Genomic DNA, 144179 nt, shown 5'->3' on the forward strand with positions numbered 1-144179 from the left:
ATGTATTTATCAAGTTGAGGGTTAAGGGTTAGAAATTAGTATAGTTATGTAAAGTGTAAAGTGTGTGATGGAACATTTTGACCCATGACTTTCTGCATCCATCCATAAATTACTGGGTATTTTTCTTACATAGATTACTGAATATCATTTGTTTTTTAAAAACTAAAAGTCTGGAAGCTGTAGGCTGACATTTTAAAGGCAATGTCCTTTTTACATGGCCTGTGTGCTTTGCATTAATACATGCAATAATAAAAAAGAATTGACTATAGTGCAGGAAAAGCTGATAGAAAATGAGGTAGGAAAAATAATGATGGCTAAATGATGCCCCCACCCCGCTGGGTTTTCGGAGCTACTTAAAATATATTCGATGTCAATATTACGAAGACTTTGAAATACAGTGTAATCACAATGGCCACATGCAATATTGCTAATGTCAGATTCTCTTAAAAAATACCTTGCATGGAAGCATATTGTTAAATCAACTTAAAATTATGTCTTGATCCATTTACTGACTTAGATATCACATAAGCAGTCTAAGTGACAACACCATTTCTACAGATAGGATCCCAAATGACAGTGTGACATAAAAGATGTTCCACTGCTGTGTTGAAGCAATACTCCGACCAGATTCTGATACCCTAATCAGTCTCGGATGTATTGCATTTTGAGCCCATCAAATTAGCCGTAACCGCAGCCTGACATGCACAAAATGTGACAACATGTTGTTGTTAGGCAGACCACAACCGGGTGTTCATTTTAATAGCAATGCGCCATGTAAACACTCAAATTAATATAAATATGGAAAGCTGATTTCCGGAATAATATTTCTCCTGGCTTGCTGATGATGTTGAGGCAGTAGCCAATGATCTGGTAGCACGGCATCTCAGTTGGTCTATGCTTTTTGCATTGCAACAATATGAGTAAAATAGTTTTGTTTGGATTTTGACCCTTATGAAGAGAACATTGAGGGAACAGTTTACCCTGCCCGGGATAGGGTTACCGGGGCCCCGCCCTGGAGCCAGGCCCGGGGAGGGTGCCCAAGGGCGAGCGTCTGGTGGCCGGGCCTTAGTCCATGGGGCCCGGCCGGGCACAGCCCGAAGAGGAGACATGGGCCCATCGTCCCGCAGGCCCACCACCCACAGGAGGCGCCATAGGGGTCGGGTGCATTGTGTGCAGGGCGGCGGCCAGGAGCGGAGGCCCTGGCGGACTGATCCCCGGCTGCCAAGACTGGCAATAGGGACATGGAATGTCACCTCTCTGGTGGGGAAGGAGCCTGAGTTAGTGCGTGAGGTTGAGAGGTACCGGCTAGATATAGTCGGGCTCACCTCTACGCATGGCTTGGGCTCTGGAACCAGTCTCCTGGAGAGGGGCTGGACTCTGTCTCAGTCTGGAGTTGCCCCTGGTGAGAGGCGGCGGGCTGGGTGGGTATTTTAATATCCCCTCGGCTTGCTGCCGGTACGTTGGGGTTTTTCCCGGTGGATGAGAGGGTTTGTTCCCTGCGCCTCAGAGTCGGGGAATGGGTCCTGACTGTCATCTGCGCTTATGCGCCGAGTGGCAGTTCAGAGTACCCAGCCTTCTTAGAGTCCCTGGGGGGGGGGGTGCTGGAAGGTGCCCCACCTGGAGACTCTGTTGTCCTGCTGGGAGACTTCAATGCTCACGTGGGTAACAACAGCGAGACCTGGAGGGGCGTGATTGGGAGGAACGGCCTCCCTGATCTGAATCCAAGCGGTGTTTTGTTATTGGACTTCTGTGCAAATCACAGTTTGGCCATAACGAACACCTTGTTCGAACATAAGAGTGTCCATAAGTGCACGTGGCACCAGGACGCTCTAGGCCACAGGTCGATGATCGATTTTGTAACCGTATCACCAGACCTACGACCATATGTTCTGGACACTCAGGTAAAGAGAGGGGCTGAGCTGTCAACTGATCACCACCTGGTGGTGAGTTGGATCAGGTGGCGGGAGAGGACGCTGGACAGACCCGGTGCACCTAAACGCGTAGTGAGGGTGTGCTGGGAATGTCTAGCAGAGGCCCCAGTCCACGAGATCTTCAACGCACACCTCCAGCAGAGCTTCAACAGCATTTCGAGGGAGACTGGGGACATTGAGTCCGAATGGACCATGTTCAGCGTCTCCATCGCCGAAGCTGCTGCATTGAGCTGCAGCCGCAAGGTGGTTGGTGCCTGCCGTGGTGGTAATCCCCGAACCAAATGGTGGACACCAGGGGTGAAGGGAGCCACCAGGCTGAAGAAGGAGTCTTCAGCCTGGTGGTTAGCCTGTGGGACTCCGGAGGCAGCCGACAGGTATCGACAGGCCAAGCGGAATGCGGCTCGGGCAGTGGCTGAAGCAAAAACTCGGGTGTGGGAGGAGTTCGGAGAGAGGCCATGGAAAAAGACTTTCGGACTGCGTCGAAGAGATTCTGGCAAACCGTCAGGCGTCTCAGGAGGGGAAAACGGTGCTCTACCTGCACTGTGTATAGTGCTGGCGGAGCGCTGCTGACGTCGACTTAGAAAATTGTCAGGCGGTGGAAGGAATACTTCGAGGACCTCCTTAATCCCACTGACACGTCTTCCGAGGAGGAAGCAGAGTCTGGGGATGAGGGGAATGACCCGCCAATTTCCGGGGGCGAGGTCACTGAGGCAGTTAAACAACTCCTTGGTGGCAGAGCCCCTGGTGTTGATGAGGTCCGCCCCGAGTTCCTGAAGGCTCTGGACGTTGTAGGGCTGTCCTGGTTGACACGCCTCTACAATGTTGCGTGGAGATCAGGGGCAGTACCCCTGGATTGGCAGACCGGGGTGGTGGTCCCCATCTTTAAGAAGGGAGACCGGAGGTTGTGTTCCAACTACAGGGGGATCACATTCCTCAGCCTCCCTGGGAAAGTCTATGCCAGGGTGCTGGAAAGGAGAGTTCGTCCGCTAGTCGAACCTCGGATACAGGAGGAACAATGCGGTTTTCGTCCTGGTCGCGGAACACTGGACCAGCTCTTTATCCTCTCAAGGATACTTGAGGGTGCATGGGAGTTTGCCCAACCAGTCTACATGTGTTTTGTGGACTTGGAGAAGGCATTCGACCGTGTCCCTCGGGGTGTCCTGTGGGAGGTGTTGTGGGAGTATGGGGTGTCTGGCCCATTGCTACGGGCCATTCGATCCCTATACAACCGTTGCAAGAGTTTGGTTCGCATTGCCGGCAATAAGTCGGACTCGTTCCTGGTGGGTGATGGGCTCCGCCAGGGCTGCCCTTTGTCACCGGTTCTGTTCATAATTTTTATGGACAGGATTTCTAGGCGCAGCCAAGTGGCAGAGGGCCTTCACTTCGGTGGCCTCAGAATCTCATCTCTGCTTTTTGCGGATGATGTGGTTCTGTTGGCTTCATCAGGTGAAGGCCTCCAGCTCGCACTGGAACGGTTCACAGCCGAGTGTGAAGCAGCAGGAATGAGGATCAGCACCTCCAAATCTGAGGCCATGGTTCTCAGCCGGAAAAGGGTGGAGTGCCCACTCCGGGTCGGGGATGAGTTCCTGCCCCAAGTGGAGGAGTTCAAGTATCTCGGGGTCTTGTTTGCGAGTGATGGGAGAAGGGAGCCAGAGATCGACAGACGGATTGGTGCTGCGGCTGCAGTGATGCGGACGCTGCACCGGTCCGTCGTGGTGAAGAGGGAGCTGAGTGTAAAAGCGAAGCTCTCAATTTACCGGTCGATCTACGTCCCTACCCTCACCTATGGCCACGAGCTGTGGGTAGTGACCGAAAGAACGAGATCGTGGATACAAGCGGCAGAAATGAGCTTCCTCCGAAGGGTGGCTGACCTTTCCCGTAGAGATAGGGTGAGAAGTTCGGCCATCCGGGAGGGGCTCAGAGTAGGGCCGCTGCTCCTCCACATCGAAAGGAGCCAGTTGAGGTGGTTCGGGCATCTGACAAGGATGCCTCCTGGGCGCATCCTGGGTGAGGTGTTCCGGGCATGTCCCACTGGGAGGAGGCCCCGGCGCAGACCCAGGACACGCTGGAGAGATTATATCTCTCGGCTGGCCTGGGAACGCCTTGGTGTTCCCCCGGATAAGCTGGAGGAGGTGGCTGGGGAGAGGGAGGTCTGGGCTTCTCTGCTTAGGCTGCTGCCCCCGTGACCCGGCCTCGGATAAAGCGGATGAAGATGGATGGATGGATTTTTTTAACATTTATACCATATTTGCTTCAACTATGACATGATGCACAGCTCACTCAGTGGTAGTTGACTCTGTCAGTTGCACTGAGATATATCCTAGTGGCCTGAGGGTTATTTTGGCCTACCATGAACAGGCAGCTTATCACAAAGAGGAATGAGTTCAAGGACTTCTCACTGGAAGATCTACAAAGCATGTACATCTGAAACAGTACATCTACCTGCTGTAACATCTGTAATGTCTACGGATAACTTTTGTACAAGTTGCCCACTGAAGAAAAGGAAATATGGAGAAGAGTGGAAAACGTGCATGCTAGAGCTACTCATAGCTGCAAAACACGTTCCCACAGCAGGTAGCTTCAAATTTGGGATCCCCCCCCCACAACTCCAAGGGGATTTGTGTTTCATCCCAAGATTGAACCAGGGACCTTTTACTTGTTTTGCAAATGTGTAAACCAATACACTATGGAGCAACTGCTTGACATATAGCTAAAGGTGGTGAAATAAGTGACATTCAGCAGTAAAGGACTTTTTATATGTTATTTATAAAGATGCCTAACTTTTAAAAAAAACAACAAAACAGCTGAAAGGGGGTATGCACACTGCCCACTCAAAAGTTAGAATTTATTTAAAAGGAAATAAATAGGGATATTGCACACAACTCATACCATGAACATTTTGCAGACAGAAAACTGGCAATACAGATGGTCAGACTATAAATTGAAGTTGTTTTTTTTATCTCAATTTGATCAGTTGTTATTTGTTCAGTTTTTGAACTGTTCAAACAAAATCACAAAGTAAAGGCAATACTATGATGGACTGCAGCTTAAGAAAACACCAGCAAATAGGAAAATGCTGCAAAAGACAAATAAAACAGCAATAAAAACAGAAATTGAATAACATAGAAAAGAAGTTCAATAAAACACAATAGAAAAGACTGACCAGCTGTGGAAATGACAGAATCTAGACAGAATGTGAGTCATTGCAATGAGACATGTTTATTATATATATATATATATATATATATATATATATATATATATATATATATATATATATATATATTCTCTTATCTAACAAAATAATACCAATACCTTGTTAAACAAGATCATGGTTAAAAGTTTTCAGAAACTACTCTTATTAATGCCTTTAAATGATAAAGTTCATCTGAACTATGCTGACATCCGTTTCTCCCACACTTACACAAGTGTTATTCAAATGACATACAGCTCAATTTTCCAGCTTCAGAGTACAACCTTGGCAGAACTTTGTTAAAGCAATCCTGGTTTACAAATCAGTCACCTTCACACTCATTGCATCAATAGGGGAGAGTTCATGGTGTCTCATATCAATCCTCTCACACAATCTTCTCAACCTAATGAGCAAGTCGTCGTTGATTGCTTATTTGTCCCAAAATCCTCTTTTCAACCTTGCTTACTGGGTAGCAGTAAACTAATGCTGGTATTTGTTAAGAAAAAACCCCCCATATCATCAGGAAAAGTACAAGGCAGGCTATATTAAGGAGCTATTCAATACAGTGATGCACCACTTGGAGTCACCTTTCATTTCATTTTCACAACGTGGAGTCATGTAGTCATAGATATGTACTATTATTATCTGTCCCATGAGGTTTGTCAAACCATAAGATGAAATTAATCCATGTTTTCAGCCTCTTCTGGTGCATTGTTCTTAATGCATTTGCTGTTAACTATTATTCGCCATGCAGTCTCTCATCCAGCTATTAGGACAGATGATTCAATGCCTTGTGGTCACTGTGCCTGATCTGATATTAACGTTCTGACTTGGATTTCATCCACCGCTGCAGTACTCAGGCACAGTATTGATCACATCAATGATTCAAAGGGTAAAGGGAGTCACAAGCAGCAGACAAATGACAATAATAAACAAATATGCCATCACTGATAGTATTTAAATTTAGAGCATCGTTTTATTTTTATTTGCAGCTGTCAGATAAGACAAAGTACATATGATTTGTCTTTATCGAATTAAAGGATTAATTAAGTGGCATAAAGTGAATCGGTGGTGTATGTTAAGGCTGTGGCTTCCAAGGAAAGCGATTGTCCAGCTTCTCTGTACAAACAACGCAGCAGCTCAGCTATGTTTCTTATGTGTATTTGAATGGAATAAAAAACCTAACAGTATTTCAAAAGATTCAGGTACATACATATCCTACTTATTTGTAAACAGTACGTCATCAGATTGCCTATCCAAGCTGTCTTAGGGCAAGAGGCAGAGTACACCCTGGACAAGTCGCCAGTGTCACAGGGCTAACACAGAGACAACAACCATTCGTACTCACATTCACATTTATGGGCAATTTAGTGTTTCCAATTAACCTAACTGCATGTTTTTGGACTGTGGGAGGAAGCAGTAGTACCCAGAGAGAACCTACCCAAACACAGGGAGAACATGCAAACTCCCCAGCCTGATGGTGAAATTGAACTCAGGACCTTCTTGCTGTGAGGCAACAGTGCTAACCACTGTGAAATCTGTGAAATCTATCTGTAGTAAATTCAGTTGACTGGAGATGATTTGGAAGGCACACGCCTGTTTATATAACTTATATAACGCAGCACTGAAGGTCCAAATAATACATAGAAGAAATTTGGAACCACCATCTTCCGAGAGCTGGCACCCCAGCCAATCTGAGTGAATGGGGTAGAAAATTTTTAATTAGGGAGATGACCAAGAACCAGATGGTCACTCTGACAGAGCTCAAGCATTGCTCTTTACAGAGAGCAGAATCTTCCAGAAGGACAACCATTTTTGCAGGATTTTGCTAATCAGGCATGTAGTGTCCAGAACCTTTCTAAGTAAAAGGCAAAGTCTGACTAAAGGCAAGTGGACTCAGGTTATGTCTGGAGGAAACCAGGAAATGAACAACACCACCCCTATAGTGAAGCATGGTGGTGGCAGCATCGTGCTGTGGGAATGGTTTTCAGCAGCAGGAACTGAAAGACTAGTCATTGTCAAGGGACAGATAGATGCAGCAATGTACAGAGACATCCTTGATGATGATAACCTACTCCATAGTGCTCTGGACCTCAGACTGGGGTGAATTTTGTTTTCCAGTAGAAAGAATATGCACTCATGTATTATATATTTTCACTGAATCCTTATTACAATAGACTGAGCTTCTGAAAATGTACAAAAAGTATGACAAAATACATGACAAAATATAACTGCATATATATTAAATGTAACTATATACAAAATAAAAGTTGTCTCATAAGTTATTAAAGTAAGAACTGTGCTCTACAACTTTAATTATGCTGACTGCCTCAGTGTGAACTCAAAGTCTTTGAGTGAGTCCTGATTGGTTACACTGGCTCTATAACTAAGGTCTCTGTGCATGGGAGGACCTTACGCTAGTGAGAGGCAGGACACACAGCTGTGGAGGGTTTCCAACATTAACCTCCAAATATTCTATGGTATTTGGATTACTGATCTAATTTTATAATCTCCCCGCATAAAATTCAGTCCCATGTAAGTGTGACTGCAAGAAAGAAAGCCACCCACCTACAATGGCATAGAAACACGCTTCAAAATCACACATACAGTATGGATGGTGTAAACCGCACCATACGTGATGTTAAGTAATTCATTCACAACTACATTTTAGCACTGCCATTTAAAAGTGGAATAGAAAAGTTTTCACACTTCAAAACAATGAGACACCTTTACAGAATTAATTTCCACATGATTTCCAGGGTCAAATGCAACTTTTACAGATGAGACTGTCAAGACACTAAAGAAGGTGGACACCCGAAGAAGATACACAACCATTTTTTTGCGTAAAGCTTGGCTATCTGCAGCTTAATAGCAAGATCTGATTCGTCTTCCCAAAAGAGATGATGATCATTTGTGTAAGAGGGTGGCCTACAGTTAAATAGACCAGTATTCTTTCAATATAGACGTATCATTTACTTGTTTTGAATAGCTGTAGCAATTTAAATGTAAGTTTTTAAAATCCATTTATTATTGTAAAAGTGATGTATATTAGGACATATCTTGATCTTAACCTTACAGTAACTTATAAGCTATAAACTGAAAATTTGAAAATATCATTATGTGAGATTCAGTCCCTGGTCTGTCCTGTTTAAACATTAATTAAAAGTATTTGCACCACTACTACTCTGTCTACCTATTTATGCAGATTTTATAGATATTTTAAAGCAGTAAAAGCACATGTTATTTCAGGAACATTTAAGATGGCAGGAACAAATAGCAGATGATTCTCTCACTGGAGGGTTTGATAGATCTGACATACTGTACCTCCCTCACAGCTGAATAACTGAACAGAGGACAAAAAGCAGGATTACAGGAATATCTACTATTTTTCAGCAGGTTACCTTGGAGCCCCCGGTTAAGCTTTAAGATATGACAGCTGGGACTTGGCTTATCACTGATATTAGAGGGGTCACTACAAAACCAATAGTTTGTCTTTTTCTTTTCTGTTTTGGGTATTTTGGTTATACTCTCTCAATGGCAATTTGTATTTGCTAAAATATTGCTTGTACAATGCCCACACTCAAGTGGATATTAGGAATCTTACATTTTAAATGTGTGCAATATAGTCCTACGGGACTGCAGACTAGACTAATTTCCTTTAGTTATATTCTTCCTTTGAACTGACAAAGTTCTCAGCTTTTAACTGGTTTATTGTCATTTTTTTTCCATCAAAGTTCTTTCTCAGGCGCCAAAGTTGGGACCAAAATAGCTGAAATACTAAGTTGAAGGATATGGAGAATTTTCCTACTTTCTTGCAAATTACAGTGCATTTTCCAACCTTGCATCCTAAAAAAATCCTAACAATAGCTTTAGAAAAATGTTTAGTTGCTGCAATAGTAAGTAATGGGAAATAGAATATTTTGCAACTGAGTGTTTTGAACATATTTGTTGACATATACAATTAGCCACTAATTTAAAGTATTTATCCTGATTAAACAGAGAAAGACAAGCATTCTGACACGACATTACTAATCAAAGTTCCTTTTTTCTTTGCCATTTAAATATTTTATAAACTATCCCACTAGGATTTATAAGCCTTGCCAGTGTCTCTTTTCAGAAACATAATTTCTTGAGTTTAGTCATCATTTACGAAAATGGAGCTCAGCTACATGATGCCACTCAATAGACAAGTACAAAAGACAGGTTTGAAAGTTGATGACTTTGTTCTGTTATAGGGTTGATGATTTTGCTTTTCTTTTCAGATGTAATGTTTGCTGTTTGTCAGATGTTACAGTTGTTACATTTGCCTTTACAGCTGATAATTTAAGTAATATGTGACTTGAGGGTACTAAGTGTTTCCACTGTGTGTCTAGGCTAGATGCTTAAACTTCCCAAAAAATCTGTGACACATCAAGTGCAGTTTGAAAATCATTTACACCCTATGTGTAATCCATCATGGCACAAAGACAGCACATCAAATGCTCAAACTGTTTCGTTTGGGTTGGGGTGTTTTTTTAAGAAATATGTGCTCATTTGGAATGTGTTCATGTTGCAAAAATTTTGGGATATGAAAACATCTTCTGACAGTCATAGTGATGTGAAATATGATCTACCTTCATTTGCACCACTATTTTCCTTTTTGTCGTTCTTTATTTGTTTGTTTATTTGTGTATAAATCAGAAACCTTGCTGAGGTGGAGGATGTATTTTGTCACTCATAAAGCTTCTTCTATCTCTGTCGTTAAACTTGGTTAAACTTACAGCCAGTGACGGCCACTTAGACTTGCATCAACATCTGTTTGCAGTAAATATGCAGAGTTCCTGTCTTGTGCATCTTGTAATGCAGATCCAATGCTTGGAGTCTTCTTAGGGTCTCATGAAAGAATAAGGAAACAAGATCATATAATTTAGCAATTTAACTTCCGCTCAGTCATTTCTCCAACAGCCTTTGGAGGTCAATGACCTTTGCAACTAAGCCCTAAAAGCAGAGCTTAAAGTCTACATTTTAATCACATTTTGATTGTTATTATTTCAAATCCATTGTGTTTCTGTAATTAGGCAAATTTATAAAATCAGGCTACTTTCAAAGGCCCTTCAAAACTATAAGTTATACCATTTTCCAAAAGCATATTTTAATGTAATAATTTCAACTAATATCATGTATTCTTTTAAAAGTTCTGTAAATCCTTTAGCTACTCAGCAGATTTTCTAAAACATTAACTGTAGACACTCGGCTATTCACAAACCATTGTGCATGAGATACTGTAGTGTTGCAGCCCTTTAGAGGCAGCGTGCTCTTCAGCAAGACGTTTGATGCATTCTAATGAGGAAACAATGTTTCCATAGTCAGCGGCAAAAACAGCGATTTGTTTGATTCCTGAGCAGCAATTTGTTTTGGCTGGTTAAGTGCTCATGTGTAACAGTACTCCAAGTATTCTCCACAGAGGGAAAAGTGGTACATGGATTTTTAATGTTAGGGCAGTGTGTAACCTTGATGCTCGTCAGCAACATATAAATTAAATGTGCTGTGGAAGGAAAACAAATTCCCAGTCCTACTCTGCTGATATGTGTCTCCCAGCTTCAGTATAGCTGGCTGCCTCTGCCATTTGTCTGTGTCCACAGCAGTTCCAGTGCACACACCCGCCCAAACCAGCAGCTTGAAATGAGATTCACTCAAGTGCATAATCCCTCAGTTCTGCTTAGCTGTGATTAATTGACCAAATATCTCTTATATATGAAGTGTCCACAGAACCATTCACAATTAAAATAAAGAAATAAATAAATAAAGTGGCTATCTTGTACAACACAACAATGTCCTCACAAGTTAATCGCTTACAAACTTGTCCAAGGAGCACACTGTAATCTCAGAGTATCGTTAAAAGCTCTTCCCCGTTTAGCCCCCCTGGCAAAATGATTTACTGACACGTCATTAAAAACCCATCAGGGAAATAGACATCATGCAGAGAAATGGCCCTGCAGATCGATACCCAAGTAACCTCTGAAGCAATGTGTTGCTTGTCATTAGGAAGAAGCATTCGTGTTTACAGTTTCATACTCATAATTTCAAGGAAGTTATTTAGGCCTTCATTAATAAACCATCGTTGAAATCATTCACTTCTTGTCACCGTCATACAGGTTTACTGCCCATTTGCTACTCTTTGATTAAACTTTAGATTTTCCCATATTGTGAACTTCATACAATGTTTTTTTAAAAGTTGAACCCAAAAGAGTGAATCATACACTGGTGTATTTTATATCTCATAATAAACATTTGATCCCTTTAACACAATACAAAGATTTTACAATACCTTTTAAGTGAACTGGAATCCTGGCCTCCTTTATGACTGAAGAGAGAAGTAGTAATTCCGTCACACTATTCATAGCGATGCAACATCCGACCATTCATGGAACCGATCAACAAAACTGACAAAGTGCCGCAGACCATATAAATGTTAATTATAAGTACTGGTTGCATGTCCGTAGCCTCCTAAACTCAATATAAACTAGATATAAACTCCCCTATTCCAGATTGTGAGGTATAGTCAATGATCAAAATGCAATGAGAGATAATTTTTGCATTGTCAGCTTTTTGTATGATCATGAATTCATTTTTTACTTTGGGTTTAGGTTCAATCTGGATCAGCATTAATGGATAGAATACTACCTCATTCTGAAAAAAATCATAAAAAAGGAGCAGGAAAGCAGTTACATTCATAAGGAATTACAGTCTCCAGCAGGAAAATACATGAAACATTTATTGTTTTTCACAGTAAGAACACATTAGGGGTGAACTAAGCTGTGCACTTTAACTGCATCTGCTTGATATTGTAGTTTCAAAACAGCAGACATCAGCTGTCACATTGTTACAGAGTCTAGTGTAAGTGCATTAACCATTCTCTTTTCCAAAGTGTTTATCAATTCTCCTTTGCAACTTTCCTTGACATCATGGTTTCCACCAAGTTCTAGGAAAATCAATTAGAAATATTGCCTCCTACCTCCTTTTCCTGAGTATTTCACCTTACCCAAACATTCAAAGTAAAACAAGAAGTAACCCCAACTAACACAGAGACATGGCATTTAACACTAAACATGATGACAAAGACAGGGGAAGACATGAGGCAGGAAAACTAGAGGCACAAGGAAAGTAACCAAACTTAAAGTCAAACCAAAACACAAGACTAACAATACAAAAACTCAGGACCATGATTTTGTATTTGCCAGACACATGAGTTGAAAGTCAGAGGTTTTGTACAGAACAGACATCAGTGACAAAAGTGACACAGTAATTAAGTAAAAGGAGGAGATTGGATGGAGGTGGGTTGCAAAGAGGTTTGCATATGTGCAGCAACTGTAAAGTGACTAAAGCTACTTAAACATCTCACACTATTTGGAATTTGCCAATTGGACACAAGGAATTGTGACATGGCACTCAGACTAGCTGATGTCAGCAATGTGATCTGCCTGATATAACATTACAACTGATTCTCTCCTAAACCTAATCCAGAAAAATCTGCTATAACTTCTACTAGTAATGCATATATTACACGGTAGAGTCAAGAAAGGCTTTTAAAATTAGTTGTATATGAATATTTAATCTGTGGGAGACAGCCCTGACTACCTGTTCTGATATTGGTGCAAGCATTGCTAGTGGATATAAATACAATGTAGAATTCTTAAATTTTAAATAATTGGGATGATATTTTGCAACTAACTAAAACCAGAAAGCTGCATGCTCTAATTTTTTTAGAGACACAAACAGCAATAATTTAGGATGATATATGAGGGACCAAAAGTAACACGAGGATTATGATTTAAACCAGCTAATTGTACTGCACAAACGCCTGTGAAAGTGTAAAATACAGCCTGAACATCTGGCAGTAATGAAAAGTCAGATCCTCATGAAGTGTGAGAGTTATTTTTTATTTTATTTTTTTAAAGTCCTAAGACTAAAAACACCTGCCTGCTGTTTCAAGGAGCGTCATTACTTTGTTTAATATACTGAGCACATCCATTTTAGAATGTTTTTGAAGCTGTATGCCAACTCTGGATCCAGACCAGAAACACAGTTGTCTTGGCAGGAAGAACTAGGCTTGGATGATAGATGAAGCTGGAGGCAGTGTGCTGAGGAACCGATGCCTTCGAGACCCCTGTCTCTCCATGTCCACTTCCTTCTGACTCTCATCTTGCTGTTCTCCTCCTCGTCTCTGACGCCTAATCTGTCTCCTCAGCAAGCACAGTCTGGTTTACAGAACCCCGTGACGCATCAGCCCCCATTCTCTTCATGTCTCCTCTGTGGCCTAATTGATGGCAGAACACTAACAAGTTGCCCTCCCTCAATCTCTCCAACGTATCCTGGTCTTGAAGGGCCTCTCTCTCCCCCACTCCTGTACTCATTCTCCACCCCCACTCTCCCATTTCACCGCTGTGTTCATTATTCATTAAGTTTCCCTTTGGATCCAGAGAGAGCAATAGCATAGCTGGATTCATAGGCGGACTCAACAGCTGGCCCAAGGGTACCTGAGTGATGTGAATGTGTGTGTGCAGAAGAGAGCGGTAAAGAGTGGTTGACTGATAGAAAGGAAAGAGTGAAAGTCAAATAATGCTGAGCACCGTGCTGAAAAAGAGTTTCCAAACAGTGTAATTGGCCTCTGAACCCATGAAACACAGTGCAGCCAAGCTGAGAAGTGCTGGTTATAGGAGATGATTGTATTTTGAAACTAAAAAAGGACTGCTTTTTATCCCTAGTCCATGAGTGCATTCCGCCTCTTAGCTTAACGACAGACTTATTTTGTGTGTTGTTTTAGCAGAACAGTTCTATAGAATATCGGTATAATTTCAAGACATATTGTTTGCTGCTTACCCTAGTAATCATTAAGCAACTGGGCTTCCTGGTGTTTCCTACACTGAATAACTGAAATGCCCTTAGATTTTTTTATCTGTTTGGTTTTTCCTTGTTCGTCTAATGGCTCTTTTTTGCCTTTGTCTCCAGTTCACCCTGTCAGTGTTCATTGTTTTGTCTTTGTTTTAGTCTGAAGTCACCTCATGCTTTATTTTATTTGTGTCTCTTTGGTTGGTTTGCTACCTTTGTTTTCTTCCTTTCGCCCTAATCGTTTCCACTTGTGGCTCATTTCCTGTCAGCTCCCCATACAGTGCCAAGTGTTTCTTGTCAGTTGTGTCTCTGCTGTGAACCTGTCTCAGGTTTATTTCTCATGTTCTTGGTCACCTATTGGATTCACTCTTGTTTACATTTTGGATTATTCTTTGTTGGACTCATCTGTTAATTGCTGGCTATTCACTGTGTTTCATTTGTTGCCCCATTGTACCAATGTTACCTCCAACAGGTTCATTAAAGAACACTTTTGTTCCTTGCTTTCTGCCTCTGTAAGTTTTTTTGTTTGCATTTAGATCCTATTTTTCTTCTGAAGTGAAACGCTAAATCAGGACAAAGTTGTAGTACATCATTATTGTTAATGATATCATCACTGCACCATCAAGTCATTAAAAAGGATAATAATGAATGTCATATACATAAATCAAAAAATAAAATAAACAAAAGAACAAAAACTGGTGTATGGCAATGTATAAAAATACTAAGGAGCTACATGCTGTCAACAAAGACATATTAAATAACTAAAGCAAGATGCACAAGAAAAGTGACTCCCAAAATTAAATGGAAAGTCAAGACACAGAACCCATGAAAGCTAACCAAACACTACAAAGTGAGGAAACTTGAAAGAAACACCTGCAGTAGGGGATGCCAACAGGATGCACAGCAAGCTAGAAGAATGAAAGAATAATTAAGGACATGGCAGAGTATAATTTTACATGGTTAACTTTAAATCAATTTATACTGTCCACAAATTAGTGATTATTTTAGTGACTGTCACCAACTGGATAACTTACACACAGATCCACACAGACGTTAGAGACACTAAATAGGCAGATTCTGACCACCTATTATTATTGTTATTATATTGAACTTCTATGGATTTGCTCAGATAAAAACATCTAAGACATTTAGCTAATTTAATCCATTTTCACTAATAGGCTAAAAGATTGTTTAGTGGTTTATTTTTGTGTACTGGGGATTAGAGAATTAATATTTGACCAGCTGTTGAATATATTAAAATAAGTTTTGGATATTCTGTGACGCTGTTTGTTCATGCTGTGAGTCTGTGCATTTATTCTTGGGTCAAGTTGTGGCCAGACAAACAACATCTAAAAGCCCCAAGGGACAGACACTGTGACGGCCTGACAGTGACGTGAGATGTGCTGACACTTGAGTAGGAAAGTGTTTTTTTATGGATGCACACGTGGCTGAAGATGCAGCTTTAAATTTCATAGAGCACTGTAAAGCAATGCAAGGACAGATTCAAAATAAAACATAAGCCCAGTACATTACATATGCACAGCAAAGCCAGAACTGACCGATACATCATTCTGTTTTTTCACAAAGGAATCTGTTCTGTATGGAAAAAGTAAAATTGAGTTAGTTTAAAAATTCAGTTGGTATGAATACATGGGACAGCTGGAGTCAGTTCATGGATCTTAATTTGTCATAAATATTTTTTCTTGCTTGCTAAGCTACATAACACTGACCTATGAGTCATTTAAGTATAAAAAACACACCTACATAATTTAAGATGTCAACCAGTGTTGTGTCTACATAAAAACAACTTGGAAAAGTGCCTGTTTTAAACTGCATTTTGGGCACTTTATTGCTAGCAGCCTGTCACAAAAATCATATAATTTGTTCCCATTTCTTTAGCTGAATCAATGAAAAATGCCAACGATAACACAGTTTGATAGGCGCCAAAAAGGTGATTTAGAAAGAGCTTTTAAGCAGGAACTTGGCATACCATGGCAAAGCTTGTAGTGTGTCCTGAAAAAAGTCATATCCTTAAGAAATATCTAAAAAATCCAACAAAGACCTGACACAGGGTCTTAGAAATGCATCCTTTGGCCCTTCAATTGAACCTGTTCACTGAAACCTTGTTAGAAATGGTCTCAGTGGGAGGATGGTTGTCGAGAAGCCATTCTTAGAGAGAAGGGAAAAAGGGAGAAAACATTGAGTTATTACTCAAGAACTGGACTGAAAACCAGTGGTAACTGGTCTTATGAAGTGAAGAGACCAAATGTTGTTAATATATTTGGAGGAGGTTGAAAAATGTACAACAGCAAGTATCTATAGCTATGGTGAAGGTTCTGTCATGGCTTGAGGGTGGATTTTAGCCAGCAATTTTTCAATATGACAATCCCAAACAATCTGTTGATGTAATAAAAGCATGGATAGAAAAACACATAACTGAACAGTAACAGTCATGGATTGACCTCCTCAAAGGTAAAGTAGGCAGCATCAAAAGAAGAGTATTGAATGTCCTTCAAGAAGCTCATTGTATTTTAGTTCCATGTATGGTTGCACATTTCATTAAACTACTGTATCCTAGCATTTTCCTAGCAAAAGATGCACACATGAGGGATGGCCCAAGACTTTTGCACAGTGTCTTCACTATTTAGACCCTGTCCAAATGGGAAACACGAGACAGCAAATATAATGGATTAGGTCAATGCATGTGGAAAACCACACTCCTTATGCCCGGAGTCTTTATAATTATAACAATGAGGTTAATGTTTAAAACTTTTCATTGCTTAAAGACACTACAGACAACAGTATGCCGGAGCGGAAACCAATGTATATAGTAAACCCAGGAGGGATATATGTTTTCATTTTTTTGAGACATAAAAGATAACAATAAGCTATTAGAAGAAATTTCAAATTTTGAAATCTATACATTTTCTTCTTAGAAAATGCCAGAGAAGCAAATTAAAATGTATAAATCTTCACCCTGTTTTACTTGAATACCACTGCTTAGATGTTGACCTCACTCCCCCAAGCCTTCTGAACTCACCGAAGTAATTGCTAGCCATGCTTCGCTTATGGCATTATTGAGATTCTGGAGGATGAAAGTGCTCAACTTTGAGTGGTTCAAAAATCTCAACCAGAGAACCTAACAGATGCTACATGTTTTTAACGAGTGCTCCATTTTAAAGCTAAGTATGTTTGATTGGGTTGAAAGCTTTTGAAATATTATATCACATATAAATGGGTTTTTTTTCCCCCATCAGAAAAACTTTTTATAAGGAAAAAAAAAATCAGAAACAGACTCTCCTGCTAGCACTGCACTCGGCAAAGATCAACCTCAGAAGTGTACCTTTTATCCCTCCAAATCGCAGACCAATTATTTGGTCAGACGTGTTCATAATAATGATAATAATAATAATAATAATAATAATATTAGGGCTTTAAGCTACTACTTTAAGCATCCTGCCCCTTGATGAAAGTATTTAGACAACAAAGTACACTATGCTATGTTCCATGTTGGAGTAATAATACTTCGAGGCTTGTGCATGGAATTGATTACGTTTTCTTTGTCACTGAACACATTAATGTCTCTTGCCCTTATGACGGTAAATGATAAATAATACTAGAATATACCGCTTCTTTGTCTGCTTTGCAGATCAATGCAATGTCTGTACAGTAATTAAAGCACTTGCGGATGGATTTGCAAACATTAAACATTTTTTTGTCTTGTTTTTTCCAGGTCTACTGTAGCCTACAGAAACAGTTTTGCAATATAAAAAATTGTATTATAGTCCTGTGTTGCATGGAGGCTTTACAGTGTATTACTACCAGTTGTTTGGTAGCTATTATCCTGTTAAGTTTAAATTTAGCACTGAGTTGAATCCCTGTAGAGACTTTGTCATTGTGGGCGACATCGCTGTTTGCATTTATATTTTGGTGCTGGTGTGTCAGCTTTGCACGAGTGAAACTGAGCTGTTTATGTTGGATTTTGAGCTAAGATATGATAAGCTAAAGAAAAGAAACGACATCAGAGCCAAGTGAGTCAATGCATGTATAGTCAGGGCCATGAAAACAAAAAAATGGCACATGTCTACACTGATAAAATACAAGTATTGAATTAGTATAATGAGAAACATAAATTACAGTCTATTCGGTTTTCTTTCAGAAAGATATTATCCATATGTCAATCAATATACTGTGTTTACATCTCATATTACTTCCAAACAGACTTGTTACAGTTACGGCATAGGACACGCCAGAGCAACAGTGTAGATTTAATGTAGCACTATAAATCAAGCATTAATTTAGTGTTACTGGTGCAATCTCACATTTTATTGATATAATAAAGTACTGCTCATCTATGTGTGTAAAAACATTATCCCTCATGCTAAACCAGGACTCAACTTGCATGCCATCACCTATGTACCTTGAATACATGTTTGTGTTTGATGAATTCTGGCAAGATATCAACTTAAATCAGCTTCTCTCGTGATTCTCCTTCTATTTGCAACTCAGTTATAACACAGCTGATGAAATACTGCTTCTGAAAATTTTAACAACCACCCTGAAGATGAGCACTGGCCAGACATGCTCATTTGCTACAGAAATCTTGATAATGGTAGCTCTTTGCTGGCTGAACCTTCATAATTTTATCAGCCATACAAAACACTGGAAATCCCATTTTTCACAACAATCACATTCAAAACTCAACATAACAAACAACCAACACATCACCACTAAATTAGCAGTTTGAACTTAAACACACACATTCATGTGAGTCTTTTTGCCGGTCAGTACAATATATGACATTTTATGCCTACTTTTCTGCTTTTTCATTTCTTTATGTTGATGATGAATTATGTCTGGGCTTGAGCAACTGAGTTACACTGAGGTCTGATTTAACTATAAAAAATTCTGTTATGCTGTAATTTACGACTGAACTGTAGCTTGCTGTTTATATTTTTCCCCCTCGAGGGCATCAGCATTTACTTTCTTCTACTGTCCATTTATGTGGTTTAATGCTTTTGTTTACTATTCAGTCCAATGCTTTGAGTCAGAATTGCTAACAGCAATGTGCTATGAATTCATAAATCTTAATCACAAACTTTTGATTTAAAAAATATATGTTTTTATTTTAACAATTGGAAAACTCAGTGTGGTGCAGGTAAAAGAAAATAGAAAGACAATTTGGAACTGAATGAGTTTTAAACATTTAAAATGAGAAAACTTAATATTTAGTCTGTTGCTCCCACTGTTCTAAACAACAATTTGATTTAGAGTCTCTCGTGCTTTTAAAATGAAACTCTAGCTTCAAGTGAAAAACAGGCTAAAACACATATACACTCACCAACCACGTTATTAGGTATACCTGTTCAGCTGCTCGTTAATTAAAATATCTAATCACATGGTAGTGAATCATGATGACCTGCTGTGGTTCAATCCAAACATCCGGATGGGGAAAAAAAGTGATTTAAGTGAATTTGAGTGTGGCATGGTTGTTGGTGCCAGATGGGCTGGTCTGAGGATTTTAGAATCTGCAGGTCTACTGGGTTTTTCCTACACAGCCATCTCTAGGGTTTCCAGACAATGGTCCAAAAAAGAGAAAGTATCCACTGAGTGGCAGTCCTCTAGGAGAAAATGTCTTGCTGATACCAGAGGTCTGAGGAGAAAGACACAGACTGTTTTGAGCTAACAGGAAGGTAACAGTAGCTCAAATAAGTGCTTTATCCAACCAGCTTGTGCATTCAGAGATGCTCTTCAGCATAACATATTCAACTTGAAACAGATGGGCTACGACAGCAGAAGACCACACTGAGTGCTACTCCGGTGAGCTAAGAGGAGAAAACTGCACAATTCACCCAGGCTCATCAAGACTGGGCGATAGAAAACTGGTAAAACACCATCATGTCTGATAAGTCTCAATTTCTGCTGTAACATTCGAATGCTACAGTCAGAATTCGGTGTAAACAACATGAAAGTATGGCTCCATCCTGCCTTGTATCAATGATTCAGGCTACTGCTGGTGGTGGTGTTGCAATGCTGTGAGAGATATTGTGATGCTATCATGTCAGTATGGGCCAAAATCTGTAACAAGTGTTTCCAGCACCTTGCTGAATATATGCCACAAATAATTAAGGCACTTCTGAAGGCAAAAGGGGGGTCCAATCCAGTGGTAGCAAGGTGTAAATTATGAAATGTTCGATGGAAGTAACTTTTTTAGATGATTTGCACATGAACATAATAATAATGATATTTAGAAAACGGTAAAACACCCTCAGTAACTTTTTAAAGCCTTTAAACTTTCAATTTGCCATTTTTTTCACTTTCAAAGTACACCTCTTCTCTTCCCATGAAGTAGTGTTCGTTGTGTTCTGTATTCTGCTGGGACGCTCTAGGAAGGTAGGCTGTGTCTGGTGCTCTGTGTGTGTGTGTGTGTGTGTGTATGTGTGTGTGTAAGAAAATGAGAATGGGATAACGTATCGCTTCCTGATCACTATCTTACATAATCACGTGTTAACAGAGAAAGACAGGAGAAGAGGAAGAGAGGGAGATAATGGAGAGAGGTGGGGGAGCGGAGGGGGGCACTGCGAGGCGAGTTTCAGAGCCGTGGATTGATCTGAAAACCGACCAATCCCGCGCCTTCCTCGACTTGAGCCGCCGCAGTAACCGGGCACGATTGGAGGATTCATTGGCGGAGAGATGCGCACACACGCACCGACTCGGCTCTCGTCCGGTCGCTCGCACATACGCGCACACGCACACGGGAAGGAAGGGAGAGTGTGGGCTCTCTGCAAGCCGCGCTGTGAAGCTTTGCCCTGGAGAGGATGACAGTGGTAGAGGAAGGGAATTGAAAGAGACGCAGAAAAGCAGAGGATGGGGAAAAAACTCAAACGCGAGCATTCTTTTCGCCCTTAATCAGCTGTCATGTGGGTTCAGGGGGGTGCGCGTGGACAGGTAAGAGATAAATAAGTTTGTCTGGCTTTTTTCGCTGTCTAACCTATTTTAAGTTGCCATTTGTATGTGTGCGTTTAACTCTCGGTGGCGTGCTTGTGCCTCCGCGTATACGCTGCTGTGCTTCATAGACCTGGTAAATAAATTGCCTGGGGGTCTTGCGCGTGTGAGTACGCGCTTCTAAGCCGAGTTTGACTGTGCGCGCGTTTGCATTTTCACCCCGCGTGAAATTGAGCACTAGGTGGAAAGAAACGGACATAAGAAGGTGGGGAAAAAAGTAAAAGAGTGCGCACACGTCATTTTTGGGGGGTTATCAGAAGTGTATTTGGCTCTGAGGCGTTTCGGTCTTTTCTCCCGGGGTGTTGTTTCACACATCGGCTCGGTGGAGTTATGAATGATGGACAGGCTGCTCTAACAGAGTGGGAGTTGGAGGCTATCCGATACCTCTGATGTGTGTGCCGCACCAGTGTAGCCAGACTGAATTTTACGCGCACTGCAGGAAACAAGAGTCCACTCATTGACTGCAGCTTCTCTAAGTAGAGCTTTCTCTCTCCGCACCAGACCCCGTCTCTCTGTAGGGAGACAGAAATAAAGGCGCATTTAGAGTGAATGCCTCAGTTATCTGAATTCTGGGAGATGCTTTGACAGTCGTGTTTGTGTGCGTGTGTGTATGTGTGTGTAAAAATGCGTAAGGCAAGTGTCAGTTGTTTAGCTGTCCCTGTTAATGTTGCGTTGATTGGCTCCTGGTAAGCACAGGGTGGATTGTATAGCTGCCAGTCTTGCGCTGCATCTTTCAGGGAGCCTCACCTCTTTGATGTGTTTGCAAATGTTTGAGAAAAAAGATGCCAAGTGTCATGCAATTCAGTGGCATGTTTTGGGCTGCAGTGTCTGGGAAAAGGATGATATTTGCTTCATAGCTGAATACTGAATGGCTTTATTAGCAACCAGATGGTTGCTACTGTTGGAGTTCTGACATTGATGTAGACAAAAATGCAAATCCTGTTTCTTATGAAAAAGGTTCTGTGTACGAATGTTCCTTTTATTTATTTGGGGCCTTGGGAATGCTCACAGTGGATACTATTCCAATTGTCAATTTAGATATAATTAGGGGAAAAACAAATCAGTATTTTAGTATCAGTTAATTTGTCAAACATTTGCCAGATACTTGGCCAAGGGTTTAGTTGATAGGATGTGAAAGATGACTTAAAATTCCCATAAGAGTATTCCATGGTGCAAAAATCACTAAAGGCCCACATTTGGAAAGCTTTTACCAACATTTACTTCGTACGTCTGCATTATAGGTGGCTCCAATAATTAATCAATCAAACATCATTGATTAGTTTCAGAGCCAGACTGAAGACCAGTAGTTTGGTGACAACAGTGCCTTCTGTATGTAAAAGGCATCACATACTTGCATTCATTTCATGAAGGAAAGGCCCTCTGCAGAACCGTGCTACAAATTGTCAGTCTTATCTTTCTGTGTTTGCCTGGATAAGCCATTATCACCTATTTTTCGAATATTTGTCAGAAGATGTTACAGGAGCACCGCAGGATTACTGTCCGAAGCTTTGAATTAATTATCACAGCCTTCAAAGTCCAGTTAAAACGATAGCAGGAACATAACACAGCAAGTGTTAACTTTATCATCATTTCTATGCATGCTGTTGAAGCAAAACTGAGGCAGCTGACTGGGTTCTAAAGAGGCCTTAAGAGTTGGTGCTTGAATCTGAAATGTACTGGTCATCTGCCCAATTTAATCTGGCAAGTGGAAGAGTCTGGAATAGCATGGCAACATATGCAAAACATAACCCACCAGCTGCACTAGCAAAAATAAAATACATAAAAAAATAAGAGCTAAAGAGGAGCAGATAGACTGACTTCGCAATTTTAGGTGATCAGCCTCAGTTTCATGTTCATCTGAGTAAGATGTGTTAAATCTACAATGTTGACATGAACCTGCACACACCTATATTTTTTTTTTTTAACCTGGTAACATGGCCCGGGTAGTTTTACAAATTATAATGAACTTCTTTAAAATAATGAGTGAATGATTGGGGTTAAATTCATTTTCTAAAAACACGCACACACATATGAGCAAATCATGTAATTCCAGCATTTAACAGACCAGATGATCATGTAGGATGCATCTATCCAATAAGATGGAGTGGCACATTAGAGATCATTACCTGCCTGGTAATAATCCAAGGTGAAATGCAGATGTACTAAAGTAGCCTGACTTGACTTCATTAGACACTCTTGGTTGATATGGAAGATTTGTTTTTCTCCAAAGTGTCCAGAACTAATTGCACCATTCAGTCAAATTTGATTTGATGCAAGCTGCATTTAAAATCAGCTGTAAGTGTTTGAATATCACGCTGTGTACAATGCATATGGTTCATAGTGTGATAAATGCATCAAGGCCAAAGTGAACATGTTAATCACTGAAATCCTTGTTTGATGCGAGTTATGCAAACATTACCATAAAGTCAAGTGTCAGCTGAAGTGTGAAAAATTGTGCAATTATCAGTCAATCATTAAAGTGTGTTTGTAGCAGAGCAGGCATCTTAAACACTCAGCATGGCAGCAAGTTACAACTCTACAAAATAACAGTTTGTCAAACTAGGTGCAATTTCAGAACAGGCATTCAAATTATAGGAAAACTACATTTAGCTACCCCCTGCTAGCCACAGACAACTGTGCCAAAGAACTCTGAAAGGCCATGTTTTGATCGTTTCTTTGATAAGTTTGTCTAACTGAACACCAAGGTTCTGTCATATCTCTAGGAGACTAGACAGGAATAAGAACAGTGGATTGTTATTGCTCCAACAGCACATTCAAAAAGGTCATTTAAAAGATGAATCATGCCTCCAAACAATCTCTTCCCAGAGAGCAAAGGTGGTCATACTCGCCCTATGTGTGCTCAATAGCACATAAAACATAAGAACATAATTCAAGGAAGAATAATAGCTTCGGAAAAGCAAGTGTTGATGAGTCTTTTCAGCATTGCAATCTTCTTCTAAATCCAGGATGGTGAAATAATCCCCTGCTTGTAATGCAGCAGTGTGACTGTATTGTGTGGCTTGCAGTGTTAAATGATGTATGGGATTTTGTTGTTAAACTTCTGCGACATGACACCTTGATGGGAATGTATTCATACACGCAAAAATGAGTTCTCAAATTGAGAGTTAATCATGCACTAAACACTGTATTTTAAATTCCCGGCAGGGGCAGCAGTCATTAATTTGAAATAAGTAAAAAAAAAAAAAAAAAAGAAGAAGGAGGAAAGAAAGAAAGAAATAGCTAATTTGAACAGCTGATGGAGGGAGAAAAAGCAACACTTAATAAAAGTTAAGGAACTAAGAATCCAGGGGACACCTTTACCAGGATATAATTGAAAATAATTGTTGCAAATGAGGTACAGAGCAAAGTAAAAGAAAAAAAAAAATACAGACATCTTTCAAGCTGAATTGTAACCCATTCTGGTTTCATCACTGCTTTTTCAGTAAAACAGTTTTAAGATTTGTAGAAAATCATTTAAATGGAGTGAAGTTTGTTGGATTCACTGATATCATACTGTCTGGAGTTCATATTTTATCACATATTCCTGATAATTTGGTATATAATCCATTGTCCTAAGGTAGGTGCCTACTGTACATTTGTTAACCAGTTTAGCAAAAGGTGCCTGTTAAGGAATGCTAATGACTATCTTATAACTATCTCACAATGGATGATAGTAAGCACCGATCCTGATTAACTAAAGTTTCTGTGCTCTCCTGTTCAGGCTATTGAAGTTGCAATTATGGACAGTTAGTTAAGCAGTGTGGGCCAAGACAAGGACTTTTCCAAGACCTGATCAACTGATACGTGGCAGTGGCTCAGATCAAATAATCCTGGAGGAACCTTGGTCTTCTTTTTCTTAGAAGAAAGACAAAGAAAAATCAGTGATTCAGCAAAACAAATACCACAAAGCTGGCTCATTAATACCCACCAGTAAGAGCCTGAATCATTTCTTCTACTTTTAACTCACCATTTCAGGTCAGTTGGCATCTAGCATTTCCTATATTTTGATTTAGGGTTTCACTGCTTACAGTGGAACTCTGAGCAGTCTGCATCACGCTGACATTATTGCACTATGGGTGTCTTCTGTATGGGGGAGAGCAACATTAGAATGATTCATCTCCTACTCTCACTGTCAGTGATGAAAGAGCAGTAAAGCATTTCCTTATAGAGCACTCACCACTATAAATGGAAGTGTGATCATTGGCAAGCCTGTAGGCCATTGCTTTGTGGTTTCTCAGTAACACAAAGTGAATGATAAACCTGTTCCTATTTGGCTAAAGAATGAATCCATAACCAGAGTTTTTCGTTGAACGATTTTGGAGGAATTCTTTTGGCTTTTATTGTGAAATTTTTAAAAACTTTAGGATCCTTAAAATGACTCGTCCAATCTTAGCAGATGCTGGAGACGGGGAGAAGACGGGGCTCCTGTTAACTTTCAGCAGACAAAAGCCCCAGCTAACAGCTCTCTAAGCACTGAAAAATGCCTTTTAAGGATTTAGTTGAAACACTGGTCTCTTGTACAGGAGACAGGCTTTGTGTTCTGTCAGAATGAGTATAGTGCCATTAAGGAGAATTACATAAAAACAATGCATCTAAAAATCAGTTTTTGCACAATGCTTTATTTAAATGAAGACAACAATGTATGATGTGAAATATAAATGAATGAAAATTTAGGTGTCCTGTAAAAGAGAGAAAAAAGCAAAGCATATGAGAGCATTTTGTCTGAATATTTGTCCAGTGTTTTATTGGAAGAATGACTTTGGCAATCAAATGGCTCTGTTTTCATGGCTGGCAATGTGCTGCATGAATACTTAATGTACTATTAGAGGGGTTGGATTTCCATTTCACATTTGTTAGGGTTTGTTCAGAGACTTTCCTTTTTTTTCCTTTTTATTACATAGCTCTTAAGGATGAACTGTCATTATGTAATCACTGTGCATTTGTGACTGGGATCCTGAAGGCTGCCTCACAGTATTTTATTTTCTTTTTTGCTTGAGTGTGTTGTGGATATGTGGTGGTGGGTATGCCATTTTGGTCACACTCACCATATTCACCTGGTTACATCATTTATTATACTTAGTCCCAAGTACAAAATTTCTAGTAAGAACTCTAGAAAGTCAGAATGTAAATCTAGAGTAACGTGGCTGATATTTAGCATTATGCTCAAGAACAGTTCAACACTATTTATGCACATTTATTCATTTCATTATTTTCCAATAGGGGATTAAACCTCTGGTTAAAGAAACACATTCTTTTCATTAACAGGAGACATCTGAAAACATATTGCGTTTTTTATCATTAATAGGACTTTAAGGAATACAATCCATCTACAGTACTGTGTAAAAGTCTAGAGCCAATCCACATTTCTTCATATTTTTCTGCAAGGCACTCAGACTTTCTGGCAATTTTTAAAGTTGTCTCCCGCATTAGATCTTCAAGCTTTCTGAAGGTCTTCTAAAGATTTCTTAGTTTGTTGAGCCACTTAACATCGGCTTATGACTCATTCAAGCACAAACAAGGCTTCTGGCTCAAGAAATAAACCAGTGTTGTGTCTACACATAGCAGACAGTTTAGCAAAGAACCCATTTTAAGTTGCAACTTTAGGAACTTTGTTTCCATTTTCGTTCATTGAGTCTGCCAAAAATGCCAAATTATATGGTTTTGTGACAGGTTGCTAGTAACAAAGATAACAGTTTCACAGGAATAAAATGGTATTTCTGCACCAACAAGCGGAATCCCTAAAGCACCATTAGTTGAAAATTTAGCATCTCTCAACATGGTGTGTGTCATAGTCTGTCCTTAAAAAATTCGAGGAGTGGACAAATGGAGGACAGGTGAACAGAATTTGAAAGTCATCTCCTTAAGAAACAGGGGAAAAAGAAATCCAGCAAAAACCTGAAATGGGACCTGAGAGATGCATCTGGCCCTTCAGTTTATCCATCTGCTGTTTGTGGAAACCTCATAAGAATTGGTTGGTAAAATGTTTATCATACTATACATCCAAACTTGAGGGGCATTGCATCCACAAACTCAGGTGGAAGTAACAACTCAGGGTAAATACCTTACAGGGGAAGAGTAGGCTGTGAGATTGACAGATGGATCTGTGCAGTTTGTAGTAATGTAGATAATGTACTTTTGTTCTGTTGAAAGGAGAACGGTGCCAAAAGGCAAAGCTGATGATTTATCTACGTTTCTACCCATGACCCCATCACCATGAGCTGTGAGTGACCAAAACAAAAAGATTATAGATATCAGCCCCTGTTGACAGACTGATATCATTAAATCAATGTTTTTGTGTTACCAGTATGCACTTTTGTTCTTTTTTTGTGTATTTTTTACACAATGTATAAAACCCCAACCTTGACCTTAATCATAGTTCTAACTTTGTTGTTTCATTTACAACCATAAAATTAGAAATGCATCAATATGTTGTGTAAAGATGAGTGTTATTATTAGTAGTACTATGTTGACTGCCTTCAGCCTTTCATCAAATAAGATGGCATTTGCCAATGTTTAGCTGTTGTGTCACATCAGTTTTACTCTCACTGAGGAAAAAAAATCCTTTTTTTTTTAGTTTTAGGTAATAAAATTAAATGAGTTGGTACAAAAAGTTTAAAATATGTCAAGTTTACATTTGAAGTCCTTGAAGTGGTGTGCTCCTTATACCTATGATGATATGCTTTTGAAGGCTGTATGGACTCGTCCTATAATCAAGGAAGAGGAGCTGAATCATTATAGAGGGGCCCAAAGTATAGCTAATGTTCTTCATCACCAAAAAAACCCAAAACAAAACAAAAAAAAACAAAACACACTTACTTGAGATGATTCAGAAGCATACCCTTCTAGGTGAGGTGTGTTTGGGATGCCCAGCTGGCATGAGACCTCAGATCAGACCCAAGAAACAGAAAAAAAGAGGTTGTATGTCTTAACTGGCTTGGGGACCCTTTGGTGTTTCTAAGGAAGAGCTAGAGGAGATGGCAGGGGAGACTGAGGTCTCAGTGGGTCTGCTCTGACTGCGCCCCCAAGACCTAGACTTCAATAAGAGGCAAAAAATGGAGGGATGGCTTGATGGGTGGAATGCAGACTAATTCAGAAGTCATGTAGTGAGCTGACAGAGTCAAGTCAGTAAGTTGTCTGTGTCACAGAGCGGAGAAACCCTGGTGTGTGGTGCTGATAAAACATTAGTGTGCTCTGAGTCTGTCAGACCTGTTCACCCTTCACGTGCATTTCTGGCATGCGAAAGAGATGTTAATTGGGCCATGTCAATGCTTTATGAGAGTGAGAGGGCAAGATGGGAGATGGATAGGGTATCCATACTGATTCACAGGCCTGAGGAAGACAAGAGAAGCATGGGAGGCTGTCCACTAGAGTTAGACAACACATGGAATTTTAACACCCCTTGAGTTACTCCTGGTAATTGTTAAAGTTGGAAAACAGTCTAACAAGCTATTGAAACTTCAATTCTACTCCAATATCACCTTTTAGAAGAGTTTAACATTACTGTACCCACATAACAAGAATGGTGCCATGCTTGCTCTTTTCCTTATCCCAGTTTAAATTTTAGACTCTAAATTGTATTTATACCTAAGTATTCATACCTAATATTTCTGAAATAACAAAAATATAACTCATCCTGTCACAACACTGACTGTACTGACTCACTGCCATTACTGTTAGTTCTCGAGCCAAGTTGCGTGGCGTGTAATCGGCCTGTAGTTTTCAGACTCATGATTGAACCATCCATTTTGTAACATCTGCCTGCTACCGCAGCACAAAGACTGTACGTGTGAGCTTGTAAACTGGCACATGGTTTGACAGTTTGGCAACAAAGTGTCTCTCCATGCATTGAAATTAATTGAATGTGCGTGAGTAAGTCAAACATGCCAAGAACAAATTTTAAGCTCGACAACCTTGACATCCAGTTGATGTTTGTTTGTTTTTTGCATTGCATTTTATTTGTGGCATTGCACCAAGTGCCACCAATTCCTCTATAAAGAGCAAACCAAAAAGGCCAATTTGATATTCTTTTGCAAGAATGCATTAAAAACTAAACCCAGAATCTGGAAAATAAAATTGTTTGTCAGAAACTGACATTTGCTTTTGGAGCATGAGGCAACATTAGACACTTTCAGATTTGTTGACTGGATTATAAATCACGAGAAATTTAATTTGCAATATTTTTGAGTACACAATAAGATCTGAAGACATCAACACGGGGCCTGGGTAAAGTTGATTGTAGCAGTGATAATCTTGTACTACTCAAATCTCCTAGCACAGAAAATACTGAAGTCTATATATCCATCCATTTTCTTCCACTCATTCCATGCAATTCAGAGCTAGAGAGTATCCCAGCTGTCATAGGGAAAGGTGGGGTACTCCCTGGACAGGTTGCCAGACTATTAAAGATTACAATCAAACCTACAGCCACTTTAGAGTTGCATAGAGAATCAGCACAGGCACATGCAAACTCAACATAAAACGGTCCCAGTGGGTATATTTGAACCCAGGATCTTTTTTGCTATGAGGCAACAGAGCCAACTATCACATCAAGGAACTAAAGACTAGAGTCAGAAATGTATAAAACTCAGCAAAAAGGAAGGTAGATTGCATCAAGACATGGAAACCTGCATTAAGCCAGGGTGGTGAAACAAAACCTACCACGTGTCAGGTCTCGCTCTAATTACTGAAAAAGGAATTGTTGGAGGAACGATAAACAGAAAACTGAATGAATCGAAATCTAGGAAACCCCAGTGGTGATTCAGAGAACATAAATTGTGAGTGAATCAGATTCTCAAATTCATAATAAACAGGGCTAGATTATGTTAATGATATTACAGTTATTTTAGTTTTTGACAGTCCTGAAAGTTATGTACATATCAAAAAAAAAAAAAAAAAAAAAAAAAAAATGAAACCTTTACTGCCCCCCTCTGCCCACAGTCCACTGTACATACACCTCCTGCGTTTCTATGACTATTCTCTCCTCTCACTGCCTCTGCCGTCTGCATCACCAGCTTATTCTTTATTTGGATGATGAGGTGGCATATTTGTCTGTTGATGCTCCTAACACCCTCCCTGCTAGTCTCTGTGGGCACTTGAAAAGCAGTGCGGCAAGCATCGGCGAAACCCCCAAATCTCTCGCACTTCATCCTCTCATGAGGGAATCTACCTGGCAGCAAGAAAGCAAGTTTATCTGTGTATGAAATGCTAATGTGAATAGCCTCAGCCCTACTTTGTGGATGAGAGCACAGACACCCTCCTTGTTGTAAAACCCACCTGCTCTCTGTGTTTTAGCATGTGTGGAACAGTGAAGCCTGCCAAACTCCAGTAGCTTCAGCCTGAATTTAGACTCCTCAGACATGAAGAGAACCAAGTGCTGTAGGTGATATGAATGTGTTTCCAGTCTGAATCCACCTTGTGCCTTTTTCCCTTGTTCTGTTTGACTTAAATCCCCAAAAGCATGGTGTTCATTCAAGTAGTGCTACAATGAGTAGTCAGTTCAATGACCAGCCAATTGGTGGAAAATTATTCAACAAATTCTCTGAGCAATTAGTCATTTATTAATGCAGTATGGCCAATATTTCTTGAACCAGCTCCTAGCTATTAAATGTGATCATTAATGCCTTTTTTGTTTGTTTGTTTTGATAAAAAATAAATTCATCATTTTGAAGGTTCATTATAGGATTTATAACATTTATTATTTCCATCTCAAACCTGTGGTGAATTCATTTCATCCTTATTTAGTTGACATTGCTATCAAGGAAATATGGATGAAAACAGTGTAGATTTAAAATTCTTCTCAGCCCCCTTTTTTCCCCTGCATTTAGGCTTATAGTAGATACCCAGGAAAATACTCAATACCATTTTTGATACAATGGCATCATTTTTTTAAATAAAAAATTATTACAACACAATGAAAGACAACACTAAATTTAAGTTGTCCGATGTAGTTATCTAACAAAAACACCCGAAAAGATAATGTAACTGTAAGGTATATATGATCAGTTTCCTGTAAGCAGTGCAAAGAAACAAAAGAAAAACACAAAGAAGACGGTGTTTTTAGGTTGTTTGAGGCCATATTTTTGTTGCTGATCAAAGAGAGGTGGTAAAGTAGGCTGCCACTCTTTCTGTGTAGTTACCGGTAGACTTTTTTTTCAGCATCAACCTTGGATTTTAAGAAAAACGTAACACTTCTTAAGACATTAATAATTGTGCTATGCTTTAAATTAGAACTGTATCTTAACGTTACAGATGGGCTAGTATGATGTTGTTTGGTGCCCATCTCCAATATTACAGTCATATTTTAATTATCCATAGCTGCTTGTCACTACCTTAATGATAAGTTAGCAGAATATGGCTTTCAGACAATTGCCAATAAACACGTTGTAATGAATATTAATGTTTAAAAGAAACAAGTGCACCCGCCACATTCACATACATGATACTTTACAGTTTTACATGTTTTAAACCTCAACGTTGGTGAGATTTGAGCTTAAATTCCTGTTAAAGTGTTACTCAGTGCCGTGAATGTCAACTACTTCAGCTGCTAGTGAGGGAGGCTGTGAGCCTGTCTGCAGTGGTGTTGTGTCAAGTACAACACTACTGCTGGTATTGATACTGTTGTAAATTAGTATATAATCAAGTGGTAATGTATAGTTTTCTTCCCCTAATCTCTACCGCTACCAAAAGTAAAGAAAAAACAAACAAAAACCACACTGCAGGTGACTTTTTGGAGCGTTTTTCAGTGCAGCTTTACAATCTCTTATAGAAATGGAAAAAAAAAAAAAAAAAAGCATAGTAACAATGAACTGATCATTTCATAGAAAGTAATTAAATAGTGACAAAATGATGCGTGCTTGTTCAACCGGCTCATTTTATGTTTTTCCTTGATTACCTAAAAAAACCCCCCCCAAAAAGATAAATAATAAGCTCCTACATTTAGGCATTTGGCGGTGTGCAGTAGTCTGTGTGCATAATTTTGATGGACCTCTGCTGGAGTATTTTGCTGCACTCAAAGTGAAGAGACATGATGATGATGCGAGCTGAAAAACTGTGTTTTTTCCCTGCAGTGGCCAGCAGATGGGTGCTGTCTACTCCATCCTGGCAATCCTCCTGTATGATGAGAGCTCAAGAAATCCAACCATTAAACACACAACAGATGGGACATTTTCCATCTTCCGCCCAGCTCTCATTAAGCAGCCAAACAACATATAGTGTGGCTGACGAGTGCAGGCATGTTTTCTAATTTGACACCAAGAAGGGAAAAAAAGTCTGTGGAAGGAGTCCTGCTTCACAGATATAATTAAGGTTGTTTAACTTGTCAACATGGGGAGATGAAACCATTAGAGGCTTCGAAGAACTACACGTTTTGTGTGTGTGCTATGGATCATATTGAGAGAAACGTGTAATGTAATGTGGGGCATCTCTGCAGTATTGAATGACAGACTATGTAAAGCACCAGTTTTAGTTATCTAATACTAGACGTACCATAATAACTTTTTAAGATGGTCAGCGCTATATGGTATTGAATGCAATGCTAATTTTCAAGAGTGAGATTAAGTTTGACAAACCCAAAAACTGACTTCTACAGTGTCAAGTACATGGTTTTAAAGTTACATTTTATTACAACTTGGTGAAACCATGTCACTCAATTTATTGGCAGCTTTGCCTTAAAATAATTTGATTAGTTTGTGGTACTTGGCATTGGCTTAATTTTTCATCCTTAAAATTGCTGCTTGCATTTTACTCATTTGAGTTTGCATCAGCATATTGCACAGAGTAGGGATGGGCGGTATAAACGGCCAAATTCATATCGTTTCTACCGTAAACCAATGGTAGAGATTTTGACTATATCGCTCTACCGCGATGGCGCATGTCAATGATGTCATCAAGCTGCGCCTGTTGTGGTCAAAAGCATCGCAGCGGCTGCAAGCTGGTGGGGAGGAGGAGATGCTCATAAACGTCGGTCATATGGACCTGGTTTGGGTTTAGGCAGTCGGAAGTTGAGCAGAAAAATATCATCTGCAAATTATGCCGGTCGACAGTAATAGCGAAGAGAAGGAGTACAAGTAATTTGTTTTATCACCTGAAAATGAAGCACGTTTTGGAATATGAGGAAAGCCAAAAACTGTGCCTTTCACAAACGCCCAGTCAGTCAAGTGGAAAGAAAAAAGTTAGCCCTACAAACCAGCAGACCAGCATTTTCCAAAGGCACATTTTGCACTATTTTGCGCTTTAAACAATTTAGAAGTTTGTGTTTTACCGATATTTTACTTGTATTTTTTTATTCAAACATTTTTGCGCATTTATCTTCATTTTTATTTGTTATTTAAGAATTTTGTGTTACATTGAAAACAAGAAAAGTTTTGCACAATAAATGTTCTTAAAATGGCATGCTATACTGTTCAGTCACTTTGACATACAGAAGAAAAGAATATATTGTGATATATATTGTTACCGCACATGCTTCAAAATTAGACCTCAATATGGATTTTAGGCCATATCGCCCAGCCCTAATGCAGAGCATTGGTGGAATATCTTTGTAACACATCGTTGTACGCATGTTTCAGTGTTTACCGATCTTGTTGGGACACTTTGTTTTTGGCACTCGAGTGAACACAGTGAGCATAGCTGCACATATGTACAATCAAACTCCCGTTACCACAAACTTCTGTTAAGGGAGACAACAAAGGCTAATCTAATTCTCGCTCTCATTTTGCCAATCTTTGCTTTGCCAAGCCAAGTGAGAAATGGTGCATTTTAGGTCTGAGGTAATCAAAGCTAAGGGTTAGGACAGATGGTGTTTGGAGGGCTGTTTACTAGAAGGACAAGTTGCTGTTGACTTTGGGAGAAATGGTGGGAGGGGGTGACTGACACACCATCCTCCCTACATGACTCAGTGGGAGTCATTACTGCAATGGGCCTAATTACCTTCAGGCCTAATCTGTGTTTAAAAACCTGCTGCTTATTGCTTTTAATTACCCACAAGTGTTGGAAGAAGATTGAAATGCAAGGCTGGAGCATTTGTCTCTTGTGTTTCTGCATTTGCCATGTGCATGAGAGAGAGAAAGAATATATGCAGGAGTGTTTACAATATGCCACCTTTTCAACCTTCTCACGCCTAGTTGTAGGTACTCTGAAGTTTGGAGTCTCCTGCACTCTGTCGATTGAAGGCTTCTACTTCCCTCATTCTCTGCAGCACAAGTGTTTTTGACAGCCCAGTATTCTCTCTGTTTTTTTTATCCCACAAAATACACCTTCATTTAAAATGTTAGTCAGTCACACTGTCTGAAAGTTAAATTACTCTGCCCTCATCATTTTAGGCAAGAAGAAAGAGCGAGCTGATTCTCAGTTCTTTAGATCTTGGTTTGACAAGACGAGTTGAGGGAAATGTTATCTATAGAACTTACTCATGATTAATATATGATCTTGGGGCTGTTTTCTGCCGACCATCCTTGGGGTATGCAATGTGATCAAAGTTGATTCTTGCAGGTACTGGAATATGTGCTTATAGTAACTTGGAGAAGAAAACAGTAAAATAAAAGTACTCACACACACACACACACACACACACACACACACACTAATGGACAAAGTTTGGGAAGTTCTATTAAATGCAGCAGTGTAGAGCAGTAGGATGTTAGAGCCTTTCCAATGTAGTGTTAATGTTGGTGTTTTGTCCTTAGGGGTCTTGGAATTTTGGGATGTTAGAGAGACAAGTGTGTGATTTGCGATGTGGGTTGCCTGTCTGAACTGCAGGACATATTTCTGGCTTAACTCGCAATATTCTCTTGAGCAAGACCAACACCTGAGCACCACATGCTGTAACAGAAAAACTGTATTATTGTAGGGTAGCTTTCATCTGTAAGAGTCATTTTCTTAAAGCTGTGTGGACCTCTAATGCGTCAAGACTGGAAGTTTTTTGGGGGGAAATCAGCACCAACTAAAGCCAGATTGCATTTTAGAAAGCTTATGCCAGAGTTGTAAGATCAGGCATTTGGGTCAATAAACTAACCACTAAAGCAGTCCATTCAGACATGATTTCCTGCATACTCTAATAAGATTTCACTGTGGAAATATTACCGCTTGGGTAAACCTCTGAATGTGTGGCAAACCCTGGAGGTTCCATGAAATTGGAGACAAATAGGCTGTAGAGAGATGCCAGGAATTCAGAGGATTGCCCTGCTTGTGAAGCTGATCAGACTAATCTCCTTTCTTTCATCAACAATGAGCAGGGTCGAATGACCCAACAGACTCTAGCTAAACAGTGGTTATTTTTAGAACTCGTACAGATCAATCAAACGTGATTTTCCAGTTCTCATAAAAGTAACTTTTAAATTCTGTATTATAGTAAATAGATAAATTGTGTTAACAGTGAATCATTAGATAGACAAATTCCAAACAGCTGGGCGTCTTACTGTTAGTCCTCAGTTACAGAGAACTGAGCAAAGAATAGTTAAAAACTTTGTGAAGAAAAAATGATCCATAAATTGTCTCTGCTTGGCTTTCTGTAAAAGTCACCGTACGCCACTGATCTCTCTAAATCCAACACTTGCCTCAGATGTGGTTTTAATTTCTCTTATGATATGTTCAGTTTACATCTGTGTTTTAACTAGGATTGTTTTAGGAAAATCAAGTGAGAAAGTATTTTTAGATTAGGTAACAGGACAAGGAGTCTGACAAAGCAAAGTAGTTAAAGACAAAGGTTTGACCAGAACAACAAAGGATTTGCCAATGCTGCAAATCAGTACAATTTAATGAGGACAGATCAGCAGCACTTATTGCTAAAATTTGCTTGCCAAATAACCAAAAAGCCCTTTAGGCAGTTAAACTCAGCTGAGAAGCAACATCACAGAAGAGAGAATCTCAGATGAAGGTAAGAAATAGTGGTTTTACACCCCCAAGGTCTTTATGGATAAGGTGGAGATGGGCAGGAGGAAGGATGTGCAATAGATGGTCAAAAGGTAAAGTGAAGCACAGGGGCAGATAGATTATTGGAAAAGAGAGTGGTGTTGACAGCATGGGAGAACAGAAGTGATGAAGACAACAGAGCAGCAAGATTAGCGCATATGACCAAAAGGATTAGGGACGGCTCCTTATTGACCTTACAGAAGTACAAAACGGTAGCGGGGGATTTTGAAAGACTACCTAGAACATCATAATTAGAATAATAAACCACTAGAAGATAGAAGCAGCCAGACAACATAGATTTGTCTATTGTGACACTTGGCAACTAAATTGTTGTCTTTCCCCTCTTTTCAGAAAATGTTCCTTTTTTAAAAAGGAGACTAAATCACGCATTGGACCTATTAGTGAAAAATATGCCATTAAATTGGCTTCTTTTAAGCATCCATTAAAACAAGTTTATTGAGAGCCCCTTCTGAATCAACAGAAACACCAGAAACATAAAATTATGTTCAGGCCTCAGGAACATTTCACAGCAGTGTTTCAGTCTGATTTCACATAATCACATATTGCTGTGTCACTAATTTTTCTTTGTTGCTTGTTTCCCTGTACTCACTTCAGCCCTCTTGTTTACTTTCTTCAGCTCAGTGTAACATTGCCTGAGACTACAGGCAACAAACAGGCCCCATAAACTGGTGGAAAATGTTTGTATTTCTCTCCTCTGTGAGGTGACAAGTCAAGAGTCTCTTTTGCTGTGGCCGTCGCTCTCTAGCTGGCCCTTTTTGTTCTGAGGATAGAACAGTAGTTCACTGATATGTGTTTTGACCCGCCCCTGTGTTCTGCTGTCTGGTGTTTGACATAGACAGAAAGCTGATGCTGTGAAATCGAATGCAGTGGGTGAGCTCTCAGCAGGAGGCCAAAACATTAGCTATTAGCAGCAGGCGACAGACGCCTGTTCTCCATCTCTGCCATACTGAATTGAGGTGCATCTCTTCTGCTTTTACCAATATCTCTTCCACCATATTGGTCCGTCATTTTGTTTTATCTTTCTGCGTTTTAAAGTGTTTCATCTCCCGCAGTGTCATCAGTGGGTGTGATTACGTGCAAAAACTATTGGCTCTGCCGAGGTCTTATTAAATTTAAGTTGTTTACAGGACCAGTCGAGTCACTATGATTGAGTTTTCAGGTTCCCATGAATAAAAGAGGAGACAGATATATTTTTTCAAGTTGTTTGAAGTTTAGAGAGACCAAAAGTCGAAGAAAAAGTATGTAAAGGTTGAAGTACCACTGGGGATTGGGAAGAATGATCAGCCACCTTGATTTCACCCACAATTGAACAACAGGACAGCGATACCAAAACACACATCACCATTGGTTTTGGAATGAATAAATCAGGCTAATATTAAACTTCTTGAATGGCCTTTGCTCATGAGTATGCCCCTTGCCAGGAGACCAATTTAAAATAACCCTACCAATTTGGCCAAGAAGAGGTACAATCTGCTAATGTTACACTGAGCTGAATGCCCATAGCTGATATTCATGCCTGTATGTATAATAAAAAACAAAAACAACAAAACAAAACCTGGGATTCTGAAAGAGCAGTCTGAAGAAGGCTCACGACATCATACATGACTTCTTTCCAAACCACAAACAATTCACTCCGTTTCCCTCTGGAAGGAGGTTCCATTCCCAAATCAGGAGGCTGAATAACAGCTTCTTCCACACAGCCACTAGCCTGCTAAACTCTGGACTCTGATAGCAACACACATAAATAAAGTTGGCTTGTGGACTCCCATAAACACATATGCATTCCTTAAAATAACATTGTGCATTCATATGAATATTGTACATATTGTTATTGTTTTGTGTATATACACGCTGTATACACATATGGACCTATAATGTATACAAATCCAAAACATTGGGGTTTTTTTTGCAAAGGGTTCTCAATATTCTTTTCAATGTTGCCTAGTTCAGGATTTTAATATGGTAGTGTAGGGGATTGACTCCCTTTTGGAGCCAGCCTTAAGTGGCCTCTGGAGATATTGTTTCTGGCACTTTGGGATTGGCTTCATTTTTCAGCCCTTGAGATTGCACTTGGAAAAATCAGAAATATTTGTAGAAGGAGCTTTTATGCCAATATGCTTTTGTTTGCAGATACAGATATTTGTAATGTAATACATCTTTCTGTAATATCAATTTATTTTGTTTGTATTGTTGTATTTAAATAAATGTGCCTTGCTCATATGGGCCTTTGGTTTTAATGGATTTGACCCAACTATTGTACAGTAGTAGGACAGTTAACCCACATTGGATTTGTTGTTAGAAAAATATTAACAATCACCAAATATTTAATATCTTAATCCTTTAAAACTATTATAGAAACATTTGGTTTGGCATACTTTGTGCATGAACTTAACTGGAATAATATAATGAAAAGTACTGCATTGACAAAATCATATTGAAATACAACTGATGCGCTTATAAATGTAGACAGTCTAGCAAACACACTGCCAAAATCTTTGCGGTTGCCTCTGCTGCATAACCCATCCTGTTAAACGCTGCACATATATAAACATGCCGTGGGCTGAAGGCTGCTCAAAACAATATAATCATCATACAAGGGGGGAAATTATTTCCATTGATGGAGCCAGATGCTGTTGATTTCATGGCTCCCTGAAATGTATTTTGCTTAGAATCAGCACGATAATCAGACAATTAGGAGGCTGATTGAAGAGAGCCCCAGGAGGCGAAAGTGAAACCACTGGAAAAGATATTCTGACACCGAGTCTGACTTGCTCAGGTACCTCAAACGGTTCACCAGTGCTTTCCCATGTAGGAAAATGTTTTACACTGTCACCGAATTGTATTATTGAGTCAGAAAAATTATTGCGATCCAAGAAGCAAACCCTAAAATCTCTAAAACAGTTTATGATATTGCTTTACCTTTTTCTGCAGGGCTTGGTGTAATTTTCTCAGATATAGGTGGAGAGCAGGGGAAGCAGGATTTGGGCGTAGCTACCTATAGAGATGAAAATCATTTCCAAGATTACACGTTTAGTGTGTGGTTCAGTATTTATCCAGCTCAGCTTTAATCCAAGACTTTGTACCACACCACTTTTCCTTTCCTTTGACTGCACGAGCCGGCATTCAGTATTTCACATTACAACCACTGCACTTAGTGAACATGACCAACAACTATAGTTTAGCTCAATAATTTGTGTGTAAAGATATTTCATACATGGGGATTAGCCAAGGAGTTCTGAGCACATCTTAATCCACATGGAGAAAAAAAAAATATATTTATAAAAAAAAATAATTCAGTGATTATCCTTAAAAGTATGTGACAGTGGTAAGTTGCTTTAATATCCCGTTTCAGCATTTCTCTCTAATGTTGACACATGCATTGTAAGAGATAGAAGCACACTTTGAAGTCTGTCAGCTCCTATATCCTGTTATATATCAAATGCAAGTATTTGTTCTGTTGATAATCCCTGTGAAGCTGCTATTCTGCTGTAACACTTTAATACTAGACCAACTCACTGCTGTAAGTTAGTATTCAAGACTGTGGAACATTTTATTATGTGGGGGGGGGGGGGGGGGGGGAGAAGGGAAACAAAGTACAAACCCGTTTTTCCTCATTGTATTTATTTATTTACTTTTTTACATTTTGTATTCTTGTACCGTATTTATGTTTATTCACACTTCATTTATTATTTCATGTTCGAATGGAGAACTTAGGTTTTAATTTAAAAGTAAAAGACATTGACTTTTTTAATTAAAAACCTCTACCCATGCATTATAAAGAGTTCAGTATAATATTTGACATTATTACTCGCTTCAAACATGGGTTTTTGTCATAAGCATTTTTTTTTTCTTTAAACATCTCCTTTTAATTCTCGTGTTTTTGTCGACTTCTGAAACATTCCACAGCATGTCTTTATCCTGTCTTCCTTCTCTCACCTCAACCGATCATGGCAGATGGCCGCCCCTCCTTGAGTCTGGCGACAGTGGGAGGGAAAAACTCGCTTTTAACAGGAATAAACGTCTGGCAGAACCAAAGTGCTTGCTCATATGGGGCCATATGATTGTTGGGTTTTTCTCTATATTGTAAGGTAGATCCTAAAATAATACATACAAAGTGCCTTGAGGTGATTTGTTGTGATTTGGCACTTTATAAAGTTGAATTGAAATGTCAGTCAATATGTTCCAATTCTATGTCTGGATGCAGTCAACATGCATTACAGATGCTTTCTGTAAATATGGAGCAGACATGTATCCTGTCACATGCCTAGTATGAGTGATTAGCCAAAACAAAACTTAGACTCTGCTAACCCTATTTTTGCTTTACTGTGAAGGGGAAATTCAAATGTTTGACACGGTACATTAACTGTATACTCTAAACGTGATTTACAAAAATGGTGCAAACTTGTCCATGACATAAATTTATTAACAGCAGTGATGTCTCCGGGGCATTTTAAATGTAAAAATATTCTTTAATGCCTTTGTTAAACCAAACTTTAGTGTCAAGAGTCCAGGTGTAATGGCTGTTTTGTTTTGGTCTAAGGTAAATTCAACATTTGGGTTCATTTAAGTTGGTAACACTGGACAGCTCTGCAGCTAAGTACTTTTAGCTTTGCACATATCAGACACTGAAGTCGGACATTTTTTCTTTAGTTGTGGCACCAAACTGAAGGGCATGTCAGAATAGCAAGGTCACATAGAAAAATTTCCTCATCAAAAAAAAGAAAATGAGCAGTGAATACTGATGTCATGCTTCAGCAGCAGTTAAATAGCACATCTAGCTTTAAAATACACCCCAAAAATCAGACCGTTCACTCACTCATACCTCCTCCTTAAAGGCCGCTGAGTTGCAGGTGCGCCTGTAATGCACATTTTTAAAGGGAATTCAGGGACTGACTGTGCTTCACTTGAATGCACACTAAGAGAAATCCAGCAGTGCTTGCAGTTATTTTTTACTACTTTAATTCCATCTTTGATACTGTATATAATTTTGATTTAGGAAAAACATTCCTTCTCCCTTTTTCCATTCCACTGCCATCTGAAAATCACCTCTGCCTTACGTCTGAGTGGCTTGATGTCTGTCCTTTTCATTATAAATGTGTCTCTTCCTGCCACATTTATTATTCACTGTGCATGCGGCACAGTCTTCAGCCTCACAGTACGCCTTAGCTGTATTTAAAACATCCACATTAAAACCTCCTGTTAGCTTTATTTATTTATTTATTTATTTTTAAGTCCACGTTTGGGTCACACTGTTGCGATCCATGAATCCGACCTTACAGGGCAGGATCAGTCACCTAGCGCTCTGACCTCATAGGCACGGACAACCTTTTTAACAGCACTGTTACTCAACAAGTCAGAAGTTGTTTTGTTATCTGCATAATGGCAAAATTGGCTGCAATACTGAAGCAGGATTTCTTGTTGCTTTTTTTGTTTATCACAGTCAGCCAGTTTGAAGTAGGCATCCTCATCTGTAAGGATTTACGAGCCGCAATTTAATTGGAGGGAATTAGTGAACATTTAGCTTCTAATATCCATCAAATTAATCTCCAACTCTGTGTTTCTCTTCCCTCTCCTCTCTCTCCCAGGAAATCCAGAATGGCTTCCGGGATTAACCTCTGCTCTTCATAGAACTACCCAGAAGTTCACGTCCATGTGTACAGCCTTTCTTAGTCGGGGAAATTCCATAATGTAAATGTATATCGCTTTGGGTCATGAACCTTAGAGGATCCTCCCGGACCATCCCATCTATAGTTTGGATTTAGATTCCTCTTTTGCTGGGACTACTGCACAGGTCTGCAGCGGTGGCTGTAGGTGGCGGCTACAGCGGCGGCGGCGGGAGGACCTTGCCACCTCGAAACGCGGGGATAACTTTACAAAAGCACACGCCACCATGAGGATATCCACCACCTCTTGTCTCTGTCCCTTTCTGGTCTGCCTCTGTTTCATCCAGAGGTGCTCTGGGGCGAGCCATCACGTTCCTACCAAAGTGCCCTCCAAGAACCAGACCAAACTGGCTAACGGGGAGACGGAGGTGCACCACAGGCCTAAGCGTGGATGGATCTGGAACCAATTCTTTGTTTTAGAAGAACACATGGGACCAGATGCACAGTATGTGGGAAAGGTAGGATTTTTATTAAATTGACTGAAACATGGAGGAAAAAAAAGAAAAGGAAAAAAAACAACTATTTTTATCTCAGGGAACTTGCTTTTAAATGCTTACTTGACATTTTTCTCCCCCCCTCCCCCGTTTTCTTTATTATTTTATAACAGTTTACAAAAGGAGCAAGCTGTTTTATTGCTGTGTCGGCATTATACATGCCTCCCCCCCACCCAAACCCCTTGTCTTCTGATGTGAAATATTCAGGTCTCATTTGTAAAGGTGTGTAGTTCTGACATTATGATGTCCAACCAATTCTCTCATGATAATGTCCAAAAATGTGTTCTTCTCTGGAGTTAATGAGTGCCTCTCAGCATGCCTACCACTCTGGGAAGCCAGCTATGCGCAAGAGTGGATTAAGGCTGAAAGTGAGAGTAGCCCTCTACATCAAGCCATCTTTGAACTGAAATATTAGATTTGGTTTCTCTGTGGGAAATAAACCCAGATTTGATCAGATGGTGGGAAATTAACCACTTCAGTAAGAAATTGGACACTGGCACAGTAAGCTGGGGTGCCTCGTTGTTGGAAATATTACGAATGCCACCGGAGTGTCAGAGTGACTGATATCCCTCACAGTGGAAAACGTAGTAGTGGGTGTTCTTCCTGGTTGTGCAAGGTATGATGCAGCCTAGTTGTTGGCGTTTGGTTGTGACTTTTCTGTCAGCTCCACAATAAGCCACAGGGAGCTGGTTAAGTCCTCTGCTTGCAGATTGCCTGCCCTTATCTCCTGAAATGTGAAAATGTGTTTCTCCGCTGCAGTGATCATTATTCTAGGCACTCAGGCACAGACTAATCCTCAACTGCGCTCTGAGAAAAAGGGAATGAGAAAGGCAGAACGCTTCTCTGACTCCACATATGTCTGTATTTCAACAATGGTACTATTTGAAGGGGGAAAGAAAGGAAAGAGGGATGACATGCTTGGACAAAGGGTGAGACGGGAAAAAAGCATCAGCAAATATCTCTTTCAACCTTAAATGTCTGCTTATTGAGCCAATCTGGGATCTTTGTTGAAAAGTTTTCTTTTTTTCCTAATATATTGTAAAATCCCACATTGCCACTCCCAGAAAACCGAAAATATATATAATCCGTATCATCGATGAGGCATCGCATCCTTAGTAGAAGCAGTAATAAACAATAGCTGCACCATATCTGGGGCACCGGTTTGTTGATGCACTTACTGCATAAACATGGTTACTTTTATATTAAATTTGTCCACTGCTTTGAAGTTCACGATTGTTAAGTTTGCTGACTGCTCTGTGCTAGATCTGCTGCTACCTTAAGGGTACTGTTGTTCTGTGTGTGCACTCTGTGTTTGTGTGCGTGTTCATGTGTGTGTGGAGGGTGATGCTGATGAAAGCAAAGTAAACACAAACAGCTAATCCTGGATGATAATAAAGCACTGAGAAGAAACATAAACATTATTAAGGAGTCAATTTGACATGCATGTTTAAAGAGATGAGGTCTCCAGATGGTAAGCACAAAAAACATTTAATTATGTGGGTTGAGACAAGTGTGCAGTGTCCTAATGTGGCCAGGAGACAGAATGACCCTTAATTAGACGAAGACAGGAGAGGAGGACGAGGAGGAGGAGAAAAAGGAGGAGGAGGATTAATGCACTTGGCAATTCCCCCCCCCCCCCTTCCTTTTCCCCCCCTTTGCTTGATTAAAAACTCTGGACATTAGCAAGCAGGAAATGAGCAGCTCCACTGCAGGGAATTGCCAACACTCATCTAAAAATGTAAAGTTTGAAACAGATGTTCCATGATCATTTAAAAATTGTCACTGCAAGTCATTGCATGGTCAAAAAAAAAAAATAAAAATAAAAAAATAAATAAATAAATAAATAAATAAATAAATGAAACGCCGCTGTGTGCTAGGACATCCACACAGTCAAAACTACATGTCTATCGCATTGTAAGATTTGGCCTTTGACAGTCAGAAATCTTAGGTGAACTTTTTATCAATACTTTCACATACGACAGCATAGAGAGACGTCTGGGAATAAGTGAAACGGCCAGTCTGTCAAGAACATTTTAATCCCCCCGAGGTATCCTATAATCCCCAGTGACACCTTTCTGGGGGGGTTGATGCATTTGGAAAATGACAGCTTCATGCATGAGTGAGACGCAAATGCTTGGCAGGGGACAGGGCTTGTCCAGAGAGTAGACAGGAGACAACCCATTCTCCCAATGGGAGGTGTGAATGTCTCCATGTCAGTCAGCTCAGCAGGCTGCTTTGAAGTAGTAAGACAGGTACAGATTGGACGGTAATTTTTTGAAGATGATGGAAATCCCCAAACCCTGAATACAGTATATGAGTGAAGCTTCACTGACTGCTGTAACGTAGTGGAAGCTGTTGGAACCAGATCCCCTAGTCAGGGGGAAAAAAAAAAAAAAAAAAAAAGTAAAATGAGTTTCACTGGGTACGCGCCTGCTGCTAAAGTATACCTTAAATAATGTGATATTGGGTGGGTGCTGCAGCCCAAACTAGAGGGAGCACCAGTTGTCTTATCCTGTGTTCATTTGCAGAGCAAAGTGGCAACCTCTAAGATGGCTAAATGTTTTATTCATGCTTCTAAAAATGGATTGTGCTTTGACAGAATCAGGCAACTGTCTTGTTGTATGTATAGTAATAGCGCAACAGTGCGAAGAAGAAGGAAAAAGAGCGAAGTAAAGTTTTTACATAACATTTCTTTTCATCATCATTCTTCACAAGACCGTTCAGATGTTTTCAGCATTAAACCATTGAAGCGTTACATGAAGTAACAAGAGAAATTTCACAGCCAGCATCTCACCATTAAGCTGCGCTGTTGGAAACTTTCTAAAAAGGGCAGAAAAATGTTCAGCAACCACTGAGAAATATTTAAGGACACAGTCATCCGCAAGGGCGAAGATGTGTGTCTTTTTGTATGCATGCAAGAGCGCTAAAGATGCACTTTTCAGTATTGATTGCACTAAAATTGCTGTTCAGATGTTGATAAAACATGCACGGATCGACTGGCCACCTTGAGTTGATGTAGGTATAAATGTCAGCTGGGTTTGCTTTCAGCCTGATCTGTGATACCAAACTAGCAGAGGTATTAATGACATGTTAAAAGTTGAAATACCTACGTCTTTGATGTGCCTGTTAATTCAAAACTGAAATATTTTCCATTCATATGCACATCAAATAGATTTTTAGGAGCTGCACAGTGAATGATTTAGAACAGCAACATCATATTTATAGTTCTACTTGATTTATTTACAAATCAAGTAGAAACTTATCTGAAGCTTTCTGGGCCGCGTTCCAGAAAGCAGGTTTAGTGAAGAGTGTATTAACCCTGAGATGAGGGAAACTCGGAGTTTTCCTTTAAAAAGAAACTTAAACTTTGATTCCCTTAATGAGGCAACAGACCATGTCAACCTAACCTGCTCGCTGGCAGGCTTTCTTCAAAAGAAAAAAACAACTTGGCTCCTCCCCTCCTGATGCACCTGAGCTTAATGATTGACATTTGGAGGCATTCCATCATTCCTCAGAGCGCATTAATTTCCATCAGTTTACGCTCAGGTTAGACATTAGCTTGTTATTTCCATCCGTCCATTTGTTTTCCCTCTGCCTATACAGTTAAGGGTCGCAATGTGACAGCCTATGCCAGCGGTCACAGGGCGAGAGGCAGGGTGCACCCTGGACAGGTCTCCAATCTGTCACAGGGCTAACACACAGAGACAACCGTTCACGCTCACATTCACACCTCAAGTCCACTTAGAATCAGCAGCTGGCCTAACATCAGTTCCTCTACACTGAAACATTTACTGTTTCCTATTGTAGGAATCTTTTTTTTTTTATAAAAATAAAACACACTGATGAAGGATTGTGATCAGCAACACTCACAGTTTGGATCTTGGAGATGATGTGAACATGAGTCATGATTCTAAAACTGGATTAAATGCAGACTTAATATTTCATCTTAAAAATATGCTGGCACAATGAAATACAGTAAGATGCTGGGCAACATTTTTAAATGTATGATGTCTGAAGTTTGAACCTCCACATCTCCAGAAAATCAACTAAATGTGTCTTACTGGGTCTAAATGTCACAGATCTATAAGTAAACTGTTTAATCCATATTTTTTATTGTCTGTATTTTACATTTTCTGTCTGTACTTTGTCCCTGTCAGATTACATTCTAAAAATTAAGTGGGATTCCAGCTACATTTATTAATTCTAATAAATGTAAAGTTGATAAATGATGACTGCATGGCACTGAATAAAAGGACATCATCATCCACACCGACATGGATTCATATTCCTCACTCCACTGGATTAAAAATTAAGGCGTTGCTGTTTATTTACAAGTTGCCATGGTGAATATAGGCATCTAAGCTCCATTGATAATGATCCTTTTTTTTCCCTCATTAGTCATGGATGCACTTAACACATTCACAGCTGTTTGAACCAAATCTGGTTAACGCAGCATCTTAAGTTAGACTCTTTGTTGAGCAAGGTGCTGGTTTTATTTACCAGTCATGTTTGAGCAGAAGCCTGTACTATAAGGCAATATTTCACCCCGAGCAGGTAACTTATTTAATAAAATTTAATAAAATAGTCGATTATGATAAGTCTGATGCTTACAGTGTCTGCATTTTTACCAGTTTTGCTCCTGGCTTCAAATAGGTTCAGCTTTATTATCACACACGCACACACACGTGTGTTGCTTTTTGTTTGTATTGTATTTAAATTATCCTTAAAATTAAAATCAGCTGCTCTGTTTACGGGATAATAGTAATCGTTCACTTTTGTGTGAACATGCAGGTTAAAGCCTGGGCTGACTTAGATTCATGTGACTGCTTGTTCTGACTGCAGGCATCAGGGTAAGTGAATACAGAAATCATACAGATTCTGTGGGTATGCTGAAATTGCTTTCCAGCGTAGGCCTCAGGTTTTGCTTCTCTGCAGGTAAACATGCGGAGAGCAAAATGGTAAAGACATTTGTCAAAATGCATTCTAAACAACTCGCTATAGTCTGACAATGATTTCACTTTATGAGGTTTGTTTTTTAAATTTATCAGAGTTTGCAAACACTGACTGGCAGATAGTGTCATAGAATGAGGGTTGCAGAGGAGAGAGGATCCAAATGCAGGACATAAAGGCAGACGATAAACAAAAGCAAGCTCTTTATTGGCCAATTTAGAGTCTAAAAAACTAAAAGTCTAGGAAAACAGGAAAGCAAAAACACAGTTAGTAAAACATCCAAAATTATCAAAGTCCAAATGATTAGATAAAATAGGAATCCAGAAACACAAAAGCCTTGGAATTTAAAAAAAAAAAAAAGGAACAAAGAGGGCTGCACAAAACAGATTTAGCACAACAGGGAGCACAGACAAATGAGCTGACAAAGAGGAAGACAAGACTATTTATACTCTCAGGGCAGATTGGGGGATGACAAACAGGAGGGGAATGAGACACAGGTGAAAGCAATTAACGCAGGTGGAAAAAAAATCAGGGGAGGAATCACAGGATACGAACGAGAGCTAACCTTTAAAGTAACACAGGAAGTAATTAGAAGTAGATGGAAAATGTAAAAAAAATGTAGGAAAATAGGAGCAATAGCAACAGACAAGGAAACAGTGAGGTTACTTAAACTGACATTAATAAATAAATAAGACTTATTAGATTTTAAAAGTAATAAATGATAACAGACTGTAGGAAAAAACACAGAAAAAAAAAAAAAACTAGCAATGGGAAAGCCCATAATTATAAAGAAGAAGAATTACAAGTTTGAGTTCCAACACAAAAATTTAATTAAGAATGAAACCCAAACAGAGTAATTGGTGTACTTTTTTATTATTAATAATAAAATAATAATGATTAACAAATAATTTCAGTATCAGTTAGGTTAGCTATTAGCAAGGTTATTATAGTTGACTAAAACGACATGTGAAAAAAAAGATATTTAAAAGGTTAAAACAAACTGAAACACCTAAAAATAACAATTATAACAAAAATATAACAGGAAATATTATTGTTACTGTAATATTTGTAAAAAAAAAACGTTATTGTAATTTAGCTGGTGGATGTGTTCGCTGAGACTTTGGATGTCTACAAGAGTAACACTCAGCTGCTTTCAAAATGTGTGATTGTAATACCTGTGCACATGTCCCTAAATGTTGGCGTATATCCTCCATACATTAAGATTCAAACTAACACTGAAACTAGTCTTGAAACTAACACAAACTAAACTAAGTTGAAAAGAAAAAGTCAAAACAAAATAAAATGAAAACCTTATTAAAAAACTTTGGGTATGAGTATACAACCAACTTTTGCATGATGACCATATTGTATGAACACAAAATTAAGTTTAAAGCAATCAAATGATTTATTATAATCATCAGTCTTCATTTGGAAAAGCTGATCAATATGTTTTTATATATTCTAAACGCAACGCAATTACTCTTTGACAAAAGAGAACAATTAAAAAGCGTAAGCTGGGTTAAGTAAATTACACTTCAGAAAATGATATAACTATTCAGACAAGCCTTATTTTCAAGGTGCACTCCCTCCTCTTTTTGCTGAAGCACTCAACAATATTAGCACAATTAAGATACTTGGAGCCTCAACCATTTGCCTTCACTCACTATGACTGACTATGAGGCAGAGGCTTCAAGTTTTCAACAGCTGATGTGCTCACAGTTTCATTTCTCTCATTCAAATATCAAATTTAGCAGCGGTTAGAGGCAGAGCTGTTAAATTAGTGTCAGAGTTGCTTCCGGGACACTGATAATCTTATTACTGTATATCAAGAAGTCAACCATCCTTCTGCGAAGACAACGACTCATTCCGTTTCCCCCCAGATGTCAAAATAGAGGACAACTATTAGGGCGGATCCGCGATGTGCATCAACGGCATGTCTTCAGCACGCCCCTCATCACCACCTCTTGATGTATGGTCATTAGGCGGGTGCTTCATCATCAGGGTTTACTGTGACTGTTACAAATCAATTGAATAGAAGGGGGTGCTCAGAAGAGTTGATTGGGAGGGAGCATGGTCAAAATCAGACAATCAAGCACACCCACATAAAAAGTGATTAAGTCCTCTTGAGTGGAGCATAAGAGCCGCGATTTAATCAAAAACAAACCCATCCCCTTCACTAATTGCAAATATGAAGCCAAGACATTGATTATCAGCAAGGGTGCATAGCCTCCTCATTTCTCTTTCCTTTCCAAGCCCCCACCCTCACCCCACTTGCCATGCACATTGTTGATGAAATAAATGTTCTTGGGTGTGACTCTCACCTTCAACTCCTGTGCATGCTTTAGAAAGACCTTCTTTCAACATCAAAGCAATGTTTCAGAAACAGCATGAACTAAATGTGTCTATTCTTTGTCTAGTGCTTTTCTGATTAACAGAGTTGTGAAACTACGACAGTGCACATACACTGGTAAACAAAGATGTTGACCTAGAATTATGGACTCGCTGCTTTGTGTCCCACTAGTCCCAGGCTGATTTAGCTGGTCATAAAATTAACATGCGACTGAACGTTAGCTTTCTGGAAAACCAGTTAGAAATAGGATAAGATTCATTTCTGGAAAAAGGTTGTATTTGACATGTAGTATGAAATCTGATCGAGTATTTTACGCACTTCGTTTTCCGTCTGCATGGGAAACATTCTCCTTCACTCAGTTCATATTGATTGGACATATCAGCTGCATAGTGGCTTCCTTTAAACAAGCATAGAGAAAACAAGACAAGCTAGGCACATACATTATGTGGATCTGTACACTGAATACTACAAAGTCATTAGAAAGGGCATTCACCAATAATGCAATCCAACGAGACACATACATTATCAGGCTTTGTACAATGAAAGGGATAAATCTAGTGAAGGAGAGAAAAGAAGTATAAGGGGGGAAACAGATGAAGGTCAAACTGCGTAGCCACTAATAATGTATCAGGATGGCACTCAGTAGAGCGTATCGCAGCTAGTCTGATGTAATTGTTAAGATTCTGTTACATGTCATGTGCTGCTTTTTTTTAAGGAAGTTGATATTTGCACACTCCATTTAAGTTCACAGGCAGGCTTTAAGTAATTTTCCTGTCTCTACCTGTAATGGGAGAAGAGTTATGCCGGTTTGAATTGCACCCCGCTTCTAAGCCTTTTGCCTGATTGCTGCAGAACCAGGCAGTCATTCAGCTCTCTTTCTTCAGCAGAGAAGAATGGAAGGAAGAGAATTGTTGGCATGGTGGTTATGTCTAAGCCACAGCTTAATGCTTTAATAGTTCATGTTCCAATATTTCATAAATTGAGACTTTTAATCTTTACCTATAATTTTTTTGCCATTTCATTTAGAACCGTTTGTTTTCTGTATGTTGTTGGTTGCAAAATAGCTATACAGGGGACTAAAAAGCACCTCGATAATGTCCCTTTTAGTAGTAAAATAATCTGTTAATACATTGGATGATCAGTTGGCAGAAAATTCCTAATTTAATATTTGATGGTTCAAGCTTAGGGATATATGGTTTTGATGCTTTTCTTTCTCATGATGAAACAAAGGATTTAATATCTTTCAGCTGTGAAATCTGAATCTGTCAAATTTGTATTCACATCCGTTTGGTGTAAAAATGTCTTTGGCTCACTGTACCCTGTGAGTCAGCTAGTCTCCGAAGTCTTTCATGTCTACTTACTTGTACCTTTGAAATTACATTTCTAAAGCACAACCTTCACCCGAAAGTTTGGACAGAGCATGCTTGCCAGGTTAGGCTTGATAACTGGGCAGACAATGTCGATTTCATTTACATTTTTCACACCAACTCCAGATTGATACTTATACTGAGTTTTAATCAGCAGCACAGACACAGACTGGGACTTGACACTGCATTGACACTGATTGGGTCAGTCACTATAACGTGCACGAAACTGTTCTTACCCCGAGGACAAGACAAGTACACACGGAAAATTACCTTCAGATGGAGAATGCACACCAGACATTTTTGTTCTTACCACCATTGAAACGTTAGAGAATACAAAACATACTACATACTGCCGCACCATATACATTTATACAGGGAAGCTTGTTTACCTGAAGGTTTTTCATAGAGAAAGTTATAATCTTCTCATAAGAGACAACCCTGACAGCTATACCAAAAAGAGGAGAACTGCTGTTTGAAGAAAATTAATCTATAGTGTCAGGACCTTCAAAAGTCACAAATTTCCTTTGGAGTGCTGATGTGTTTTTTTTTTTTTTTCTTCATTTTTTTAGGAAAAAAAAAGCAAGGCTTTGGCTGCAATAACCAAGGTATTGGATGCCATATCCCCTGAGACATGGACTGTGGCTCAAGTCCAAAAAAGTTTGACACCAAAGTGGATGTGAAAAAATAAATGCACCAAGTGGAGGACAAGGAGCTGTTAGCCTAAGATTCAATTCAATTCAATTCAATTCAATTCAATTCAATTCAATTTTCATTTATATAGTGCCAAATCATAACAGTTGCCTCAAGGCGCTTTGAGTAGAAAGCGACTGCTGTTATATAACAAATATTAAAGGCATAATCACTGTTTTGTAGAAATGTTGCAGTTGTGGGACAGCTACTATTATGAAAGCCGACACTCTCTCAGGAAGTGCGGAGAGTTCCCTATCAAAATATTTTAAAAGAAAAATGTACACTTAAGCCTTTCACCTAGGATTTTGTATTCTTTGCATCTTTTAAAGTTCTTGCATTTAATTCTGTTTATTTTATGAACTTTTTTGTTGTTGTTGGTTTTCAGACTATAAGTGAATTCAGGTAAGAAATTATTGAGGGATCACACATTTGTGTATGAAATGTTTCTTTGCACAGTTTAAACATAGCAGTGGTTTTATTTATTGACTGTAAATACTGAGGCCCTGATGCCAGTGTTACTTAGTGAATTTTTAAAGCTCTCCTGGTTAATTTACATGAAGTTATGAAACATTTTAGACTTAACTGTTTTTTTTCCCACCCATTTTAAATCAGATATCAAGAGAGGGTCCAGTAACTTAATTATTATAGCAGATGATGATAACAATAAGAGTAATAATAATAATAATGAATATTATAAATTAGTTTTGTTGTAGTATCCTTGTTGTAATAACATTTTTGGGTACACAATTTCTTTGAACACACAGATAAAAAATCAGTTTACGTACTCATCAGAAGTATTGCTGCCGTTAAGTGTATGTATGTGAGTATGGTGAGTTGTGGGGCATTTTGGAGCATGAACTAAATTAAATCACCAAAGAATGAACAGTCGCAGATGGAAAGCCACAGAGGGAGAGAGAAGGCTAAATGAGCTGGAGTGGCTTTTATCCTGGCTCCCCAGACCAGATATGCCAAATCAGCTGATTACTTCAGCTGAGCTTTGCCATGGTGTGTTCAGGGACATCTACATAGAAAGACAGGTGCTGTCCACATATTACCGCAGAGTTTGTTAGACAGGGCCCTTTTACAGGGAGGGTAAAGTATGAAACCACATTTATAAGGCTATATAACTGTGTGACCCTCTTATTAATTAATTCTACTCTTACAGATTTAATACATAAACCACAAGAATTGCACATAGTGCAACATTAGCTACAAGAAATATAATTAAACCAGCTATAAATCAACACAGCAATCTTATAGTACAACAAAAACAAATGAAAAATAAGCAAAAGAAAAGAAAAGGTCATTATTGCACTGTATAAATACTACAGAAATACTATACTATTTGATTATTTTGATCAGTTGTTAATGTGAACCCTTTTGAAGGTTGGTTGTCAGCTGGTAATCTGACAGGGCTTGTCAGTGTGGAGCATTTATATGCTACCCAGGATTGCGTGAGTTACACAGGGCGCCGTGGTTTCTCCCACCATCAAAAAATATGCCAAGATTATGCTGCCTGTCTCATCCCAAGACACTCATGGAAAACACATTTCAGATATGTTTCCTGGTTAAATGTTAAAAATGTGCAAGGATATGCAAATTGTTCGTGTGCTGCTCGGTTATTGTAATTTGCGGGTGCAATTTTTCACATTATGCTTTACTAACTCATAATTTGTAATTTGAGAATTTCTATTTGTCATCAACTCTGACAGACTAAATGAGCGATTCTGTTACTGTAATCATAAGTTACAGCTTTAGTTTGATTACGTCTGACCCATTAACTTTATTATGTTTTCCAGCATGACTACAAAGGGTAAAATCCATGTTTAATGTTGCAGAACTTATGTTCTAGCGGCAGATTTCTTTCAGGTTGGAGGATTCCTCTCTTCCTCAAATCTCTTCTCTTCCTGTAATTGGCTTGACAGTACCAAAAGTAAACTGGTTGGCTCTGAGTACCAATTAGCTTGTGAACACAAACAGTTGCAAGCCACTCTCAAGAATGAGTCTACGTAGCCCAAACTGTGAAAATGTACAGCGTGTTGACAAAAGAAAGTGAAGATACAGTATAGATACCGGGTTGCTCCTGTGGGCATATGATGAAAGCACAAGGTTGGTTTTCTTTGACATTGGAGTGTTTTCGCTATGCAGCTTTAGAGCTCCAGACTCTGTTGATCTCTTTAAACTCCTCAGAAATGCATTTCCAGCTGCCAGCCACATGCCAATCATCTATTCGACTAGTCTTTAATATAGTCACCAGTAGAGGCAGAGAGATAAACACAATCCCCTGTTTTGATGGCCTGTGGATGAAAAGAATTCCTCAAAGATTTTGTGCAGAGATGACAAAACAACAAGGTTTGGAGGTTATATTTCACCTTCCTCATAAATTCTTGGACCTTTCCTGGCAGCATTTGTGAAAGATTGTCATGCATTTTCATTTATTATTTACTGCAAGACTTGGACATTGCCATCATTTTCAATCCCCCATCTTCTGGATTGCCACACGTGGTCTTGATGTATGCTAAGCTCACATCAAGCCCGCTCTGTGGTTTAACAAAATTGACACTAATTGCATTAAGGCAGGATGTCATGAAATTTTCTGTGTGATCAAAATTAATGAAGTATAAATAAAATATTCCAACACTGAAGGCGGAATGTAGTGGAAGCACCCACTGCAGAGAAATAAAGCCTAGTTTTCAAAATAGTGTGACAGAAAATTGCCACAAGCTTGTTTTGGTACAGTTAGGGGAGGAAATATGTGAAGTATAAATGTCCCCCTTAATAGCAGTGATGGGGACCATATAGGGACAGTGGTAAAGTCAGGGTACAGTCCTGGGTACAGTCTATTAAGTTTCACGGATTTACGATTAAATAGGTTATCAAACTTTTTAAAATAATGTTGATTTAAACACCAAAATAAGCGAATTTTGTAAAATTACTCGACAGTTGGGTGATGTGGATCACTTGTGGCCTGGAAGGGAAAAAAGTTTGAAAGCTCACCTCTATGTTTAGAGACTATTTATTTCTGTTTATGGTTTAATGGATGGTTACCTACACCAATGTTTAGATTCACCCAGAATTCACCCAAATCAACTGACACTACAAAAATGAAGGGAGGGGACTTTCATTCCTCACGTATTTTTGAACGTGAATACATTTGAAAAGCTGATCTTTTCGCATAGGGATCAAGTCCACTCACACCTTTTGTCACTTTAATACATACACCTTGCTAATTCCAGCTCGTCTTCTGAACTGTTTTCATTCTTTTTGGTACCGATTCAAAGGTGTTGGAAACATTTTTTAGAGATTCAGGTCTATTGTGACACGATAATGTCACACAGTTGCTGTGATTTGTTGGCTGAACATCCATAATGCAAGTCTACTCTTCCACCACATCCCAAAGGTGCTCTACTAGAGTGAGAGCTGATGACTGTGGAGGGTATTTGTGAACTCATTGTCATGTTCAAGAAACAAGTTAGAGAAGATTTGAGCTTTGGGACATGGTCTTTTATCTTGTTAGAATCAGCTGTCAGAATGCTGACACGGTCAGCAACAATACTCAGGTAGGCTGTAGTGTTTAAAATATTGTTTAGTAGGGAATAAGGAGCTCAGAGTGAGCCAAGAAATTATCCCCTGCAACATTATACCACCACTGTTAGCCTGAACTGTTGATGCACAGAAGGATGGATCCATGCTTTCATGTCGTTTATGCCAAGTTCTGACCCTATCATCCAAAAGTTGCAGCAGAAATCAAGACTCGTCAGACCAGGCGACATTTTTTTTCAATCTTTGCAAATTGTTTCCAGTTCTAATTTGACAGGAGTGGCGCATGGTGTGGTTTTCTACAACTGTAGCTCCCGTGCTTCAGAGAAGCGTTTCTGCATATTTTAGTTTAACAAGTTGTGTATTATTCACTGTTGCCTTTCTATCAGCTGAAAGCAGTTTGGCTGTTCTCCTGTGACCTCTGGCATCAACAAAAAACTGCCATACACTGGATATGTTCTCTTTTTCAGACCATTCTCCATAAACACTGGCACAAACAACCATGCCACATTCAAAGTTATGTAAATCCACTTTCTTCCTTATTCCGATGCTCAGGTTGAACTTTAGCACGTCATGTTGACTATGTCTACATTCTTAAATGCATTGAATTGCTGCCATGGGATAAGCTGGAAATCAACTTGCATTAACAAACAGTTGAACAGATGCAAAAAAATGGCAGATGAGTAAATGTTATAAACTCTGAAGTATTAAATATAATGAAGGGAAAATTTACCTATTTACCTCAGTTATATTTTGCTGAACACGTATGGTTGTAATTTACTTTTTATAGCAGAACCGTGTCTTTTAAGGCAGCAAGGTAAATGGAATAGAGAAACTCTAAAAATGCTGAAGAGACCATATTTGTTAGCAGAGATGGTTGGCGAGCTTGAACATGTTGATGATCAAAATGGACAGAATATTTATCAAAGGCATTGCATGTGCTACATTTCTATCATGAAGATGAGTCAAGACCACTTAACATACTGAGCAGGCATTCTTATTGCTCATTAAACTCCTTTGATTTAAACATTCATTGTCTTATTGTTTTATTCTCAGCTGCTGTACTTTGAGCCTATGGTGTTTATGTAATGACCCGCAACCTGTTAACAATCATTCATCATCCATAGATTTTGGAAGGTAATCATCACCATGTGCATCATTGGTTTGTGCTTTTGCCAAGCATAATATATTGACTCCTTCAAAACAAGTCAATGGCTAAATTAGCAGTCTGACTGGAGGCAAAATTGTTTATGAGCTGGAGCAGAGTGCTGCTTGACAGAAGCGAATACGTGCATGTAGAAGATATGGAATTGAACTGTTAAGTAATATCTGAAATTCTCTATGTTTGAATTATTTAATATATTGGGTGAATCGATTATCCTTCTATAGCCAACACTTGAAGCTAATATTTCTAAATTGCTGGAACTGAATTAAAAGTGGGTCAATTCAAGTCTAAAAACTAACTTATCCTATAGTGCCATTACTATGTGGACACATCCTGATTTCTTGCTTTGTAGGTTCATATTAGTATAATCAAGAAGCTGATTAACTACCTAATTCAACAGGATCTTTGACTGCTTATCTAATTACAGGCTTGATATTTACCACAGAAAGGACAGTCAGCTCTCATTAAGAGTCAGGCTGCAATCAGCAGCAGCTTTCTAATTAGTCATTTATTTGCTAGTCCAGGTTTTGATTAGATGTGGCCAGAGAACCTCTGCTGAGGACATGTTAAATAACTCTATGTATTCTATAGCGGTTGTACATTTTAGACCATGTGTCCTTCTTTGCTATTCTAATTCAGCTTTTCTTTTACTCACTTGAAAGTGAAAATAGAGCAGCGCTTTAACATCACATGTCCTATTGTATGTTACAGGGAGGTTATACAGCTTTTGTTGTGGTGCAAAAAACAAAAAGCAAACACAAAAAAGACACAATATGATGAGTCTTAGTCAATAACGAGTGCACTCCTAAATGCGCTCAATGAATTGAATGGTAAGATGAATTGCTACTATATTTAGGTTACTTTGAAAATGGGCTGTCTTGTCTTCAGTTCTGCACTTCAAAACATTTTAGCTGTGTCCTAATTCAGACGCTGCACCAGTTCTTTTTCTTCCCCCCCCACAATAAAATCAAAGCTGCTAGCTGGCCACTTATTAAAAATCCTTGATAGCACATTACCAAGACTTTCATATACACTAAAAAATAATCACTTTAATTATTTATAGAAATAAACAATTTTTTGTCAAATGATTTTCAGTATAGGCCTTTGTGAATCTTACTTTGTAAAATGATACAGCCAGAAAGCTAAATACTTGTACCAGTTATGTTCCATTGGTTTAAAGTTCTCATTAATGTCTTTTGCTAATACAAAAGCAACTGCTTCACAGTAATGCTGCTCCAGTGTTTCTATGAGAGCCTTACTGCTTCTTTATCTCATCTAGGAAATGGGTCTAATTGCTATGGTTTGAGAGTGTGTGCTATGCAGAGGTTTTTCTACCTTATTTGGCTTGGGTTTGGATTATATATACTGTATATACTGTATATTATCATCATTTGGTCCTTGTCAAACTGAATTTGGGAGAGTCTGATCCATGTCAAGGACAAAAAGGTTGATATTCTTAAGCTGACAAAGCACTGAGGAAATTCTTTATTGCATTCAGTGTTTTTAAGTTTCATATCGCTGAGCCCAAACTCGATATGTCAGTGGGGAAGGTTATTTGTTGACAAACTAGTTTAGGCATCTAAGGCTTAGACTTGTGTCTCCCTGGAAACACTGCTGCTGCACCCCTGCAAATCAAATGAGTCAAACGAGTCCCAGCTTGTTCCTTGGCTGTGTTTGCATTTTTTTTAATAAATACTGATTTTTTAAATGTTTTTTCTTTAGCGTGTCGATGATTTACCCTCTGTGGTCCTCTGTTAGGAACTGTTGGTGACTGTGGAAATTTAGTGCTATGACAGATGCTGCTAATTGTCATTCATCAGAACTGTGACTGTGATTTATTACTTCTCAGCTAAAAATAGTTAATATGATAAATCTCTTCCACTGATCCACTGAAAATATCAGTTTGTATGTTCTTTCAACTTTTGTGTTGTGCTGCTTACCATTTAGTCTTTACAACTAATATAAATTATTTGTTCAGTGCATATGTGCCTACATCTATGTGTCTCCATAGACTAAATCTTGCCTCAAACAAGATGCTTTTTTATTGCTTAAAGATGAAAAAAATAAATTGTTCAAATCTTAATCTTAATACTATTGTATCCTTCTTTTGACATTCTGCAAAATAGTAAAATATTATTCATATCTAACGGCCTGCTGAGCTGTGGGGATAAAAATCTTAACCCCTTTGGTAACAATTATGGCTTAAAAAGTGGCTTGGTCTTCTCTTCTTCTTCTCTCCCCTGGTGAGAAAGAAGAGCAGCTTTGGAAGGATTGTCCCCCAAAAACTTCAATCTCCAAGGATGCATTACTTTAGCACGAGCCAGAGATAGGATTTTCAAGTTAGATGTTACAATTTTATTACTAATTTTAATATTTTTTAACAATATTTTATCAGTTTATCTGCAGATGATTTCCAAGTCTCCAAAGCCTTCATGTTACTAAGACCAAAATCTGCAGATATTCCAATTAGTTTCATGATGAAGTTGTAATTAAAATGAGAAAAGCTTAAAACAGACTTTAATCAACAACCATTTAATTAACAAGTCAGCGCCATAGTTATCAAAGTGCACCTTAGTAATTTTATCTTGCAGGTATTTTGCAGTTGTTAAGAAGAAATTTGACAATGTCTTTGCGCTTTCTTTTCTCCATATTCACACACACTTTGTCTGTTTTTCATTCCAGCTTCACTCAAACTCAGACAAAGGTGATGGATCTGTCAGGTACATTCTGAGCGGCGAAGGAGCTGGGACTATATTTATCATCGATGAAGTGACAGGGGATATTCATGCCACTAAGAGCTTGGATCGGGAACGGAAAACACATTATGTCCTCCATGCGCAAGCATTGGACCGTAACACAGAGGAGGCCCTGGAACCAAAGTCAGAATTCATCATCAAAGTACAAGACATCAATGACAATGCACCCAAATTTCCAGATGGACCCTTTGTAGCTTCGGTGCCTGAGATGTCTGAAGTGGGTGAGTAGCTCTTCAAAATATACTGGACCTTCAAGTGATTGTTCTCTATTGCCAATAGCAGTAAGCCTCCATTTGAATGGTTTGAGAGATGAAAAACTTTTGTTGCTTTTCAAATCTTCTTCATGTTTATAATCCTTTTTAATCCATCATCTTAAAAAAAAAAACGTAAAACAAAACAATAAATTACAGTTAGATCTTTGACTTTACACACTAAAGTACAACCCAAAGCTCCAACAAGATGGATTTAAAGATATAAGTGTGAAGAACCACTATCAAATATGTCATTACCCTGTGCAGAATTCTGGTTCGTCCTCTGCGATAATGTTCTCCAGAATGTTTGATGTTCTGTAAGCCTGCAAAGTCCTCTTTCTCATCTTTGTTTTCTGGTTGCTGCGATGGTTTCCGTCCCTGGTGGGCAGGTCTTTATAAAGCACTCAATAGTGGCTCTGCAGCAATCCCCGCCATCGAGACAGTGAAGTTTTCCATATCATGGAGAAAAGTAAAGCCTCTATCCACCTCCACCGAGACAGCGTCTCATACGCATAGCATCTTGTGGCAAACATTTATGTTGTATTTCTTTACTCTCTTGTTCTGTTTTTAGGTTGTGTGAACAATAGCCACCATTTTCTCAGTCCAGTGGATTCTGCCTCACGACACAATAGCTCAAAAACGTTACTCTAATATTTCACAGCGCTCTTTCAAAATATGTAGGTTGTCCAAACGGTGGCCAAACTGCTGTCAGAGCAATTTAACTCGGTTTACAATGTGATAGTAAATTCTTGGCGCTGACAGTTTGTTGAAAACATTCCATTTCTATCCATCTGTCTAAAGGAATCTCCTGAGTTACTGGAAAGAAGCAGAAATTCTTTAACCAGAAAATTAATAACTTCATCAGCTCCATGCAGGAGCGAGATGGAAATGTGATAAAAGGAATTAAATATGCAAACCCCAACAGACCTGTACGCTCTCTCTTTATAAACAGTCAATATCTTCCTGGTTGTGTTCATGATTATTCATGGCAGGGCTCATGAACATATATTTCTAGTCAGTATATTTCTTTCTCAGAAGTGTCAGGAGCACGCCTTAATCTCTTTTGAGAGTGTGCTTTAGCACTGTATGCTGTGATACCTTGTTTAGAGACTATCATTAGGTTTTTGGGTCCTGTTTTAGGTACATGAAAGGGAGAGTCTTCCTCTTACACACACGTCTTAAACTCCACATGAAACAGTCGTGATTAAAAGATGCAGCAGTTGCTGTATTCGTCAGCACAAATGAATTCATTATAGGTTAATGAAAACAGCACTAATTTCTGTATTGGCATCCTTAGTTTAGTTCTAACAAGACTTCTTATTCTAAAGTTTCCATGTTCGCTGCAAACTTCATCATCGGTTACACAATAAGAATCAATCACCATTGATGACCCAAGGGAGGAAATCAAGGACTGTGAAGAGGAAAATAATTAGCCTTTTTTTCCCACCCCCTCTTTTGCTCATGTCCATTAAAGTGATTCCTCTTTGGTTTGGCATCTGCAGCATCAAATCGGCTGTAACAATCAACTGTCATCACACTCTAAAGCACTAATCCCCCTGCATTTGTCAATACTGGAGCTCCCAAGTGTGGGAAAGGGCTGTCTTGGAGTATAGCAACTAATTGGTTGTGATGTTCTTTTTCCTGTCTAAATTGATCAGTTGGGCATGCGCCAGGTTGTCCGACTGTTTCATTCCTTTTATTTAATTGAACAGTTATATTTTGAGTACAAGATGAAAGGAGTATCAATTTCCTGCTTTATCTTTCCCACTTGAGATGGAGTTATAGTTGCTCTTTTCTTTAAAGGTAAAAGTTAGTGGTTTCAAAACCCAAAGGCTTGGATAGCCCCCTGTTTAAATGAATAGTTTAGATTAAATGAGTGTTATTGGGAATATAAATGTTATTGATAGGAATGTTAAGCAGAATCTCACAATCAGGTAAGTCTTAAACTCTTAATAAGCATAATAAAATTTAATGGTTGCACACACTTGACTTATTTTTTTTATCTCTTGCTATTTCCAGTAGATGCTGTTATCTATCAGAAAGCACAGATACATTTTGTTCTAATGTACTTGTAGCACATGTTGTTTTTGCTTTCACATTTCAAGTTAATTTATCCCAAACTGGGAAAGAAGCAAACACAAGAGACTTGACTCAGGTTGTGAGAATAATCTACTGTTAACCTCATTATCCAGTTTCACAGTCAGACAAGCCTTTATCCCTTTAAAGTTAATTTATGTTGTCCCGTATGACAAAAACATGCCGCTAAAATCTTTAAATAACGTAATGAAATAAGATGTAAAAATTGTAAACAGGGTTTAGGTTAAGCAATGTTCTCCATAGTTCAGCTGGTAAAAGTTTCCAGCCTCCACTTTAGTTTAAGTGGTTGTGTAAGACATGATGTTCAAGCAGCCACCAGCTATTTGTGGTGTAAAAGTGTTAATCCCTAGGAAGACTGCAACATGAAATGAAGGTACAGTGACCTTAAAAGTCCTGAAAAAAAAAACAGATTTCCGTTTAACTTCTCTGTTCTTTTAGAAGTGAGATTTAAGTGTTCATTTTCTACTGAGTACAATCAGACCTTTTAATGTAGAACTCATCAAGTTAATAACTGTAAATATACAGTACATATATACACTGAGTACTTGAACACTTGAGTTGAAGTGCATTGTGAGCAAAGCCAAGCACACTGTACAGTGTATTAGGGCAGCATAATGAGTGCATTATCACCCAGAATATGCATTAACACGAACCCGTTACCGCCTCTTCCAGCAGCCGTACACACAAAAACATTATATATGCCATCCCTGTGGGGACACTCACTCATATAACGCAGCCTTTAGCCCCTTAACCCTACCTTAACCATCATAAATTAGAGTCTAACCTGAACATTAATTCTAAACATGATCCTGAAATGAAGTCTTTACCCTCAAAAAACGCAGTCTGGACCAGTCAGCACGGCTCCGTTTGCAGTCAGTTTAAAGTCTCTACTGGGATATTACAGCAAAACAATACCCACACACATACACGCAAACACCAAATAGAAAGCAGAGTAAAGCTGTTTTGTCGTTTCTGCTACGATTTATAGAGACGTTGCTTATGCCTGTAACACGGAACAAGCTAAGGTCCGTCAGTTAAATCATGTTCTAATAAGTTTTAATTGACAGATGATTTAGAACCAGTTGAGCTTCCAGAGCAATCCCAGAGGTGATGAAGTCCAAATAATTCCCGGCACAATTTTCACTGCGAGGCTGAGAGTACACAAGCATACTGTGAGGTACACGCTTCATTATGGCTGGCATTTTACTCGGCTCCAGCAGGATTCCAAGGAAAAAATGAATCATATTTGGTGGGACACAGTAGAGTGAGTTTCCCTTTTTCAGTTTCCTTGTTTAATATAGTTTAATTCTCTAAGGAGCACAAGAAAGCAAGTGTCCAGAAGATTAACAGGCCTTAAGATATTTATACTTTATCTATCTGCATGCCTCTATATCTACCTCTCCATCCATATATCTAAATACACATACGTGTACATACATAATGTTTTAGCCTGTAGTCCAATTACAGTCTACTCATCAAGTAATTATAATAAGTTAATGAACCTTGTAATGAGTAACACTCCAAGTGTTTAATTTCTAAATAACAAAAAAAAAAAAAATCAATTTTTCCCATTTAAGCATAATCGGAAACACAAATGATCTTTTTACATGACATGACATAACTCATGGATACTGCAGGCAAGATTTTTTTCAATTTAGTTTCATTTCTTTATTTATTGCAACATTAGTTCAGAATTTATTTATTTTTCTAGAAAGATGGTTTTGCGCAGAGGGCAGTTGTAAATATGAAATGTAGTTTTAGTTGCACCTCAGCTCATTGGATAAAGTCAAGAGATGCCCAGCATTTTAAATATCATTCTGAATCTAGCACTGTTATCCCATATTCAAATTACTATTATTATTATTTTGCATAGAAATTATTTTTTTTACATGAATCTGTTTGTTAAAAAAAAATAAACAATTGCACAGTTATAGCTTGGGTTGTGGCAGGAAGGTCATCATGGATAAAACTGCCAAATCAAATATGTGGAGCTACCCGAGCTACCCGCTGTGGTGACGCCTTGTGGCAAAGAAGCAGCTGAAAGTAGCTGTAACTCATAATTGCATTAACATTTGTGAACCTTTTAAAGAAACAACAAGAATAATATGCTGGGGTTTTTCTTTTGTTTGTTTGTTTGTTTGTTTTTTAAGGCACATCTGTGTTGCAAGTCACAGCAACTGATGCAGACGACCCCACCTATGGAAACAGTGCCAGAATAGTCTACAGTATCCTACAAGGACAGCCATATTTCTCCGTTGACCCCAAAACAGGTATGGTATAACTGCATGCTTGGGAAAAAAAATGCATCCATGCTCTTGAAAGCATGGTAACAATGAGTTATAAATGGGAGGTATAACTTTGATGTCGATCTCCTAAAATGATGTGTGCGTCATGCTGTGAAGTCTTTGCTTCTCACAGTGGAACATCCTGTTCTGTTATTGCAGCACGTCTCATATCATAAAAGCTAAAGCAGCCACAGCAGAGTTATGGACTGCTCATACAGTGCAACTGCTGTATTGTTGAGCATGCGATCCACTTTTTGTGAGCAATAACTGACTCCTCAGGGGTCAAAGGAGGCATTTGTTGAGATGCCTTCAGAAGCCATTGTTTCTTACCTTTTTTGAAAGGGGTTGGTGGGGGCTGCACAGCAGGCAGCGCTCAGTGTTTTTTCAAAATCTATTTTTTGTCCAGGGAGGCTAATAGAATCTATTAAATGTTAATAAAGCATCTAAAGTGCAAGACATATATAACTTTTTATATGATGTAAAAAAGCACGGAGGACTGTGCATGTGCATACGTGTCTGACGTTTTGCACGCTTGCCTCTGCTGCTCCTGCTGTTGTTGGTTAACATGAACAACACTCTACTTGTATGAATTGATTCATTGCTGTCTGGAACAAGTATTGGTCCCTTTGAGACCATACCGCCCATGTAAAACATGAATTCTTTGCTGAATTAGCAACACAAATAAATTGCTGAATATTTTGGATTTGCCTCGAGGGAAAAGGCAGTGGGGATTGATGGAGCAATTTCACAAGGGTGTGGTGATTCAGAAGCAATGCCGATTTTTGAATGAAAATTGGCTCTCTCGTGCAATGTAGCATATTTTATCCTCCCAGCTACTGGATTTGTAGCTGTGTAGTTAAGTCATGTTTTTAAGGTATGCCTCACGGAGGTATACCTCTGCCAGATAGACACTGGCACTTTAAATTCATGTGTCTACAGAAGTGACTTTTGAGATTTTGAAATTTTGTCACAGCTTTTGTAAAATTGTGACATTATTTGTCCCCAAAATAACATTTGATGGGATCACAGTGAAATTTACCCATAATTAGTTCACCCTCAAGTCCACATGAGCATAAGCATAAGGGTTTTCTCTTAGCCATTCCTGAGACAACATGTTCACGAAAATGGGATGTACAGATCAACATATGTATGGACAAGTGTACAAAGACAACCAAAAAAAAAAAGAAGCTCTCTTTGGGCACGACTGCCGCCAGCTTGGAGGCATAACAATGATTAATCACCAGTGATTTCCTTTTCCTTTTTCCATATGCAGAGTGTTTTTGACACATCAGATGGCTTGTTTTGCTTGAGCTGACTAGGCATCTTGTCTTCATTGTAATTCAGCATGGGGCGTGCAGAGGAGGAGGTGGGGATGCGATCGAAGGCTTTTCCAGCTGCACACTCTGCACAGCGCTGTTCCACCTACACGTATTAATTTATACGAGTTGGCTTTTGATTTTGCCACTAGCAAACCGCACTCCTCCCTCAAATTAGGACAAGGGCCTTCAGCGGTCAGTTTAAAAATGTGCAGGTTGCTCTTGCATGTGGTCTTTAATATGCCAAGTCCAAGTCTTAAAGCTGTTGGAGTTGGCATGCTGCCACGTTTGAGTGCCACAATGGGGAAATGAAGCTGCTTCTGCATCTGTCTCACAGTGCATTAGATTGCTTACACCCTCTCCTAGCCTCATGTACCTGGCTCCCACTATGCTTAAACTGCAGAGACGCTGTCATGGGAAACACACATATTAGTAGCAAGATTACAAGAACATACAGGCAAGACAAACAGACACACATGCACCTCTTCCCATTTGACCTTGGTCTGGTGGCCTGATACAGCAGTGATAGATTTTACAAGACCCATGAGGTAGACAGAAAGATCACTTAAGGACAGGGGAATAGTAGCATTTGGCCTGCACATATGGCATTGAGGGAATACCCAAAGGATTGTCTCAGACTTGACCCAAATCCTCACTAAGAAACAAAGTGAACAGTTTTACCTGTGCTTTCTCCCGAGCACAGTGGTTTTAACATTATCATCTCAACCCTACTTGCTTTATGAGATGGATGAATTCTGTTAAATGCTAAATTGACCACAATTACAGTGCATTACTCTTTTCAACCTCAGAGGAGGACAAAATGCTGACATTACAGGTTGTCTTAGCAAAGCATTCAAAAATTGTTGTTTCAGCTCCTGAAGCATTTGTGTATCCAATTAAGTAATTTTTAATGCCTTGCAGCTGTCTGATTAAATAAAATTACTTTACCTTAATGTCCCTGATCAAACTAAAGGGCACCTGCGGTTGTTGCTGTGGGGTACTTTATGCCTTTCAGTAATCGGAAATATTATGTATATACTGCCAAAACATTTATATTTTAGGACTCGGATTTCCCAAAAAACCCTCAAATAACAAACAAACAAACCATTCCTGAATGTTTTATTTAGTTTATGTAAGCTTTTCAAGTCAAAAGAAATGTTTCAGCTATTCAAAAAGGATCCCTTGATCCAATTAGCAAATTAAGTCCATCCATTCGTTTCCGCTTAACCTTATTAGGGTCATGGAGGGGCTGGAGCCTATCCCAGCTACCAGAGGGTGAGAGGCGGGGTACACTTTGGACAGGTTGCCCGTCTGTCGCAGTGCTAACTGCAAATTAAGTGTTAGCTTAATTTATAACATCCCATAAAGCCTTAAATACTTCCTGAAACAGTCAAGCTTGACATTAGTTTACATTCATGTTTGTTACTTCACCATTCTCAAAAAGGTTAACACACATAGTTATAATATGAAAAAAGGCTTTCTTTAACCTTTTTGATCCTATAGCTGTAGGTCACTGATTCTAAGAATATGATGCATTTAAAATTGTGGATACAACACATAAAACATTTGCATCAAGAAACCAGTATAAGCTAGATATGAAAGCATTTGGTGAAGGACGTGGTGTCAAACTGATGTTTTGTTCTTTCTAGATTTTCCTCCATACCAGATATTAATACACAAATAAACATCTTAGATATTTACCTAACTGTGGTCTAATTCTGTTTTACACTGTGCATTTCAAGGTCAGTCACAGACTGATGAGACAGATGTGCTGAAGCTCCCGTACATTTGGGTCACTCAAAGGTTCCTTTGTGCTGGGACTTACCCTGACAAAAGGAGCTAAAAATTGTCCACAGTCTCTGCAGTGCAGAAACAGAAGAGAACGTACTTCAAGTAAAAGAATGAACAGTTCCTAGGTTGTAAATTTGCCTATAAATAATACTGATACAACTGGTAATGATGGAAGGCCAAAGGGGACAGTGTGTGCTGAAAAAAAAATTAAATGAGGCCACAGAATCCATTTTCATTAGTAATTTCTCCCATGTTGCATAGAAAATGGTAAATTTGTATGCAGGCACATACTGTATATAACATAATAGGGTTTTTGCCTACTCTAGCGATATGATGTGCAATTTAAATGCTCTGATTTGTCAGTGCAGATAATGACAGTGTTTGACAGAATAATATTTCTATCACAACCATTTCAATTCACCAGTATGTGTAATATTTAGGATCTGACATCTGGATAAAGCTCATTAAGTCCTTCTAAGCTTAAAGGAGGACAGGACAGGAGAACCAGATTTAATGGTTAAAGGTGCCCGGCAATCTGTCTTACTGATATAATTAATTACGATGATACCGGTTTAATAAAAGAGTAAGTAAAGAGGAGATTGCTAAAGCAGAAAAAGAAAAAAGGTAATGACTGAATTAGCCTGTGGACACTGTTGTGAATTTATGATTATTGACTGTGAAACCAAGTGTTTCCAAGACATGTTATGAATTTTCTTAAACAACAGTTTCACAGATAATTAAAAGATATATATGTATGTATATTAAAGTAACACTGACATTGCTACCAAATGTGTATTTTAAACAGGCTGCTGCTAGAAATATGATCGCATGCTAGCTTAAACTTTGCCAATAAATGTGCGAATAATGTAAATAGTATTTATGCAGAGCCAAATGTACACGGTGTCCCTGGTATTATACAAAGCAAATGTAATTTAGAGGTGTGTTATATTATTCACTTGTCAGAAACTGATGCACAGAGACTCTGCAGCTGCACGCTACAACAGCATCACATATTCTAGAAGTGTACACAAGCTTATCAGTGATTACCCCATGTGTTGCTAACTTCAACACTCTTAAAACAATGCGATTATCAACAGTCACTGTTTCTTTCCTGTTTTTTTTTTTTTACATGGAATTATTGTATATAGCATTTTCCTAGAAATGGATTTAACAAAAAAGAAGTGCTTTGATATTTGACATTTTTCTAAACATATTAAGTAGTTGCCAAGAGGTAAATGAGACGACTACAACTTCTGCAGGGGGAAACATGCAAATTGTCTACCAGCACTTTTAAACTCACCAATTCACTGGATTATTCTTATTATTTTCTTTTTTCCTCTTTTCCACTTCAAACTACAGCAGCTTTCATGCTGTCTCTGCTTGTCGCCTACACTTTTTCTGGAGAGTACCATATTAATAACTGAACTTTACAGTTGCCGGTAAGTGGATTTTACCCTTGAGCAAAGGCAGGCTAGATGTTTCATCTTAATTCCAGCCTTGACACTAGACTATCTGCTGAAGGCTATAGATTTAGATAACATTTACAGAAGTGATGCATTATATAGACATCTGTGAAACTAACATTTTAAAAACATTTGGCGGTTAAAAGTTTCCAGTACGAGTCACAAATCATGTCAAGGTGCCCTTTGACCAAGGACCTGGAAACCCCTACCTGCTGCTTTTGTTGTGACTTGTCTGGGGATTTGGGTCAAACAGAAGAGATGAAGCACAAGGACAACAGAGAATTAGACAGACAGACTGAACCGCTTTCTGCTGAGTGAATGTTAATCACTGCAGAGAAAGAGTCCAAAATGCTGCATGGGTGTGCATCTGACACACATTTCTCTGTGATGGCTCTGTCCCTTTTTATCCGAGTGCTGTTGAACTTTTTAAGAAATATTGATAGTCTGATGTGGGAAGCTTAGTGACTTGCTAACTCTGTTAAGAACATTCACTGCAATGGATTTGCTTGATTACATGGTTTGGAAATCACAAAACTGCAAGCCAGCAAATTTAGTAAGCATACAGTCAGCAAAAGATGGTGACGGCATTTATCCTTTCAATGCTGTGGTTGGGTCGTAACTCCTGTCTTTACTACAGTGCATCTGTCACAGAGACATCAAAGTGGTTCCTTTTGAGTCTTGCCCCTTAACCCTTCTTCACTTTTATATCCCCCCACACACACATACACACACACACACAGACACACAGAAAGACAAACCACAGTACAGGCCCACTAAGTCCCCTTTGCTTCTTAAATAGGCTAATTTCTCTGCTGATCTGGGATTTGTGACTGTTCGAGTTTACTGATGGAGCTGACACAGATCAAGACATTTTCACCGTTAATGGATTAAGTCTTACCTCTTGAATCAGGGAAAGTCATTTGTTTTGTAGACTTGAGCAGCCCAATCAGTTTTTCCCAGTCGGATAGATGGACTGATATATAAACAGAGAGAAAAGTTTGTAAAGTAGCAAGAAGCCGTGTTTTTGTGCGATATCTTTGATTATTCAAGCGGCTTTTGCTGAAGCTATCTACCTTTTTTTTCCGGGAAATGCTCTTCGAGTTCAGACACACAGGGATAACATCGTATTGGAAGGGCAAAAAACCAAGATTCCTGAAGCTGGAGATTGAAGAGCGCTTTAGTAATCTCCTATAATCCTTTTTGTTCACCCAGGAGATTGTCCTCCTTTAGAAGTTTCCAGCCAGACAAAGAGGTGGATAGTATGATGGTATCAACTCTAATAGACTGGGGAGGTTGAGGAAAAGGCTAACCACCTCACTGTGTCAAATGGGCCTAGGTTGAAGGAAGTCAGCTCTTTCTCAATTATTTTCTAAATTAACTGACGAGCTCCACTGAGATTTAGCAGAGACTTTCTGAGGTATTACAGCTCAGAAATGGTCACGATAGGGAGTTCAGGGGTGCGATCTTTGTGTCAAAGTACTGACATACCTTTCAGGTACTTGCACTTTCTGAAGAATACCCTCATCGCCTTTTCTGTATTGTTAAAGAACTTTCATTTAATACTGAATGCAGTTCGCTGATCGTACATTACTACAATAAATGCATTGCAACAGCTGTGAAAGAACGGTCACACATTGCAGGTGTTATGTCATTTGCTTGTTTGATTTTAAATGTCTGATAATAGTCCATCCTCATTATAGTGAATACCAGTGGAATTCCCATAGTGAAAAAAGAAAACCTCATACTTTTGTGTTTGCTCATTGTTCCTAAAACCACTGCCGTGAAATATTGCTCAGGAGCGATGCACCCTCTTGAGTAAAGGGGTAATAAGAGACTTGAAAGGTCAGATCGTCTGTCTTGGTGTGGTTTTAATGGAAAGCATGGCCACTTGCCAAGGTCTGTGTGTCTCAAGGACCCCAGGTTAAGTAATGCCAAGACTGCAGTTAATAACAAAGGACTTCCAATAGAGTTTGCAGAGCTCGCATCATTACATGAAAATGGCTGCAAGCACTTTGATTAGTTTTAAAACTAAGAAAAGCAGCAGAGCCATGCTGAGATCTGGCATTTGAAAAGAAAACTGTGACAAGAATAAAATGTTTGTGCTCTAATGAAAGCTTTTCAATGAAAAACTGGAGTATTTTCATCTTCTGGAAAGGCTTAAAAGACAAACATTGTGTTTCTACCCTCTCTGATAATATATTTTGTATTTGAAATATGTTAGTCATTATATTTAATTATTTAATGTCTTTTTAATTTTTTAATTATAATAATAATGTAAAATGTATATGCAAATTAAACATTCCATAGGGTGGTTATTATTTATGTACAATGGCCATTTTATGAGGTGTGACTGTTCAACTGCTCGTTGACTCAAATATCTAATCACTCGGTAACATGGTATCAACTCAATGCACTGATGCATGTAGGTAAGGTCCAGATGACCCAGCATCAGAATGGGGAAGATAGGTGATTTAAGTGACTTTGAGTGTTACACAGTTGTTGGTGCCAGACAGACTGGTCTGAAACTCCTTTTCTGCTGGGACTTACCTGCAAGACCATCTCTAGAGATTACAGAGAATCATTTGAAAAAGACAAAACATCCAGTGAGTGGCAGTTTGCTGGGCAAAATGCCTTGTTGATGCCTGAGGTCAGAGGAGACTGGCTTCAGGCATTTAGGAAGTCAAGAGTAAATCAAATAACAACTTATTACAACCAAGGTATGCAGAAGAGCATTTCTGAATGCTAAATATGTCAAAACCTGTTAGCTTAGCACAGGAAATTCTCATAGGCTCACCAGAGTTGGACAATAGAAGTTTGGAAAAATGTTGCCTGGTCTAATGAGTCTCAATTTATGCTGCAACATTCAGATAATAGGGTATCAATAAATCAGTGTATCAGTGGCTCAGATTGCCAACATTGGCAGTTTAATGGTATGCGGTGTACTTTCTTGGCATACATTGAAACCTGTGAAGTGTTTAAATTTCACAGCCATCTTCCAACGACTGCATCTGGCAGAATACGAGAATGCTTGAAAGCATGTCACCAAAAAACAGCCTAAATGTAGCTTTACTTTGTTTCGCATTAACCACTCATGTTTCTCTGAGGCCTTAAGTTTGAGTCCAGTTTAAATATTGTGACTTTAAAAAAAAAATTATTAATAAAGTCTATTAAAAAAACAGTTACGTGACCCTGGCCTCTTTATAGAAAATCTGTAAGAATGAGCCATGAGGCAAATGTGAACAAGAGGAATCCATAGGTCAGAGTTTAAAAAGAGTGGTAAGAGTTATATTCACAGCTCATGGTTTAAGTTTACATATTTAAAGCTTGCATTAAGATTACACAGTCACATTGGGTGAAATCCTGGATGCCTTTTTTAGTAGAAACTGGCTCCTTAATTTCCTTTTCCTCATAAACCCTGCCTTTATTTTTAGATAGTACTTGTCCACTCTGGTCTTGATATTTAAAGTGTGGCAAGGCTTTTGTTGATTCACTACTAATGAATCCCAATTCACTAGCACTCTGTGGGACTTCAGCCACTGCTCTGTGTGACAGGTGATGTTTAACCTAAGATCCCCTGGATCTTAATACTATTGGCTGCCTTACTCCTTGACCCACTTTTAATGATTATTCAGCCTGAGGCAAGTGGATTAGTTTCTGTCTATAGTCCAGGAGAAAAGAAAGAGGAAAATGGCCCATCGTATAACTCGGGTATATAGCTGCCTCTTTTGGGGAATTTTGGAAATCATAGCCCTGCCTTAATTCACTTAACTCAATTTTTTTAAATGCTGAGTTTAGAACACAAATCAGATGGTGATAACTTACTTGGCCACTAACCAGGACCAAGGTTTACCGTTCATATTAATGACACGTTATTGTGAAAGTGTAATATAGTCTGCAGTTTTAATACTTTGTATGGCACAAAAGAAAAGTGATGATGCCACAAAAACTGTAAACATTAAACCTGGCGATGAAAAGTCAGTCTGTGATTGGAGTCTGTCTTTAGTCATTTTGTGTGAGTAGACATTATTACATTAACTTCTCCTGATATCCAAATAGCACCTAAGCTGCTTCTCCTTCAAGCTGTTCACCCGTTCACACGTCAACGTCACTCTTTTTAGAAAGTGGTATAAAATCAGCTTTCAGACATTGTGTAGCAGCGAACAATCAGATGTAAAATGCTGTATTTTCTTCCACTTCATTAAAGAGCTATAACATTACACAGCTGCAGCAACAGCATCTATACTGTCCCCATATTGCAATAGGTGCTGTGAGCATTTTATGAACATAACACAGCAGTAGTAACTTCATTTATTATTTTAACATTCTGACTTGCCATTGTGATCTTATGTAGCCTTATTACCATGAATGGCTTTTTTGCCCCTCTCTCTCTATAGCAAATTGCTTCGCTGCTTCAGACTCACAGTTTCTGCAGTGAAATCATTCTGAACAAAACTCCCACTCAGGATGAATCCAATGGCACTAGAGTTACATTTTTAATTTCAGCTAAATCCAAATATTGTTTCCCCTGGAGAATCATCACATTTTTCCCCTACCATATCAAGTGGATTATTGCAGATAGTTTAGTTTTGCTGCTTAAAAGAGGCTTGCTTGCAGTAGTGGCACGGCTGGATGCATGAAATTGATCTAACCATTCTGTGAATTAAAAAAAGGGAGGGTGCAACAGACAGACAGTTGACCCAGTAATGAAAACAATCCACTATACTGTGACACAGCCCCCACCCCCCTGCTCACATATCACAATTTAACCCCTGTTAAATTGCCCAAATGCAAGTGTTTTACATCAAATATAATAATATCCAAACTGAGACACACTTAGTCTTCTTATGATAGAAATACAATACTGTAATTCTTTTTGTGAGTTTAAGTTTGAAGATAACTGTAAGAAAGGTGACCTTATAATGCCACAATATTAAGATACAAAAGTAATGTTTTTTTAAATAGGCTCATGAAGTTTTATTTTTTGTAGAATTTAAGCAGCAGGTGTGGGATGCTACACAACCCCCTTATTTCAGGGCATCTTCATATAAAATGAATAAAATAAAGCCAAACAATGACAAAAACGTGGTTTTATCATGCAACACAGTTGATGGGAAACCTGTAAAAATGCCTGGATTAATTCTCTCATGTTGATTGTTGATTCACAACAGGAATCGACAGCAGCAAAGTGGATTTCACCCTGTGATCAACACCAACCCGCAGGTGTCACTGCACTGCACCGGGACAACCCCTGTGTATTATGGCAGGGTTCAGAAGTTCAAAAGAACACGAGTTCAGTGGTTGCCAGAGGGTCTCTGCTGTGGGGAAAAGCACAATTTACAATCAACGCTCGTGTAACAGAACATATTAGATCAGGCTCCATGTGCTGCTGTGGTTTCAGGAACAAAGATGGCGAATTAAGCCCCGAGCACAGATATAGACATTCACGCACACAAAGCTATATAGACTAACAAATAAGATACAGTTGCAGTCAAACACACGCACACACACACAAACACATTCTCATGAACCTATTACATTCAATAAATCACCTACTAATGGCAACACAGGAAGCTAATACTGCTTCCATCTTTTAACTTGTTATTGTGCTGTGATTCACCTGTGTACAGTTTCTAATAGTGGGAAGAGTTCCGGTCATATATCACCGAGTTAGCATTGTGAAAGTTCATGGCAGTGTTTGCTGTGTTATTGTAGTAATAAATATGACAAATCGGGTCCCCCAGAAAGTTGCATTCTGCCTTAATCCAAGGTTGCATAGTCATTTCTTATAATATAATAAATATTGAGGAAAAGCTAACCTTGACTGTGAGAGGTGAGGAGAATCAAAGATAAAGATGCACAGTATTATAGTGTTAGCCTTTAAGAAGAAGAGTGACACAGGGCTGTGTCAGTAGTGCTAAAGAGGTTTTGGTAAGAAAAAAATATAGCAATGTAACAGTGAAAAAAGTATATTCTGTCTGTTCTCTAGATAACATGTTTTTTATTTATTAGTTTTTAACTGCAAAGTTATTAACCTAGTTTATGTTTTGTGTTTATATTTTTTCCCTCTCAAATGTTGCACAGGAATCATCAGGACTGCCTTAGCTAACATGGATCGAGAAGCCAGAGAACATTACACTGTTGTCATCCAAGCCAAAGACATGGCAGGTCAAGTTGGAGGCCTCTCTGGTTCCACCACCATCAACATCACACTGACAGATGTCAATGACAACCCGCCCAAGTTTCCCCAAAGTATGTACAATGCACCTGAAGATGATGGTTGACCTAACAAAGTTTAGTACTGTTTTAAGGGGCATTATAGTAAATTATTATGCTGCAGAACTGACCTCCTCTAATTGCATATGTGCTGGAATATCATGCAATTCCATTTAGGAGCGTGGATGGCAGCACATTTTAAACTGGCAAACTAGCCACAAGGTGAATGTACAGTAGTTAAATAACCAGTGCCAATGTTGACATCTTATTTTGCTTATCTGAATACATTAGCTTCTGCTGCATTGCATGACCACGCAGGCTTGGCCTTGGGCAGAAGACTTACACCACACCTGCCTGAGGCAGTTACATTAAAGAGGCATTTATAAGAGGAAGTTTCTACTGTATTTTAAGTGTGTTACATTAAACGGAAGGCATTTCTAAAAGTCCTAATAAGTTTGCACAGGACACATTGGGGCTGTTTTGCTGCAGCATATATTGTCATTTCATACTGTAAATTTCACCAACTCAGCAGTCCTCACTGTGATGAATGATACTTGTTTTGTAACTGTGTATCCTCTCGTTGGAGTCAAATTTTCCATAATTAGCTGTTTAAATTAAATGAGCATTTCATCAAAACCCTGTGTTTTGCGGTCTGAATTTTCTCAATTATAATGATAACTTTAAGTAATGACAAAGTTGCGATTCTTTGTCTTTGGAAGTGCCTCATCAAGTATAATCCCCCTCGGCTCTGAGTTTTTTCCATTTGTGCTGCAATGAAAAAGAAACTATTTCAAGACCATCAACATTTTCTGAATAATCATCTGCCTCTGAGTTCGATGTGCTCCACTGCAGCGCTATCAACCTAAGTTTCTCATTTAATGACAACTGAAACACAGCAAAATATTTTTAATTACATTCCCAGAGGAACAAGTGGTTACACATTAGAATTGCTTAGCTAAGGCCTTTTAGGAGAATACTCAGACAAGCCTATGAGGCAGAGGAGGCTGATTATGTGTTTAAAATTGTTCTGCTGTCTCTAAATGGATACACATCAATGTTCATCCACAGAAAACTACCAGCTCTACGTTCCTGAATCAGCTCAAGTAGGGAAGCCTGTAGGAAAGATCAAAGCCAATGATGAGGACCTTGGCGTCAATGCGGACATTCGGTACAGCATCATCAATTCAGAGGGGGCCAACATGTTCTCAATTTCTGCAGACAGAGACACGAGGGAAGGAATCATCAGCCTAAAAAAGGTAAGTGCATTCTCACTTTAGTGCTTTGAACATTTGGTTAAAATTTCGTTGGAATATAATCGCAGATGTATCACATGCAGTGTTGTAATAGCATATAGGGGCAATTGTTTAAGCACTAATTTCACCACAAAGTACACAGAGTTGTGTTTGTCCAGAAAGCGTGTTGTTGTTTAGAATTAATGGGTCAGCTTTAGGATTTTTTAAAGTGGAGCTGTACTGTTTACCAGCAGGTAAATGAAGCTGTTATATGAATCTCTTCAAAACCACTAGATGGTTATTTTACCCAGCAGAAAACAACCAACTGAGGAAGCAATAAACTAGAAACTCCTTTGGTCTGTGAGGTAAAATAATCCCTTCTGCTGTAACAGTCTCACTTTCTTGATAGAAATGATGGCAAGATAAAGCCATAATTCTTTACAGTCTCTTTTTATGGGGCTAAAAACTGGGGGCACGCCTACTCCCATACACACTAGGCTCTGACCACAGATATAAATTCCTCACAACCCCGCTTTAAAAAACGAAAAGAAATAGTGGGTGCGATTAAATTAATTGTACTATGAGCATGCTAATCATGTGGCCCCTGTGGGGCTTTTTCCCCAACAGCCTCTGAACTTCGAGAGGAAGAAGACCTACACGCTCAACATCGAGGGGGTGAATACACATGTGGATCCTCGTTTTTCTTATCTTGGCTCTTTCAAAGACACTGCCACCCTTAAAATTACAGTTGGGGATGTGGACGAAGCCCCTGTGTTTTCTATGGATTATTATATCATGGATGTTTATGAAAACTCACCAAGTGGCACGGAGGTGGGGGCTGTAACAGCTCGAGATCCTGACAGCAGGAACAGTCATGTCAGGTGAGATCCTCTTATTACATTTACCAACATATACAATCTGCTGTAAGAATTATAGATATTTCAGAAGAAGGGCAGTCCTTAAACACTGGATAGTTGTGAAGTCATTTAAAAAATTTTTATATTTTGTTTTTTTTTAATCCACATCTCTCTTCCAGGTACTTGGCACCTACAGTAACTGTATTATTTTTAGTTGACTTTTAGACTTTAGTTAGACTTTTTTTAGTTGATAAAACGTAAGTTTGCCAAGCAAAATCTGTTGTATTTCTTGATAAAGTGTAATATATGTGTACAGATACTGTACAGCCATCAGTTTGATAATAAAGCATATGAAGTGATGTAGCCCATGTATAGCATCTTTAAGCACCATGTGTGAAATTTGAAAATTGCACATTATTTAGAAGACTTACAATCCGTAAGTCCCCTCATTTCATCATATCTTTTGGGAAAATTGGAAATAAATGGAGTTATTTATCACAACATATGTAGTGTAAACATCCAGGGTACACAGTACATAAGGCAAAAGCAGAGTTTTTACAATTCTGAGCTTGAAAGTCAATAATTGGTATGACCACCCTTATTCTACAATAGAGTCTGCTGAACTATTAGCCAGACTTTCTTTTAATGTATTTAAGCAGTCTTGAGGAATAGTTATCCGATGCTGTTAAAGGACATTCCAAAGCTTTCCTTTGGATTTTGGTTGCCTTTTGTTCCATTCTATGTGGAGATTTGGGCTGTGGGGAGACTCCATGGTCAGTAGTGTTCTATTGTGTGTTTTTGCATCCAGATATGCTTTTACTGTGCTCGTATTGTGTTTGGGATCATTGTCATGCTAAAAAATGAAACTATTACCATTGTCAGATGCTCTGCAGATGGTATTCCATGGTGGATCCAAATCTGATGGTACTTCTCAGTGTCAAAATTCCATCATTTCACCACTGGCTGAAATGTGCCCCAAAATCATGACAGAACCTCCACTATGTTTTACAGATGGCTTCAGACACTCACTATTATAGTCTCCTGACTCCCTCTGTATATATTAATAGTTTGAACCAAAATTTTCAAATTTGCATTCATCACTCCGTAAGACCCGTTGGTGGGATTTCTGGTGTAGTTCTAGTGTAATCTGGCACACCCCAGCCTTTTCTCCTTGTTTCCCTTTAGTAAGAATCAAGACCTCAAGACCATATCTGATGTAACCCGATATCATGACAAAGCGTGTAATAGATACGCTGGTCCACCGTGTCCATTTCACGCTTTGGCTCTCCAAAACTTGAAATGTACACGCATGCAGAAGTTGCAGTAACAGCAGAAGGGGGATATTTTATTTCAAGCCAACATGAAGATAATCATGGGAAAGCATTTAAACAGACATTATTAACACATTTACATTTGCATACATATTAGTCTCACAGCGTAATCAATTCTGATGATTAAGGACCCTGGTATGCATTTAATATGTTTTTTTGCTCACTTCTGACTTCCTGGCTTTGAATATATCATCTACCCATGCTTGTAATTTCGGCATGTGTGTCCATTTGACGGTTTGGAGAGGCAAAGCATCAAATGGACACCGTGGACCGGCTTGTTTATTACACGTTTTGCTGTGATACCGAGTCATATGATGAGGTTTCAGTAAACAGTACGTGGATCATCTTCAGGGGCAGATGCGTCTCTCAGGTCCCGTGTAAAAATAAATAAATAAAGAAAATAAGCAAAGAGTGAAAAAGCTACCAATGTGCAAAAAAAGACCTTGAAAGACCTTTAGAAAGCCTGGAGAACTATCACTCAATGCCACTTTAAAAATGCAAAAATGTCTGGCTCTTTCCAAGAAAATTATCATTTCTCTGTGTTCTTTATATTCTCAGTGTCTAAAGAGTTTTTCCATGCTGCTGTACAACATCATGTTTTATAGATGCACTGCAACATTTCAAATAGACTCTTGTCTTATCCTGATACTAGAATTGTAGATAAACACACAAAAAAAACAAGTGCAGTGTGGATTGTGAGCATAGTGAATCTGAATTTTTTGGCATCAGACGGCTGGTTATTTTGTCTCTACGCTTATGAAGTAACCTGAGGCAATGCAACTGCTTAGCACATTTGTATGCACTATAAACACATGCTTTTGTACTGTTGAAAGAAGATTGGTATTAGCCTTAGGCAGTGGACTAATCCTAGGTTGTCTCTCTGAACAGGTATCTCATTTCATGACATTACACTCAAGCAACTGTCCTGCTTGTAATCATTTGAATTCTCTTTATAGCCTTGATGTAAATGGCGGACCAGCTGTAAACATGATACTCCTCTTGAGATGAAGTATTGCTGTTATATCAATAAGAAGCAATCCTATATTGCTGTTAACCTCTTATGCCGTGGACCACAGAGCATTGGTTTTTTTTAAACAGCAGCATGGCACTTCACATTTTTGGTTGATACTACATGTAGTATGAATAGTATGTGAGCAAGAAAATTAAATTATTATTCAAAGATTATGAGTTAAAATGGGGGCATGGATGCAGACAAGGTACAACACGCAAAACCCAGTTCTGAGTGACAATTTTATTTATTTATTAACACTAAAATACTCTAAAACCACAGAAATTGGCTCTAGAGACAGTATAGGACACACATTTTAACAAACTAAAGATCTGAGACTGGTACATGACAAGGCATGCTCCAGAGGTTTGTAAGAGAGTCGCAGTTAAGGATGTATGGGAAAAGCTGTGTCAGCCATTATCAGCATCAGCTGGACTCAAGCTGGAACATATTGGCTCATGAAGTGCAAAAGAAAAAAAAAGGTGGACTGACACTGAAGGTTTATTTTCATTAGTACATACCCTAAGGTAATATAAAGGGGTTACATGGGGGAAAATATATATACCCAGAACTCTGAATTGTAATCTCTCCCAGTAATTTGTTTATCCAGGGCACCATGCAGTGCCTAAAGACTCCTCCATTAATGCTGGAGCCTGATGGGAGCTGCAGTGGGGCATGTCATAAGCACAAGATTGTTTAGGTTCTTGATACTTTACTGTTGCAGCAGCAAACAGTTACAGTAAGCCACAGGTTGAAATCATCTATCTGCTAGTCACCTCCTACACAGCTTAAGCAAACGGAAATGGTGACCTCAAATGTTGAAGTATGTCACAGCTTTTCCCAAAGCAGAAGCAAATTTTATCAGTCAACATCGATTTGACCTTTCACTTCAACAAATTAAAATACATGTTCCTTTTTGCAGGCATTTAAGGCCCAGTTGGTGTATGGTGCTTTCTGAATCTCACAGCAGCAAACATCTTTGTTTAATATTAAGGTCCTTTAACCATGGAGAGCTTTAATTTTTTTTTTCATTTAACATAGCAAGGTTTTTACAGTGTGTTGATTTTAAAGTTTGACTAATAGATGAGGAGAAACTTTGGCACAAGAAGAGTCTTATTTGTACATTGGTAGTATGTCACACACTCCAACAGCTGCTGAAGGAGCAGTATAACAAATAACCAGCAGGAGAATTTCAGTAAATATACAGCTGCAGGTGTTTAGTTGATGTCTGTAAGGTGTGCCAGGGAAATGGGTGGAGCTGGTGAAGGCCACAGATATTAATACACACACTTTGTTTTTCTGCAGGACAGTGACCAATTGCAAGTGTACTTTCCATTTCCATATCCATTGGCTGGCTTCAAATGATGCTTCAAACCATCAACTTCAAGGACAAAGCTAATGAAAACTTTTACTCATGCTATAACAACTGTAAACATGAGCCAAAACCTTTATTATGTATTTTTATTACTCCACAGTAGCCACATTATGATTGAGGCTTATTTATATCTACATACATCCCAGGATCTAGTTTTCCATCTAAAATTAATCAAAAGGGCAGAAACGCTTGGAATGAGTCCACTACTGAGCAAAGAACGCCATGAAGTGTTTGTCCATGTCCTTATTTTTACTACTCACTTGCTTGGATGGTAATTTGAAAATGGATGTATGATGTTTACACACACTATCTAAAACAACTATTCTTCCATTACGACAGTCTCCCTTTAAAAACCTTCTCACTGGCTGGCCCTAGCAAATGAAAGACTTGAAAAGCAGGTGGCCAAGTTGTGACGATATTAGACATAAATACAGACTGACATCATACACCCAAGAGTAGAAAAAACTGTCAGAAGCAAGAAATTACATGTACTGACTCTAATCACATCAATAATATGACAGAAATACGAATATGAGAGAAAACACTAAAATCACAACAGGTTTAAAGTCAAAAGTCAAAGTCAAAGTCAACTTTATTTGTCAATTCTACCACATGTACAGGACATACAGAGAATAGAAATTTCGTTACTCTCAAACCCTCAATGAATAGCAATAGTTTACTTCAAAAACTGACATTTTCATGTCATGCATTTTCATTTATTTTAACTGAGGTATCAAAATGGTCGAAATCACCAATGAAAACACAATTGTCAGCAATGAAATGTGCACATACAGGAGCGTTTACATACATGTAAATTCAGTAAGTCACTGCTCCCTAAAAGGCACTTACAATGTGGAACTGCTTAACCCCCAAGCCCATCCATCCATCAGTCTTCATCCACTTATCCAGTTCAGGGTCATGGTTGGGCTGAAGCTGCTGTAGGGCATTGCGCTGGATACACCCTGGTCACCAATCACTCTAACATTCACAGCTACGGCCAGTTTAAAATAATCATTTAACCTAACAGTCATGTCTGTGGAAGAAAGCTGGAGTACCTGGAGAGAATCCACCAAGACACTAGGAGGACATACGAGTGTCCCTTCTAGCTGTGAGACATTTGTGCAAACCACTAGATCACTCTGCTGCCCAAACCCCAAGCTATCATTATTATTATTATTATTATTGTTTTAATCTAACCTTTCTATATTTATATATAGAAAGCATATATTGTCTTTACTATGTACAGTATTGTTACTCCACATTGTCTGCTCTCACTAATTCTCACTCACCTTAGTTTTAGGTTGGCGTGTCCCTCTTAATGAGACTTTTGTTATATTACAATCAAAACCTATTATGGCAGTTATAACCACTTTTACTAAGTGGACAGTTGGCCCATGGCATTGTATCACGACTGTTTTGTAGTTGCCAATACTGAAATAATTCTAAATATTTTTGTCCCTTTTAATAATGCAGAACCCAAAAGTTAAGAAATGGAGGGTGGAGGTTTAAAAATACAGGATTTTTCCTTTCATACTCTGCCTGAATGCTTCCTGTGTTGACTTAGATGGAGCACCAGAGATGTTGCTATAATTGTGAGTGCAAGGTACATGACAGCTGCTGCCCTGTTAATGTGCTGCTCAAGCTACACCGTCTATTTAGGCAGGCTGTGTTCTTCATACCTTTGAAACTTCACTCAGAATTTTCATGCCAGAAAGGTTATTTAATTTAGAAACATTTTGGATTTCTTTCCATTTTATTAAGTCTATGTTGGGATTTTTCTGCTTCTTTTCCAGCAAAGATGAATTACCAGTCAGAACCTTTTTTGGAATAATAACAAAACCAACTCTATGCAGAGGTTTGTTTGAGTTACCTGGCATTGTATCCAGAGCTCAACATAATATATGAAATATATTATATCATTCAGCTCATTAATCATTATTCTGCCTTATTTTTCACATCTAGACCAAAGCAAACAGGTCAAGATTAATCCGACCAAGACTAATTAATCAACTGTTTGGCATTTGTGTTGTCACAGACAAAGTAAGGGTTTCACAAATTTAAAACTATGCAATCATTAGTCTTTACTTTTCTCCTTGTTAGTTCAGATTTCACAAGTCTACATATAAATGATGGTTTTTGATCAAGAGAATCTTAAAAATACCAAAAATAATCAAGTCCAGGTTTGAAGAGTATTTTCAAAGCTATACAGCTGGTCTATTGTAGAAAAGAAACTATATATTTTTTAAAAACTTACATTTTGGAGTTGGTTTCAAACAGCATTATGGTTTTAATTGGGATACTAAATTCCTTTTCGCATTGGAGTGGTAAAAAAGAATTATTTCCCTCTGTCCATTATTCTATTCATTTTTCAAAGTTTCTTTTGGATAATATTATCACTTGCTGTATTGGTGTCAGTCGCACCACACAGATATGACATCCGTTAACTTAATCAGCCATAAAACTCCCTATCACAGCATCTCTAATTATGCCTGTTTTGCATGAGGTGAGCTTCGTCGTCCTTGATGAATGTTGTACAGTTTGAAACGTCTGGAAAACATAGGGTGAAGATTGATTTTTCTGATTCATGTATTAATCTTGACAAGCTGTGAAAGATTTGTAGTAAACAAAAAGGTAATCTACATATGAAAGACTTTTCCATGTGTTCCTTGAGGAATACCTGGTCCATTCCCGCAGTACATTACTTGCGCTGTTCATCATGTAAAGAAGAAGGCAGCAGGAAGTATTTTGATAACATCCACTTGAACACTGAAAGCTAAACAAATGTGCCCCTGCTTCTTGTGTCTGCATCAGAATATAAAATTCAGCAGTGTTTGCCTCTCTTTGATCATCACAAGTCTGCCCATGCATGCAATGAAATAAATATGTGATTGAAGTGACATTTGAAATGTTGGGAAATGGTTTGAAATTGACATCTGAATAATCAAATGAGTTTTCCAGAGGTCTTTACCTCTGATTGCTCTTATACATTATCATATTTATTAGGAATAGTTTTGAAAAGTTTTTTGGCCTAGTTACCATTACTCATAGCACAGATTCCCATCTTCAGCCAGTATTAACTGACTGCATCAACTAAGACGGGAAACAGTGAAATACCACTAAAATCTACCAAACAAGTCACTTAATTATTATAGTGTTTTACCATTTTTAAACACTCTGTATAAATTGAAATCTTAGGTTAAATGAGTAGTTTATATTAAAAAAAACAGAACAAAACATATTTTTAGTGTTGTGCATTGTGTACCTTTCACTGGTTATCTGTGGGAATAAAATAAATAAATAAACACAAAATGATAAAACAGTAAATAATGATATTAAAGTGGATTCTTTTTTCTGACATGCCATCAAACAATATGCTTTTCTTCTGAAGACCTTTACTTTTACAGCTGAAAGGATGTCATGCTCTTATGAGCCTGAAAATTAAATAAATCATGACAACATTACTACTGGGGGTTCCAGGAACACTGGCAATCTCAGCTAAAATATTCAATAAATGCAATCCTGGCATCAGTAAACCCATTGCATTTCTACCTCTCATGTCGATTGAAAATTGTCGACTTAAGGGTATATTGCACAGGAGAATGAATGCTGGATTAAAGGTATAAATAGGTCATTACGAGATAAATTAGGGAATACGTAGTCAATGCTCATTTAGTGCTTGAACTCTTGAGAAGCACTGGAGCTCATTTCTGCTTTGTATTCCACAGACTCCTTTGCATTCAGTTTGATAACACTGTTGCTAGAAAGCCATTACAAGAGTGTAAACATTGCCAGGAGAACACTGCCTTTTGTCATTATTAAATATTGAAGATAATTGCTCTTGACTTAGAAATGTGTATTTTCAGAACATTCTGTCAAGACCTAAAGTCCATTTAAAAGCTGTAGGGATTATTCTATTCATGTGCTTTAGTGGAGGTACCAGGCTTTGAAAATCACAGGAGCATAAATATGTCTCCTTTGGCTCATGCTGCCTCTCTACTTCAGTCACTTCAGTGTGTCAGTTTGTTCTTGTTGTGCTTTACTAAATCTTATTAATTCAGGGTTTTGTTTTCCGGTTGTTGTTTTTTTCTTACATAAAATGGACATAAACAAAAGCAAATAAATATTTGTTGCATAGTGTTTCCACTCTGGCTTGGTAGAATATAGGCCAGGGTCAAAACACAATGCCCTTGCATAATATCCTGAGGCTTCTTCTATAACTTGGTACTGAAAAGGATACTAAAAGAATTATATACAAAGATGCAGCAGGGATAGACTCCACGGCCTGGCGATTTTGAATTGGATAACCAGAAAATAGATGGATGGATTGGTGTACGCTTGACCAGTATTGCTCAGTGATGGTGGTTGTGTATTGTCATCTGTGGGTCTAAAGGAGCTTCCTAGAGTTTTTTTTTTTTTTAAATCCACTAATCACATTATCAAGATTATCTTGGAAAAATGTTGCAAACTTGAGGAATCAGCTTTAAAAGAGTTTATTTATGTCATCTTATTTTAGTTATTTTTTGTATGACCAGAGGAATTCCAGCGTGGTAACAATTTATTAAAATTTTGCCGATCTCCTCTTTGCGAAATGTCTGTTCCTTGTGCAACTCTGGACCGCTTCACACGTTCCTGCAGATTTTAGATTTTTCTAGCCACTTACCCTTCTGCATTTGCAATTTCACCTCAATGAACATCTAGAGCAAACACTGTGTCAGACTAACCCTCTAATGTCACGATTCTAGAATAATCACTGGTAATAAAAGCTCCAGGACTCTGACACCAGACTTGTTTCTTTTCTTGTTTGTTTTTTTTATTTGTTTTCCATGAATGAATGCGGTGGCCAAGCCTAAAGGTGGCACACAAGGTCAGGAGCTGACCATGAGCATCATTATTTCTTCCAAATACAGAGTTGTGCACAGGGAATTCATCCCCTGAGGTCAGATTGTTAAAACAGGGTACAGCTGTAATGTCCTAAGGCATCTGGGAAGAGCACAACATGCGGTGTGGGCCATTGTTTACCATAGCAGAAGGCAATGAAAATACAAGAGCTTTTCGGCCTTGCCGAAACAATCTTTCCATGCCACCTGCTGTACTCACCAGATTAGGCTCCCTGCAAGTTTGTCCTCTTCCTCAAAATGGCATTAAAGTTGAAGCATTGCTGTCTTGTCACATTGGGTAAGATCCAGCAAGCTTCTCAAATGTGCAAGTGGTCAGGACAGGACTAAATAAGAATTATCTAAAAGTAGCAGCAGCACAGAGAATGGTAAAGGGATGGAAAACAAGACTAGCTAAGTAGATGTAGTTTTGATTTTTGTGATTTTACCTCATATATTTTTGTTTTGTTTTAATGTCTCTTACAAGCCATCTAACTTTATGCAATTTAAGCAAGTTAAGTAAATACTTAAAGTTTTAAAATTCTTTATTATACATTAAAAGTATTTCACACACAGAATAGGAAACAAAGAACAAAATTAGTACAGAATGGCACCCAATATGGAAAAGAAATAGTAAAAATTTATAAAAGACTTGCATAAGATTTGGCCTACTTCATATAGTGAATCATATAAGGCTTATATGATTTACTCATGAAAGTGGCCACTTTCTCATTACTTTCATATATTGTTTTAGGAAGTATCCAAAACATACAAGTTTCATTTATATATTTTTTCAAGGGATCTTATATCTGTTTTCACTCTTGTATGCTTTTCATACAAGTTTCACACAAGACAGATACAAACTTTATAAGATTTATATATATCTTTTCCATATGGGACTTTCAGAGATTTTAGGTTGTTGATAAACATGTTGCTGTGGCATAGTGTTAATGAAATACTGAAATGTCCAGTTAGATTAGTGTTTAAGAAATTAGTGTTTAATTTCTTTATGCTTTGCTTCCAAGACCTTCTTGTAATTTTTGTAATTTTTTAAAGTGGTCTTGACCAACAGTTCTCTAGGCTCAAGAAACAGGAAAAGGCAAGGGTGACTGTCCAAAAACTAAGGGAAACAGGAAGAAAAGACTGAGGTACGCCAAATTAAACAGGAACTGACAGCAGGTTTAGAAGTTTTTGGTTTGAATGGTCATTATGCACAGAGGTAAGGACTCTACCATGCAAAACCATCTGGAAGGATTTGACTGGCAATGGTGTCATTTCTCAACAGTGGTTCTAAACACACATACCTGGATAGAAAAAAATGAACAAGCATGAAATATAAAGGTGGTCGTACCAAATATTTACTTCAAACTTAGTAGAACTGGGAGATTTGTAGAATTGGACAAACTCTGCGTTTGCCTTATATAATGTATTTCTCTGTATGAATGCACAATAAATAAATTGCTGCTCTTATTCACCTTTTTACTAGCAAAATATAAAGAAGTGAGGGGTGCGTTCAGACTTATTGCCATGTGAAGAGTAGTTGTCATTTATGCTCAAGTCTGTTTAGCACTAAATTGGTTATTTAACTTTTGAATTTCTAAGAATACAATAAGATATTAGCATTTTAAAAAAACTGGATGACATCTCAATGTAAAGAACAGTGTGTAGATATCCTTATCCTGACAACACTGACATCTCTAACAGAGGGTTTCGCTGTGGGTTTGTACTGCACATTCCAAATGTATACATGACATCAAATACAATCTTGTTTTTCTTTCAATAGATACTTCTTGGACAGAAAAGAGGAAGGTATAAATTATTTCAGAGTCGACGAATACAGTGGAGTTATATATACAACACTGCCCCTGGACAGGGAAGACATGCCTTGGCACAACATCACTGTTATGGCCTCGGAGGTTGGTAGGTACCCAGGTTGCTTTACGTATACAAAATGTTTACAAGAGTGAGTACATGTAATGCCACTGGTACATCTGTTTACTCTTATGTGAATGTTCATGAGTGGGTAGTGGTGATACCAGCTGTATTTTGCTATGCTTCATCTTAACAAAGCTTATATGAAGTAACAACTTGCCTTTTCTTGTAGCCCTACAATTTCAGGTAGTTAATTAAAGTTTAATTTTACAGTTATTGTATTTAACAAAGTGGATTTTTTGGTTTATAAATCCATAAAAATTAAATGTACCCTTTGTTAAAGGTAAATAAGCAAATTGGGAGATGCAAAATGCACTGCACATAATCAACTGAACAGTCATAAACACTTGAAAATACTGTAATGCATTTGGTTGAAAGAGGCACTCAAGAGATTGATCAATCTTTCCACTCTTGCTTTGTTTTGCCTCAAGCTAATAAGAGACATTATAAATCAGAATCGCATTCAAATTATGGTTGAGTTCTGTGCCATGACAGCAAGATGATTCAAAAAGCAGAAATTACAAAATAGGTGTGTGCTGTAGTTCTACCCTGAGTTTGTTTTTTTCTTAAATGCTCTCCCACCAGATAACAAGACACCCTGCGGGGATCATATACTCAGACAGAGGGTAAAATTGGAGTCCAAATCAATATCACCAAAAGAAAGGTTCCAAAAGGAATGAGCACATGAATCTGCACTGAACAGCTTCCATTTATCTACAGAGCAAAAAGTGTATGTAGATAATCTTATCTGAAGGTGCATCAGTACAGTGTATGTTAATAGACACTTTCACTGCTGCAGATTTGTAGCAATTATTTAATTTTCTATATTAAATGTTTGGAAAGAATACAAAAACACATTATGTACTGTAATTTTGTCAATACTTGTTCTATCCAGATCCTCAAGTGAAAACTATTTCACAAAATCATATATTCATATATAGTCATACAAAATCTTATATTCCTCTTATTTTGACATACAGACCGCAAGATTTTTGAGCTATGCTGCAAAAATCTAATGTAATTTGAATGGTAAATAAAAAATAAAAAAAATAATTATTTTTCTAATCTTATTAAGAAAACTGCTTAAAGTTCAGTAATTAAAGTTTTGTAGTTGACCAAAAAAGGTGTGCAGTTGTTGGACTGTTTATATTTCTATCCACGTCTTACTCAGAGCACCAAGATGCCTAAATGGGATTATTAACAGCAATACAAAAATAATCAACAGATTTAAACAGTCCAGTGTAAGTAATGGAATTAACAGTCTGAAGACTCGAGAAAACAACAGTGAAGGATAATATTTGCATATTGATTAGAATGTGGAGTATAATTTTTTCTTATAATTAACTAAAAAAATCAAATTAGTCTCAATTGTTTCAGTGTCCTTTCCTGCAGTGAAAATTAATTAAATCAATACATGCCCCTCTAACTCCAATTGCTATCAGGTAACTTGGATAATTTGTAATCACAATTAGGCAAATCTCTTGCCAGGCGAGTGGGAATCTGAATGCTAATGTTTCTTTTAACTTCTCTTTAGTATTCAAGGATACAGTTACATGCCAAGACACTGTCAAAAGGCAGAATGATAAATTTTTACCTCTTTGAATGAGCAAGGACACAGTGTCATCGAGACAAAGCACCAAACAGTTCACTGTGAACCATCCTGTAGAGATTTTATCCTGAAAAGCCGTGGGAATAGATGGACTGTCCAAACTGAGAAAGTGAATTAGAGGATGAACGTATGATAAAATAACATTTTAGTGTTTGGGGGTTTAATTTGGTAGTTTATGGTGGAAATATTGTCTTGGAATAGCATTGGTGCAAAGTCAAATATATATGTATGTATATATATATACATACATATATATATATATATATATATATATATATATATATATATATATATATATATATATATATATACACACACACATACATATATATATGTATTTTTTTTTTTTTTTATCTTTCACTGAAGGTTCTGCTGAGGAAGCATGCTATTTTTCAGCACTGTTCTGGTACACTCATAATGTAAAACATACTCGCACCTGGAAGCTACAAAACAACTCTTCTGTCAGTGACAGAGGAGCTGCAGGCTGCTGAGGTTAACTAGATTGCTCAAGGGCCCTTGCTGTGGGGCCAGAGAAAAATTACATGTGACCTGTATACTCCCAGTCATAAGAGTAGCTCAATCTGCCATTTTTAGACACTTGCATTATAACAGTAAATTTAGCCCTGCTTTTTTTGGGGGCCTTTTTTTTTGCTTTTTTTTTTGCTTAGTACTGGTGCTGTTTCAGGTGGTCTTCTTAGGTCATAAAAGCCTTTTTCTTAGACAATTTTGCACTATTGGACCTGTAACATCCTGTAAATACTAATGTTCTTCACATTGCACAGATTGTAAAAAAATGCAGTTTCACTAAATTGAGTTTAAAAATTAACCATTGAGTATATTTTTTTTATATTTTGAATATTTTGCATGTAAAATGGGTTATGTATTATAACCAAGAACTACAACTGAAAAAAATGCCATGATTATATCAATTTTAATAAACAAAGTGGATTTGTGCAGCATTGCACCCCTCAGTGCTTGTATAAAACCCATAAACACTCTAACAGGAAGAGCACAGTGTGTCCTAGTTTGAAATGTTGGATGTTTCACTTTGCTATTAAGGCTCACACTTGGCTTTTATCTCTTTTCTCTTTTTCTTATATTTCTCTGCTTTAGACAATCCCAGCCTTCTCAGTCATGTTCCTGTAACTGTTCAGGTGCTCGATGTGAATGACAATCCACCAGAAATAGCAACAGATGAGGAAGTTATTGTCTGCGAGAGCTCAAGGCCGGGACAGGTAAGTGTCGGGGACTCGCCTAGAAAAACACAAAAACACGTATTTCCGTTTTTTTTTTTTTCCTCTTCATCTCTGACTTCAAACATTAAAACATTCCTTCAAGTCAAAAACACCTCAGAAGTAAAGTGTTGAGCGCTGTCCATTAAGCACAGTCATTTCCCTGACTACATGAATTCTGCACCGAACTGTTGTTTCCCTCAGCAGTTTGGGTTGCTCACCGAGAGCTGAGCAATAAGAGACTGCGAAGGCACTGGAGAGAGCTGCTTAATCATCCCTCATTCAAAATGAGTATCTCAGCAGCAAACCATGACAGCTCTAAATCGAAGCTCATTCCAATTTGCGCTCAGTAGTCTTTGATTCATTCAAATTAAGAAGGTTTTTGAGATACAGCGCGATCAGCAGCATGGAAAATGGCTGAAAGGCTGGTTCGGCAAAGGATGATGAAGTAAAGACTAGGAAGACACAACTAAATACATTTTTAATAGTTTTGAGCTGTTGGAAGTAAAGTTTGAAGAAAAGTTCGAATTAAAGTTTGTATTAAATTTGTATTAAGGTTACATTGTTGCCTGAGGGCTCTTGGCTCAGGGGATTAACTGGTAAGTATTATAATGCACTGAATGAGACAGCGGGATACCACTATTCAGAAGACAATGCATTTGAAAAATTGAGCTTCTCATTAATGTTTTAGAATATGTTTGTATTTCTTTTTAATACCACAGCAATTAGATTTTTTTTCTTTTGAATTTGTTGGAAGATGACAATCAAAATTTTGACACAATACCTCTTGCTAATAAAGAAGTAACATTTTATCACACCTAAAGTTATATTTAGTGGTACACTGTAAATGGTTGGAACTGGTTCTTATATAGTTCTTTTTTTTTAGTTCTTTTTCTTTTCTTTTTTTTTACAGTGCATTTAAGTTTGAGCTGATTTTTTTTAAAGCTTGAGGTGTCCCATGGTTAAAATACAAAAATGAGTAACTGTTCCAGCAATACTGGCCAATTGCTAAAGGAGTAAAAATGCCTGACTTTTGTATAAGTGACCTCGTGTGCTTAACACATTTATTAGACCAGTAACAAAACACAAATATTTTAGAAACATGTTGAAAATTAAAAATTACATTCAGCTACTAAGACACTTTTTTTTCTGTTTAGGAATTATAATATAACAGTAATAATGTGCTTTTACTAATTTTTGGCTTTTTTTGTAAAACTGTATATTTGAAAATCCATGAATGACAACAATAATTACATCTTAGCAGTAGAAATGTAATTTAAATTAAAGAGCTTGCACATACTGGTGGATTAATCATTACATAAACATGAAGCACGAGTTTAGTAATTAGCAGTACTTTTAATTTAGTGCAGTTGTGGCATAAAGCTTACATTAGGTAGTGGTAAGGCAGCATACATGTACAACTTTTAGAAAAGCAGAGATGATAGCACTTTTCAAGATGGGCTGTTTAGTTTTGCAGGTGACTCTTTCAATGCAACAAATTCAGTATGAATTCTCACTTCAGCAGACACTGGGCTGTTCTGGTGTATAATTTGAGATTGTGACATGTAGGATTTATTTATTTATTTACACTAAACTAATTTCCTAATTAGATCAAAGATCACTGGACATGTTCAACCCAAAAGATGCCTAAAATAAGAGCTGATTGTCACTATCTGCCAAACAATGGATTAATGGAAGACAAATTTGCACCCGCTATCAAACCATGCAGACATTTTCATGCTGACAGCAAATTGTATAGCTCCATATTGTTTGCAAACATCCCACTGAGTTTTAAGAATGATCTTTTTAGCATGTCTTTTTTTTCCGACACTGATTAAAACAACAGCAATTAGAACTTAGCTTTTGAACCCTTAGAAGAAAGAGAGCTCCGCTCCACTCAGCCACTCTGTCAAGCATGACATCCACATAAGTACAAATAGACACAAAGGACAGAGGCTTGAGCAAGTACACCAGTACGCCCCTAATCTCACACTTTAAACTTTTTCTCGGTGACAGAGGGTATCAGGTCATTGTTTTCTCTCAACACAATCTCTCCTCGCTCTCACTGTGTCTTTTACCAATTAAGCGTAGTAATCTGACAGAAGTGGCAGTAAGGTTGCCCCGAGAGCACGCCTTTCATTGTTAGATTCCAGCTCCCCCTTGCACAAGCCAAAAGCTCTCAGATGCAAGTGTCACAACTAGATAGTCTCCTTCGGGCACCGCACACAAGTAAAGAAAAAATAGTTACATGAGCGTTTGGCTGTAGGTCAGAGGCACTCTTGACTGTGACTAATTATGATCAACAAATCACAAGACATGCTAGAGAACCTAAATCAGCTCCTTGTCCTCTGTGCAATCAGAGTTAGTGTTTCAAAGCGGTGTGGCAGATAATTAAATGTTGCAGGTGTTGTCTCTGGAACATGATTTATCCTTTGTCTTGTGAACAACAGGTGATCCAGACTGTCACAGCAGTGGATAAGGATGACTTTGCCAACGGACAGCGGTTTTCCTTTGCTTCACCAAGCCAGCTACCAGTTAATCCCAACTTTACCCTTAAGGACAATGAAGGTAATCAAAGTGATCAATATGTTTGTTTGCATTCATTATGAGTTTTGCACTCTGCCTACAGAGAGATATCCTCATTGCTCACGCTTGGAGATCCAATAAGCTGCACTGATATTCCCGCACCTTGGAGGTGCAATAAAAATATTCTCTCTGTCAGCTGGGTATGGTAAGCATCTGAAGACTCAAATGCTGCCAGTAGTACCTACTGTGAGTCAGGTTTGCATGAAACATAAGCGCCATAGAGGGTTGGCATGTTTGAGCATTGTGTTGTCAAATGGATTACCTGCTCAGGCACTCTCTTTCCACCTCCTGTGTGCATTATTTTGTTCCAGCCCAGGGCCAACAGTGGATGTTACCATGGCAACAATTTCAGTCTTAGGGGAATACCTAGCCCTGGGTTGGTCTGCAATCACAGGGCTTTTAAAAGCTCTCAGCCTGAAGATCTCACAGTTTCCCACTGAGAAGAGGAGTTCACAGCACTCCAGATGAATCTCTGAGCCAGAGAGGGGCATAAAAACAGAGAGGAAGGTAGTATGAGAGAGATCAAAAAAATCAATGTGATAACCAGAGATGAGTCTGTTTAGCCCTTGGTCCAGTTACTTCCCACCACAAGAATTCCCTTGCCTACTTCAACTACATTAAAGTGCAGAGGGGAAGTTTTGCTGCATTCATGTAAGTGGCACTCAAAGACATCCCTCACTCCCTGCCCACCTCCACACCTAAGGGGGTACATAAATCAAACAGGGCAAAGATCGACTTTAGCACTGCTCCAAAAAACATTTCAGTGGATACACAGTATAAGTAGTTAATTTGGCTCCTGTTTTTTTTAGCAGTTTTACACACGACATGCATACAGAGCAGCTCTGCAGTCAGCTACTGAACCTCCAGAAAGTGGTGTGGTGCAAGAGTTTTTTAGAGGAAGGCCAGAAATTTTGAGTTTGCTACAAATCCTAGAACTGTTTTAGATATATCGGTGTGTGCGTGCATGTGTGTGTGTGTGTGTCTGTCCTGGAAAAACACTTGTTAAATATAGTTCTTATTTTTGACACTTTAAAGGGTATGAAGACATACACCTCTACTGTCACAAAAACATATCTTGCTGATTTGCCATATGCCGTGTTAAAGTGACCATATTTAGCATTTTTGGGTTTTACCATAGGGTGTTACATTCCGTTTTTTGTGCACATTAAAAGCCTGCCAGGTAATAAAGCCCAAAGTTTTCGGCAAAGGGTGAAAGCAGTGCAGACAAACTGCCTGCAGGGCTTCATTTGGAGTATATAATTTTCTTCCTCCAAATGTTGTGAGCAAACAAGTTTTCCTGGCTTCACTCTTGGCATCTGAGTTACTGAAACACACAGTGGATTAATTTTATTTTTGATGGCACTCTTCAGTGTTGGCACCTTGTGCGGTTAATGTGGTTAAAGTATAAGCTCAAATTTTATGCCCATACCTAAACAAAATTGAAAGAAAGTGATCCAGAACTACACCAGTACTATCTAGGTTCTGCTTTGGGCCATGTTGCTTCTCTCTACAGAGTTCTATGACATGTGGCTTGGTTGTTTAGTAGTCTATTTGGGCCAGTTCCTGTTTGGAACAAAGGATTAAACTTAGCTCTTGGAGTTGTACTAAACATGCACTGATTACAAAATGTTCTTGGCTGATTTCAAATATACTCTTAGTGTGACTTGCCTATACCAATTTTGCTGATTTCAGTTTTATTTCTAAGAAACAGTAACTGACAGCATATATGAACAAAACTCAACTTCTTCTCTGTGGAAACTTTTTCATAACAAAGAGATTTCCCCAGGATCTTCTATTACTCTCACAACTGACAAAATATTGTTATCCTACTGAAAAGGAACATAAATAAGGATCTGAAAATGAATTGCTGTACACCTGCCTTTACCTGACATATTTTACCTTACCATTTAAAAGCAGGTGCTTCAGATTTATACAACAAAACTAATGTCAGATTCTGTCACGCATCATTTTCCAATATGTTTATAACTTCAGCAGGTAACAGGACATTGACCCTTTTTCTTTTCACTTTTTATTCTAAGTGCTTCAAAGCTAAGTTCTTCTCTTGACTCCAGAATTTTTATTCATGGGTTTCATCTTTTACTGCTCGCTGCTGGCTTGTGGTTGGTTCTGAGCTCTCGATAGCTTTAGTGTTAGCCACTTTCCTTTCTTAGCTTGATTAAACTGTCTATGTTAAGTGTCTCAGTAGGTTACAAATGTTTTTCGACTGGTTTACTTTTGCAAACTTTGTTTCTTCATTCACTTTCGCTCTAACAAAGTAGTATGGAGCTGTGAGTGTTTGCGCAACTGTTTACCTGCGCAATTTCCCCTGCATGTATTGGATCACTTGTACGAAAGGGTGACCAGCTAGTCACTAATCCGAGCTTTAAACACTGGAAATCAGTTGATTCTGGTCAACTGATGTTCCTGTGATGCACCTGGGAGACAGAGGAGAAAGGACACTTGCCAAAGGAGCCATAATTAATGATTTCTTTGTGGAAGTGTTTTTATCTTGAGTGTCTTACCTGGAATATACCAAACACAGTGGGAGGGTGACTCTTTAAACAACTCATTATTATTAATATTGTTAATGTTAATATTATTCATTAATGCAAAGCTAAGAAAAAGGACAACATCAACCTGTCACAGCGAGACAGTAATTCTTTGCTTTGTTCTTTGCCTTTCTTTGTTTTTTATTGTAACATCAGGGGTATTTTATGGTTTTGAACTTTAGAAATAAAATGATGCTCTTCACAGCAGAGAGTATCAAAGTGTAAATGCATAGTGAGGTGAAAGGGGCAGTCAACATTTTCTTTGGTGCCTGCTTCACTGTAAAAGTTTAATCCAGTGATTTACAGACCTTTGGTCCTGGCAGCTTTTCTGTGTAGGGATAAAAGCTCCTGATAGGTTATAACAGGGTAAATTGGTTTCACGTTACAGATAAGAGTGATTCAAAGCCCTTCTTGGATCTGAGTCTTTTGAAAGATCTGCTTGTATTAGGGAAACCAGGGCATCTTCCTGGAGCCAGGTGTTAGAGGCTAGTGCTTCATGGGTAATGCATGCCTGTGACTATAAGATGGGCAAGGACTGCATCATTCAAGTTTTTAAAGCTTTTAAAAATCTACATGTCCAGTCCACATACCCATCATTTGAAAATATTTCTCACTCTTGCAAAATGATTCTCTCAAAAGTTCTTAGATTTATTATAACAGAACCGTCTGCAGTAAAATATTCCCAAAGCATTAAATAAAAGGAGCTCTTCATTCTTGAAGGATCAATGGCAAGAGTTAGGTTTTTTTTTCATGCTGTTTGAGTAATAGTGCTTTTCATTTTAGATTTCGTTGAGATTTTAGTGCATACCATCTCAGAGGCTCTTGCTTTTTGACATAGTAGATCTTTTATATAATCCCATAAAGGATCACCCAATTATGTGTTATGGCATGGAAAGAGTTTTTTAGAGATACATTATACCAAAAGGAAGAAAATCACATTACACATTATACAATAATCATAATTTGTAACTTTCATACCTCCTAGTATTTCCCCATTATGTTAGCATAGAAGTACTAATGACTATCTTAACTCAAGATGTGCAGTTGTCCAGATGAAGGAGTGACACCTCCAAGTTCTCTCGGAAGCACATGTGCTTCTATTCCCTCTCATTCCAAGGCTAAAAATTCAAATGACTAATCACATAGCATTGAGCTTACCATTTGGCACTTTCTGATCTTTTAATTTGCTTGCCTACTCATTTATACTACAATTCCTTGTCCACTTAGAATGATTCATATCACCTTTTATTCTAAAGTCGTCTCTCATCTGCATAAATCGCTCTCTGAAATGTTAAGCTGCTGCACTCAGAATTCATGTGGTTTCAGTTCGCTCAAATATTAGAGCCTACATGTGCGGCTGCACTCAGAAAATGGTGTAAAAACCATATGCGTAGCTTTTTGCTTGCACTGTGTGTTAGAAGGTATCTGCCTGCTCACGATATATGAGTGAGAGTGAGAGCGAGGCACAGTGAGCCATACTGTTGACTCCACTGTCTGATAATTAAAGTAAGCTCTTCACACTCAAAGCAGCTTCTTTCATTTCTGTTGTAGCAGACCAACAGTTGGTAGCAGCTCTCTGCCAAGGCCTAATACCCCCCTCTGTTGTTGTGCAACTGATGAAAATCCCTCTCAGTCACTCACACGGCTAACTCTCTCATGACCTCCTTTCCTTCTCAGTTACCATTTGCACAATGGATCGCCACGAAACTTGAATTATGGTGGCTTTGTGCCCAGATTTTTGTGTGAGGAAAACAGGTTCAGCTGGACTCCCCGATATATTTTTAACTAATTAACCAATTACATCTGCAATAGAATCCACCCTTTCATTCCTGATATTTAGTATTCGCTTTAAAAGAAGATGACAGCTAAAGTTCTGTGTGTGTTTTGGTTTTTTTTCCATCAAGCTATTTCTTTACTTCACCATATCATATCTAATATCATGTTACTGCTAATGCGCTTCCTGCAGAGATGTGCAACAGCACCGGCTCTGTTTCACAAAATCACATCAGCAAAGAGGTTGAGTGAGGATTTTTAGCTAAAAAGGAAAACACAGATTTAGTCTTAAAATTAGATCAGTGCCTTCTGCTTGCAGTGGAGCTGAAGCCAGGACACCTGAAATACTGAGCTGTCATGCAGACGTGTTGATGCAGCTGAAGTGGTGGATGCACTACAATAACTGCAGGTCAAACTCCTACAGCGTATTAGGCACCATTAAAGCTGAAAAGCAAGGGGATGCTTCTGCTCAGCTGCTCTGGGAAAGCACTTTGTGACAAACCTATTCTGTTAAAAGCCCTTTAAACATAGTCAACTTGACTATGCCTACATTACAATGACTGAAAATTGAATGCCTCTTTGATCTTGTTATCTGTCACATTGTGATGGCATTTTCTTCTAAAAAGGCAATTAAACTAAGGCTATCATCTCTGAATAAGCCACATACGTAAATAGATCAATTGATTTCTGAAAGCATCTTCTTCCACTGCAAATATAGAAGGCGTTATAATATTTCAGTTAATCAGCCGTTCTGAAAGTAGCGCTGTCACGCCATAGCAATATGGGACGTTTAATTAGCTTTTATGTCATTCACACTTCACTTGCAATCGGTGTTACGCTGCTAGATTCCCAAGCACCTATTATCTGCTGAAACAGCATCGTTTGTGTAGACCTGTCATGTGCTGCTTTGTCAAAACCTATAGCAAACAACTAAACGCTGTCACAAACTCACACTGAAATATTTGATTCGTTTTCCTTTTATTCAATTGAAGTTCAATTGGTTTTCTAAATGATCAGTCGTAACGTCGTCTTGGCTTTGCCCTTGTGTCTGTGAGTTTTTTGTTTTGTTTTTTTCGTCTATATTTTCTTAACTGTCCTAACTACTTCCATTCTGTTTCTCTCTGTTTTATTTTGAAGGCTAATCCCTCAGGTTCTTAAATCCTCATGTTCTTCCCTTCCCAACCTCACCAGTGTCTGCTTAAGGTTATATCTGCCTTATCGCCCTTCTCCCCAGTGTGTAGTTTGTCTGTGTGTCATTCCTACTGTAGGTCTTTGTCAAGCACTTGTGCACCCTTTGTGTGTTTCCTGAGTTAGTCTTTTTCCCCTGTTGGAAATTTGCTTTATCCTTGTTGATTTTTTCCCCCTGCAACCCTGCTGCAGGCTCTTTTGTTGTTTCACAATGTTGAGATTAGAGTTCCTTTTAGTCATACCTCCCGCCAGTCACTCTAGCTTTTTTGTTTGCAACTGGGTCCATTTTTTTTAACTTAACACATGGGGGCAAGAACATATGCAGCTTATGTTATCATGAAAGGCGTCAGCAGTCATGTTTTATAATTGAACAAATGTGATGCAGTAGCAAAGAGGTACACAACGGCACTCTGCAAAAGTAAAAAGATGAACCCATAATCCACTAAACATGTAAAACACAGCCCTTTATCACAACATGATAACCGTAAACTCAAACACAAACTGCTATCTGTTGTCACTGAACATATTGTCATAAATTCGCATTAATCTTTGTTAAATATAATGTAGGAGTCACTATGAAACAATGGAAAGAATGGTAGATTTTGCATGAAATGTCTTGTATTTTTTCAAGATATTAGGGCACAGTCACACGCGCCAAGAAACAAGTTCCTCTAGCAAGTTCCTTGGCGCACCAAGTCCTCCTTGTGATTGCATGGATTGCTTAGCGAAATTCCCATGGTCGCCCATAGTTTGGAAGATGCCAACTTGTCTAAAAACAAACCTTTAACTCTCCAAGCTACAGTGAAACTTCAAACAGTGCAACACAAGTGGATACAGAACATTCGCCTTCACAATAAATAAGGGGTGGTTACTGCTACAACCTACAACTTTTACTTTGAAGGCAAGCCTTGCCTATTTTCATTGGACTTCACTGTCACTCAGCGAGTAGTCTGCGAGTGCTTGCAGACAAGTCAGTGTCATCCTTGCAAACCACGGGTTACTGTGGCAACCTGCTACCAATCAAAAAGAGGCTTTTAGTGCACCATTGTATACCCCTTATCGATCAATGTCATTTCCACTTACCAATCAGTCATACAAAGCACATTTTTCCTTTACAACACTTTCCCCTTACTTTGTCTTTAGGCCTGTGTGAATGGGACTTTGAAATCAATTTCACAACAACTGACAGAAACCTCCAGCAATCACTTGCACTTAGTTGTCAAACAAGCATTTTTTCCTCTCACAACCAGTGGCTATTAGAAGGTCAGCAAGATGTCTCTAGGAGCGTGTGATTGAAACCTAACCTAACCCATATATTTAGTCTCATTAGTCTCGTTATTTGTACAGTTTCTCAACCCAGTAACCTTTAGCAGTAGTTTGGTTGTTAAACTGCTTGCCAGCAGACATTAACCTGGTTAGCTTGAGCTACACGACATGAAAAGCCTCATCAGTTTTAGTATTTTCATATAGTACACCAGAGCATACAAGCCCTCCCACAATATCAAATCTTTGGGAGCATTATAGTTTCACAGTGAATTATAACCTTAATTGAATTGGCAGAAAACCGTGTTTCTACATTATTCACTCAATTTCAAGTGACCTTATTTTCTCTGACAAAAGCTTATTGGAAAAAAGAAAAAGCACCTATTTTTTTTAAATAGGTCATAAGACATTGTGCTTATGATGTGCTACCATACAACATTAAAAAAGTTATTTTTTCTACCTTTCTTTAGAAACTAGCCAGTGTCATTCATCTGTGATGTGATAAATGATACAGTCTCAGCATCCAAAGTAAAAGAAGTTTCAGCAGCACTGAGTGATTTATAAGCTGACACAGGGATTGGTGCCTTGTGCCAAGATTGTCAGATTTGATTCCTCGCCTTACACTTTGACACACTTCTTTACTGAACCTTATCAGAAAGTGTTTTTTAATACTCTTTCATATTGTAAATTAAACTGTTATCTGAGTCTCATATTATTGTCTTATGAATTAACTGTGAGATTGTTGCCACAAATTCAATATCTTGACACATCACTTAACACCTAAATAAACATATTTTGTTATCGTTTGTATGTATAAGCCTGTACAAACATCTGCAATGAGTGTAAACATTAACATTAGGTACCCACGTTTACTCTGTGACCCAGAATATATTTTCCCCAAAATAGTGGAACTATTGAACAATGTTACATTTCAAGTGGCAGCTAAGAAGAAAGTTCGTGCTGAATCCCATCAGCGGCACCTACACACACCCACCAAAGTTCACAAGGAATCCAACTAAGTGCATGTGTAGGCAAGTGTGAAGTCTGCAGAGATGTGGTTGCGTCGCATGTGTCTATTGTTGGTTTATTTTAGCTCCATTTTATTTTTTTAGTCACACTTCATATGTTCTATAGAGCATCAGAACAAGGATTCCCTATTCATACTATGACCATTACCAATAGGAAAATACAACCCTGAGCACATAATTGAGTTCATAATTGACTCATTATTGAGCGAAGACATTGCCACTAACTATCCTGATCATCTCTGCATGTCTACCAAACTTATTTGATCGGTCTTTATAATAACCATGATTAATAAACTGTAAAATTGTAGTGAATTAAACTGCAGTTTTCATCTGTTTGAATAGAGAACAGTTTCACTATATCTTTTATTTTGTTATTAATCATTACTAACCCTTAGATGTCAAAACACAACTTGTGTTCATCTCTCACAAAACAACAGCACAAATGGGGACCTTAGTACAAACTGACACTAGCAATTTCTAAACATTAACAAGTGCATCATAAAATACTGTGTTTGTGTGTTTGTGTGTGTGTATTGATGTCATGGCAGCAGTGTCATTACTAATGATTAGTATTAATGCTGTTGTTTGTCATTTCATGGTTAAGAGCAAAATAAGGCAATAATAAAGTTTAAATAACTGGCTATTTAAAGTTTATCATAACCACTTTTTATGAAACTTACTTTTTTCTGCTCTAAAATTTCTGATGCACTGTATAATAAATGCCTTATCTCAAAAAAGGAGAGACTGGAATGAATAAGTGACACAAAAGTTATGTAAGTGATAACCAGCATCATGCTAATGCTTCTGGAAAAGTAAAAAAGAAAATAGGCCATTTTAAAACCCAGCGTAAGGAGGCTTTCACCATGCTGTATAGCAGAAACCAGAAAAAAAGGAGCATTTTTTTTCTAGTGATTGCAAAAACATTACTTTCCTAATACTTTCCTAAAAACCAGATCTTCTCTCATTTCCTGGTTGATCACCTGTCATGTACTGCAAGAAATGCCACATGGTATTGGAGACGCCACATGGTTAAACTGAGACTTTACGAATGAGTACTGAGTTTCCTCTCACGTGGATTCAGTGTGCTTGCAGATGGCCCTTCTCGCTGCAGTATTAATCAACAAGCACAGAGCTCTCCTCCAACCACCTGTGATGACAGGAGGTTTAATGTGAAATTAGCATGACATAATTGATGCAAACTTCCTCGCTGTGGTCTGTACAAGGACCTATGCTGCTGTGGAACTGTGCTTCAAAGTGCAAAAGCTCTGCTGGAGAACATCACTTACACAGACCTTGTTTGTCTCTGTTTGCTTTAGCCTCCTTCTCCATCCTCACTACTCCTTCCTTTGGCTCACACATACATGCACTCCTCCTCCATTCACCCCCATGCATCCCCCTCTTCTGCTCTCATCTTCCACCTCCCCATCTCGCTCTCTTGTTATTTGCATCTCTCACACTGCACTCTCTCAAAACCCCCACCCATCTGCTTGCTGATACGGTGATACTGCAAGTCTGACTTAATAAAGCTTGAAGTACGTGTTGTCATTCCAACTGTCGATCATTATAATTATTCATAGATGGAGCAGAGATTGGAGTGGGAGGCGAGGTCTCAGAGCAGCAGAGCGATAGTACAGCATGGCGGAGGTGTTTTCACTGAGTGCAGAGGAAAGGTTGCCCTTGTGCACGATTCAGCATTTTTTGAAACTTGAAATACTGCACGAATATGTATCAGCATGCAATGTGTCATCTGCGAGTTTCTGGGTAGCCAGTCATGTGAGGCCCAAGTTATTCATCCAGGTAGCTGATTCACCCATGCATATAGCTAAAATGAACAGGGATGACAAAGCTGGTTCTGTTAAAGGATAGTACTTTGATAAATCATCATCATTATCTTTATGTTATTATACACCTACATGTGTTACGTCCAGTTATGTGCAGTACCTTAAAAGTCCTGCATATGCTGCTGTCCTAGTGTTCATGTTACATCTGTTAATGTTTCCAGATTTTTTGTCCCTCTCTGCACACCAATGCATGTTTGTCTTCAAATCCATGAATCTATCACCAAATATTAAGATTTGCACTAGTATGTATCACACTTAAGTTGTTACTTAAACCTGCAATGCATCTCTTACACTGGAAGAGGGGAAATTCCTTTTCCAAATTGAATATACAATATAATACAACTATCCAGTTTTTTGTGTAGCTCATATTTTAAATATGTATATGTCGTTATGCACAAACCTATAACAGCAGCAGCTAAGTTGTTATTAATATCCCAAAGGAATTAAAAATAAAAATCTCTAAAGCTTGGTGAAGGTGCAGCATATAATTATATATCTGCATAATAATCTGCAACTGATGCCACCTCAAAACCCTCTGTTCCCATTAAAAATCTGTTGATGGAATTTACTAATAAGGCGCTGTGTCAGTTTGCAGATTAAAGGCGTAGACACAAGTATTTATGCAGCTGGCCTTTTAGGGAGTTTCCTTTTTGGAGCTCAAAATCTTGGGAGGAGAGCTTTCCAATTGGTCATGCAAACCTGATTTACTATCCCTTGCTGTAGGCAGTTTACAGCAATTTTATTGTTTTTGGAATAGCAGAGGCATCAAAACAAGTGTTTTATTGGCATGGGTGAATCCTGTCCTGTTGCTCTTCACTTAGTCATCCTGAATGTTTGAAAACCAAGCCTCGCATATGAATCTTGCCCTTTATCAGAGCTTCCAGTATTATCCAGAGAATTACTTTTTAAACCCTCAAGATCACACACGGCTCAAATACAATTTCTTTGAGAAGAATTTGCTCTCTATCAAATTCATATTGAATTTCCTTCAATTACCTTTCATTGATCTGAATTGCTAAACTCTTCCAGGGGAGAAATACACCAACTAAACCTGAGCTTACATTATATTGTATATGTATTTTTCTTAGTAGATGACTTGCTTTCTAAGTGGTTCTTCTCATATTTTGGCCCACTACTGTGATTGTGTTGACTCATTGAAAGCAACTGCAACAAGTGTGTCTTTGTTTAAAGATGATTGTACTGTTGGAAGATGTTGTTGCATTTTTGTCTCATGCTAATTTTCTTCACTTTGTAAATCCAGCCCTTAGATTTTATATATCTGTAATTTCATTAGTAATACTGGCCATAACTACCCAGTCTGTCCAATAGATGCGGTGAGTACACACAATTATAAAACGGTACATTCAGGGTAAAGGTTAGTAAAGTATTAATGTAATTTCCAAAGATTATTTTTCAGTGATTTTGTGTCTTCTCATTTGCTTCAGTTTCATTGCTCAGCCTTGCTATAGAACCTACTAGAAGTCTACCTCAGTTGCTTTTTTCCCCAGCCTTTTTACTTTTGTTTATCTAAGTAACATGTTTCATTAATAGAAATGTTTCTGCAAGGGCCAAGGTGATCTGCTCTTTTGCAGCACATTAAAATAGTAAATGAATACCTTTGAAATTAATTAGCTGTGGCACACTGAAAAGCTGTAGAGTTTGTAAGAAATCGACCATCTTCGAATACTTCAAAAGAAGAAGAAAAAAAACATTCACAATACCCAGTGAATGCTTTTTTTGATGTATTTAGCTAATGACACTTACACATAAACAGGAAATTATATACTTCACAGAAAGAGACATATGACTAAAAAGAGGACCCAGAGAATGAGTCTTTTTAACCAAGGACAACATTTTTTTATTAACTCTTTACTTTTGTTATTCTTTTACAGACAGTACAGCCAGCATTATTGCAAGACGACGCCGTTTCAACCATCTGACACAGGAGCTCTACGAGCTGCCCATTGTAGTGTGGGACGGTGGGGAGCCTTCGCTGAGCGGAACCAGCACCTTGACCCTGCGGGTGTGCCCATGCCAGCGCCATGGCAGGATCCGGATGTGCCAAGGCGAAGCATTCCTATCATCAGCAGGTCTCAGCACGGGGGCCTTGATTGCCATCCTGCTGTGCATCGTTATCCTGCTGGGTAAGTTGGGACAGCCACTGTGGGGACTTCGGCAGGGGGCGCTGCCTGGGGGCAAATATATGGAGGCCATGGATGGAGGAGATGGACCATAGAAGTGCAAGGAAGAGTGGGAGGTTTTGAAAAGCTATGACAAGGGCAGAGGAGGAAAGGAGGATGAAAAGGCGTGTGAGGACACAGGTAGAATCTGGAATGAGGGTAGAGAGAGAAGAAAAAGAAGAGCATGTGAAGGACAGAAGAGAAGGAGAGCACACAAAGAGGAGTTTAGAAGGAAGGTGACTAAAAAGGAGATGGGAAGGACAAAGACAGTAACAGGTGAGGGGAATGATGATTGTAGGGTCAATACGAGAGGAGAGAGGCGGTGCGCACAACTGACAGGCTATTATGAATGACGCTGTGGCACTTGAAGACGGGAACTTTTTTATTCTGAGGCAACTCGATTCAGAAAGAAATGTGAATGCAATCAATTTCTTTAAAATTGGGAATTTAGTTTGAGTCTTCTGTCTTACTTACAATCAAATCTCTCTTTTTTATCCTGCCATCACTCCCTGCAGGGCACGTGTTTGACATTGCATGTTGTGACTAGAAGAGCATAGGACAAGCTTGGAAGGGTATGGTGACAGCCAACATAGATACCACTCTGCTGATTTCATGTGTGAAGGATGTGTTATGTGCCACGAATATAAAAGACCATCAGAAATACAGTGAAAATACTCAGGGCTTATTTGGTGTTGCCAGCTTGTCACAGCACCCAGAAAACATGTCTTCAATGAAAATGCATGCCTTGTTACTATGGCAACCCCTCTTTGCAGTGACAGTAAGTGATTATATATAAACTTGGAAATATGATCTGGCCGCATGAATTTAGAACGTTGGTCGGCAAGCATCAGAGGTCAGACCGACAAAAAAAATAAAATCTTTGACATATATTGAAAATTCAAACAGAAGATCGAATGGAAATTGTTGAATTTACTAAAGGTGTGAGGACTGCTGCAAACTAAAGTACATCAGAACATGATTAGGAAAAACTATGTAATAACAAAGGTTCATCATTGGTCCTCTCCCCTCCTCTCTTTACTGATTGTCTGTGGACATTAGTGCATGAAGGTTATGCATATTCATACCAGCTTTCTTCGTCCTCTATGCCAGCCTCTGGCTGAGGCGAACAAAAGGCCATCACCACTGTTTGGTGCAAACCCTTGAGTGAGAGACACATGCTGAATCACTAATCATCAGCACAAGAAAGAGCCTCTTTTGAACAGAGAAGCAAAGAGAACAAGGAAGAGACACAAAATATCACACCTGCTTTCTCTTTGTGTTTCACCTGTGTTGTATTTTGCTTTCACACTTTCTACTCTCAGGTTCTTTGTCTCTCACGTAGCGCCTCTCGACAGAGGGTCACCCGAAGAAACTTGAGATTTTGTCAGTGTGTCCCAGTCAAAAAATACATTCCACTCCATTTACCTTCCCATCATTTTTCTCGCCTGTGTCGTTTTTCATAATTCAACATCTTTTCACCATTCCTCAAAATTTGGCACCTCTGCACCGTTCTTTTACCAAATATAATGAAGAAATAGCTTAATGTCGGATTGGAGTGATGGTGCGCGTTCGCTAAACGTGATATGCTCATTTTTTTAATTCCACTGGGAGACTTCTTTTGCATGTCATACACTCCTCTCCCCCAGTACTGTCAGGCTAAGCATCTCAGTGTGTTTAGGCTTTGGTACTAGCATGCAACATGTATCTCGACATTTACCGCATAATGACGGTAAACTTACAGGGCTTTAATCATCTTCCATTATATTGCTGTCATTGTGCTCAGACCTCAGTGCAAATTAGGAAGAGCTTATGTGCACATGGAGTATCCTAAGTCAAAGAAAGCAACACAACGTGCATGCACTGATTATTTTGAAACTCTTTGCAGCCTTTGAGGGTTTGCTTAAGCTAATTAATGTGCGATAATGAATACACTATAAAACCTGGACCAGAAAATACAAAAATCTTTTTTTAAAACATGTAAACTTTAGCTAGCTGTTTAATAAAGAGAAGTGGTACCAAATCAGTGTATCGCCTAAACACACAGCACGCACACTTTCAGTTCTTGCTCGTCTTTGCTTGTCAGTGTGACTTGTCTGTGGCTGATTGTTTTCTGTTTGTCCGATTAATGTCCGTGCTTTATCTCTGTGCCCTCTAATAAGCCATTTAATTAGGCCTGCAGCAAACCAGAAAGGGATGCAAACTAATGATTCAGCTGATAATGACCTTTACGCATGCCTTAAATAGCTTAAAATATTCATAAGCCCATCATTGTTTGGATGTAGTTTCCAATACTAATATTAACTCACTATGGAGGAAATGGTACACTATTACTTTACTAGCTGGGTTAAATGAGGAATTTTAGAATAATCTCTACAACCTCCTTGATATCTAAACTCTTATGAGTTTGTACTGACACAGAGTACCATAAATATCATTTCAAGGGTAAGATTTAAGTTCATTTTAGCATCTTATTTTATGTAATAAGCCTTGAAACTTGCCTTTCGTTTTAGTACAAATAAAATGGCTACTAGGCAAAGTGTCAGTGCTAGTCTGATTGAGTCATTCTTTTCCCTCAGGACTCCATCTCTTAGTTACAAACCACATTAATTTCTAATAATGATTTTAAAGCCTGTCTTGCATATTTGAAATATAAATAATGAATTCCATGGCTTGCATATTGAGCCATAAAAATAATAGCAGTTCTGTAGCAATGTTCCAGTCAACCAAGTTTTGCTCTCTTTGACCTTTGGTTTGATGCTTATGAATTTCCGCTTACTTATTATATCACACAGGGCAAAAGTTCTAAGCTACTCCTCATTTCTTTAGTCTTGCTTCCAAGGAGCCAGACACGTGGTCCATTGGTCTTGAGCAATAGGCTTTCTGAAAGTTTTTCTGTGACTGCTACTATTTCACTCATTTTCAGTCCAGTCCTTGTACCTGATCATTTTAGGAGGGATCACGCAAAAAAGAAAAAAGAAACCCAAAACTATTTGTTCTTTAGTTGAATCTATGAAAAAGTCCAGAGATAACAGTTTAACAGGCATAATGTAGTATTTCACAACAACGTGATTTCCAAAGACCAATTAGCCAAAGGTTCAGAGTGTCTTGGCATGTTGTCCAGCATGTCATTAAAAAGTTAAGGAAACTGGTTAACTAACTGGAGGATAACAGAAAGGCTGCTGTGCAGAAGTCATGGATTTACCTCCCCAGAGTCTGGACCTCAACATTAGCGAACCATTCTGGGATCATCTTGACAGAGAACAGAGTAAAAAGAGCTTTGGAATGTGCTTCAGGAAGCCTGGAGAACTATTTCCAAGGACTAGTTAAAGAAATTTCAAGTAGGCTTGTCTAAGAGAGTTCAAGCCATGTTGAAGAATAAAGGCGTTCATACCAAATATTGACTTTCAAGCTTGTTAGAATTGTACAAATCTTGTTTTTGCCTTATATGCTGTATTTCCATGTTGCTCTACCTAGTTCCCATTTTCCTAGCAAAATATTAAGAAATGAGCAGCGGCTAAAGACTTTCGCACAGTACTGTAGAAACCTAATTTTATAATACAACACAGTCTTGTTGTGTAATCTCCTATAATCACATAATAATTGTGACTTGTGCAACAGTCTCTACTGTAATAGACACAAATCTGTAGACTCAAATAGTGCTTCCAGTGCCATGAGTGTTATAGTGAGCAACATATATACCCTATAGCTGGTAGAGGCTAGCCACATGGAATGACCTGAATAGCCCATTATGAAGCTTTAATGGAGAAAGTGTATTCCAATATAGTTTGTGCGGTGGACAGGAATATACTTTAAATGCAAGTAGATCATGAACTGTGGAAAGTGCTGTCTGGTGTATGAAATGCCAGTAAGTAATAAAGGTGCATTTTCTCAGAGCCTCAGTAACATTTTTACTGTATGCTAAGGTTGTTTACCTCTAAATCACAGTGAGGCGTTAAACTGCAGATAGCACGAGAGCGAGGTGGTGCAAAACAATTTTAACTGTATCAGCTACAACACGTGCATGACAAAGTTAAATAAATAATCAAAAAATAAATTGTTTCCTTTTTCTGCTCAGTGATTTACCCAAGTTGCCTCACACAGTCACATGGTGGCTTTGTGTAATTGGTTGCTTTAAACAAGCTGAGTGATAAGCACTGTCCCAGACAAATTGCATATTTCACCCTCTATAACCCCACTTGGGCAAAGCACCAGGTGGAATAAAGTTTGGGGAGGTGGGGGGGCGTTATTACCGATTAATCACCCTTTTTTTTAAAAAAAAACAATATTAAAACACAAGCATGGAAAAAACACTCAGTGGTGAAATTTTTAATGAATTTGAGTGTAATTACTTTATTCATCAGGTGTATGAGGGTATAGTGAGACAGTTTTTTTGTGTCTCACTGCACCAAAGTTGTTATCTTGCCATTAAAAAAACTCAAATATTAAAGACATGAAAAAATGTCTCTTTATACATTTCACTATTTGAGTTCTCATGCTTAACTTAAGGAGGCTAGTTTAATTCAGATCCATAAATCTAATCTAATCAGACGCCAAGCAGTGTTACAAAGTTACAAAAATAAAAGGGTGTTTTGTGTAATGTATAGATTTTTTATTTCTTCTGAAACTCTGCACTTTGGTTTTACTTTTATTCTCTTACCTACAAAATTGAACTACTGAAATAAAGTCTCCAGTGCTTGACTAACTCAAGTTTGAAGAGAGGATGTTTTGAGGTACACTGACAACAGAACTGCTTTATAGTCATTTACAGTATGCCAAGTCCACTGCAATATGTATACAAAAAATGTTTTGCTTGAATAAATACATTAGATCAGGTAAATGCATCGGTGCATCCCTGAGGTTATGAAAGCTGAATCCTGTTACTCGTTATCCAACACATCACCTTCCTATCTCTCACCATGTATGTGTTAGGTGCCTCATCATTACAGGCCCATCTAACACAATAGTGTGTTGCTTTTAGGTGAATATAGAATATAATAGTTAGATGTGCAACGCCAAAATGCACTATTTAAAAAAAATCTTGGTGTGAACCGTTATAGGTTTTTTTTCTCCTAGTAGCTTTCAGTGCAGCGTCAGTGTGAAGCCCAGTCGGCTCTGCAGTAATACTGATATATCTCACTTGTCTGTGCTAATGTAACTTAATGAACTCCTTTTAGATATTGCACTGCTGTAAAAATTTTCTTCCCTCACTGAAGCCATTTTATTAAATAGATGTTCACGTTAACATATTGGTAAGAGGTCATCATTAACCCAAAGAAGCATAACTCTCATTAGCTGCAGTAACAAGTTTCAAACTCTAGCACGTTATCAAGTATTACTTGACTTCATGACTTCATTAAGAGTTGGAAAATATATTTTACACTGTAAGCTACTTGTCAGTACAGACATTTGGCAACATCAGGCCGTATTTTCTTTAATGTGGATGAGCAGGCACATTCTTTCTATTCACATAAAACTTAGAGGTCATTGCATGAGAAAAGTATTTGAAATGTTGGAGATTTTGATTGAATATGAGGTTGAATTGGCTCCAGCAATGACTCTAATGTGCACATCGCCACCGTGTCAATCGTTAGCATTCAAATAATAATCAGGGATTCATTGCTAATGATTTCTAATGCCGCTTACTGGCATGTAGCTTTTTAGCCCTGTGTTATTTTAAGCATCCTGGTGGAAATTATAAACTGTATATGTGCAAAAAAAACAGCTTTGGTGCAGTGATTTTTTTTTTAAGAAACAAACACATTTAACTGGGCTAATATTAGCACATAGCACATTAGCATCTTTTAACTGTCCTCACCATGATTAGCATTAACACTGCAAAAATTCTTTTTTCTGTGTTGCAGCAATTGTAGTCCTGTTTATTACTCTAAGGCGGAGCAAGAAAGAGCCCCTTATCATCTCTGAAGAAGACATTAGAGAGAATGTGGTCACCTATGATGACGAGGGCGGTGGCGAGGAGGACACGGAGGCTTTCGACATCATCGCTCTTCGTAACCCGGCTGCCGCAGAGGAGCTCAAGTTCCGACGGGACATTCGCCCAGAGGGGAGGAAACATTGCGGCCCGCCCCGCATCCATCGCAGCCCGTCTGTGGAGCTGGATGAGGTGGATGTGCATGAATTCATCAAGCAGAAACTAGTGGAGGCCGACATGGACACTAGCGTGCCGCCGTACGATTCACTTCAGACCTACGCTTACGAGGGTCAGGGCTCACCTACAGGATCCATCAGTCCTTTAGACTCACCCGGCACACATTCGGAGCAGGATTTTAACTATCTGGATGACTGGGGACCCCAGTTCCAGAAACTAGCAGAACTTTACGGAGATCCAGAGTCAGATGTGACGACCTAGTCTGTGATTTCAGTCTTGTTCAACCAAATCTGTTTGAAATCCGTTTTTTCAGATTTTCAGTGAAGGATATCAACAAACAGATATGCTTTCAAACTGTTTCAGTGGTTTCCAACTTATACTGTTGAACTAAAAAGGACTGCTCTATTTTTATTTATTTTGTTTTTCATTTTGTCCCTTTGGATCATGGGTCGTTCATCTGGAAGCATTAAATCAGATTTTGAAAAGGAAGAACATAAATATGGGAAAAGGAAAATGATATTTTCCTTGGTGTATATTTTTTAATGCTCAATAAAGTCCTGAAATCCATATAAGTGGATATGTGAAAATTTGTACATTTGTCTTCTTCCTCCAAGCATGGATATACAGCACAGCATGGAATTATCATGGTGGGAGGCATTACCAAAGCTATTCATGATTCAACACACAGAGGATGGTGCTGAGGCAGCCATATGCGCAACAATGCCACCTCCAGCAAAATGAGCTTACAATGTGTTTTGTTTATTTTATGTGGTTGTTAGGCTGACTTCAATGAGTGTTTTACCTTTCTCACTTGTTAAATGAGAAAAGGGAAAGTACTTACTTATCCAGTTAACCATCTATATCCCAATAATGTTTGAGATTCGTGAGAATTCACAAAGAAAGAAAGAAATGGGAAACACCATCTTCTTCCTCCTTACCTGTAGCCTCATTTCCTGAACTGAAGTCAGAGATCAGCGTGCTTAAACATGCTTATGACCCTTCTTGCTCTGGACAGCTGACAACATGCTGGCTAAACAACAACAGATGATAAACCTTTATGCCATGTTAGGCTCAAGTATCCTAAAAAACACACTTTCCTGTAATAACCAGATTGATTATATTCTCACTTTGTAAGAGTTTCTTTGCTAATTCCCTGAGTCTGACAATGTTAGAAGGTTCACTAACACTGACACAGCATTGCTTACCAACAGAAAAGTTAAGGATATTCTCAGCAAATCATCTCATTATCATTCATATTGGTTAAAAGTGAACTGCACTGACTCGTCGACCTGTATTGGACTCCTTTCACAAAGTTTAACAGCCTCATCCAGAGCAAACAGATGTCGACGCTTCACATCCGAGGTGAAACACTGACCAGAACATTTAAAGTATCTCGGGTACAAATGTTAAACACTACAGAATATTTCATTGGCATATCTATTTTTTTCCTGTGTTGGTGTTATTCAAATAAATTCAAATGTAAGGTCTTCAAAAATGTTTTCATAGTTGCTAGTAGAAAATTGCTGGCCATCCACGGCAGTTATAGGGAAACCGAGCACATGCAGCCATAAAAGGGTGCAGAGGGCTGAGGTATATATATTTGCAAACAATGAATGTACAGTGCGTCTGAAATTATTCACAATGCTTTACTTGTTCCACATTTTGTCATGTTACAGCCTTATGCCAAAATGAAATTCATTTTTCACCATAAAATTCTACACATAATGCACCATAATTACAAAGATAATTAAAACTAAAATAAAATAAAAATACACAGATATTCACAGCCTTTTCAATGAAAGTCGAGATCACTTGCGTTCGTCTGTCAGATGTTTCTACAATTTCCAGTGTTACTCTGTGGAGAGGGGAGAACCTTCCAGAAGGACAAATATGTCTGCAGCCCTCCACCAATCAAGCCTGTATGGCAAAGTGGCCAGATGGAAGCCACTACATGACAGCTCACCTAAATTCTCGGGTCTGATCAAACAAAGATTGAACTCTTTGGTCTGAATGCCAAGTGTTATATCTGGAGAAAACCAGGCACCACTCATCATCTGGCTAATACATCCGTACAGTGAAGCATGGCAGTGGGGATGTTTTTCAGCAGCAAGACCTGTGAGACTAGTCAGGGTCGATGGAAAGATGAATGCAGCAATGTACAGAGACATCCTTGACGATAACCTGCTCCAAAGCACTCTGGACCTTGGAAGGATTATCTTCCAATAGGACAACAACCCTAAGCACAGAGCCAAGATAACAAAGAAGTGGCTTTGTGAGCACTCTGTGAATGTCTCCGAGTGACCCAGCTCGAGCCCAGACTTGAACCCAACTGAACATCTCTGGACATATTGGAGAATGACTGTGAACCGATGCTCCCCATCCAAACTGGAAGAGTTTGAGAGGATCTGCAAAGAAGAATGAAAGAAATTGCCCCAAAATAGGTGCACCAAGCTTGTAGCATCTTACTCAAAAAGACTAAAGGCTGTAATTGCTGCCAAAAGTGCTTCAACAAAGTATTGAGCAAAGGCTGTGTATGCTTGTGTAAGTTTTTGATTTTTACTAAATTTGCAATAATTTCAAGTAAACTGTTTTCACTTTGTCATTATGGTGCATTATGGGTAGAATTATGAGGTGAAAAATTAATTTAAACAGTTTGGGCCATAACATGGCAAAATGTGGGGGGGAAAGTGTTTCCATTAATATTTTTCCTTTTCAAGATTTTTTTTTTTTTTTTAGAAAGAGAACACAGACAAAAAAGATGCAACCTCGATATCCTCAATATCCACTGGAGTCACTTCATGGTCAACTTTTCAATTTTAATGGGTGTTGTAGAGCCTTTCTTCAGAAGCTGTTTACTGCAGACTGGACATTTCTGAAAACACAACTCAAACTCGAAAAGGTGATGGAGTCGATTTTTGATCTCTCTAGCTTTTCACATTCATATATTATAACTGGCCAATTCTTGCTTTCACTGTTTGATTTTCTCCTGCGAGCAAGGTAGAGAGAGCAATTAGTGTATTACAGGCGCACCTTTGTCGGGCTCACACAGGGATAAAATATCCAGGGGCATATTCAATCCCCAAAACAGTCCACACTGTTTTGCTGTGGTTTCTGGATTTTGCCAGTTTTGTCAAATACCTTCATATAGAAATTAACATAACTAGCTTTTACACAGGTCTTTGATAAAAAGCACAATGTGCTTTCATTTAGGTTATTACAGGAAGCAAAACCTATTAAACACATATCCGAACCTGTAGAAATGTTATAGCACTACCCAGCCCTAACTACTTTTTTCTGTCATGCTCTTGTTCAATGTTGGTTGCCTCAGAAATGCTGACGATGCTCTCAACACAGACAAAGGGAATATAATGAATATTTCAGACCCCCCCACTCATGACTATAAAAATCCTCTGCCTCACTCTTTCTGCCTCCATGTTTCCTTGCTTAACATTTCCCTCTGCTAACAGAACAGACTTGACTTGCTTTTGTCATTTTTCACAATTTGATTGAAACAGAGAGACAGGCACAGAAATTTTTCTAGCATCTTTGAGGAGCCTGAGGCTGGCCCCCAAGCAAGGGTCACATCATTCACTGAGAGCCAAGCAGAGAACTTCCTAAAACTGACATCCAGTGGCTACTTTTGCGTTAGGTTCTATTTGAGGTGTTTTGAACCAACATTATTTGACTATCAGGGGAAAACAGCAACAATTAGTCAAATCTTAATTGCCATAATCCTTTATATGTCTCCCCATCCTTCATAAAATCATTCTTTACTGGTACGCCTGCCAAGGGAACCATATCATACAAATCTGCAAATTTCTGACGACTCATAGGCTTCTAAATCATCTAAATGTCTTTCCTCAAGCAATAGGGTTGTATGAGTAAACAAGTGAAAATTTAAAGTACTGAAAACATGGAGTCATGCTCTGGAGGATGTTGGCCTCAACCTAAATGGTTGAATTGTCTGCTGGTTGAAGATTGAAAGCTGTATGCATTTACAAAGCAGGTAGGGTAAAATGTACTTTACCACATTTTCCTCTTTCAGCCAAAACGTATTTTGATTCAATTTCTGTGCCCAACCTTTGCAATGTTCATCTATGTACCAAAAATGATTTGTTGATTAGTTGAGAAACAATTTTTCCATCACCAATTAAGCATGCGTTTTCTTTGTCAGTCAAAAACATTCTCTGGCTAATGAGCATTCAGTTTTATAAGCAATCAACATGAACCTGGAATGTAGACTGTGGGATGTTTGGACTATGTACACTTCATCTATTACTGCCTAATCAAAATATCACTTGATAAGTAACTATGATATACAACTTTTACAAAGTCTTTGCGTTAGTGTTACTGAATGTTACCACTTTCACGCAGCCGTCCAGTGTTTCTTAAATTGACATATGTAGCACTTTATCTGGGGGGGTGGCTTGAGGGCAATTTAAGGTCCACTGTGAAGACGCTGGAGGCTCCTTGCGTAGGTTCGGAGTTATCCAGGTCACTGTAGTATTAAGCACTTGAGTTAAAGGAAACTGGACTTGATTTTAGGTTCTTGGAGATGTTTCACCTCTCATACGAGAGGTCCCATCTGACAAAAAGGCTCTAAGATGAGAGGTGAAACTTCTACTTGTGCTTGTGATGTCTCTCTCAATCTCCTCCATCCAATGAAGAAAATCTCTTTTGACCAATCCATCCATTAAGTGTCCTGCAACTGATTTTGGTTAATCAAGTTTAAACTTTCCTATAGTTGATGATGTCAATAAACAGCCTCAGAGGAGGAAATCATTTTATTTTCTCTAAATGATTTAGCTGCACAATTAGCCAATTTTACTATATGTAATTAAGGATCCTATTTGATTTGAAGGCACTGAGTTTGACCCCTAATGGATGGTGTGATCTTTATGCTACACTGCGGCCTCTCCTCGTGAGCCTAATGACATGAAATGAACATAATTTCCCAAGTTGATGTAATATCATTCTATTGTGCACAGCATGTTCTTATCACATCCATAGGCATGCAATTTGTGCAAAAGATAAATCTTGTGGAGAGTGAAGCTTTTTAAGGGAAAGAGATTTTTTCATCCATGACTGGAAAAACTAATCTCGAGGCAATTAGTTACTTGTTAGGAAATTAAGCATACATGACACTTACAGAACAAGTTCTAGCTGAAAAATGAAATCAAATGGCAACTAATTAAAAAGTGGTGTAAAGTTTCCAGAAGAGTGCCAAATTGGGCTTTTGTAAAAAGTGAATGGTAAGATAAGTGTTAGACACAGACAGAGGTTTACATGGATTAAACCGTCACTCCCTGAATAAAGATTTCTTATAGAGCCAAAATCTATCAAAGCACTGCCCATATGTTTCTGCGATAAGGCAGGGGTAATATCTCAGCCGTATGAGGATATTTGTTGGGGAAAAAGCTCCCCAGGTTTTTATCTTTTGTCGAAAGAAGCAGAATGGATTATCTAAGAAAATACTAGTCCTTTTGCAAATCGTTATGGTGTTTTACTGCCTCCTTCACCCATAACACCTTCATATGTTTTGGGGGTGGAACCATGCATCTTACAGTAGAGTTTGTTTACAGTGCACATTACATGCTAAAACAGCTTTAATTGCACTTTAAGGTGTTTCTCTCTCTCTCTTTTTTTTTCTTTTTTTTTCTACGGAGGACCAGTAGACCCAACTAGTGCTGCTTTTCATAACATTTGAGGTCAGAAGGTTCTAAGCAGGTATGAAGCTTTCACGTGGATTATGGTTTAATGGAGGAATACTTTGCATATTATAAATGTTCATGACTCTGGAGTATGTGAAGGTGAACTGGAAATAAAAGATCAAAGAGAGCAAAAATCCTTTCAAATTCAAGCTCATGATCATTAAAGTTGTTTTACCCAAAAGTCTGTGCTGCAGAGGTTTGTTTGCTGTTTAAAAAGTACTTTGTAGAAGTTGGAATATCATCTTATAAGATGCAAAGCGACTTGTCAGTGTCACTTCTCCCACTGATGTTTATAACTGTAGAGAGGTTATAATGGGAAAACTGTGTGCCTCTGAGTTCAGTCTTTAAAAATGAGTGTTTTTAGAAAACACAATTATATAACTGATTTATGTAGCTTTTACTGTTTTCAGGAAATAGAGCTGGATTTTTTTTTTTTTGATTAGCTTTGTCTCCCTAATACTTCACTTCTGCAGTAATAGATAATTTCCAGTGACATGATAGAATAAACAATGAAGGACCTAAACTCATGGCTTAGAACAGCACCATCATGGAGACAGCTGACCTAGATAGCCTTGAAAAGTTGTGCAGGAGAGGAATGGGGACAGGCTGCTGCTGACTTCCTTCACTACTGTGTGACTAATATAAAGCTACATCATGAAATTGAAACCTCTTCATGAACAAGAGAAAAATTAACAATCTTTTTAATGCACATTGAGCAAACCGTGGTTGCAAACTGCTTGTGTTAAGGTGGAACTCAATCAGTAGTCTGAACTGCACAGTAAGATTAATTAGTTAAAAAAATAATGTTACATGTAAAAATAATGTTATTTATTTAATTATTCTTTTTAAATTTTTTGTTAGTTTAGTTCTGATTAGTATAGTTTTAAATACTATTATATTAGCACTCAGAGGCTAATTAATATTATTTAGGTTTAAGAAAAAATGCAACAGGTTACAGGTTATAATACAAATTTGATTAGACAGTGTTTATTTTTTCACTGTAAAATTTTAAGTACTCTAAAAAGGTTTTGAGCCACCTCTTATTTATTTTTCGTTTTTTTTTCCAAATTTCCACATTTAGTTTGGAAATGGTTTTAGTGAAAAGAAATACTGAAACAAAATATACTGAAATACAGTATTTAGGGGGAAAAAATAAACATCAAAGCGTTTGTATAATTTTATTAAGCTTGGAAGTCAGTATTTGGTATGACCACATTTACTCTTCAACACAACATGAACTCTATTAGGCAAGCTCACACTTTCTTTAAGTAGTCTTCACCTCCATTTCCAACGGGTTTTACAGATGGCTGTAGACATTCAGTATTGTACTTCTCTCCTAATCGCCTCTACATACAGCAAACAGAAAAATCAAGTTTGGATTTATCACTCTATAGCAACTTTTTCCACTGCTTTTCAGTCCACTTCTTGTCTAATTTGGCATACTTCAGCCTTTTCTACCTGTTTCCCTCAATTAAGAATGTCTTCTTGACAGTTTCCCTCCCATGTACACATTTTCTGATGAGGCTTCAGTGATCAATGGATGGATCAGCTCTATGTCAAATCTTTGTTGATTTTCTTTTTCCTGTTTTTTATGGACATGACCTTCAAATACTGTTTACCTACTGTAGATATTTTTCTTAGTATTGCCATTTTGTCTTTTGTCCTCCACTTTAGGTAACCAGTTTCCAAGTTTTCAAGGAATTATTGCACATAATGCCATGTTAAATATGCTAAGATTTTGGAAATTGCCGTTTTTTGTGCAAAAATACAATTTTATTTCAGTTAAACTTTGTTCATTTTTCATACATAAAACTAAAGAAATGAGAGCAAATAATGTGTTATACTGTCAGGTTCAAAGTGCTCAAACCTGTGTCTTGTCTCCACTGGCTTATCTTAACGTTAAAAAAGTTTACTTGTCATAGGCTGTTTAGAAAAAATGGGTTTTCAGATGGGCTTCTGGGATTGGGCCTTCACATTGTGTTTGTATTGTAAGTTTATAGTTACTGTAAATGGAGAAGGCATATATTAAGTTAATACACAGGGGATAATGAACCACTCCAGAATGATACATTGGATCTCTTTGGAGTGACAAACCAATGCTGTGTAAGTTTAGGCAAAACATCCTCATATCAAATCTTTGCTCCAACGTCAGGGTTCCATGCACTAATTAGTCCCTGATGTGGCTCTTTTCCCACATAAGCTTTCTAACTGAAACAGGAAAGTTTTCGTTGGACAGCTTATGTGAAATCATTTACATAAAAAAGTGATGTTTTAACTTTGAACAAGTTTGGAAACTTCTGCTCGCTCTTTTTTACTTCTACTCTTATTTTAAAGTTCCATTTGGTTGTTGATTTGTTTGTGTTTGGATACATTTACACTTCCAGTCTACATTGTAGTTATCTTGACACAAAACATAATGTTAAAGTAAGGAATTAGATATCCAGTAAGAATCTATAACTGAGGAACAAATAGTGAGTCACGCACAAAGTTTTTCATCTTCTGAGAACATGTGTTAGATTTGAAGACTGCTACTATGTGAGTTAAGACAGCTGCAAGCAATTTGTACAGCCCTTCACTAATAATAGAGAAGTGATACCTTCCTTGCTGTGAACAGCTCCTGATACCTTCCCAACTGTCAACAGCCCCATAAACAAAACAAGTGATTACTGCAGTTGTATTACAAGCATTAACAATTCATCAAGGTTCTCTGGTCTCCCCCCCACCACTCTGACAGTTGGAAATCACACCAGTCTAAATGATTAAGTGTTAAATAAGCCACATGTACTGCACACATGGCATGACTAATGTATTCCTTGAGCTCAGTAGGGAGAATCACACTTTCCTGCATCAAATTAAAATTAGGTGTTTTTAACTTGGTAATTTTGGTCTCTTGTGGGATTAATGTAAGCCTGTGTGCTGTCAGCACCGTATGAGTGAGTTCGGGTCTCATCAGAGTTCACAGGCTTAATTCAACATACTGTTTTAACATCTGTGATACCCACAATTACTACACATGCCAGCATTCACAAATTCCTTAAATTCATTCAAGTCTATGAGCCTACTTGGCAAAATTTTGGAACATGAGAAGAGTCAAAATATGAAAAAGATACACACACTGTAGTATCATAAGCTTTGAGTGCAAAATCCTATCCATTTTCATAACGTCTTGTCCAATTCAGGGTCATCGGAGGGCAGGAATCTATCCCTGCTGACAATGGATGAGAAGGAGAAAACACCCCGGACAAGCTACCAGTGTCACAGGGCTAACACAAAGTCAGAGAGCCATGCTCGAGATGCTATTTCAATTTCTCCAACTGAAATAACATCTCAAGTATCCCGCCTTGGGATGGTGGGTGGAACCCAAAGTGCCTGGTAAAAAGTCACAAGGCACATGGAAAACATTCAACTCCACACAGAAAAACTGTAGCTGAATGGCAGGTTCAGCTGGGGAACCTTCTTTCCATTACAAAACAGTGCTAAAGAAATGTTAATGGTAAGAAGAAAGTTAAGCAGGAAAATAACCAGTTTGTACATTAAAAACACGGATATGGGGGGTTTATTAGCACATACTCCTAAATTACATTTCAAATCAGAATAAGGATTAACAGATGAATTTCATGTTGTTAAATTTGTTCACATGTTTTACTATAGGGTCTTTACAGTCATAGAAAAATCCATGTAAATGGGGACTATGCACTATCGCCAATTTTCAAGTATATGGGTGATGTGCAGAGCCATGCCAACTACGGGTGCATAACATTAATTAGCTATACAATGAAGATATAGAAAAGAGTAAGTTAAGTTAAAATGTGTGCAAATGAGAAGGACACAGGCTGAAATGTGAACATATAGAGAACAAAGTTTATGAAGGTAGATGAGTTTAAAATCCTGTGGTCAACCATCCAAGTCAACGCACAGTGCATAAGAGGCATGTAGAAGACTGCAGGCAAGATGCAGTCAGTGGAGATAATTGCCAGGGATGATTCTTATAAAAGGATACCCACAAGAATGAAGGGAATGTTTACAAAACGCCAGTGAGACCTCATATGATGTATGGTTTGGAGACGGTGGCACTAACAAAAAAAATAAATAAATAAATAAAAGATGACAAGATTGCTAAGATTTTTATTGGGAGTGGCCAGGAAAGGCACAATTAGAAATTAGTGTATCAGAAGGACAGCTAAGGTCGAGCAGTTTGAAAAAAAAAAGTTAGAGATGCTGAGATGGGTTGGACATGTGCAAAAGACGGATAGTGAATATACTGCATGAAGGGTTTTGAATATGGAGCTTTCAGGCAGGAGGAAAACAGGAACACCACAGAGAAGACACACGGATGTAGTGAAGGGAGACATCCAGAAGGCTGGTGGGACAGAGGAGGATGCTAGAATAAGGTGAGATGGAGGCAGATGGTCCACTGTGATGACCCCTAAAGAGAACTGCCGAAAGAAGGAGGCAAATCCACATGCAGACAGCAAGACAGACAGTAATAAACAGAAAAGCCAGTTTCAAAACAGAAAACTAACAGTGCTGATGCATGCTCAATCATCCAGGTAAGTAAGTCCCAAAACGTCCAGATGAACAGAATCAACCTTTTGGGAGAAAACTAACAGAAGCAACTGGAAAAAGAAAGTAAAGCTGTGAAAAATGGTCACTCCTTTGAAAAGAAAGAGTATGACAATATGCCTGGCTCACACACTAGCAGTGCAGCAGCACATAACTTGTAAGTGCTAAAGTTAACGCGAATGCACCACCATGTGAAGGTGAAAGTGAGGTAATAATCAGCCTTCACATTTTTGTTTGGTCTTTATAATACAAATGTGCAGCCATGAGCTATGTTGTTAATAAGCTGGAACACTGTCACTGATTCTTTTCACCTATTATGGTGCTCTAACACTTGGTTTTGTGATGTAGAGCACAGATGTCTGTTTTATAGAATTCACTTTATTCATAATTGTCTTCCACGCAGTGCATTTCACTGTTGCTGGATGTTTTAGATGCCATTACATGCTACATGCCTTTATTTCTTTCATTTGCCATTACCAGTATATAATGGTATGTCTAAATATGATATTGCAAGATGGAGCGAGCTGCCGGTGTGGAGTGCATATGGCCACTAATGGCCAATTTTTGTTTTAATCAGTGTGTATAATAATAACAGTTGTGGCATGCTCTAAGGAGCAGAGGCAAGAGGTTGAGTACATTGAGCAGAGAAAGGAACCTTATTGATGCTTTGCCCTGCTGACTATCTTGCACTGGGGCCTGGTGATGTCAAAGCCAAACACAGTATAATAGCTGCAAACTGTTGAGTTCTATGTCAGATTCTATGTCAGTGTTAACCAAATTAGCTACACCCCAGCAGCAAATCAGATGCATTGCAGACTGCATGAAACCCTACCTGTGAATGTGAAAGAAAAGGAAATTGCTAGTATGAGAAGGAAGTTCTACTTAGAAGAGGGGGAGAAAAATAGGTTTTGATCATCAGCCCATTTATCTACGGTGGGAGAAGCGAGGATGATACAGTCTCCTGTGTTCTTCATTGACAGGATTGCTTGGGATGCCAGGTGTACTCATTTGTCTTTGAAATTATTGGAAATTAAGAGGATAATGAGGTCTTCAGGGAGACGCCGATGAGTGTGTCTGACATTCAGCTGAATGAGGGACAGAATATATAAAACACTTTGATTTGCCTTCATAAGAGACAAAACCACTGAGCTTTCTCAAACTCCTGTCTGTGAAAGGAAGGCCACGGCACTATTTCACTTCTGTTAACAATCATTAAGGATAACAGAAAGTAACTGTCAAGTTATACAGTGCACAATGGACCATTTTCTCTTTTAGCAGCATTAAATACCCTGGTTGAAGGGTTGTTAAAAGAATACACTTGAGTATTTTGACAAATTCTAGTGATTTATTTTTTAATAATAAATAAGAGTCGTCTCGCCTAAAAAAACAAAAAAAGAAGCAAAAATTGAGATTTTTTTTTCTGGTTTGTTTTGCTTTTGTTCCAGGGTGTGCAAGCGTGTGAAAAAATATTTAACATGTGGTTTTCAGTACTCCTTCTAGTGCAGCCACATAGCATTTTATTGGTGTAACTGAGATATCCTTATAAGACCCCAGAGCCTTCTGTAAGGACACCTGAGGTTGAAACTACATCAAATATTTTCAACTGGGTAGAGAAGAAATTGCTACTTGCTACAAAATAGTGTTTGTAGTGTAGGGAATGGAACTGGACACATTATGGGTACTGTAGAAACTAACATTTGTCATAGACATTGTGCAAGTTAGGCTTAAATGCCAAAACTCTGAGAGGTAGAGCCATTTATTTCTAAGCTTTTATAATATCTATTTTTAAAAGTTCAAAAAACAAAATAATGTAAATTTCCAGAAAGATAAAAAATGCAATCCTAGAAACATGCAAGTAAACACACAAGCAGGCAGAACACAATATGATGCAACAAAAAAGAGATGAAAAGACATGGCTATTTATACTAGGACACACTGAAAGTTGCCAAGGGAAGTGGGAAAAGCCGGGCAACACAAAACAGATGAAACTAATCAAGATAAACAAGACAGCAGAATTAAAAGTACAAAGACGCAGAAAACAAACAGCTATGATAATAAAACACTGGCAAGAAACTAAAACACTCAAACTTGAAATAGAAGGACACAAGGTTATAAAAATAATCATATCAATAAGGGTTAATGCAAAATAAACCCTAATGGAAAATTAACAGGAACTCAAATAAGCAACTAAGGCTCAAAATCCTAAAGAGCAAGAAAATTAAGTATAAGGAATATTATAAACAGTAAGCAACAAATAATAAAGAAGAATTCAAAGTCATGACAACATCGGATGATGTTTATAGTGTTTAACAAAAGAGCAGCATTCATAGCAGCAGTGGAATCATAAACAAAACGCACAAGCAAAACCCCATAAGTGACGTTTATATTGATAGAATGATCTGTGAAAATGTGCTGTGTAATGCAGCCTATAAAGCCCCATGTTCATCAAAATTTTCATTTAAATGTTCATATATATATACATATATATATATATATATATATATATATATATATATATATATATATATATAGATAGATAGATAGATATGTATATATGAATCTTGATATTTTCAAGATACCTCATTGGATGTATTTCTGCTTGTTTCATACGCGTGTTTTTACCTGAAGCTAGGAACAGTGCTCACTTACTCATCTTTGAGCTAAATAACTTCTTATTGCTTCCAAAATAAGGAGGAACCTCAAGATGAAAAGCAGAACTTACAGGCAGATTAAGAAGGAACATCAAACAGGTAGAAACTGGGCGGTGACTGTTGTTGTTGTTTGAAAAATTGTTTGCAAAACTGATTTGAGGAATTTTTTCAGAGGGCTGTTTCTTCTTTTGCTTGAGGCATCCTTCATGGGAACATCAAAGAAAAATCCTCTCACATCAGTATTTTGCAAAACTAAGACAGGAAAACAGTCAAAAACTACAAAAGCAGACATGAACAAACACGGACAGTAAGTTTTCTTATCTCAGGAGATTTCCCTGCCGAGAACTGGGTAAAATCATTTTTTATGAAGTATGTGTTGTGTGAGGAACACAATTGATTCTCCAGACTCCAGTTTCAGCTCCAGGCTCTGGGGAAATATTTGCAACCCATATGTGTGGATGACATATTGAAATCATACAGCTGTGTTGAATCTTGTCCCAGTTACTCATAAGCTAATATGTGGATCCTGCATGGTGGCTGCCTCATAGTGTAGTTGTGTCCCAGCTGACTAGACAAATCTCCAAGGGAAGTTTATTTAATATGATGCTTGAGAAGGAATACACAAATAAATGAAACCCTGCAACACAAGAGTTTTATTATTTCTCTGACTGTATTCCCTCTATGTTTGATAAAAAAATAAATAAATAAAAAGGACATAAGAAGGAGCCAATTGGTGGTAGGAGCATCCATACTCTCCAAATTGTCTTTGAAATGATGATGAAATGATCTCTCACTGTGGCTCTCTCTCTCTATCTACAGTGATGTGAAAAAGTGTTTGCCCCCCTTATTTCTTATTTTTTTCTGTTTGTCACACTTAAATGTTTCACAACAACAAGCAAATTTAAATATTAGACAAAGATAAAACAAGCAAACACAAAATGCAGTTTTTAAATTAAGACATTTATGATTAAGGGGGAAAAAATCCAAACCTGCATGGCCCTGTTTGAGAAAGTGATTGTACCCCCATTATAACATAAATTATCTATGGTGTCATCTTTCGAAAGTTGAGTTCAATTTCTCTAGCCACACCCAGGCCTGATTACTGCCACACCTGTTCTCATTCAAGAAATTACTTAAATAGGACCTGCCTGACAACTCGGACAAGACCAAAGATCCTCAAAAGCCAGACATCATGCTGCGAGGCAAGGAAGTTCAGAAGCAATTGAGTGTTCTGGGCAAAAATGACCTGTATGGCAGAGTTCCAAGATGAAAACCACTGTTGACAGGAACATAAAGGCTTGTTTCAGCTTGACTCCTAAGACTTTTGGGAAAATACTCAGGACTGATGAGACAAAAGTTGGTACTTTTTGGAAGGTGTGTGTCCCATAACATCTAGCATAAAAGTAACACAGCATATTATACCAACAGTAAAATATGGGGGTGGTAGTGTGATGGTCTGGAACTGTTTTTCTGCTGCAGGACTTGGAAGACTTGCTGTGGTACATGGAACAATAAATTCTGCCGTCTACCAAAACTTCCTCAAGGAGAATGTCCGGCCATCTGATTGTGTTGTCAAGCTGAAGCACACTGAATGGCTTAAGAAATTCAATATGAAAACTTTGGAGTGGCCTAGTCAAAGTCCTGACCTGAATCCGATTGAGATGCTGTAACATGACCTTAAAAAGGCGGTTTATGCTCGAAAGCCCTCCGATGTGGCTCAGTTACAACAATTCTGCATAGATGCCATAAATCCCCCGTAGCGCTGCAAAAGACTCATTCCCAGTTATTGCAAACGCTTGATTGCACTTGTTGCTGCTAATGGTAGACCAATAAGTTGTTAGGTTTAGGGGGCAACTGCTTTTTTACACAGGTCAGTGTAGGGTTGGATCCCCCTGCCCTTGATAATAAACACCTTCATTTAGAAACTGCATTTTATGTTTGCTTGTGTTTTCTTTGTCTAATATTTACATTTTTTGATGATTTGTAACATTTAAGTGTGACAAGTATACAAAAAAATGGAAATCGTGACGGGGACAAACACTTTTTCATACTACTCTCTATCTTTCTATATATTTTTCTCCTTAAATGTGAGCATTTAACTTTTCAGTCTTTCAAAAATATATCTCATGACAAAGTATGCAAGCTTTTTTCCTACGTTCATCAAAAACAGTAATGTTTGCCAAAAAAAACAGTCCTTACACTATCTCCTGTTTCTTTCCAAGTATCGTACAGGATAAATGTTGTAGTTACCAAGAACCAATGTTTTTGGTGTGTTATGTTTTGGTTATAACTGACATAATTAAATCCCATAAAAACAACCCAGTGAGGTAAATTACAGAGTCTGGGGTAGTTTCCTACAGCGCCCCCTACAGAACACAACAAGCATTTATTTTAAAAAGCTTTTGTTACCCATTAGTAAAATTTGCATTACCTTGCTTCTAACTTCTTCATTCCCAAGCAATATACTGCAAATTGCTTTGAAACTATGTGAACAATTGTTCTGTTAGTCGTGTTATAATCTTCTGGCAGTTAACCATAAGAGTCCTCCCGTCAATGATGAAAAATAACCATGAACCACAGGGCCCCTTGCTGTTAGGCAACAGTTGTAATGCTGAGCCAAATCTGCAGCCATAATAAGATTCACTCTGCAGCAGTCAAAGTGAACTCTTCTCATTTTCTTTCGAAATATCATGTATAAATATAATACAGGGTTGTGTCTGGTCATCCAGCAGATGCAACAATTAAAGACACAGTTGCTCACTGTCGTTACACCTGGGGGTGGCTTAGTAGGCTTTAATAGGATACTTAATGATCATAGGGCAGCCTTTTTTCAAGTATCAGGTAAAACTAAAATGTTACTGGACACTAAAGTACAAGTATTGTAATGTAGTGAAAAACATACTGCAGCACAAAATATTACAAGCTACATATCTAACCCAGTTTTAATCTCTACCTTGCCTTGGAAGGACCCTGAAGGACATTGGGGATTGGGACTATTTATGTGGCTAGGCTGCCAGTACACCCAAACGATAGTGTGAACTTTTAGGAAAACTGATGAAAATCATATGCTACAGCTGCAGGAAACAGCACTGGTGAAATGCAAGTGCTCTGCTCACAAAACTAAAAAAAAAACTATGCAAACTGACTAGATGACTCCCCTAAAACCAGACATATATCGAAATCAGAGCTATAAGAACAAGCATGCTGACAACCTGGGATAAAATCTGCTAAAAAAAGTAAATTACTGTTGATATGCTTGGTTGTGTCATGTAATACATCTGGCTGTCTTTCAGTGAATTTCAAAGTGTGTGATTACTGGACTGATAAACATCTTGCCTGGTCTGATTACTTCATTAAGAAGCTAAGATATTTCCGCTGCTGCATGATAAGGTACCTTTACCCAAGGATGAAGGCCTCATATCCATCACCATCCTACATGTCTGAGACACTAATCTCTCATTGAGCAGCATCAAATGCACTGAGGCAGTGCATTCAGCTCTGCTAACAGATCAAAGACAGACAAATTGAAACGGAATGGGTTTGAATATTTGCAAAAAATGAAATATCATTTCAAAGTCTGAAAATATGATTGAGCTATGTTGATGTAGCATTAAGGGGGAACCTCTTTTGAATGGGTAGCCTTCATCAAAAAAGGAAAAAAAAATACCAACAAAACGAACAAACAAACAAAAACTTAATTGATGCTTAATGTAACCGCTAAAAAAGGTGGCTAATAAACCATCTCATTTTATGGAGGGCTTCATCTACGCTTTTACAGCTGAAATACAATACAATACAATACAATTACACAGAAGAAGCATAATAAAATGTATCTCTTTCGAACTGATGTTTCATTTTGTCTCTATATTGCATGAGGACCACATATGGAAAAAAAAAAAGTTAAGTGAGTCATTTTAAACAGGATATCAACCAATGAATGATTATCAAAGAAAATAAGAAGCTTTGTCCTTTGCAATAGCATGTTACCACCCCAACTATCTGTCAGGGACTGGGTCTGTGGCCTAGCATTTTCAGTTCGTTTTGATCTCTTTTGTTATATTTTGAAGATGATGTAGAATTCTTGGATCATTATTAGTTGGCTTTTAGTTTAGTCTATGTATCACCTATGTGTTCTGTGTTACCTGTTATGTATTTCTTGTATGCATTTCATGTTTTCTAAGCTTGTGTATCATGTCTATGCCTCAGTGTTTCCTGTGTTATTTTGAAAGTCCTGTGTTTCTTTGTTCAGTGTGTTTAGTTTTACTCTTCCCCTGTGGTATCATTATGTTCATTTGTGTCAGTTGTTACCCCGGGTGTTTCCACTTCCCCTGATCAGCTCCTGTGTATTTAAGTCCTCTGTCTTCCTTTGTTCAGTGTCAGGTTGTTTGCGTTTCTTCATCCATATCTTGTCAGATTCAGATCTTCTATGGCTCAGCTCAGGTCTTGTCCTTCATAGTTTCCCACTTATACATTTTCTAACTAACCAAAAGTGCAAAGAATGCAGTGGCCATAAACCTAGTATAGTCTAAATTAAATTAATACATAGTTCAGACTCAGAATGGGTTAAAGAACTAAAAAACAAGCATATATAAAGAGAAAACAGAGATTTTCTCTTTATATATGCTTGTTTCTGCCCCAGAGGCATGAACAAAGGTTGTCAAATACAACCATCAGCAACTACTACTATCTATAAGTATCTCCTAGGTTAAACATACAGAAACAACACAACACTGATGCTGCAAAATTGATGTGAATGAAAAATTGGCAGCCCTTTTAAAGTAGCTGCTGTGACGAGCGCTGGAATCTTATTGGCTCACAGGACTGGGGTGTTGGTCCAATCAGCATTGAGGGAAAATAGGGCTAAAGGTGGAGAAGCTGAAGGCAAAATGAAACACAGTTGCAAATCCCGATTGGTACTTAAATGTTTTCATATTATGTGCTTGACTTCTTGGGTCTACTCAAAATAATTAGAAAATGTAAAATAGTATCATAAGAAATGATGATTTGAGCAATACTGTACTTTCAACGTTCCTAGTTTGTTGATAAAGAACTTCACTGCCATGCACAGAGCTATAACAGCTACACCATTCAATAAGTTCGGATATACACTGTGATGTCAACACAGACTGTGGGATAAACCTCCGAGCCCCAAATCAGTGCCAACTTTTGCAAATGTCCTTAAACCTGACCATTATACTGCATAACTTTGGTCAAATCTCAAAATATTTTAAAGTCAGGTGAAATGCTTTAATGCTCATCAAAACATTACGGAATAATAGGCTGGTCACCATCTCACAAAAAGTCTACCCTCATATTTGTCTGACCACCACTGGGGACTCACGGGGAGCCCCCAATAGTTTCCTTGTGTGTGTCACTGTAACGCAACTTGCAAGCTAACTGACCCTTTAAAATAGCAGAAAATGCCTCTTTATGTTGTAACAAAAGACATGCCTATATCAAGTAACAGGAAATAATATTTAATGTGATTTAAAAACAAATATTTTATTTACTTTAAACATGTAAGCCTTTTAAATGTTTTATCATTTTACATATGGTCGATGAGATTAACAGAATTAATAATGCATTAGGATAGATAGAATAATCATCATCGGTCTGTATACTTTATAGATATATGTGTATAATTGCAGGGTTCATTTTTCTTGCATAACTATGCAAAGCATTTCCTGATGCCTCCTTTTCCTTTTTTCAGTTTTTTTCAGTTCAATGCAAATCTCTATAACCTTCTGATACTATATATTTATCTAAATCTGTATATAAGTATGATTTAAAAACAAAAGATGAAAATGTGAGTCAATAAGTTTATAAATTAAAAAAGCTGAATTTTTGCGAGATCTCACAAAAGTTCATCTTAATGTTTTTTTTCTCCCATGTCCCTTGCGGGGGCTCGAATTTAAAACTGACAGAAATATACTTATTTGTTTTTAAGACCTGTAATTATATCTTCAATTTTCATGTTAAAGTTTCCTTTAATTTACAAAGTCATAAAAAATGTTATATTTAGAAAATTATTATGCAGGATTAAATGATCTTAAATGTTAAAGAATTATCAGTGTTTGAAGTATAATATCCTAAATGTTTATTTAATCAAATTACCTTGAATCTATATCTGCATTTAACATGTCAAATCAACTGAAATAAAAAATCTGTTTTTAAAAAAATAAGCACAATCTAATCAATGTGTTTGAAACAGATATTATGTTTTGTCTCCTTGTTGCATATTATATTCTGTAACACATTTTAAATAAGATGGCAGCAACTTTTTTAAAAGTACATTAAACAGTAGCATAACTTTTTATTTTGGTTTACTTTTTCTTGTTGGGTTTATTTTTTATAGTTAGAAGACAGACTGTCCCCCATAACTATATCTGTCAAGATTTATGGCACAGGTCAAAATTGATTTGGAACATATTGTGATATATGAACTGTATGTAAAGGTAAGTTTGTCCGTCCTTTGGGCCCCAGGACAGCAGAGGGACTCTAAGTGGTTGCTACTGCTGCTTTGTTACTAGAAGCCAAACTGAAGACAATAAAATGCCTTGTGAAAAACATCTTGATCTATTGTTGTCATTGGTGGATATTTTATGATTCACAACTTGGTGTGTGTGTGTGTGTGTGTGTGTGTGTTTATTTTCCTTTATCCGACTGAACTCAAGTATTGACATGCAACAAAAAAAAATAATTTTTTTCCCCCTTTCCTCCAATGTTTCTCAACATGTTGGTCAAATCACATCTTTTTTCTTTGGAATACTGACACACTTCTATTTGGCTGAAAATATGAGGAACTGACTCATTAGTAATGCCAACATTTATTAAATAAGACTGGTAGCAGTCTTTGCCTCGCCATCTGTGCTTTGTGAATAACATCCACATTTCACAGCTGGTGTTCAGCACTGACAACTATACTGTATGTTTGCTTGGGTGAACACATAAGAGAAACAAATGAACCAAGAAGAAACGAAAACAGTACTGCAGAAACATTTTAGATGTGCTTCACAGTATAGAGCTCTATAGCTGTGTATATACTTATGTGACAGATCACCTACCTCTTTTCTTTCTCTGTGCTGCTTTCTCCTTCACTTGAAACTGTCAATAAAAATCAAGGTACAGCACATACCATATTCCTAGTTAGACTGCATTTCAGACACCTTGGGATTCTAAAATTTCAAACAACACACTTGAAAAGTTCGATGAAACAGTTCTTGGAGGTGGAGTTCTGAGCTGGAAATTTGGGCTTTATCACATATGATGTCTAGTAGCAGATGGTATGACATCACTTCTTACAGCAAGATATGCAAAAGTAAATTGCTTAATATTCCATTTAAATTTTGCTATATTTAAACTTAAATTATATATGAGTAAAGCATCTCTTTGTCCTACCTTCCTCCCCTCACCCTAACCAGATGCCCCCCCTACATGAGCCTGGTTGCCAGAAGTTTCTTCCTGTTAAAAGGGAGTTTTTCCTTCCCACTCTAAACAAAACAGTTGATAATAGGGGATCATTGTGATTGTTGGGGTTTTCTCTGTTTTCTCTGTCTGTAGGGTCTTTAACTTACAATATAACAACAACTGTTGTTGTGATTTGGTGCTATATAAATAAAATTGAATTGAAGCAGAATCTAAACTATAGAAACTAAGAAAGCAGACCAAAGCAAAAACAACACCAAACCATGCAGGGGGTAGATAATTTACAGACAGTTAACCTGTGTAAAGCTTTTCCGACACAAACTCATACTCTTGAAAGAATCTGAGGTATGTGCCTCACACTTCAGACACTGCATACACATATTTTTTTAGAGAAAGTCAAGCCTGTTATGGCGAAGTGGAAATGAAAAAAAATGCAAGATGGAATTTAACATAAACAAATTAGTTTAACAGCTCTTCCTTATTTTAAATATTTCATCTGTTTTTATACATTGACCTCTCTGCATCGAATCATATCTGTTATTAATCTCTGTCTCTCTTCCACAGCATGTCTTTCATCCTGTTTTCCTTCTTTCACCCCAACCGGTCGCAGCAGATGGCCGCCCCTCCCTGAGCCTGGTTCTGCCGGAGGTTTCTTCCTGTTAAAAGGGAGTTTTTCCTTCCCACTGTCGCCAAAGTGCTTGCTCATAGGGGGTCATATGATTGTTGGGTTTTTCTCTGTATTTATTATTGTGCTATCTACTGTACAATATAAAGCGCCTTGAGGCGACTTTTGTTGTGATTTGGCGCTATATAAATAAAATTGAATTGAATTGAATTGAATTGAATTTACCATACACTCAGCAAATGACTGGATTCCTGCACAGTGGTGGTTTTGCAAATTCAAATTGACCAATTTTTTTGTCTGTGTTGTTTGGTGGTGGTGCACAACTTTAGGCTGACCTTCTCCTTTGTTTGTCTGATGCCATGAGGGTCATCTGCCATTCTTATTCACCTGCTCAGTTTTGTTGGAATGTCATATCTTTATTTGAGTGGTGAGAAAATTTCATTTTTGCAAACTAAAAACACCCCCAAAAAACATAAGAGAAGCATGTTTGTAGAGCCTCGCTTCAGTTATGGTGACTGTTCACAGATTGCCAACCTACAACGACCTGTATCACTGTTAAAACACACATGAAATGCATAATTGTATAAAAACTTATATTTCCTATGCATATCCAGACTGAAACACATAAGTATGTCTTTTTTAAAAACTAATGTTAGCCAACTGCAACTACCTTGTTTTAGTTGTGGTAGCTACCTGGGCTATGTGCCACTTCAGTATCATCGATGTACTATTGCTGTATGATTTATTACTATTACTGAAGGCTACTCGCCACCGAGCTAACATTGTTAGCTGGTGTTAGCTGAGGTTAGTTCAAAGACTGCTTTCAGAACTGCACATGATTATTTGCAGCTAGCAAAATCTAACAGTCTGCAGTCTTTGAACTAACCTCAGCTAACACCAGCTAACAATGTTAGCTCGGTGGCGAGTAGCCTTCAGTAATAGTAATAAATCACACAGCAACAGTACATTCATGTAGTTGTGAAAAGCATGACAATATATTAAGTAATCCAAAGTATTCAGAATATGTTACTCACATTGAGCAATGATTTGTTGTAAAAACTGGTTGAATTCAACAACATTTCAATTACTTATTTTACCTCAAAGTATGAAACCAAGCAAAAAAAGTTTCATTTAATCAAATTTGGCCAGTTTTATATTTCAACACCTGTTCCGCATCATAAATGAAACGCTTTCAGATAAATAAAAAATAGAGACAAGTTCTTGTCACTTCTGGGTTTGTGATAAGAATGACTGCAAACAGGTCTAAAAAGAAGTGTATTTACTTGTGTAACGTGAATTTTTTTACACTAAGTGATTTAGACAAGTAACATTTCAATAACTAAACATTATTTTTATTCATGAAAGCCTTTCATTCCAGTATGAATACAGAATTTTACTTAAAACCACTCTTACAACATACAGTACAGTACTGCGTGGTTGTAGGTGATCTGTCATGTGATGATGAGTCTTGCTTAAACGATCTCTCAACAGCACCATTAAGATGGTATATGTCACAAAGTGTGACCATAGGCTTTTTTTCTTTTTAAGTGCCTGGGTAGGAGTTACTGCTGATATTTCCAGTCTTGCTGCAATGAGGGCCCATGGGTATTTCTAACACATTAGTGCTTTAGAAGATAGCTCCAAGCCAGTGCCATACCACCATGTTTGAACTCAGAAAAGACAGGGTGTTTCTTTTCGTAGTCATTAATGGATCCATTTTCTTTATAGATATCCTCCCATTTCTGAACTGCACCGAGCCATGATGACTGAATAAAGAGATGTAATGCAATGTTAAGTGTCTGATATAATAGACTGTTTAGTGTAGAAGCTGTGTCATTCACCATAACATAATAAATATTTCGGAAGAGTTAGCGCATATCTGGCTTCAGCATTAAAAGCTAAGTGACTGTCACTTTAGCTACATTCAAAATTGAGTAAAGCATATATTGGATAAATCAGAAACACCTTTACATCAGAGACAGCACAGCACTTTTGACCTGGTTATATACTAAAATAGAACAAGAATAGAACTTAACTTCTGTTTATAAGAAATGGAAAGAAGATAATATAAGAAGTCCAATTAACGGAAAAAACAAAAAACAAGAACTATAGAAAAATGTTTGATAAATAATAGTAAAATTTTCAAAAATAGTTTATATAGCATAATTAGTGGACTTTAAAAAAAGAATAAAAAAGAACAGATGTTTCTTTAGGTTGGAGGTGAAGTTGTTTGACGCTGAGTGCAGCTTGGTTCCTGGCAAACAGAGTTTGCATTGCATGGCCAGATTTTACCCATCCCTTTCTTCTTTAAATGTGAAGTGGTGTCAGAATTTTCAAGTAAGAAATGCATTCCTGCCCGTTCACTGCTGGCTCTGTTGTGTTGGCTGCGGGTCCATTTTCTAACTGACGCCACCAACATTAACAGGACGCTTACATTAGAGCTTCTTAGTGCGTGTTTTGTTTGGGTTTCCGGCAATGAGTAGAATTACCAGAGTTAGAGAGGGAATAGCCTAACATATGAGCAGTGTTGGGAAGGTTACTTTTAAAATATATTCCACTACAGATTACAGAATACTTTGGATTACTTAATATATTGTCATGCTTTTTACAACGACAGAATTTACTATTGCTGTGTGATTTATTACTATCACTAAAGGTTACTCGCCATACCAATACCAACTAGATTTTTAAATCTTAATATAAAATGAGTAACAGTAGGGTGGACATTAGGTAAGGCTGCACTTTTTGCTGCGATCTCATATAGAAAACTATTCCGTGCGTATATAAAACAGGTCTGCGGCTCCGAACCGTAGTAAAGGGACCCCTGGCTAATACGTCGGGTTCCATGTCGCAGTGGTTATTATTATATTTACATGCTTTCATCTCCCTCTGTAACTGTAACGGAATATAGTTGTTCATATTTTGTAATTTAAATACATAACGCCGGTACATGTATTCTGTTACCCCCCAACACTGAATGTAGGACATATATACAATTTATTTACTAAGATCATTAGAGCATATATGATACACAAATCCCCTTTCTGTAAAAATCACTGCATGCCCCTGGTGTAAAAGGGCTAATACAAATGAAAATGGTTTGCCAAAAATGGTGCAGTAAGGTCATGACATGCAGATTTAACTCAGGTATAAATACTAGGTATAGTTTCTATCGGTCTGTCTTTTTTGTACCATTAAGTTATCTCTTTTTAAATTGTTATTTATATCTGGGGCAGAGGTTTTCACACTCCATTATTTCCAACAGGCTGTTCAATTTCTGCTGGACGTGGAACTGCGGTGATCAGGTGGCCACATTGTATTGTATTTATGTGTGATTGTAGGAACACGATGCCTCATTAGACCTTTAGTGCCCTGGCTCACCGCAGCCCCATCCAAACACAATAGTCCCTCTTATTATATCTGTCTCTCGCGCACCTGACCACTCCATGGAGAGCTACGGCAGCCACACTCAAGCTGTTCGAGATCATTGGCGACTGGGACCTTTTGTATATTGTAACATCTGCACACTGGCTGCTTGTGACAAGGTCTGGCACTGTGTTCTCAAAAAAAAACCTGATTTTTTTTTTCTTACCTGCCTCTCTGAACTCTATCCGCTCTTTCTTCTCTCTCTGCCCTTTTTCATTCTCTTGAGACTGTATATAATTTCGATTTGACCAACCTTACTTGATATTACTCAGCATTTTCTCCGTTATTATGTTTCACCAACCACTTCCCTGGTTCTACAGACTTTGAGTGTTTCTGTTTTCTGACACAAATCCATTCTTGGCTTTCCTGTAACCAAACCATCTCTATAACATAGCTGTTCTATCTAATCTGAACCCAACATACATTCACGTACACATCTGTGTTCTCTATCTCTAGCTCCCCACCTGTATATATCTTGATGAATGATGAATGTTTACGTAAGATACAGTATGTTTTGGCATGGAGCACAGCATTGGGAAATTATTTTATAGAATAATATGAATGACTTGTAACAGTGTTACAGTTTTTCCATCTATTCACCTTATAAAATACAATGCATACTTAGTGCAGGCAACGTATGCACTGTGTGTCTGTGTCTTATAGGTTTAATACTTCATGAATGATTAAGTATTAAATTACCCAGATTGAATACATGTGAGATGCAATCCTCTTTTCATATGAGATGTTATGTTTATATGTAAAATTCAACTCAGTTCAGTTTATTTATATAGCGTACAAATCAGAACAACAGTTGCCTCAAGGCACTTTACATTGCATGGTAAAGACCTACAATAATTCAGAGAAAACAGAGAAAAACAGATGTTCACACAAGGCCATGAACACCTGCTTAGGGCCACATAAAGAAAAATCAAGGTCAAATATAGTTTTGATTAATGGGTCCTTAATTGCCACAAAAACCAGAGAAGGTAAACTACAGCAGAGAGCATATTCCAATTATGTTCATTAACTGAGTATAGATTTGTTGTGACACACGCCTGCTGATAAAACTGGTGACAGCATGACAGCTTAATAAGACTCAAAGTAACAAACAACAAGCAACTTCTGAATCCCGAAATGTTTGTTTTCTGCTAGGCGGAATTCACTTATTAAAAAAAATCAGTTCTTGCTCCTTTTTTTGTTATCAGTCTAAAAATAATGAATAAGAAGAAACTGAGAGTCTTGTAAATGTATTAACATAAAAGTAAATTGGCTATTTTCATAAATATTCAGACCCTTGGTTATGACACTCTCAGTTGCACTCTGGTGCCTCCTACTGTCAATGGTCCTTGAGATGCTTCTTCAGCTTGATTGGAGTTCACCTATGCATAATTGAATTTATTGTACAGAAGTAAGTGACACAGACCCAAAATGCCAGTTTTTGCCTAAAGTTTTCCAAGGGTCTTATATAGTAGAAATGATGATGACATGTAGTCAAAAGAATTACTCACAGTCTGGCAAGAAAGGATTGTTTTGAGGTACAGATCTGAGGAAGGAAAACTGAAAGTGCCAATCTACAACAATAGCATTAATGGTTTTATAATGACAGACATATGAAACAGGCTCTTAGTTTTAGTTCTAATAGACGACAGGAAGACATTTAATCAAAAGATATCCAAGAGTTCCTTCTGTGGTAAACACACACTATCACTGAAACCTCTTCTTACGAGAAGGCCCATGTCAGTTTGTTGGGAACTTAATGACTTTCTGATCGTGACAAGCAAAATCCTTGAATCTGATGAAATTAGGCTAGAATTCCAAATTGTATGTCTGATGGTAACCAGACATCAGACAACCAGCTAACCAGAGCATCACATACATTATTAATGCTTTCCCTACAGTCAAGCATGGCAGTGGCATTATGAGCATGTGTTTTTTTTGTGACCCTGTGAGAGACTGGGAGACTAGTTCGAGTAAATAGTAAATATTTGGGGGTAAATATGGAAAGATAAAGAGAAATGCTGAGTAATTCCTGTAAGGTGATAACTTTAAGGATGCCGCTAGTTAAACCCAGGAGTTACTCTGGAGAAAACGCTGCAGCAGCAGGATTTCAGACCACAAATAAAACTATATTAAAATAAACTATAATGTTTAATATAAACATTTATTAAATAAGAGTACTTGTTAAGGAAATGTATTATGGCTAAATTATTGTTACAGATAGATGTCTTCTTTTAAAGGTGGGAAAAAGCAAACAGCCTAACTGGAAACATAACCAACTGGTATGGGATGTGGATGGCCCAAGACCAAAAAACTCTGCAGCAGGAATAAATACCAGAACACCACCAGCATCCATCTGCTGAACATCAGTGGTGTTGGTGAACCCTAGGGATATTAAAATACAATATATTCTCACAACCTGTTCAACCAGTTACCATCTGGCAAGTGATACAGAGCACTGCCACATTTCTTGGCTTTTTAAGTCTGGAAAAAGAAACTTCTGCAGGCTGCTGAACTAATCTTAGACACCATCAAAATAGCTGGGCAAATTACCAAATTACTTTAGATTTGTTTTTTAATTATCATTAAAATCTCAGGTTAGATTTCTTTCTGGAACTACTGAAGTTTCATTGTGGGACTTGTGTTGTGTTGCACAGTTATAATGAAATCTTGAATTTTCTGATAGCAGTGCGATTGTAGAAATTTAGCTGTTTTTTTTCCTTTGTTTACTTCAATGTAATACACCCAGAATATGCTATTGCACGTATTTTATGGTGCAATAAATTGATATTGGAGTTAGTTGTCTTGTATTGCATCAATGTTTTGATAGACATACCCATTTTCTTGTCTACGACCTCTTCATCTGAACCTCTGTGTTGGCAAAGAGGCCTCACTGGAATAGGTGGATTTTTTAAATTAAAAAAAAAAAAAATATATATATATATATATATATATATGTATGTGTGTGTGTGTGTGTGTGTGTGTGTATTTGTGAACTAATAGAAGTCCTGATCTGACATGTGTGAATGGCAATGGATCTTTCCCAGGGATGCCCACGTTAAAAAAATTATTATAGCCAAAGATAATAACTTCTAAGCACTTACTGTATTTGAACCTAATTGTTCATACAGTACCGAAATACAGTCTACAGTGCATGTCAGTGACCAAAAAAATACAGTCAAAGCTATAAAGAGGTACCCTTAGGGTAAAGAAGAGTGGGAATTTCTGCAACAGATAGTATGCCTTTGCAGAACTCTGCTCTCGACATCAAGGAGTCATTCTGGGATTAAAGAAGAACCAGAAGCAAAGAGCAAAAGAGATGAGCTCTTTTAGATGCTTAGAACAATGTATCTGCTAAGGGCCTTTGAAGAGAGCATCAGCAAATTGGTGATTGTGTTAAACAGCAGTTACATATTTAAAAAAAAAAAAAATTTTATAAACAAAAACACTTTTTGCCATTGGGCTATATTTAATATCAGCTTGTGCCAGCACAAAACCCTCTTTGGCATTAAAAAGCTACTGTTGGGATTTAGTAAGGAGTAGCAGTGTCAGTTTTATGACTGAATCCTCAGCCTGAATGTTTAGAGGCCAGTCCTGAATTTCTTCACCTGACAATGCAAACCTTAACTGAACTGAATCCCAATACAGGACACATAAAAGCCTTGTATTGGGAGCAGTTTGTGAGCAAAGTGGTTTGCAGTCTTTCAGACTGGTAGTCACCCTGAGATCAGTACACTAAAATTTGCATGCATGCTTTTTGTTTCTCAGCATTGTGCACACACTGAGCAATTTTCATGTTGTTTTCTTTCTTTCTTTTATTTGTAGTACCAGAGCTATTACCTATTACACAGCATGCATACCATTTTTAAATTCTGTCAAACTGCACTCAATAATGTGTGTTACATTAATGTCTGAATTTTACAGTGTGCATACTGAGTTAAAAAGTTCCTACAACTTCACACAGCACACACTGAGGTTTGGTATCTGACAGTAAATAATATTTTGTGTTCTACACATTGTATATATCAGTTTATTTCAGTAGATTTCAAGTTCATATGGTGGAATAGTTTCTAAGAACACAGCCAAAGTAAAGTGCCACAGCCAAGATTTAGGCTGTGTGGCTGATTCAAATTCAGGCAACCTCATGTGTTAACACAATTACATAATTAGTTAGAGTGCATCCTTATACTGATGTCAACTTCAGACAGACACTGATGCTATTTAGTGGACGTGAGCTCAGTTCCACGTCAGCTGCTACATTATCAAACAGAACGCATAGTGCCAAGGCTTTCCTCTGGACTCTCTGTCATTATGTTGTTGATTCTGCATGTGTACACTCTTAGCTGCCTGTCATCCCACATTCAGCACACTCCATGATTAATGAGTCATTGAGTCGGGGGAGAGGAGGAGGGGGGGTCATCTCAGCTGGTGTCAACAACACTGGCGGTGTGTGCTAAGGCTCCTGTGCTCTTCATCACACACTGCACACTATTACCCCATCTACACTGGCTGCACAGTCCAAACAGTCCAGAAGAAGAACTTGTCCGCTGTCGTCTAGATGTCCCTGCCAATTACCAACTTGGAGGGGGTTGTTAGAAAAACATACCACTCCCACTGGCGAGGACCCAAATTAACGACATCAAGCATGGATTGTGTGAAGAGAGAGGTCTATCCATCTCACTTTCTTCTGTCTGATAATAGCATCCAGTGTCTGGTGGTAATAGCCTCCCTATGCCATGCAGAGTGCAGTCACATATTAATGAATGCTACCATTTGCATGCACAAGCAGTTTCTGAGGGTCTATCAAAGCAAATTGCTTTATCTGGTATGAACGTGACCCCCACCAATGACTGAGTTTTATAAATAACCCATTATCCATCTAAAGCATAATTATATCATTTATGTCAGTTTGTTGCAGGGCCCTACTAATCCTGTCCTTACATGTACCTGGGTGTAATTGATAAACCGGCTGGTGGCGAAAATTATTTGCTGAAAATTAAGGCACCAATTGTGGGTACATGTTATAGTTGGTGACATGGCTATCGGTTTTATACATATATTTCCCAGGAATACCAGATTCCAACAAATGCTTAATTTTGGTCTGAACAGTATAAAATGAATATACAACAAAACTGTTGATTCATTGCAGACACCTTAAATCAATCACGAATGTGTGGTACACACTATAACTCAAGGCCCTTTTTTTCTCCCCACCCCACAGTAGTTCAAACCAGGTAATTTTAGCATTTTTCACTCGTCGAATATTGTTTTCATAGCATATAGACCTCTGGTTGTATTTGAATAATTATTAGGTTCAAAGAAAGAGCATAAAGATAATATCAATTATACTGCCAAGGTTATATTATCTTTTGTGTTTGCTTTGATTGTGTTAATAAGCACTCTGATATTTTTATTTTTGCATATCCAAGCTTAGTATCTTTTCCACTTTGCATCATAAACCTTTAAGAAACAAGGCTTTAGTTTATGCAAAGCATGCATAATATGCATATACTGGTACAGGAAAATTCTTTCAAGGAATTGGTAACAGCAGGTATAGTATTCTTGGTGCTTTTATTGTACTCTATCCTTTTATCGACTGGGCCAATAACACATTTTAACATAAGCTGTACTAAAATTTTTTCAAGAATGTGTTTATTTGTGTGTAATGTGGGGATATTAGCATGCATGTTGGGTGATATGATTACAGGTGGATACTTAAAATATGTTAGTTCCCCCCTGGCATTAGAATGGTCTGGACCTGACTTCCCAGTTTAACAGACAGTTAAATATTTGCTCATTATTACTGTTTATAAAGACCATATGCCTACACAGACCAATTTGCAAACCTCTATTAATCCACACCTGCGTGATGTCCAACCTGTTGGCCCACAGTTTTAACAAGTCAAATCCAAACCACTCTAGTACTGCAACCATTCAAAAGCATAAACTGCACATTCACTCATGTTGAGGGGCTTTGTAATTTTGCTCATGACATTGTCTAAAAGCACAGCACTGTGCCAGATTTGCACAGTTGAAACAGTCCTTTGAACACACACACCTAAAAGAATGTATATAAAGCCCAGAATACCTCTGAATGTTGTCCAGGTGATTGGATCTTATTGCTGTAGGTATGGGACCAGTCTCTGGACAACAGCGATTTTTATTTTCTTTGAATCAGGTAAAAAGGAGAGAAGTCTCTTTGTGTTTACACTGATTGTGGATTATACACTTTTGAATGTGTTGACATTATTGAAGTTTTTCTGACACATTGGCAACAGTAACACTACGTAAAAATGACTGTTAGATAACACGCACATTGTGCTTTAAAGTTTTTATATTATGTGTATTTTGAAGTATAATAAGAAAGAAAAAAAAAACTCCATAGAAGTTGGGAAAAAAGAGAAGAATAGGCAGGCCTGTACAAAAGAATACAAGGTCAGAAGCCTCCAGTACAAGAGAGTCGCTTCTTGAATTTTTATTGGCATTGAGCAAAAGGCAAAATTACGCAATATGATTAAAGTAACTTGGAACGGCACATTGCATCTTCCTTTCTTTTTATTTGTCCTATTTCTTGCCTCGAAGATGCTTCATAACCACATAAAATATAAACCTTGTAACACAGTAATTCCTGGATTTCATTTAATGTAATACTTTGAAGATTACCAAGAGTGGCTCATCCAATTTGATTTTCCTTTTTGGTAAATATGTCAAAAGAGAAAGTTACACCTTTCTTTAACCAGCATTATCCATTAAGGCGATTTGCTGGGATACGCCCAGTTTCATACAAGTTAAGAGCTCACTGTGTTACCACACATCCAGATGCTTTTCCAGATCCTATTACAAGCCTGTACGTTCAAAAAAAAAAAAAAAAACCCTTTGGTGGATTAACCTGAGTGAAAACCCACTAAGTGGGAAAGAAGGAGCAAGCAATAGTGTAGTTGTTTACACATGTTAGCAAGCTCTATGTATGAATGAATGACTCACTGCATTATCAGGTAAGTGTCAAAGTGTGGGAACACAGCAGGCGGAGAGAAGCCTGACTGCACTATTTTGATGGTGCGGTAATCGACATGCTATCACACCGCCTGTGTGTTTAGAGGTGTCACCATTAATTAGATGTTCCGAGCTTCAATTGTTGGTTTATTCTGACTGCCACTGATGTGAACTGTAAATAGTCTAATCACACTCTTATCACTGAAATTTTTTTGGTTTTATCAAAGCAAAAGAATTATACTTCTCTCTGTTAGTCTCTCTTGTGGCATGCTGGGTATTGGTGTTTACACCTGCAGAGTAGAATGGGAATCAGTGTTTCCCTCAAATTTCCTGAATTAATATTTGCCTCAACTTTAGGGGTGCAACTATCACTTCTCTACACTTTAGATTTATTATTAAGCCACTATCTTTTTGGGGTAATTTTCCCAACTGCCAGATCCAATATTTTACTTTTTGGGGGTATTATGCAAAAATGTTTGGTTTTTGGGGGGGTATCTTTTCAGTAACTGTTCACAGCTTTTGCAATTTCAGCTCATTTCGATTTTAGAAGTGAAAAATAATCATAAATGTGAATTTCCTCAGAGGTGTATTACTTATTTTTCATTGGTAAAATTCATCTGCGGAGTCCTGACTACTGATGCTTTTGTACTCACACTAAAGCCTTAAGACAATTCATTCATCTCTCATTCAGTTTCATTGACTCAGCAGTGAAATTAACATGATACTCTGGCACATAAACATCTGTGTTCATTGTGCAGATGGTGTTTTGTGAACACTTTGATGAGCTGGAATAAAACAACACATCTATATAACAGGACACTACAAAAGAAAAATGGCAACTAGCAGCTGAAAACGGAGATTGTGGGTCAGAATTTAGAATCCTAGCAGGCAATTAAAAACACGAGCATGCGATGAATGCTGCCTGATGTTGTCTGTGGGAAATGAAGTGAGGGGAAGAGCACGTACACACTGCCTTTGTGTTATAAACAAAGTGATAATACCCTGGATGTGCTTCACCTGCATTTAATGTCTGTGCAGGCAGGCAGATATGCTAATGTGACGTGTATGTGAGGAGTATGAACAATTGCTCAGCCAAGCCCTTCTCCCTTGGGGAGAGTGTGCTGCGGAGAGGTGTTCGACTTCCTAGTTTTTGCAAACAGTTCTGCAGCCAGGGCGCACTGAGCATTCTGAAGTAGTGGGTAATTAAATGCAAAAATGGGATTAGCGCAGTGCACTCCATTCCCTGTTTCCATGTGATTCCGACAACACGATATGGGCCCGCTAAAGCCAGGGATAAAGAGAACTGCTGTGCAGCACTGCAGTGCAGATTACATAAGATTAGAACACACACATTTTTGCAAATAATTATCGTCCGCTGCTTTTTTCAATAGAGTTCTCAAGCTTTTTGTCACTGCCCTTTATTGTATCTTTGAGAACTGCTATTCAGTAACTACTGTATGTGTCCTGACAGGAGAAAATGGCAGTAATACACAGCAGGTCACTTTTATGCTTAGGCTGCAGTATCACAGCTGGAGTCTGTATATGTTGCAGCTCTACAGAAAAGCATACAGCAGTCACATTGTCCCTCTTTCTTCTCACTATCAAAATCATCCCCAAATAACCTTTCCATACTGCAGATGAGGACAAGAGTAAATTTAAATTACCATGAAATTCCTTTATTGCAAACCTATTTCATGTGATACATCAAAGGCAACCAGGGCTTGTAAATTACAGAGAGAGTGTGGTGCAGATGTGACTGATATGAGCTCTGTTGTCCAGGATGGCTATCAACTTAAATTAAAGGTAGTCTCTAACTTCTTTCTTGATTAGATCGCACTGTAATTGCTACAGTCTCCAACTGTAAAAATGTGATTTTTATTCTTAAAATAATATTGTGGTGTACTTCATGCTGGGTTCATCAAACACACATAAACTGTGAGGTGGAAATGAGCCTTGCTTTAGATGAGGCATTTTGATAAAATTACTTCTGGAGGGTTATCTAAATCGCACACCAGTGGACCATGAAAAGGCACTTATCTTTCAGTTATTGCTGTGCATGGTCTGTCTGTGGCTGATCCTTACTTTATGTGGTCTTCCACCCCAGTATCTTAAGTAAGAAGTGTTAATTATTTGTGAATAGCAGTGGGCAATCAGGAAGTGCATCACATTCTGTCTGTGTTGCCTGTTATACTTTTTCGTATTTCACAGTCCAGCTGTTGGGTTGGCTGATAGCGTCCAGTTTCACCTGGGTTTCCTCTTCCCTTTGCACCCCAGTTGCAATGATAAGATGGCTCCTACTGGACAGGATACAGATGCATACTCCCCTCATCCATAATTAAAAAAACACACAACCCCCTTTGCAGGAGATTATTACAAAGTTGAAGGTCAGGAGGGAATATTTGCTTCAGCAGGAAAAATGCAAGAAGTAACAACAAAGGTATGGCAATGAAAGGTGGTTTTCTTCCTTCCAGTTGTGTGAAATAATGTGAGGGAGAGGTCTGAAGTCA

At 38.2% G+C, this 144179-nt stretch overlaps 1 protein-coding gene across 1 annotated transcript; it reads left to right on the top strand.

Annotated features, from left to right (window-relative positions):
• Positions 1–20678: 20678 nt before the first annotated feature.
• LOC100705203 (cadherin-18) lies at positions 20679–110868 on the top strand. The gene is made up of 12 exons (XM_003439302.5): positions 20679–20940; positions 41511–42046; positions 58827–59121; positions 63399–63518; positions 74185–74352; positions 75385–75572; positions 76176–76429; positions 86778–86914; positions 89649–89770; positions 92218–92335; positions 103888–104139; positions 110037–110868. Exons 2-12 carry the CDS (start codon positions 41816–41818, stop codon positions 110540–110542), a joined length of 2391 nt encoding a protein of 796 aa, XP_003439350.1. The 5' UTR covers positions 20679–20940; positions 41511–41815; the 3' UTR covers positions 110543–110868.
• The last annotated feature ends 33311 nt before the right edge of the window (positions 110869–144179 follow it).

Source organism: Oreochromis niloticus, linkage group LG9 (genome assembly GCF_001858045.2).
Source record: "Oreochromis niloticus isolate F11D_XX linkage group LG9, O_niloticus_UMD_NMBU, whole genome shotgun sequence".
Taxonomy (NCBI): Eukaryota; Metazoa; Chordata; class Actinopteri; order Cichliformes; family Cichlidae; genus Oreochromis; species Oreochromis niloticus.

What these genes read in the sequence shown, in the direction of transcription:
- LOC100705203 (XM_003439302.5), top strand. Translation starts at nt 41,816, where the DNA reads ATGAGGATATCCACCACCTCTTGTCTCTGTCCCTTTCTGGTCTGCCTC. An exon ending in CCCGCCCAAGTTTCCCCAAA is followed by an intron (nt 74,353 to 75,384) that starts GTATGTACAATG and finishes GTTCATCCACAG; the next exon opens with AAAACTACCAGCTCTACGTT. An exon ending in GTGCATCGTTATCCTGCTGG is followed by an intron (nt 104,140 to 110,036) that starts GTAAGTTGGGAC and finishes TCTGTGTTGCAG; the next exon opens with CAATTGTAGTCCTGTTTATT.